Source organism: Pseudoliparis swirei, chromosome 8 (assembly GCF_029220125.1).
Source record: "Pseudoliparis swirei isolate HS2019 ecotype Mariana Trench chromosome 8, NWPU_hadal_v1, whole genome shotgun sequence".
Lineage (NCBI taxonomy): Eukaryota > Metazoa > Chordata > Actinopteri > Perciformes > Liparidae > Pseudoliparis > Pseudoliparis swirei.
Window position 1 is genome coordinate 22,244,571 of NC_079395.1, and position 144,179 is coordinate 22,388,749.

A 144,179-nucleotide genomic window follows, 5' to 3' on the forward strand; every position below is an offset into this window, starting at 1 on the left:
ATTATATTTATTAATACAACATTTTCAGAACATTTAGGTCCCATGAACAAATGCTTATAACATCAAGTAAATATATTTAAAAAAATACGGGCAACATAGTTCCTTTTGAACAAAAAAAATCTATAAAATAACTAGGGCTGTCAATCGATTTAAAAAAATTAACTAATTAATCGCACATTTTGAAATTCATTAATCGCGATTAAAAGTTTTTCTTTCTTCTTTTTAAAGACCTAACTTCACACAGAGCTGTGTTTTCAAAGAGGCTCCTACATATAAAGTGCCAGCGAGGTATTTAATATCGTGGATGATAAATTGTTTCTTCAGTGAAACATCAGATTAGTAAAAAAAAAAAAGTATATTGAGACCCCATTGGTCCTGTCATCTTTAACACTGAACAGCAGAACCAGTGGCCTTGGTGACTGACTGACATTCACATATGTCACGTTCACCCTCTGGAGGCTGGGCTCATTTTATACATTTTACACAAAAAATTAAATTCACCTTTTAAAGGCTTTTGCATATGACACATACCCACGTGTTATACATCAAACATTCCAGAACAATCTCAGCTCTCTATATATTGAGGCACATTTGTCCTCACGCCGTGTTCTCTGGCTTCTGACTGACAGGCTGCTAATGAGCCTCACCTGTGAGGTGGGAGGTCCTTTGTGATTTACTGAGTGTTCATTGGTTGTTTTTTTCGCAAAATGTTGACAGACAAACGGATTGACAAATCACGGTGAAGGTTTCGTGTGACGAGTTCTTTCCGCGCCGCGTCACCCGACACGTCGTTCCTCTGTGTATCAGAGGCAGTGTTGCCAGGTCTGCGGTTTTCCCGCGGAATTGGGCTACTTTTGAAGTGTTGCCGCGGGTTGAATTTTTTGTCCGCTGGTTCGGGTCGACCTATTTTGCATGCAAATTACATGAATATCTTTAAATAAAAATCCATATTCAAAATGAAATACATTTATTTATACCCAAATCCTACCAAACTGACTCCAGATCAGCACGTACACGCCGACACATCCGCGCACACAGTTGAGCACACTCTCACTCTCACCCCGTCGACAACGCTCGCAGTGGGTCACTTTCCTATCTCAGGGGGGCATCATGAAGGAGATATGGGCATATTTTGAGTTCTGATATTGGGCTGGTTTTGATTGGCCATTGGGCTTGTTTTGTCACACAGACCTGGCAACCCTGGAAGACAGTTTTGAGGCTCAGTCTGCGCTTCCTGTGTCTCACAGAGAGGTCTGGAGGAGCAACATGGGGCTTATTCTGTTCGATAAAGTTTGAGTTTGTCTGGTTCCTGAAATAAATAATCTACTCTACTGTTTGTTTCATCTCCTAAAGGATCACAGTGCCCTGACTAAAGCGTGTTTTGATGGCTTTATTTCTCCCTGTCTTGTCGTCCTCTTGGTGATGTGTCCTTGTTTTGTCTCCTGTCTTACAATAAATACATTTTAAAACAATTTTAAAAAGCAGTGGCTCACACAGAAGATGGGAGGGGGGGGGGGGATGAGTGTTGGATGAGTACCCTCGTAGTAGTAGAAGAGTCAGAGGTTGTTGTTTTTTTATTGAAATACTGCTGCTTGTGTTCCCAATGTGTTCATATGAACTCCTGATTTAATAAAATGCCAATTCATGTTTGTTGTGCAGAGAACTTTGAATGAAAAAGCAAAACAAATATCAAATTGTTATATTTCTTAATGTAATTGTAGAAAGTGAATAATTCAAACTCCTGTAACTCCTCCAGCCTGTGGGGTTTCCTTTGTAAATAATATTAGGATTATTGTTTCATAAAATTTAAAAAGTGTTCTTCATGTTTATTTACAATTGTTTATGAAGAGAAACCCGATGAATGTTACAATACATTTATTTACTTTATTTTTACACCGTTTTAAGCATTTATAACATTTAATAATGACAAATACTAAAGAGCAAAATAATTTACACAGAGGACATTTTCATTTAGTTTCCCTCGTTCCGCAGCGCCTCTCTCTCCACATAGTGGTCATAGTGCGCCGCCTGCTGGTGGGTTTGTGAAACTGTACCAATGAAAACAGGAAGTAGTAAAGCAGGAAGAACCCACATAATGTTAAGAGAGAATAGAAACAGTCCTGATTGATAAAAACACACTTCTGTCGTTGTGGATCCTCAACCTCTCTCTCTCTCTCTCTCTCTCTCTCTCTCTCTCTCTCTCTCTCTCTCTCTCTCTCTCTCTCTCTCTCTCTCTCTCTCTCTCTCTCTCTCTCTCTCTCTCTCTCTCTCTCTCTCTCTCTCTCCTCCTCCTCCCGTCTCAGGAATGTGGGCGGAGCTGTGAGAGATCCTTCTGTCCTCTCGTCGGCCGCTCACCAATCCTGACCCAGTGACGTAGACGGCCTCTCCGCCTAGTTTTCCCAGCAGCCTCTTGGGTTCCTCAGCAGGGCGGGCAGAACCTGAAGTGGGTCAGACCGCGTAAGACCAGGTTCTGGACCCGAGTGCAGTTCAGGGCAGCTCCCAGACCTGTGTTTCCTGCCCAGAGAGAGGGGCGTTTAAACCCGGTGGTCTCACCTCCTACACACTGGTCTCACCTCCTGCACACTGGTCTCACCTCCTACACACTGGTCTCACCTCCTGCACACTGGTCTCACCTCCTACACACTGGTCTCACCTCCTGCACACTGGTCTCACCTCCTACACACTGGTCTCACCTCCTGCACACTGGTCTCACCTCCTACACACTGGTCTCACCTCCTGCACACTGGTCCTACCTCCTACACACTGGTCTCACCTCCTACTCACTGGTCTCACCTCCTACACACTGGTCTCACCTCCTGCACACTGGTCTCACCTCCTACACACTGGTCTCACCTCCTACACACTGGTCTCACCTCCTGCACACTGGTCTCACCTCCTACACACTGGTCTCACCTCCTGCACACTGGTCTCACCTCCTACACACTGGTCTCACCTCCTGCACACTGGTCCTACCTCCTACACACTGGTCTCACCTCCTACACACTGGTCCTACCTCCTACACACTGGTCTCACCTCCTGCACACTGGTCTCACCTCCTGCACACTGGTCTCACCTCCTACACACTGGTCTCACCTCCTACACACTGGTCTCACCTCCTACACACTGGTCTCACCTCCTGCACACTGGTCTCACCTCCTGCACACTGGTCTCACCTCCTGCACACTGGTCTCACCTCCTGCACACTGGTCTCACCTCCTACACACTGGTCTCACCTCCTGCACACTGGTCTCACCTCCTGCACACTGGTCTCACCTCCTGCACACTGGTCTCACCTCCTACACACTGGTCTCACCTCCTACACACTGGTCTCACCTCCTGCACACTGGTCTCACCTCCTGCACACTGGTCCTACCTCCTACACACTGGTCTCACCTCCTACACACTGGTCTCACCTCCTACACACTGGTCTCACCTCCTACACACTGGTTTCACCTCCTACACACTGGTCTCACCTCCTGCACACTGGTCCTACCTCCTACTGGCTATCTCTTCTGTTGCCCCCAGTCTGGTCAAAATTATAAACATGTCTCTGGTCACGGGTGTGGTGCCTTCTTATTTTAAGCAGGCGGCTGTCCAACCTCTCCTCAAAAAGCCCAACCTGGACCCCTCCTCTCCCCTAAACTACAGGCCCATATCTAAGCTACCTTTTATTTCAAAGGTACTGGAGAAAGTTGTAGCTAACCAACTTAACCTCTACCTGGCCACACACAACATTGGTGACAAGTTTCAATCCGGTTTCCGTGAAACACTCCACCGAGTCTGCCCTTCTTGGAGTATCTAATGACATCATGATGGCCTCCGACTGTGGCAAAGTTCTGTTCTGGTCCTGCTAGACCTGAGTGCAGCTTTTGACACAGTCGACCATAGTATTCTCCTAGATAGGCTAAAGAACTGGGTTGGGGTGTCAGGTCTAGCACTAAAATGGTTTGCCTCTTACCTCAGTGAGAGACATTTCTCAGTGTCAGCTGGTCCATATAAATCCGACTCCGCCCCTCTGCACTGCGGGGTACCACAAGGCTCGGTGCTGGCCCCGTTACTCTTTGCCCTATACCTGATCCCATTGGGTCAGCTGATCAGAACATTCTCTGGCATCACATACCACCTTTATGCTGACGACATCCAGCTGCTTTGCTCTTTTAAACCGGAGCATATGCAGTCCCTCAGCATCCTGATGGAGTGTTTAGCCGCCATCGGGGGTTGGATGGCTAACAACCTCCTGCAGTTAAATACAACCAAGACCGAGGTGTTGGTCATCGCCTCCGATGGCACCACAGCTAGGGTACTAGAATATCTGGGCCCTCTCAAAAATAATGTCCACCCAACCATTAAAAACCTCGGTATTCATTTTGACCAGGCAATGCTGCTGGATAAACACGTCATGACTCTGAGTCGCAATTGCTTTTTCCACCTGCGAAACATCGCGAAATTGCGTTCCATCATCGCCCACTCTGAGATGGAAATGGCTATACATGCCTTTGTATCCTCCAGACTGGATTATTGCAACTCACTGTTCACCTGTCTAAACCAGGCATCCATAAACCGCCTCCAACTGGTTCAAAATGCAGCTGCCAGATTACTCACCATGTCAAAGAAATCGTGTCACATTACCCCTATACTGGCTGCCCTACACTGGTTACCAATCCAGTAGTTATCAAGCTCCTCTTTTATGGAACCAGCTTCCAATTTCAGTCCGGGAGGCAGACACAGTCACCTCGTTTAAGAGTAGACTTAAGACCTTCCTCTTTGACAGAGCTTATAGTTAGGGCTGAATCAGGTTCACCTGGTCCAGCCCCTTGATATGCTGCTATAGGCTTATAGCTGCCGGGGGACGTTTTAGGATGCACTGAGTACCTATCTCCTCTTTTTTCTCTCCTTAAGGATGAATTTTCATCTCTCAATCACACGTTACTAACTCTGCTTTCTCCCGGAGTCCTTTTGACTTCACGTCTCATGGGGTCATCGGACCCTATGAGACGGCATAGATCCTATCTGCCTGATGGATCGTCTGGGTCGTGGAATTCCTGCTCATGACTACGCCACTGTCCTGTTGAGACTCCGCCCACCTCCTCCCCACCGCCATCTGCCTGATGGATCGTGGAGGTCTCCATCGTGGAATATGCCTACTATGAACTATTCATACACTCTGTCACATTCATTGAATGTATTTTAACTCTAAATCTGTCCTTCTGTACACATTACATCTATTGCATCTGTCCATCCTGGAGAGGGATCCTCCTCTGTTGCTCTCCTCCAGGTTTCTTCCTTTTTCCCCTGAAGGGTTATTTGGGAGTTTTTCCTGGTCCGATGTGAGGTTTTGGGGCAGGGATGTCTATGTGTACAGATTGTAAAGCACTCCGAGACAAATTTGTAATTTGTGAAATTGGGCTATACAAATAAACTGAATTGAATTGATCCAGGATCCAGTACAAAGTACTTCTCTTTACCTTTAAGTCCATACACGGCTTCGCCCCCAGTTATATACATGACCTCATCATACAGCACACCCCCAGCCGGTCCTTACGGTCAGCTGACCAGGGGCTCCTGGCAGTGCCGCGCACGATTAAAAACAAAAGGCGATCGGTCCTTTGCTGCAGTGGCCCCACGCCTGTGGAACACACTTCCGCAGGTGTTGAGAGCAGCTCAGTCCGAAATTAGCTTCAGAAATCAGCTAAAAACACATCTCTACAAACAGGCATTTCTGGGTTAGGTTTCTGTGTTATCGGTTTTCTGCTCTCTATGTTTAATTTACTGTTTGTTGGTTTCTTCTACTGCGTTTGTGACTGCTCAAAAGTCTTGTGTACTGGAGGTAATGCACCCGCAATTTGTAATGTAGCACTGGCTTCTGCACCTTGCTGCTATGCTTAACATGATGATATTGATGATGTTGTACTGTTTTTATTGTAAAGCACTCTGTGTATTCGTACTGCGAAGGGCGCTATATAAATAAACTTGTACTTACTTACTTACACACTGGTCCTACCTCCTACACACTGGTCCTACCTCCTGCACACTGGTCCTACCTCCTACACACTGGTCCTACCTCCTACACACTGGTCCTACCTCCTACACACTGGTCCTACCTCCTACACACTGGTCCTACCTCCTGCACACTGGTCCTACCTCCTGCACACTGGTCCTACCTCCTGCACACTGGTCCTACCTCCCACACACTGGTCCCTACCTCCCACACACTGGTCCTACCTCCTACACACTGGTCCTACCTCCTGCACACTGGTCCTACCTCCTGCACACTGGTCCTACCTCCTACACACTGGTCCTACCTCCTGCACACTGGTCCTACCTCCTACACACTGGTCCCTACCTCCTGCACACTGGTCCTACCTCCTACACTGGTCCCTACCTCCTGCACACTGGTCCCACCTCCTACACACTGGTCCTACCTCCTACACACTGGTCCCTACCTCCTGCACACTGGTCCTACCTCCTGCACACTGGTCCCTACCTCCTACACTGGTCCTACCTCCTGCACACTGGTCCTACCTCCTGCACACTGGTCCACCTCCTACACACTGGTCCCACCTCCCACACACTGGTCCTACCTCCTGCACACTGGTCCTACCTCCCACACTGGTCCCACCTCCTACACACTGGTCCCACCTCCTGCACACTGGTCCACCTCCTACACACTGGTCCTACCTCCCACACACTGGTCCACCTCCTGCACACTGGTCCCACCTCCTGCACACTGGTCCTACCTCCTGCACACTGGTCCCACCTCCACACACTGGTCCCACCTCCTACACACTGGTCCTACCTCCTGCACTGGTCTCACCTCCTGCACACTGGTCTCACCTCCTGCACACTGGTCCACCTCCTGCACACTGGTCTCACCTCCTGCACACTGGTCCTACCTCCTACACACTGGTCCTACCTCCCACACACTGGTCCTACCTCCTGCACACTGGTCCTACCTCCTGCACACTGGTCCACCTCCTACACACTGGTCCTACCTCCACACACTGGTCCTACCTCCTGCACACTGGTCCTACCTCCTACACACTGGTCCCACCTCCCACACACTGGTCCTACCTCCTGCACACTGGTCCCTACCTCCTACACACTGGTCTCACCTCCTGCACACTGGTCCTACCTCCTACACACTGGTCCCTACCTCCTACACACTGGTCCTACCTCCCACACACTGGTCTCACCTCCACACACTGGTCCCACCTCCTACACACTGCTCCCACCTCCTGCACACTGGTCCTACCTCCTACACACTGCTCTCACCTCCCACACACTGCTCCTACCTCCTACACACTGCTCCCACCTCCTGCACACTGGTCCTACCTCCACACACTGGTCTCACCTCCTACACACTGGTCCCACCTCCCACACACTGGTCCTACCTCCACACACTGGTCTCACCTCCTACACACTGGTCCCACCTCCTACACGCTGGTCCTACCTCCTGCACACTGGACCAACCTCCTGCACACTGGTCCTACCTCCACACACTGGTCCTACCTCCTACACACTGGTCCTACCTCCTACACACTGGTCCTACCTCCTACACACTGGTCCTACCTCCTACACACTGGTCCTACCTCCTACACACTGGTCCTACCTCCTACACACTGGTCTCACCTCCTACACACTGGTCCTACCTCCTGCACACTGGTCCTACCTCCTACACACTGGTTTCACCTCCTACACACTGGTCTCACCTCCTACACACTGGTCCTACCTCCTACACACTGGTCCTACCTCCTGCACACTGGTCCTACCTCCTGCACACTGGTCTCACCTCCTACACACTGGTCTCACCTCCTACACACTGGTCCTACCTCCTACACACTGGTCCTAACTGGTAGGAGGTGAGACCAGTGTGTAGGAGGTAGGACCAGTGTGCAGGAGGTGAGACCAGTGTGCAGGACAGTGGTCCCCAAACTACGGCCCGCGGGCCGGATTCGGCCCGCCTCCCCATTTGGACCGGCCCCCTGAACAATATCAGAGACGCGTTCCGATTTATTATTTTGTTCACCTGGCCCGCTGCCGTTGAGATTGCAGTGAGACGCGGAGAAAATGTGAAGTGTTGCTCTTCGCAATAAAACAACTTTGATGGACGTGTCGCGTCTCGGCCAATCAGCGTCAAGATGTCCACAGTGTTTGGGAAGTTAGGTTAGCTTGAATGTTAGTCCGCTACATCGGCTGCTGTCACGCTGCACGGTGTAGCGATACTAACAAAGTACCCGTACGTTAAACACGATGTGATTTAGCATATTTTTAGTATCGATACTTCATTAAAAGAGCGATCAGAGCGCACGCTGCTCCGCTCCGTTAAATGCTGTCTGCACGCGCAGCGCTCACAGCGAGTGGCGCGCGCATCGCTCAGCCGTGATGCGCGTACACAGGTGAGCACATTCTCACTAGCACCCCCCCCCGGCTGGCCCTCCAGCAGACAAGGCAAACGTAATGTGGCCCTCTTAGGAAAAAGTTTGGGGACCCCTGGTCTTATCGAACCCACAAATGTGATGCTCCAGATAATCAACTAGCTCAAAGGAAGGCCAGTTTTATAGCTTCTCTCATCAGCAAAACAGTTTTCAGCTGTGCTAACATAATTGCACAAGGGTTTTCAAGGGTTTTCAAGGGTTTTCTAATCATCCATTAGTCTTCTAAGGCGATTATCAGACACAATGTACCATTAGAACACTGGAGTGATAGTTGATGGAAATGGGCCTCTATACACCTCTGGAGATATTTAATTAGAAACCAGACGTTTCCACCTAGAATAGTCATTTACCACATTAACAATGTATAGAGTGTATTTCTGATTGATTTAATGTTATCTTCATTGAAAAAAACAATGCTTTTCTTTGAAAAATAAGGACATTTCTAAGTGATTCCAAACTTTTGAACGGTAGTGTACATATACAGGTGTATGTCCATATATATTTTCTATATATCTAAAAAAAATACATCGTATTCTTTTTATATGAATTTTTAGAAAGAATGCGTTGTCTATGAAGAAATAGGGTCCAGGTAACAAAACTAATTCATATATATATATATAAGGAATGGCTCATTAAAAACAAGAACACAATTTGAATTTCATGATTCAACGGACACTTTGTAGAAATCTTAACAACAAAGCTTTATTAACCGTGTGTGTATCTGTGAGCGTCAAACGTCGTTCACGTAGAGCATCGAGGCAGCTGCGGCAAGAAGGGCGACGACGGTAGTCATGGCAACACCTAAACAGAGAGAACAAATGAGGACACACTCGTAAGTCCTGAATTTGTAACACATTTAAAAAGTCTATTATAGTAACAGATGATTATCTGAACCCACTGAAAACACAATCTAACAGGATATCAATGTCTCCCTCCTATTTCCTTCATTAAGAAAGCAACTTCCTCCACAGTGCATGCTGGGAAAAGGGGCGGGGAACCACTTATCCAGTTGAACTTCCTGTAACACTTTGAACTCGGGGCAACTGAGGGTCAGTGGTTAGCAGGTCTGTCTTTCAATCAGGGGGTTGGCGGTTCAATCCCCGGCCAAGTCGATGTGTCCTTGAGCAAGAAGCTTAACCCTCAATTTCTCCCTGTAGCTGCGTCTTCGGTGTGTGAATATAACATGTAAAGAGTCTTTGAGCACCTTAAAAGGCGCTACATAAATTAAATGTATTATTATTCTTATTAGCATGTTGTAAAGAGGTCCATGTGAGTATCTGCTACGCTGTGGTGACGCCATGAGGATGTTTTCCAGTTGTTCTTTTACCAATGTAGCTGCTCTTCTTGGGCTCCGGCGCTTCAATGGCTTCCTCGGTGGGCTCTGGGAACACACAGCACACCGATTCACGAACAGGGATGACCTCAGAACACCTCAGGAACCCGATTCACGAACAGGGATGACCTCAGAACACCTCAGGAACCCGATTCACGAACAGGGATGACCTCAGAACATCTCAGGAACCCGATTCACAAACAGGGATGACCTCAGAACACCTCAGGAACCCGATTCACGAACAGGGATGACCTCAGAACATCTCAGGAACCCGATTCACGAACAGGGATGACCTCAGAACATCTCAGGAACCCGATTCACGAACAGGGATGACCTCAGAACATCTCAGGAACCCGATTCACGAACAGGGATGACCTCAGAACACCTCAGGAACCCGATTCACGAACAGGGATGACCTCAGAACACCTCAGGAACCCGATTCACGAACAGGGATGACCTCAGAACATCTCAGGAACCCGATTCACGAACAGGGATGACCTCAGAACATCTCAGGAACCCGATTCACGAACAGGGATGACCTCAGAACACTTCAGGAACCCGATTCACGAACAGGGATGACCTCAGAACACCTCAGGAACCCGATTCACGAACAGGGATGACGTCAGAACACCTCAGGAACCCCATTCACGAACAGGGATGACCTCAGAACATCTCAGGAACCCCATTCACGAACAGGGATGACCTCAGAACACCTCAGGAACCCGATTCACGAACAGGGATGACCTCTGAACATCTCAGGAACCCGATTCACGAACAGGGATGACCTCAGAACATCTCAGGAACCCGATTCACGAACAGGGATGACCTCAGAACATCTCAGGAACCCCATTCACGAACAGGGATGACCTCAGAACACCTCAGGAACCCGATTCACGAACAGGGATGACCTCTGAACATCTCAGGAACCCGATTCACGAACAGAGATGACCTCAGAACATCTCAGGAACCCGATTCACGAACAGAGATGACCTCAGAACATCTCAGGAACCCGATTCACGAACAGGGATGACCTCTGAACATCTCAGGAACCCGATTCACGAACAGGGATGACCTCAGAACATCTCAGGAACCCGATTCACGAACAGGGATGACCTCAGAACACCTCAGGAACCCGATTCACGAACAGGGATGACCTCAGAACACCTCAGGAACCCCATTCACGAACAGAGATGACCTCAGAACATCTCAGGAACCCGATTCACGAACAGGGATGACCTCAGAACACCTCAGGAACCCCATTCACGAACAGGGATGACCTCTGAACATCTCAGGAACCCGATTCACGAACAGGGATGACCTCAGAACACCTCAGGAACCCCATTCACGAACAGGGATGACCTCTGAACATCTCAGGAACCCCATTCAGCTCTGTTGAAATGAGGTTCTCAAAGTTGATTTAAAGGAGTTCTGACAGCTTCACTGTAAACACACCACTCAGCTGTGGAAATGCTTCAGTTTCAGTTGGACTTTGGATGGAGTTCTTCCAGGTACTCATGACTAAGGTAGTGATCCATATTTGGCCAGAGGGTCAGGGTTGCTCTGGAGCGGCTTCCTGTGATGGACAGGTCGCTCCCACAGCGCTGAGTTTGAGATTTCACTCTTTCAGTGTGAAAGTTAAGTCACATTTTGATCCCTTAAAAATATTGTATTCAGCCTTCTGTTGTATTAGCTCTACCCTCTAGGGCCGGGGGGGCAACCTCATGGGCCACGCCAGCATCATGGCATCAAAGGGTTGTAACTATGACACTCGATAAACTACTCAATCATATTGTGAAATAACTCTCTTTGCATTTGATTATTGTTTATTTGAGTGTAGAGATATTGTTACATAAGAACATTTCTCTAATATTATAACATAAATCCGTTTAATTTGAAACCTTCAAAATAAAAGCAGAGGATATTTTTCTTAAAAGTCTTTATATGTCTTCCCAGCCATCAGGGGACGCATAAAATGACGTGGCGGGCTGGATTCAGCCGGCGGGCCTTATGTTTGACACCTGTGCTCTAGTGTCACTGCAAACACAACAACAACCAAAAACCAAGATGGCGACGACGAGAAAGCCGAACTCAAGGCTTCAAAACGCAAATCTACAAAGCACTGGGTGACGTCATGTGACCGAGTCCACTTCAACGATGCGGCCTATGCTTTGACCCCAATGTGCTCTAGATTAAAACGATGATGTCGTGTGATGATCCACTCTTCCTACCTGCCGCCGCCTCTCTCTCTCGGACCTCAGCGGGCGTTTCCTGCCTGGTGTCCAGGTCTCCCTCTTGGGCGTCGATGTCCAGCATCTCCTTCAGCCGGTCGGTCACCTCCGCCAGGCCCTCGTCACCGAAGAGGTAGTCGCACACGCACACCGGCCCGCTCGCCGTCACCGGGCAGAAGACTCGACGGGGGAGACAGAACTCTGAAGGAAAGGAGAGTCATGGGGGGGGGTCAGACGGCTCCAATATAAACACTTCCCAGACGAATGTTGCCGTGAAGAAAGCCGCTGCCTCTAGTGGCGACAACGTGGTATTACATTGTCCTTCATTTCCCGACAACCTCTCCTCTCAAGACATCGTCGACTGACCTGAAGGTGCATTCATGTCGATGTGTTGTTCCCCATTTAGTTGCTTTTATATACATGGTACACAACACAGTAAACATGGACTTTAACTGATATTTCCATTGTTTTTCATCTTTTTGTTGACGTATACAAACAGACAACTCCCCCCCCCCCCCATTGGTACAGGACCAGCATGCACCTGGGTACGCCTATGGTTTTTTACCAGCGCAGGAATTCCTTTGTTCTTTTGTTTGTTTAGTAGATAAATGATCAGACAAACAGAATCCTGAATGGACGACGCTTTCTTTTGGCTGCGTACATTTGATTTATGTTGTTTGTGGTCAAACGGCCACGACGGAGCGGTTCTATAGATTTGAGTGACAGCACTCACATCTTTGGGGATTCGGAGTCGTTCATATAAACTAATATTTCAGGACCTTCAGGCCATATGAACAACGCGTATGGATTTAAAAAACCTTCGCCACAGGGATGCACGTTCTCTTGGTGCATTGTTTATTTGTCTGTGAATCATTTCCCCACATCTCGTGTCTATGCAACTCTGTGATGATCCATTCTGGTCACATGACATCTATTGTTCATCTGGTCACATGACATCTATTGATCATCAGGTCACATGACATCTATTGATCATCTGGTCACATGACATCTATTGTTCATCTGGTCACATGACATCTATTGTTCATCTGGTCACATGACATCTATTGATCATCTGGTCACATGACATCTAGTGTTCATCAGGTCACATGACATCTATTGTTCATCTGGTCTCATGACATCTATTGTTCATCTGGTCACATGACATCTATTGTTCATCTAGTCACATGACATCTATTGTTCATCTGGTCACATGACATCTATTGATCATCTGGTCACATGACATCTATTGTTCATCTGGTCACATGCCATCTATTGTTCATCTGGTCACATGACATCTATTGTTCACCTGGTCTCATGACATCTATTGTTCATCTGGTCACATGACATCTATTGTTCATCTGGTCACATGACATCTATTGTTCATCTGGTCACATGACATCTATTGTTCATCTGGTCACATGACATCTATTGTTCATCTGGTCACATGACATCTATTGTTCATCTGGTCACATGACATCTATTGTTCATCTGGTCACATGACATCTATTGTTCATCTGGTCACATGACATCTATTGATCATCTGGTCACATGACATCTATTGTTCATCTGGTCACATGACATCTATTGTTCATCTGGTCACATGACATCTATTGTTCATCTGGTCACATGACATCTATTGTTCATCTGGTCACATGACATCTATTGTTCATCTGGTCACATGACATCTATTGTTCATCTGGTCACATGACATCTATTGTTCATCTGGTCACATGACATCTATTGTTCAACTGGTCACATGACATATTGTTCATCTGGTCACATGACATCTATTGTTCATCTGGTCACATGACATCTATTGTTCACCTGGTCACATGACATCTATTGTTCATCTGGTCACATGACATCTATTGTTCACCTGGTCACATGACATCTATTGTTCACCTGGTCACATGACATCTATTGTTCATCTGGTCACATGACATCTATTGTTCACCTGGTCACATGACATCTATTGTTCATCTGGTCACATGACATCTATTGTTCATCTGGTCACATGACATCTATTGTTCATCTGGTCACGTGACATCTATTGTTCACCTGGTCACATGACATCTATTGTTCATCTGGTCACATGACATCTATTGTTCATCTGGTCACATGACATCTATTGTTCATCTGGTCACATGACATCTATTGTTCATCTGGTCACATGACATCTATTGTTCATCTGGTCACGTGACATCTATTGTTCATCTGGTCACATGACATCTATTGATCATCTGGTCACATGACATCTCCTCACCTGTCCAACCTGGAGAGGGATCCTCCTTGCTCTCCTCAAGGGTTATTCACCTTTTTTTCCCCCAGAGTTTGTTTCTACTTATTGGGTTTTTCCTGAGGTCAAAGGTCAGGGGCGTCGTATGTGTACAGACTGTAAACCCCTCTGAGGAGAATTCGTCATTTATGATATTGGGCTGCATAAAATAAACTGATTGAATATCTTCCTTTCGGCGCGTGAACCCCTCTTCACTGTGATTGGTTGACCCTAAACCCCGCCCACCACTCCGACCGCAACCGTCACCTTGACTTCCACGATCTGGAAAACAAAGGCCCCTGATTGGTGGAGCACACCGGTGTGTGTACCTCTCTGATGTCTGCTCTCCCCGTCTGCCGTCAGCAGCTCCTCCAGCAGCATCTGAGCCCTCGTGGCCACCGTAGACACGGCGTCTCTCTTCAGCAGCTGACCGCAACGGAGACGTTGTGGTTAAAAGGAAGTCGCCGTGGCGATAAAGCTTCTGGATTTTGATTGGACGTCGTCTCCAGGTGACGATCACCTTCTCGGCCAGCTTGGCTTTGGGTTTGTTGCTGTGCAGGTACGCTCTGCTGTGGACGGCCCCCCGGAGCCGAAGGCCGCCGCCACACCGCCGGACCGCGTCTGGGGACCTCCGCTCATCCTGTCACACACAGGAAGTCATCACCCCGTCACACACAGGAAGTCATCACCCCGTCACACACAGGAAGTCATCATCCCGTCACACACAGGAAGTCATCATCCCGTCACACACAGGAAGTCATCATCCCGTCACACACAGGAAGTCATCATCCCGTCACACACAGGAAGTCATCATCCTGTCACACAGGAAGTCATCCCGTCACACACAGGAAGTCATCATCCCGTCACACACAGGAAGTCATCATCCCGTCACACACAGGAAGTCATCATCCTGTCACACACAGGAAGTCATCATCCCGTCACACACAGGAAGTCATCATCCCGTCACACACAGGAAGTCATCATCCCGTCACACACAGGAAGTCATCATCCCGTCACACACAGGAAGTCATCATCCCGTCACACACAGGAAGTCATCATCCGTCACACACAGGAAGTCATCATCCACACACAGGAAGTCATCATCCCGTCACACACAGGAAGTCATCATCCCGTCACACACAGGAAGTCATCATCCCGTCACACACAGGAAGTCATCATCCCGTCACACACAGGAAGTCATCATCCGTCACACACAGGAAGTCATCATCCCGTCACACACAGGAAGTCATCATCCCGTCACACAGGAAGTCATCACCCCGTCACACACAGGAAGTCATCATCCCGTCACACACAGGAAGTCATCATCCCGTCACACACAGGAAGTCATCATCCCGTCACACACAGGAAGTCATCACCCCGTCACACAGGAAGTCATCATCCCGTCACACACAGGAAGTCATCACCCCGTCACACACAGGAAGTCATCACCCCGTCACACACAGGAAGTCATCACCCCGTCACACAGGAAGTCATCACCCGTCACACAGAAGTCATCATCCGTCACACAGGAAGTCATCATCCGTCACACAGGAAGTCATCATCGTCACACAGGAAGTCATCACCCCGTCACACACAGGAAGTCATCACCCCGTCACACACAGGAAGTCATCACCCCGTCACACACAGGAAGTGTGTGTGACGGGAGGCAGACACAGTCACCTCGTTTAAGAGTAGACTTAAGACCTTCCTCTTTGACAGAGCTTATAGTTAGGGCTGAATCAGGTTTGCCCTGGTCCAGCCCCTTGATATGCTGCTATAGGCTTATAGCTGCCGGGGGACGTTTAGGATGCACTGAGTACCTATCTCCTCTTTTCTCCTTAAGGATGAATTTTCATCTCTCAATCACACGCTACTAACTCTGCTTTCTCCTGGAAGTCCTTTTGACTTCGTCTCATGGGGTCATCGGACCCTATGAGACGGCATAGATCCTATCTGCCTGATGGATCGTCTGGGTCGTGGAATTCCTGCTCATGACTACGCCACTGTCCTCCCCACCGCCATCTGCCTGATGGATCGTGGAGGTCTCCATCGTGGAATATGCCTACTATGAACTATTCATACACTCTGTCATATTCATTGAATGTATTTTAACTCTAAATCTGTCCTTCTGTACACATTACATCTATTGCATCTGTCCATCCTAGGAGAGGAGTCCTCCTCTGTTGCTCTCCTCCAGGTTTCTTCCCTTGTTTCCCCCTGGTTATTTGGGAGTTTTTCCTGGTCCGATGTGAGGTTTTGGGGCAGGGATGTCTATGTGTACAGATTGTAAAGCACTCCGAGACAAATTTGTAATTTGTGAAATTGGGCTATACAAATAAACTGAATTGAATTGAATTGAATTGAATTGAATCATCCCGTCACACACAGGAAGTCATCATCCCGTCACACACAGGAAGTCATCATCCCGTCACACACAGGAAGTCATCATCCGTCACACAGGAAGTCATCATCCGTCACACACAGGAAGTCATCATCCTGTCACACAGGAAGTCATCATCCCGTCACACAGGAAGTCATCATCCGTCACACACAGGAAGTCATCATCCCGTCACACACAGGAAGTCATCATCCGTCACACACAGGAAGTCATCATCCCGTCACACACAGGAAGTCATCATCCCGTCACACACAGGAAGTCATCATCCCGTCACACACAGGAAGTCATCATCCCGTCACACACAGGAAGTCATCATCCGTCACACAGGAAGTCATCATCCCGTCACACACAGGAAGTCATCACCCCGTCACACACAGGAAGTCATCATCCCGTCACACACAGGAAGTCATCATCCGTCACACACAGGAAGTCATCATCCCGTCACACAGGAAGTCATCATCCGTCACACACAGGAAGTCATCATCCCGTCACACACAGGAAGTCATCATCCCGTCACACACAGGAAGTCATCATCCCGTCACACAGGAAGTCATCATCCCGTCACACACAGGAAGTCATCATCCGTCACACACAGGAAGTCATCATCCCGTCACACAGGAAGTCATCATCCCGTCACACAGGAAGTCATCATCCCGTCACACACAGGAAGTCATCATCCCGTCACACACAGGAAGTCATCATCCCGTCACACACAGGAAGTCATCATCCCGTCACACACAGGAAGTCATCATCCCGTCACACACAGGAAGCCTGTGTTCTTGTGTGTTCTCCTGTGTTCTTGTGTGTTCTCCTGTGTTCTCGTGTGTTCTCCTGTGTGTTCTCCCGTGTGTTCTCCTGTGTTCTCCTGTGTTCTCCCGTGTTCTCGTGTGTTCTCCCGTGTGTTCTCCTGTGTTCTCCTGTGTTCTCCTGTGTGTTCTCCCGTGTGTTCTCGTGTGTTCTCCCGTGTGTTCTCCTGTGTGTTCTCCTGTGTTCCCGTGTGTTCTCCTGTGTGTTCTCCTGTGTTCTCGTGTGTTCTCCCTGTGTTCTCCTGTGTTCTCGTGTGTTCCCCTGTGTTCTCCTGTGTTCTGTGTGTTCTCCTGTGTTCTGTGTTCCCCTGTGTTCCCGTGTGTTTTCCTGTGTTCCTGTGTTCTCCTGTGTTCTCCTGTGTTCTCCTGTCTGGGTTCTCCTGTCGGTTCTCCTGTGTGTTCTCCTGTCTGTGTTCTCCTGTGTTCTCCTGTGTTCCGTGTGTTCTCCTGTGTGTTCTCTGTGTTCTCCTGTGTTCCCGTGTGTTCTCCTGTGTTCTCGTGTGTTCTCGTGTGTTCTCCTGTGTTCTCCTGTGTGTTCTCCTGTGTTCTCCTGTGTTCTCCTGTGTTCTCCTGTGTTCTCCTGTGTTCCCGTGTTCTCCTGTGTTCTCCTGTGTTCCCGTGTGTTCTCCTGTGTTCTCGTGTGTTCTCCTGTGTGTTCTCCTGTGTTCTCCTGTGTTCTCCTGTCTGTGTTCTCCTGTGTTCTCCTGTCTGGGTTCTCCTGTCGGTTCTCCTGTGTTCTCCTGTGTTCTCCTGTCTGTGTTCTCCTGTCTGTGTTCTCCTGTCTGGGTTCTCCTGTCTGTTCTCCTGTCTGTGTTCTCCTGTCTGTGTTCTCCTGTGTTCTCCTGTCTGGGTTCTCCTGTCTGTGTTCTCCTGTCTGTTCTCCTGTCTGTGTTCTCCTGTCTGGGTTCTCCTGTGTTCTCCTGTCTGTGTTCTCCTGTCTGTGTTCTCCTGTGTTCTCCTGTCTGGGTTCTCCTGTCGGTTCTCGTGTGTTCTCCTGTGTCCTGTGTCTCCTGTGTTCTCCTGTGTTCTCCTGTGTTCTCCTGTGTTCTCCTGTGTTCTCCGTGTGTTCTCCTGTGTCTCCTGTGTCCTCCTGTGTTCTCCTGTGTGTTCCCCTGTGTTCTCCTGTGTTCTCCTGTGTTCTCCTGTGTTCTCCTGTGTGTTCTCCTGTGTTCTCTGTGTTCCTGTGTTCTCCTGTGTTCTCCTGTCTGTTCTCCTGTCTGTGTTCTCCTGTGTGTTCTCCTGTGTTCCCCTGTGTTCTCCTGTGTTCTCCTGTGTTCTCCTGTGTTCTCCTGTGTGTTCTCCTGTGTTCTCCTGTGTTCTCCTGTCTGTGTTCTCCTGTGTTCCCGTGTGTTCTCCTGTGTGTTCTCCTGTGTTCTCCTGTGTGTTCTCCTGTGTTCTCCTGTGTTCCCCTGTGTTCTCCTGTGTTCTCCTGTGTTCTCCGTGTGTCTCCTGTGTTCTCCTGTGTTCTCCTGTGTTCTCCTGTGTTCTCCTGTGTTTTCTCCTGTGTTCTCCTGTGTTTCCTGTGTTCTCCTGTGTTCTCCTGTGTTCTCCTGTGTTCTCCTGTGTTCTCGTGTGTTCTCGTGTGTTCTCGTGTGTTCTCGTGTGTTCTCCTGTGTTCTCCTGTGTGTTCTGTGTTCTCGTGTGTTCTCCTGTGTTCTCCTGTCTGTGTTCTCCTGTGTTCTCCTGTCTGGGTTCTCCTGTCGGTTCTCCTGTGTTCCCGTGTGTTCTCCTGTGTTCTCCTGTGTGTTCTCCTGTGTTCTCCTGTGTGTTCTCCTGTGTTCCCGTGTGTTCTCCTGTGTTCTCCTGTGTTCTCCTGTGTTCTCCTGTGTTCCCGTGTGTTCTCCTGTGTTCTCCTGTGTTCTCCTGTGTTCTCCTGTGTTCCCGTGTGTTCTCCTGTGTGTTCCCGTGTGTTCTCCTGTGTTCTCCTGTGTTCTCCTGTGTTCTCGTGTGTTCTCCTGTGTTCTCCTGTGTTCTCCTGTGTTCTCCTGTGTGTTCTCCTGTGTTCTCGTGTGTGTTCTCCTGTGTTCTCGTGTGTTCTCCTGTGTTCTCCTGTGTTCTCCTGTGTTCTCCTGTGTTCTCCTGTGTTCTCCTGTGTTCTCCTGTGTTCCCGTGTGTTCTCCTGTGTTCTCCTGTGTTCTCCTGTGTTCCCGTGTGTTCTCCTGTGTTCTCCTGTGTGTTCTCCTGTGTTCCCGTGTGTTCTCCTGTGTTCCCGTGTGTTCTCCTGTGTTCTCCTGTGTTCTCCTGTGTTCTCCTGTGTTCTCCTGTGTTCTCCTGTGTTCTCCTGTGTTCCCGTGTGTTCTCCTGTGTGTTCTCCTGTGTTCTCCTGTGTTCTCTGTGTGTTCTCCTGTGTTCTCGTGTGTTCTCCTGTGTTCCCGTGTGTTCTCCTGTGTTCCCGTGTGTTCTCCTGTGTTCTCCTGTGTGTTCTCCTGTGTTCTCCTGTGTTCTCCTGTGTTCTCCTGTGTTCTCCTGTGTTCTCCTGTGTGTTCTCCTGTGTGTTCTCCTGTGTTCCCGTGTGTTCTCCTGTGTGTTCTCCTGTGTTCCCGTGTGTTCTCCTGTGTTCTCCTGTGTGTTCTCCTGTGTTCTCGTGTGTTCTCCTGTGTGTTCTCCTGTGTTCCCGTGTGTTCTCCTGTGTTCTCCTGTGTTCTCCTGTGTTCCTGTGTTCTCCTGTGTTCTCCTGTGTTCTCCTGTGTTCTCGTGTGTTCTCCTGTGTTCTCCTGTGTTCCCGTGTGTTCTCCTGTGTTCTCCTGTGTGTTCTCCTGTGTTCTCGTGTGTTCTCCTGTGTTCCGTGTGTTCTCCTGTGTTCTCCTGTGTGTTCTCCTGTGTTCCCGTGTGTTCTCCTGTGTTCTCCTGTGTGTTCTCCTGTGTTCTCCTGTGTTCTCCTGTGTTCTCCTGTGTTCCCGTGTGTTCTCCTGTGTGTTCTCCTGTGTTCTCCTGTGTTCCCGTGTGTTCTCCTGTGTTCTCCTGTGTGTTCTCCTGTGTTCTCCTGTGTGTTCTCCTGTGTTCTCCTGTGTGTTCTCCTGTGTTCTCCTGTGTTCTCCTGTGTTCTCGTGTGTTCTCCTGTGTTCTCCTGTGTTCTCCTGTGTTCTCCTGTGTGTTCTCCTGTGTTCTCCTGTGTTCTCCTGTGTGTTCTCCTGTGTTCTCCTGTGTGTTCTCCTGTGTTCTCCTGTGTTCTCCTGTGTTCTCCTGTGTTCTCCTGTGTTCTCCTGTGTTCTCCTGTGTTCTCCTGTGTTCCCGTGTGTTCTCCTGTGTTCTCCTGTGTGTTCTCCTGTGTTCTCCTGTGTTCTCCTGTGTTCTCCTGTGTTCCCGTGTGTTCTCCTGTGTTCTCGTGTGTTCTCCTGTGTTCCCGTGTGTTCTCCTGTGTTCCCGTGTGTTCTCCTGTGTTCTCCTGTGTTCTCCTGTGTTCTCCTGTGTTCTCCTGTGTTCTCCTGTGTTCTCCTGTGTTCTCGTGTGTTCTCCTGTGTTCTCCTGTGTTCTCCTGTGTTCCCGTGTGTTCTCCTGTGTTCTCCTGTGTGTTCTCCTGTGTTCTCCTGTGTTCTCCTGTGTTCTCCTGTGTGTTCTCCTGTGTTCTCCTGTGTTCTCCTGTGTTCTCCTGTGTTCCTGTGTTCTCCTGTGTTCTCCTGTGTTCTCCTGTGTTCCCGTGTGTTCTCCTGTGTTCTCCTGTGTTCCCGTGTGTTCTCCTGTGTTCTCCTGTGTTCCCGTGTGTTCTCCTGTGTTCTCGTGTGTTCTCCTGTGTTCTCCTGTGTTCTCCTGTGTTCCCGTGTGTTCTCCTGTGTTCTCCTGTGTTCTCGTGTGTTCTCCTGTGTTCTCCTGTCTGTGTTCTCCTGTGTTCTCCTGTCTGGGTTCTCCTGTCGGTTCTCCTGTCTGTGTTCTCCTGTCTGTGTTCTCCTGTGTTCTCCTGTGTTCTCCTGTGTGTTCTCCTGTGTTCTCCTGTGTTCCCGTGTGTTCTCCTGTGTTCTCCTGTGTTCCCGTGTGTTCTCCTGTGTTCTCCTGTGTTCTCCTGTGTGTTCTCCTGTGTTCTCCTGTGTTCTCGTGTGTTCCCGTGTGTTCTCCTGTGTTCTCCTGTGTTCTCGTGTGTTCCCGTGTGTTCTCCTGTGTTCTCCTGTGTGTTCTCCTGTGTTCTCCTGTGTTCTCGTGTGTTCTCCTGTGTTCTCCTGTGTTCTCCTGTGTTCCTGTGTGTTCTCCTGTGTTCTCCTGTGTTCTCCTGTGTTCTCCTGTGTTCTCCTGTGTGTTCTCCTGTGTTCCCGTGTGTTCTCCTGTGTTCTCGTGTGTTCTCCTGTGTTCCCGTGTGTTCTCCTGTGTTCTCCTGTGTTCTCGTGTGTTCTCCTGTGTTCTCCTGTGTTCCTGTGTTCTCCTGTGTTCTCCTGTGTTCTCCTGTGTTCTCCTGTGTTCTCCTGTGTTCTCCTGTGTTCTCGTGTGTTCTCCTGTGTTCTCCTGTGTTCCTGTGTGTTCTCCTGTGTTCTCGTGTGTTCTCCTGTGTTCTCCTGTGTTCTCGTGTGTTCTCCTGTGTTCCCGTGTGTTCTCCTGTGTGTTCTCCTGTGTTCTCGTGTGTTCTCCTGTGTTCTCCTGTGTGTTCTCCTGTGTTCTCCTGTGTGTTCCCGTGTGTTCTCCTGTGTTCTCGTGTGTTCTCCTGTGTTCTCCTGTGTTCTCCTGTGTTCTCCTGTGTTCTCCTGTGTTCTCCTGTGTTCTCCTGTGTGTTCTCCTGTGTTCCCGTGTGTTCTCCTGTGTTCTCGTGTGTGTTCTCCTGTGTTCTCGTGTGTTCTCGTGTGTTCTCCTGTGTTCTCGTGTGTTCTCGTGTGTTCTCCTGTGTTCTCCTGTGTTCTCGTGTGTTCTCCTGTGTTCTCGTGTGTTCTCCTGTGTTCTGTGTGTTCTCCTGTGTTCTCCTGTCTGTGTTCTCCTGTGTTCTCCTGTGTTCTCTGTGTGTTCTCCTGTGTTCTCCTGTGTTCTCCTGTGTTCGTGTGTTCTCCTGTGTTCTCCTGTGTTCTCTGTGTCTCCTGTGTTCTCCTGTGTTCTCCTGTGTTCTCCTGTGTTCTCTGTGTCTCCTGTGTTCTGTGTTCTCCTGTCTGTGTTCTCCTGTGTTCTCCTGTGTTCTGTGTTCTGTGTTTCCTGTGTTCTCCTGTGTTCCTGTGTCTCCTGTGTTCCTGTGTTCTCTGTGTCTCCGTGTGTTCTCCTGTGTTCCCGTGTGTTCTCCTGTGTTCTCCTGTGTTCTCCTGTGTGTTCTCCTGTGTTCTCCTGTGTGTTCTCCTGTGTTCCCGTGTGTTCTCCTGTGTTCTCGTGTGTTCTCCTGTGTTCTCGTGTGTTCTCCTGTGTTCTCGTGTGTTCTCCTGTGTTCTTGTGTTCTCCTGTGTTCTCCTGTGTTCTCCTGTGTTCTCCTGTCTGGGTTCTCCTGTCGGTTCTCCTGTGTTCTCCTGTGTTCCCGTGTGTTCTCGTGTTCTCCTGTGTTCCCGTGTGTTCTCCTGTGTTCCTGTGTTCTCCTGTGTTCTCCTGTGTGTTCTCCTGTGTTCTCCTGTGTGTTCTCCTGTGTTCTCCTGTGTTCCCGTGTGTTCCCGTGTGTTCTCCTGTGTTCTCCGTGTGTTCTCCTGTGTTCTCCTGTGTTCTCCTGTGTTCCTGTGTGTTCTCCTGTGTTCTCCTGTGTTCTCCTGTGTTCTCCTGTGTTCTCGTGTGTTCTCCTGTGTTCTCGTGTGTTCTCCTGTGTTCTCCTGTGTTCTCCTGTGTTCTCCTGTGTGTTCTCCTGTGTTCTCCTGTGTTCTCGTGTGTTCTCCTGTGTTCTCCTGTGTTCTCCTGTGTTCTCCTGTGTGTTCTCCTGTGTGTTCTCCTGTGTTCTCCTGTGTTCTCCTGTGTGTTCTCCTGTGTTCTCCTGTGTTCTCCTGTGTTCTCCTGTGTTCCCGTGTGTTCTCCTGTGTTCTCCTGTGTTCTCCTGTGTTCTCCTGTGTTCTCCTGTGTTCTCCTGTGTTCTCCTGTGTTCTCGTGTGTTCTCCTGTGTTCTCGTGTGTTCTCCTGTGTTCTCGTGTGTTCTCCTGTGTTCTCCTGTGTTCTCCTGTGTTCTCGTGTGTTCTCCTGTGTGTTCTCCTGTGTTCTCCTGTGTTCTCCTGTGTTCTCCTGTGTTCCCGTGTGTTCTCCTGTGTTCTCCTGTGTTCCCGTGTGTTCTCCTGTGTTCTCCTGTGTGTTCTCCTGTGTTCCCGTGTGTTCTCCTGTGTTCTCCTGTGTTCTCCTGTGTTCTCGTGTGTTCTCCTGTGTTCTCCTGTGTTCCTGTGTTCTCGTGTGTTCCTGTGTTCTCCTGTATCTCCTCTGTTCTCCTGTGTTCTCGTGTGTTCTCCTGTGTTCCTGTGTGTTCTCCTGTGTTCTCGTGTGTTCCTGTGTTCTCCTGTGTTCCCGTGTGTTCTCCTGTGTTCTCCTGTGTTCCCCTGTGTTCTCCTGTGTTCTCCTGTGTTCCCCTGTGTGTTCTCCTGTGTTCTCCTGTGTTCTCGTGTGTTCTCCTGTGTTCTCGTGTGTTCTCCTGTGTTCTCGTGTGTTCTCCTGTGTTCCTGTGTGTTCTCCTGTGTTCCCGTGTGTTCTCCTGTGTTCTCCTGTGTTCTCCTGTGTTCTCCTGTGTTCCTGTGTTCTCCTGTGTTCCCGTGTGTTCTCCTGTGTTCTCGTGTGTTCTCCTGTGTTCTCCTGTGTTCTCCTGTGTTCTCCTGTGTTCCCGTGTGTTCTCCTGTGTGTTCTCCTGTGTTCTCCTGTGTTCTCCTGTGTTCTCCTGTGTTCTCCTGTTCTCTGTGTCTCCTGTGTGTTCTCCTGTGTTCTCCTGTGTTCCGTGTGTTCTCCTGTGTTCTCCTGTGTTCTCCTGTGTTCTCCTGTGTTCCGTGTGTTCCCTGTGTTCTCCTGTGTTCTCCTGTGTTCTCCTGTGTTCTCCTGTGTTCTCCTGTGTTCTCGTGTGTTCTCCTGTGTTCTCCTGTGTTCTCGTGTGTTCTCCTGTGTTCCCGTGTGTTCTCCTGTGTTCTCCTGTGTTCTCCTGTGTTCTCGTGTGTTCTCCTGTGTTCTCCTGTGTTCCCGTGTGTTCTCCTGTGTTCTCGTGTGTTCTCCTGTGTTCTCCTGTGTTCTCCTGTGTTCTCGTGTGTTCTCCTGTGTTCTCCTGTGTGTTCTCCTGTGTTCCCGTGTGTTCTCCTGTGTTCTCCTGTGTTCTCCTGTGTTCCCGTGTGTTCCCCTGTGTTCTCCTGTGTTCTCCTGTGTTCTCCTGTGTGTTCTCCTGTGTTCTCGTGTGTTCTCCTGTGTTCTCCTGTGTTCTCCTGTGTTCTCCTGTGTGTTCTCCTGTGTTCCCGTGTGTTCTCCTGTGTTCCCGTGTGTTCTCCTGTGTGTTCTCCTGTGTTTGTGTTCCCGTGTGTTCTCCTGTGTTCTCCTGTGTTCTCCTGTGTGTTCTCCTGTGTTCTCCTGTGTGTTCTCCTGTCTGTGTTCTCCTGTCTGTGTTCTCCTGTGTTCTCCTGTCTGGGTTCTCCTGTCGGTTCTCCTGTGTTCTCCTGTGTTCTCCTGTGTTCTCCTGTGTGTTCTCCTGTGTTCTCCTGTGTTCTCCTGTGTTCTCCTGTGTTCTCCTGTGTGTTCTCCTGTCTGTGTTCTCCTGTCTGGGTTCTCCTGTCTGGGTTCTCCTGTGTTCTCCTGTGTTCTCCTGTGTTCTCCTGTGTTCTCCTGTGTTCCCGTGTGTTCTCCTGTGTTCTCGTGTGTTCTCCTGTGTTCTCCTGTGTTCTCGTGTGTTCTCCTGTGTTCTCCTGTGTTCCTGTGTCTCCTGTGTTCTCCTGTGTTCTCGTGTGTTCTCGTGTGTTCTCCTGTGTTCTCCTGTGTTCCCGTGTGTTCTCCTGTGTTCTCGTGTGTTCTCCTGTGTTCTCCTGTGTTCTCCTGTGTTCTCGTGTGTTCTCCTGTGTTCTCCTGTGTTCTCCTGTGTTCTCCTGTGTTCTCCTGTATTCTCCTGTGTTCTCCTGTGTTCTCCTGTGTTCTCGTGTTCTCCTGTGTTCTCCTGTGTTCTCCTGTGTTCTCCTGTGTTCTCCTGTGTTCTCCTGTGTTCTCGTGTGTTCTCCTGTGTTCTCCTGTGTTCTCGTGTGTTCTCCTGTGTTCCCGTGTGTTCTCCTGTGTTCTCCTGTGTTCTCGTGTGTTCTCCTGTGTTCTCCTGTGTTCTCGTGTGTTCTCCTGTGTTCTCGTGTGTTCTCCTGTGTTCTCCTGTGTTCTCCTGTGTTCTCCTGTGTTCTCGTGTGTTCTCCTGTGTTCCCGTGTGTTCTCCTGTGTTCTCGTGTGTTCTCCTGTGTTCTCCTGTGTTCTCCTGTGTGTTCTCCTGTGTTCTTGTGTGTTCTCCTGTGTTCTCCTGTGTTCTCGTGTGTTCTCCTGTGTTCCCGTGTGTTCTCCTGTGTTCTCCTGTGTGTTCTCCTGTGTTCCCGTGTGTTCTCCTGTGTTCTCCTGTGTTCTCGTGTGTCTTACCGGCGTGACGAGCAGCTGAGCCGTGTACGCCTGTCTCACGTTCCTCTTCTACGGAGAGACAACAACAGACAGTCCCCGTCATGATGCAGTTCTTTATGTTTTGGACATAGTTCCTGATGTTGTGAGGTGGTGGTCAGGTATTCATCAACATCTCAGAATCACTGCCAGATGTTTAGTTTTAAAGTATTTTAAATACTCTATAGGGAAAAATACCAAATCTATGAATATGCAAATAGCTTTCATTTTGAAAAGTCAAACATCTGGGAACCTCCTGGCCCTACAGGAGGGATCTACACCTCTCTGAGCTCCTGTTGGCAGCATTGCTGCCACAGTGCCCTCGAGCAAGGCGTCCAAAGCGAGCACAGATATAAAGATGGAACTCCTTGATGTTTACAACCTGTCCTCCTGCGAGCTCACAGTCCTCCGCCAGCTTCCTGCCGTTGAGGAGGCAAACTCCGCCTTCCAGCTGGCGCGCCCACACTCTGAGTCCCTCCTGAAACGAAGAGCAGTTCCCACTGTAGTTCCTGAAAGGATTCATTCACGTGTTTTGCGTGACTGTGTGTGTGTGCTCTCTGGCTCTAACCTTAAAGCTGCGTTCACACCAAAAGCGAAACTATTTTTTCGCGCGACCGAATCCCATGAGAAGTCAATGTACAGACGCGTGTGGCTGCGATAGATGCGATATTTTCCCGGGCGACGCGATGTGGGCGACGCGTCTTCAGCGGCGCAATTTTCGCCCCGAGTTGAAATTCAACTTTGGAGGCGTCATCTCGCAACTCGGGCCAATCAGCTCTTGAGTTCTCTCTCGTAGCTGGAAGCGGAAGTCTTTCAAGCGTAACAGTAACTTCATCGTGAAAGTGACCGAGCTGAGTGAGCCTACAGGTGATGTCATGTAATATATATATATATATACTGTATATATATATATATTAATGTCATGAACCCAAACACGAGGGCGTTAGTGTGTGGGACGTCCACAACAAGTATAAAGCAGAACTAGTGGTGAGATATTCTGGTGGATGAAGGAGATGATAACGGTCTTTACGGAGACGAGACACGGAGATAAGCCCTCGCGGAGCGTCTCGACGCTTATGGTGAGAACACGGCGAACGGTCGAGCGAGTAAACTCACGCGTTTTGGGCGACGTGAAAAATAGTTTTGCTTTTGGTGTGAAGGCACCTTTAGACATGTATCCATGGCCTCCAGGCCGGTGCTGTCGTCGGGCAGCGGCACCAACAGGTCCACGCTCAGGCTGCAGGACACCGAGCTCCAGGAGGAGCTCACGCCCGCCTGGTACCGCCAGTCGGCGGGCTTGGCCACGCTCTGCGTCGGGGGGGAGGGAGCACAACGCGGGTCTGAGACCTTCAGGACTTCGGGAAGCCGGCGTGGCGTTTGCGAGACGTGACAGGCGGACACGGACCTTGGGGTCTTTGATGTCGAAGGTTCTGCAGAAGGTTCTGAGGCGAGCGGGTTGAGGAACGTCCCCGCGAGGCGTCTGATCCTACGGGACGGCCCCCCGGCTAAAGAAAAGGATACTTCCTGGTTTTGGGGTTGACGTGCAGCGCGACGCAGTCGGCGACGTCGTCGTCCGCGAGGCTCCACAGACGCTCGGAGGAGATCAGCTTCTCCACGGCGAAGACGAGCTGCACACGAGGAAGAGGAAGAGGACATCAACATGACTCATTGTATTCACTTTTAAATAAATAGAGCTTTAACTTGAATGCATCTCTGCTGATGTGCAACTCTTTCCATCAAATTAGGACTCAAAACCCATTTCTTCTTCAACTGAAGTGCATTTCAAACTAAAATAAGTAAAACACAAGATATTACTCTTCTACTCTGGAGAGCATCTATGACCTTTCACAGGCTGACAGCTTCCCAACAGGTGAACAGGTTCATCCACATGACCAATGAACAGGGTTCATCTACATGACCAATGAACAGGTTCATCCACACGACCAATGAACAGGTTCATCCACATGACCAATGAACAGGGTTCATCCACATGACCAATGAACAGGTTCATCCACATGACCAATGAACAGGTTCATCCACATGACCAATGAACAGGTTCATCCACATGACCAATGAACAGGTTCATCCTCATGACCAATGAACAGGGTCATCCTCATGACCAATGAACAGGGTTCATCTACATGACCAATGAACAGGTTCATCCACACGACCAATGAACAGGTTCATCCTCATGACCAATGAACAGGTTCATCCACATGACCAATGAACAGGTTCATCCACATGACCAATGAACAGGTTCATCCACATGACCAGTGAACAGGGTTCATCCACATGACCAATGAACAGGGTTCATCCACATGACCAATGAACAGGTTCATCCACATGACCAATGAACAGGTTCATCACATGACCAATGAACAGGTTCATCCACATGACCAGTGAACAGGGTTCATCCACATGACCAATGAACAGGTTCATCCTCATGACCAATGAACAGGTTCATCCACATGACCAATGAACAGGTTCATCCTCATGACCAATGAACAGGTTCATCCACATGACCAATGAACAGGTTCATCCACATGACCAGTGAACAGGGTTCATCCACATGACCAATGAACAGGTTCATCCTCATGACCAATGAACAGGTTCATCCACATGACCAGTGAACAGGTTCATCCACATGACCAATGAACAGGTTCATCCACATGACCAGTGAACAGGTTCATCCACATGACCAATGAACAGGTTCATCCACATGACCAATGAACAGGTTCATCCACATGACCAATAAACAGGTTCATCCACATGACCAGTGAACAGGTTCATCCTCATGACCAATGAACAGGTTCATCCACATGACCAATAAACAGGTTCATCCACATGACCAGTGAACAGGTTCATCCACATGACCAACGAACAGGGTTCATCCACATGACCAACGAACAGGTTCATCCTCATGACCAATGAACAGGTTCATCCACATGACCAATGAACATTTTACAAATTCCATGACTTTTCCAGGTTCTCCCTGACCGTAAACCCCTGGGTGAAGGAAACCTCTCCATTGCCCCCTGCTGGCTGGCTACGAGTTTAGGAAGCGCTTGATTACCTTCGCATTGAAAATGCGAAAGGTAATGTTTTGATCGCCGTGTATTTATATATTTGTATGCGTGTTACTCGCATAACTCAAAAAGTATTAAACCGAATCGTATGACATTTAGTGGGATGATTGGTTATTATCCGGGGACTATTTGATACAATTTTGGGATCAATCGGGTCAAAGGTCAAGGTCATGAAAAGGTCAAAATCTTATTTTTACCATAGATGGAGTAAGTTCTTATCCAATTGGCATGCAACTAATGCCAAAATGTTCATAATTCAATGCCCAATCTTGTGATATGCGAATGTATGCGCTCTACCGAGTGCCCGTTCTAGTTCGATATGCAGCAGTGCCGAAGTCCCTCATCACAACTTGGCAGAACAGGGTGCAAAGTTTCCCTTTAAGATCAGAGTTTATTCACATTTGATGATTTTTAATCTCTTTATTTCTAAGTCTGTTCACTTGTGCTTCTATTAGAAGCAAAGCTGGAGTCTGTCAGCTGATTTTAATTTACTCCTCCTGCCCCTTTTGTGTCCAATGTAAAACATGCAGCTGTCAGTGTGTGTGCACATCATGTGCAGTGTGTGTGTGTGTGTGTGAATCCCACCTGTCGGAGTGTGGTGAGCGTGTCCTTGGCGTCGACGTCGGTGACGATAAAGACTCCCAACACAGACAGGCCGCCGGGCAGCATCCGGGACACCTGCCGACAGAAGCCAGGTCAACCCTCCCTCGTATAGTTTGATTCTGCGAGAACATCCTGACTGAGCCGGAGTCTCCAGCGACTTCAAAAAGACGTTTCAACACACAAAGCGTGCGTCGGGACGGAGCCCCGCCTCCTCTCACCTGTCGAGCGTGCTCCGTCACCCACTCCTTATCCGGAGAGTCTGCGGCGGCTGCGGGAGGCTCCTCCCTCTGGGGCGTCCGGGTTGCCATGACGACAAACTCCCTCTGGGTTGAGCTCTGAAACGTTTTAGTCGACGATGGTAACGTGTCACCGCTCACACACCTACAGCAAATCCTCCGTTAGGAGACACCGACGCTCTACTCTGTTTATCTGGTCTCATGACATCTATTGTTCATCTGGTCACATGACATCTATTGTTCATCTGGTCACATGACATCTATTGTTCATCTGGTCACATGACATCTATTGTTCATCTGGTCACATGACATCTATTGTTCATCTGGTCACATGACATCTATTGTTCATGTGGTCACATGACATCTATTGTTCACCTGGTCTCATGACATATATTGTTCATCTGGTCACATGACATCTATTGTTCATGTGGTCACATGACATCTATTGTTCATCTGGTCACATGACATCTATTGTTTATCTGGTCACATGATATCTATTGTTCATGTGGTCACATGACATCTATTGTTCACCTGGTCTCATGACATCTATTGTTCATCTGGTCACATGACATCTATTGTTCATCTGGTCACATGACATCTATTGTTCATCTGGTCACATGACATCTATTGTTCATCTGGTCTCATGACATCTATTGTTCATGTGGTCACATGACATCTATTGTTCATCTGGTCACATGACATCTATTGTTTATCTGGTCACATGATATCTATTGTTCATGTGGTCACATGACATCTATTGTTCACCTGGTCTCATGACATCTATTGTTCATCTGGTCACATGACATCTATTGTTCATCTGGTCACATGACATCTATTGTTCATCTGGTCACATGACATCTATTGTTTATCTGGTCACATGATATCTATTGTTCATGTGGTCACATGACATCTATTGTTCACCTGGTCTCATGACATCTATTGTTCATCTGGTCACATGACATCTATTGTTCATCTGGTCTCATGACATCTATTGTTCATGTGGTCACATGACATCTATTGTTCATCTGGTCACATGACATCTATTGTTCATGTGGTCACATGACATCTATTGTTCATCTGGTCACATGACATCTATTGTTCACCTGGTCACATGACATCTATTGTTCATCTGGTCACATGACATCTATTATTCATCTGGTCACATGACATCTATTGTTCATCTGGTCACATGACATCTATTGTTCATCTGGTCACATGACATCTATTGTTCACCTGGTCACATGACTTCTATTGTTCATCTGGTCACATGACATCTATTATTCATCTGGTCACATGACATCTATTGTTCATCTGGTCACATGACATCTATTGTTCATCTGGTCACATGACATCTATTGTTCACCTGGTCACATGACATCTATTGTTCATCTGGTCACGTGACATCTATTGTTCATCTGGTCACGTGACATCTGTTGTTCATCTGGTCACATGACATCTATTGTTCATCTGGTCACGTGACATCTATTGTTCATCTGGTCACATGACATCTATTGTTCATCTGGTCACGTGACATCTCCTGTCCACCCTGGAGAGGGATCCTCCTCTGACATTTGCAAATTGTTACAGCTGGTTTGATGCTTTACTCAACAACAACAACAACAACAACAGAGTTGTGTGTGGACCACCGTACCTGTCCAATCAGCAGGCCTGTGACTGGACCTGCTTGTTGTTCACACTGTCTCGTCAGATATCCCTCCACGGCCTCCTCCACTATGTAGCTGCGCCCCATCCTGCCGGGTGGAGGCTGGTGGAGGCTGATGGAGGGTCGTGTGGACCTCTAGCTGAAGCTCTGCATCGAGGAAGGGAGACGTGGAAGAATAACACGGCTGAACAAGAGGAGGCTTTACTTTTAGCGTTATCTGCACACACAACAACTCCAACTCCAAAGTGTTTACACCACGTACAACTTCAACTGAACGTCGGGAAAACCGATGTTAGCTGACTACATTTAGGTCACGTGGTGTGGTCAGAGTGACGGTACCTCGTGTGGAGCACCTGAAGGCAGCAGGTATGAAGCAGGAGGCGACCTGATGCCAGTCCTGACAGCTCGCAGCGGTTCGTCAGCAGAGAAGAAAAACTCCATGTACCAACGTGCGTTGGGCTGTGACGTATTTCCGGCGCACAGCTTCGTCGCATGTGTGTGTCGGTGGTCAAGTTACACAACGAAAAGCCAAAACGACTAACGGAACAGTGTTATGTTTTATTTTGTTTGGAAAACACTTTCAGTAAACTTTAACTAACTCACTGAACTGAGAATAAAAGCTTTTGAACTGTTCAAATTACAGCAATGAACAATTATACAAGGAATCATATTTGTGACGTCTGTGACGTTTCTGTCTGTGTTGGAATGACACTGGCGCGGTGACGTCATATGTGTGTATATGGCTTCCCGTGTGACAGCTGCCAGTTAAAAAAAAAATGCAATACATTATGAATCGTGTATTACAGAGAAATACACGAAATATCAAATCCGTCATGGCACACGCACCACTGGTTTTTAATAGTTGCTTTATTTTGAAAGTTCCGAGTCCATATCCGGCTTTTGAGCATGCGCAGTGTGACACTTCCTCGGCTCGTTCAGCGCAGCGGGTTTGTGGACACTTCCAACGTCTGTACTTTACCAGAGTTTGGGGTCCATTTACTGCTATTTTCCAGGGGGTGTAGCGTCAGGGGGAGATGGCGGCCGTCCTGCTTCAAGTCCTGGAGCGGACAGAGTTGAATAAACTCCCGAAAGGCGCCCAGAACAAGCTCGAGAAGTTTGTAACGGAGCTGCAAAATGCTAACGAGGAGCTCCGGACGCAGCACGAGCGGTTCAAAGCGGACAGCGGTAGGTGCGCGGCGCGTAGCCGACCAGCACGTGAGACGTGATGGAGACCTCCATTTAAACTTTATTACACCGTGAAGCTGTCATCTAGTACACCCGGATAACAAACATACTAAACGCAGTACATTTTATTCTTCCACATTGCTTACAAACTGCCGCTAACGTTCGCTACGATGTCACTTTAATGCTAACTTTGGCGGGAGACAATAGATGTGACACCGCCGGCTCTTAAACTTGACGTTTTATTTAAAGAAATGACGGAACAGGGTCTGTTTTGTTGAGATATTCACTGTCACCCGAGGGAAACTGAACATTACCATTAACATGCGTGTTATTAATGTCACTGAACAGCAACCCAGCCGAATATATATTTTACAATAATTAACCTGTTGTCTAACTGCAGTCTTTAACAGACGAGACCTAGAATAAAACTGCTGTCGCCTGTGTGCTACAGGTCCTCTGTTGTATGATGTGTGTACTCGTGTGTACTCATGCTCTTGAATGTCCTCCGTCCCTACAGAGCAGCAGTACTTTGACATTGACAAGAGGCTGGCGGAGAGTCAGGAACAGATCCTGTCTGCCACCAGGGACGTGCAGACGCTCAAGGAGGACAATAGGAAGCTCAGTGAGTCCTCAGACACGTTTCATTTTGTTTTGGTGAATTGACTCATCTTCCTGCCTCCATGATCCCCGGTGTGAGCGGTGTCTTCTTCTCTTCCGTGCAGACGAAGAGCTGAGCGCCCTGAAGGGAATCGAGGGAGAGACCCCTGAAGACAAACCACCACAGCAGGTAGGCATGCCCATCCCCGGGAGAGAAACGGCTGCTGCTTACATTTGGAAAGAATTCAAGCAAATGTATTAATTCGGTTTAATTTTTGATATCAGAGATTAAATAATATAACAATTTTTATTTATATATATATATATATTTTAATTTATTAATAATGTTTTTATTTACATGTATTTTTAATATATATATATATATATATCCTAAGATATATATATATTTCTTTTAATTTATGAATTTTTTTTTTATTACATGTATTTTTATTAGAGATGCACCGATCAGGTTTTTTGGTGCCGATCACCGTTCACTGAAATCAGTACCTGCCGATCCGATAATACCGATCACCGATCACGGTGTCGATTGAAGCATTCTATTTATTGTGGAGCATTATTGCCTAGGACTATGAGGAAATACATATATAAAGCATCTCAAACATTAAAGAAATCACCGATTTCTTTAAACATTTAGGACTTTTAATTTGAAAAATCTCTTAATTGCGACAGTAAATATGTTTGATTGCCAGGCTAGGGGAAGTCAGGGACATCCTGAACACATCTGAATCAGTCGTTGCCTGGGACTCTGAGGGAAAACATATGTAGAGCGCCTCAAACATTTAAAAAATGACATGTCTTGAACCATTTAGGACTTTTACTTTGAAAAATGTCCTAATTGATACATTACAATTGTTTGATTGCTATTGTAGGGGATTTCAGATATGTCTGGAACACATCTGCATTATTCATTTCCTGGAACTTTTGGGGAAATCTAAATACAGGACTTTTCTTAACATACAAAAGTCAGACTTATTTTTATAAACTCTTCCTTGGTACAGGACAAATGTTTTAATGTTAGCATAATTTAAGCTAAATCTCAAACGATCTATAAAGATACAAAATCAGTTCATTGTTTACTTGTGTATGATTTGTCGACATCTTATTTTGAAAATTGGATGTTGATTCACGTGGTTCTTTCCGCTAACTTTGCAAAACCGGATGTTGTGTTACGTGAATTCTTCCGCTAACGTTATCAAAACCCTCGCGCGCTCCCGATGGAATGCATTTACCGTGAGCATCAGTCTGTAGGGGCAGACATGTGAGAGTCGGCTGAGTCGACCCAGAGATTCAACTCCGGGGACGGGGATGCCGCTCGGTGGTGAGGATCCCCTCTGACCTCTCACTCTGTGGCCCTCGCCCGGCGCATCGTCTCCGTTGCGATTGAAACGTCTCTGATAGTTTTTCTCGCAGATTTTATGTCATCTGATCGGCCGTTTTAAGAACGCCGATCAAAACCGATAATGGGAATATCGGCCGATATGGATCGGCGCCGATCAGATCGGTGCAGCCCTAATTTTTATTTATGTATATTTATATATATATATCTTAAGAGATAAGTATCCAGACTGATTTGAAAGTATGTGTGTGTGTGTGTGTGCAGCAAACCAAGGCCAAGTATGAGATCGAGGCAGAGAAGAGAGAGCTGGCGAGGCTCCTGGAGAAGAAAACGCAGGAGGCGGAAAACCTCACTGGTAAGATATATTATATAATATTATATTATAATATTATTATTAACACACACACATCACACATCTTTTGTTTTTCGACATTTGGTTAGACTGGCACCAGTTATTCTTGTGTTTTCACGTCAAGTCCGTTTTCTTTATACAGCCTAATATTACAAATTATCCTGATTGTCCTCAGACCCTCGATCTGGAGTAGGAGTTCAAATATTTTTGTTGTTGTTGAAGTTTGTGAATTGTGTGTGTTTTCCAGCGACTGTGATGGGTCTGAATGAGAAGCTGGCCGAGACCAGCAAAGTGAAGACGGAGCTGCAGCTCCAACTGGACGGCATCCAGTCCTCTGTGGCTTCTGTGCAGGTACGCACCGAACTCACGGAGACTGTGGAGCTCACGCTGCAGTGCAGTCCAATCACCACTAGGGGTCGGCTCCAAGATATAACATTAGCATTTACATATGGGAAATGTCTAGGGCTGCAACAGCGACTCGATAAAATCAATACAAATCGTTTATTAGAATAGTTGGCAACGCATTTCATTATCGATTCGTTGTCATGCGATTATTCCGCCTCTCAATAAGTCACGGAGATGTTTGAGTGTTCAAAAAAGAAGAAGTTCGGACGAGTAAACTCATGCGATTATTCCGCCTCTCAATAAGTCACGGAGATGTTTGAGTGTTCAAAAAAGAAGAAGTTCGGACGAGTAAACTCATGCGATTAAAACATTGTCAGTTCCGTTTTTGAATAAAGGTTTGGAAATAATTTTTTTATCCGATTCATCAATGAATCGAAAAATAATCGACATGTTAATTGATTATTAAAATACTCGTTATTTGCAGCCCCAGAAATGTCACCAGCAAGTCAGTTAAAGTGTTTTATGAGATACTCCTCTAGTCAGTGTCCTCTATATTTAGAATATTGTCACCCCTCAACCTCAACAAGCTGGTATCAGGGTTCATACAGTCACCATGTCTATGAACCCTGTTCATTGGTCACCATGTGGATGAACCTGTTCATTGGTCATGTGGATGAACCTGTTCATTGGTCATGGGGATGAACCTGTTCATTGGTCATGTGGATGAACCTGTTCATTGGTCATGTGGATGAACCTGTTCATTGGTCATGTGGATGAACCTGTTCATTGGTCATGTGGATGAACCTGTTCATTGGTCATGTGGATGAACCTGTTCATTGGTCATGTGGATGAACCTGTTCATTGGTCATGAGGATGAACCTGTTCATTGGTCATGTGGATGAACCTGTTCATTGGTCATGAGGATGAACCTGTTCATTGGTCATGTGGATGAACCTGTTCATTGGTCATGTGGATGAACCTGTTCATTGGTCATGTGGATGAACCTGTTCATTGGTCATGAGGATGAACCTGTTCATTGGTCATGGATGAACCTGTTCATTGGTCATGTGGATGAACCTGTTCATTGGTCATGGGGATGAACCTGTTCATTGGTCATGGGGATGAACCTGTTCATTGGTCATGGGGATGAACCTGTTCATTGGTCATGAGGATGAACCTGTTCATTGGTCATGAGGATGAACCTGTTCATTGGTCATGTGGATGAACCTGTTCATTGGTCATGAGGATGAACCTGTTCATTGGTCATGTGGATGAACCTGTTCATTGGTCATGTGGATGAACCTGTTCATTGGTCATGTGGATGAACCTGTTCATTGGTCATGAGGATGAACCTGTTCATTGGTCATGTGATGAACCTGTTCATTGGTCATGTGGATGAACCTGTTCATTGGTCATGAGGATGAACCTGTTCATTGGTCATGTGGATGAACCTGTTCATTGGTCATGAGGATGAACCTGTTCATTGGTCATGAGGATGAACCTGTTCATTGGTCATGTGGATGAACCTGTTCATTGGTCATGTGGATGAACCTGTTCATTGGTCATGTGGATGAACCTGTTCATTGGTCATGTGGATGAACCTGTTCATTGGTCATGGATGAACCTGTTCATTGGTCATGAGGATGAACCTGTTCATTGGTCATGAGGATGAACCTGTTCATTGGTCATGTGGATGAACCTGTTCATTGGTCATGTGGATGAACCTGTTCATTGGTCATGTGGATGAACCTGTTCATTGGTCATGAGGATGAACCTGTTCATTGGTCATGAGGATGAACCTGTTCATTGGTCATGTGGATGAACCTGTTCATTGGTCATGTGGATGAACCTGTTCATTGGTCATGAGGATGAACCTGTTCATTGGTCATGAGGATGAACCAGTTCATTGGTCATGTGGATGAACCTGTTCATTGGTCATGGGGATGAACCTGTTCATTGGTCATGTGGATGAACCTGTTCATTGGTCATGAGGATGAACCTGTTCATTGGTTATGTGGATGAACCTGTTCATTGGTCATGGGGATGAACCTGTTCATTGGTCATGTGATGAACCTGTTCATTGGTCATGTGGATGAACCCTGTGGTCACCTGGTTTTCTCTCTGTGCTGGTCGTAGCACCGGGAGACGCGCATGGAGCAGGAGAAGGAGCTGCACGAGAAGAAGATGGAGTGGCTGACCGCGGAACTGAAGACCAAAACTGAAGAGCTGTTGACCACCACCAGGGAGAAAGGGACCGAGATCCTGGAGCTGCAGGGGGTCCAGAAGAACAGCAAGGAGCAGGTAACACACACACACACACACACACACACGCACACACAGTATACTGGCATGTGCCACTGGTTTCCCTACTGGTGATCATCGGCCATGACACCAGAACAAGTGGAATAAGACACAGAGCTGTGGTTTAAGATCTACTCCCAAGAAGAAAACATCCGAGAAGTTAACCACAACAACCACAACAGTTGTTTGTTCCGGTCGGGTGTCACTGGAATGTCTCATTATAAATAAGCAGGGTTCTACGCTCATGGAAAACCTGGAAACGTCCTGGAATCTGTAAATGGTTATTTCCAGGTCTTGAAAAAGTCCTAACAATCATGAACATGTGTTATATTCATAAATTCATTTACGCTGATTTTTAAATAGTTAATATAATTTTTAAAGGATGACGCTCAAAATGTAAGTCGGCATACGCTCTTTCATACTCACAGCACGCATGTTTCCGCGCTGCAAGTGAACGCACCTTAACTGAAAAGACATGAATGTATATTCTTTTAATCTAAACTATTATCTCTCATTCATTTGAGTCATTTACGGTTTTATACTGTATGCTCTGGAATTCTCATTGTTAGTTTAAATACGACATTATCTCACTTTTTCATGTTTACACCGGGATTTTAAACAATGTTTGGTCACGGACTTTTGGTTTAAAGTCCCGGACACCCATTGGTCAGCATGTGAACCCCGATAACGACATCAGGAGGCGTCCTGCCCTCAGCGCTGATGTGTTCTCTTTGACAGGTGGCCAGGCTGGAAGGACAGCTGGCGTCTCTGAAGCAAACCGGCGAGAGCCAGAACCGGAGAGCCGAGGACCTGAACAGCAAACTGAAGCAGGTAGTGACGACGGCCGAGGAGGCTGGAGCAGAAGCTTCTGCCTCGCGAGAGACGAGTCTCCAGGGTCGACGTCCCTCGCCCGGCCGGAGACACCGACGCGGTTCCCAGAGCAGGAACTCGTCTGAATCCACAGGAATCGCTTTGACACGCACATGAGAGGGAGAGCAAATATGCTTATGGTCTCATGTCCTTCCAAAGCAGAGATAAAGAATAACCAGGAGACGAGTGTTTATTTAAATGCAAACAATTAATTAGCTGCATGAAAAAAATTAATCTGCACACAAGGCCACATGAGCGGTCGCTGACATTTAAAATGCCCCCCCCCCAAAATCAGGCAAACTGTAAAAAAAAAAAAAATTAAAACCTATTTTATTTAACAGAGGCTGATGAATACATATTAGACGTGACCTTCAGTCTTTGTTGTTGTTTGATAACAGCTCATAAATGCAACTATTAATGAGCTAATGTTCACTAATAGATGTATTGTCGGTGTTAAAGACATGTGAACTAACCACAGACACCTCGATAATGATGGGCTCACATTTCTGTCCAAGACAAAAGAAGAAGACATTTAAAGTCCGGCTTGTCGGGCAGCGGATCCATGCGTGTGGTGTTATTGATCGTCGATATGGTGCCTCTGTCTCTCCAGGCTAAAGACGAGCAGAGCGCCATGGAGGAGAAATACCGCAACGAGCTGAACGCCAACGTCAAGCTGTGTTCCCTCTACAAGGTGAGACGCCAGCAGGCCACCTGGGATCAATATATTCTCTTTAATTTAGAAAAAAAAGAAAAAGAAAGGCATTAGGCTCTGAAACTGTGCCGCCACGTCGTTCCCTCCATGTAATGTCTGTGTTCTGCCTGTAGGGGGCAGCAACCGACACGGAGATGAAGAATCAAGAGCTGAGCAGAGCCGTGGAGGAGCTTAGCAAGCTGGTTAAAGACACCGGGGAAGGTATCGCACCGGCTTTTACTCGTCTTTCAAAACACCTCATTGTCTCTGACCCCCCCCCATTGTTAGCCGTGTGGCCGAGATAGTCGTGATCGTGAGATCCCGATGTATTAAACAGCGTAGATGAGGTACTGCGAGCCCCGTTTCTACGTGTGACCGATGCCGCCGTCCTTTCCTTGCAGCCAATAAGACTCTGGAAAAGAAGCTGTCGGACGGGGCGGAGCTAAAGACGCGGCTGGAGGCGGAGCTTCAAGAGAAGATCGTGAAAATGGAGACGGAGCTGGAAAACAGCATGTTGAAAGCTTCCGGCAAACACTGCTGTAAGAACACACACATTTAGTGTCTGACTTGCACAGTGTTGTGTGTGTGTACACATGTGCGTTACGTGTGCGTGTGTTCGGCTCCAGGTGCGCCCTCTCTGACCGAGGAGGAGCTGGACTCCATGTGTCCGTCGGCGGCGGCCATCGCTGCCATCGTCAAGCCCGGCATGAAGTTCTTTGAAGTGAGTTTGAATGGACGCCCCCCGGGGCTCCGTGACACGGAAAAGTTTCTGAAATGTCGGCATAATAACCAATAAAGTATTCAGATTGATAAATATGGAACAAACTGGCATTTAAAGGGTTAACCTTCTCAAATGAAAGAACAGCTGATGCATCAAAGCCGATTGTAGTTCTTAATGTAGAAACATGGTTAGCAACCACAACCAAATTAATTTGTAATTAACATTAGCACATTTTAAGACGCATTCATTCATTGGTTCCTACTCATGGACGGTCATGGAATAGCTGGAAAAGTCCTGGAATTTAAAAATGGTTATTTCCAGGCCTGGAAAAGTCACTCAGAAAAACAGAAATCCAAAAAAGTTTTAGAAAAAGTAATGAAAATGTTTATATTCATATGTAAATGTCCACCGTGTATATCCTGTATGCTTTGGATTTCTTATTGTTAGTTTAAAGACGACATCTTCTCACTTTTTCCCATCTGCACCTGGGATGGAAATGTGGTTTAAAGTCCTGTCCACCCATTGGTCGCCATGTGTGTGAGCCCCGCCTCCTGCTGTGAGAGCGTTAGACAAAGTAGATTTTATATTGGTCGTCCATCAAGAAGCAAATCCGTCTCTACTTAGTTTGAGCTTCATGCGATTTGTACTTGTAGTGCTAAAACATAGATAAGTAAGTAGTTTATTTATTTTGCACTTATCACAGACAGTGTGACAAAGTGCAGTACAGGAGTCAATTAAAACCATTTGTCAACAACAACAACAGGGGCCAAAACATGTCAATAAAGAGCAGAGTAGAATACACAGTAAGGGCTCGATCACATCAGACGCGCCTCTCTAAAACGCGCCGCGAGCAACACCGTTGATTCCCTACGGTACGGCGCCTTTCAGACGCGCCTTTTAAACGCCGCGCGGCGCGGTTTTCTTGTGTTTTTCAGGTGCGGTTAAAAGTTAAAATATTCTCAACTTTAAGCGCGAAGGCGCGTACCGCTCATCAATGTCACACTCGGTCAAGGCAGCCAATAGGATCAAGCAGGAGGCTTTCCTTCCTGTTTTCCCAACGAGAACCTCATATTCGCGGTATTTAATTACGAAGAGCTTTATAATCCTAAATCTAAACACTACTCAAACTGACTCCCGCTCGGTCGGAAGTGCAACTGAAAGCCTCGCCATCGAGACACAACTCATGGAACAGATGGTGGTATTCGCCGTTCTCTTTCCTTACTTTTTTTAAATATCTTGAACCCCAAATCAACGGTTGGTTGCTCTCCACAGGCGAGTCGCGCTGTTTTGCCCGGCGTGTTTTTGCCACGGCGTTTTTGGTGCGGCTGCGCTTTTAAAAGTGGCGTCTGGTGCGATCGTGCCCTAAAGCGTCTATTGTCTGTGTCCCCTCCCTCGGTTGTCTCGCCTCTCCTTGATGCCCTCCAGCTGTACAACGCCTACGCCGAGTGCCAGAAGCAGCTGCAGCTGCAGCGGCAGGAGAGCCAGTGCGCGAACCGCGTCCTGGACGAGATCGTCCTGGAGGTGGAGGCCAAGGCCCCGGTGCTCCGGCGCCAGAGGGAGGAGTACGAGAGCATGCAGAGGTCCATGGCCTCGCTGTGCAACAAGCTGGAGCAGGCCCGCACGGTCCGCCGCTGCCGCCGCACACCGTTCCTCTGGCCGCCATCGCCCGGTCGCCTGGCAACCGCGTGGTGACGGCTTCACCTTGTGTCTGCAGGAGATCTACAGCCTGCAGAGAGAGAGAGAGGAGGCCAAGCAGCGCTGTGACGGCATGGAGAGAGACAAGCTGAGGACAGAGAGACACATGGAGGACACGTCCAAACAGGTACACACACACACACACACACACACACACACACATGGAGAGAGACAAGCTGAGGACAGAGAGACACATGGAGGACACGTCCACTCAGAGGGCCTCAGAGGGCTTTACAATCTGTTCACATACGACATCCCTGACCTTTGACCTCACTGATTCGTATATTCCGACAGATTAAATACATACAATACAGTTTGCACTTCGCCCTCTTGTGGCCGGAAGGAGTACAACAACAACAAATGCTTGATGAATAAATAATAGAAGTACCTGCAAAAGCTTTTTTCACAAAAGAAAAGCCACCAACCTCCTTCTCAGGCTTCTGTAGTTCTGATTTATTTTGGTAAAACTATAATGAATCCTGTAGATTGATATGTTCTGAACGTATAGAATGAGAGGATCCCTGCTGACTGCTTGAGTCCTGAATGTGTCTCTAGGTGTGCACCCTCCTGGTGCAGCTGGAGGAAGCCAGAGGCAACCAGGTGACCAGGGAGGACGGCAGCTCCGCCAGCATCTCCAGCACCTCTGAGGTCATCAGTCCGCGCCAGCTGTCTTTCCGCAGCGTGGAGGAGCTGCAGAGGCAGAACCAGAGCCTGCTGAGGCGGCTGAGGGAGCTGGAGGAGGAGAAGGAGCGGCAGCAGAGCCAGAGGACGGCGGCGTGGTAATGAACCGACTCGACGCACAAACAACGTTGAAGACTTTATCAGAGTTCCTAATTCCACCTGACACGAGCGCCACGAGCTCGTAGCTACACGGAGAGAGCGTGGGAGATGACCTCTGATCTCCTTTTACTGTTCTAAGGAGCAGCGTCTCTAGATCAGAGCCTCTAAAGGTGCGTTCACACCAGAAGCGGCGCAATAACACAATAACATATATTATAATGTTATAAACACAATAACATATATTATATATTATAATTAGGGCTGTGAAACGATTAAAATTTTTAATCGGGTTAATCACAGGTTTTTGTGGATTAATCATGATTAATCACATATTACCGATATTCTCGGTATATTTTGTGAGAACATAGAGATTTATGACAAGAGACGGATATATACATTCATACATTCTTCTATACAATGGTGCTGCAACTCAGCAGTTATTTAGCAGTTTTCTTCCATATGGAACATTAATACATCTTCATCCTAAACAGAATGTTTAACCCTCCTGTTACCTTTCGGGTCAATTTGACCCCATTCAATGTTTAATGTCGGTGTTCTTTGGGGTCATTTTGACCCCAGGCTGTTTTTCACTGTGTCAAACATATCAGAAATATCAACTTTTTTATTTATTTAAAGGGCTATTTAGGTAGTCAACAAACAAACATAAAGTACCTCACACTTAAACTTGGGAAGCAATATTAATTCTAATAATTTTCTGGAGGTTTTAATTGCTGGGGTCAAATTGACCCCGAGGGTAAAATATGTTAGTAAAGTAAAGGTAACAGGAGGGTTAAACAGAACATTTTTCTCTTGTTTGTCAACCATTAACTCCACCATGATACAATCTAAAGGTGGACAGATTGACAAGTGACTTTTTTTTTGCTCGGTCCCGATGCGCGCACGGAGCTCTGTGGCGCGCCAGACGGAGATCGATAAGTGTTAACGCAACGCGAAGAGACAGAAATGACATGCTGCTGTGGAGATACGATCAACAACAGACTAGGGCTGCAACAACGAATCGATAAAAATCTATTATTAAAATAGTTGGCAACGAATTTCATTGTCGATTCGTTGTGTCGCGCGATTATTACGGCTCTCAATAAATCACGGAGTATAAACAAAGTAGATTTGAGCGCAGAGCGGCGCAGGAGAAACCAGAGTGGAGGGAGAGACGGAACGCTGCGTTGTGAGAGCCAATCAGCGCTGAGCTGCTCCGCTGTTGATGAATGTAATTGGCTGCTGCTGCTCACGTGGCGCTGGATGCGGAAGTCCTTCACGTAGTCTGAGACATTCACGGAGCTGAGTGCGCCTCCGGGTGACGTTATGAACCCAGACACCAGGGCGCTACATGTCACGACGTGTGTGGCATTTCCACAAGAGTATAACGTAGAGAACATGTTTTTTTATTCTGTGGCGGATGGCTGAAAATATTTTTCCACGGAGAAAGGCAAATGAGATAAGCCACGCCCCCTCACCGAATTAGTAGAGTAAACCGCTGTCAGTCTGTTTGTGACGGGTTCATCCACATGACCAGTGAACAGGGTTCATGCTGACCAGTGGGTCTCCAGGACCTTTCCATGACTTTAAACCAAATTTCCATGATTAAACATTTAATGAAAACTCTGTGTAGACATGAACAAGTGAGAAGATGTAGTATTTAAAATAACAATGAGAATTCCAAAGCATACCGTATATATACCGTGTAAATTAACATTTGAATAAAACAAATTTGCATTACTTTTCCAAATATTTTGGGATTTTATTTTTTTCAATTACTTTTCTAGGCCTGCTAATAGCCATTTAAAAATTCAATGACTTTTCCAGGTTTTCCATGACCGTACGGACCCTGTTTTGAATAAAGGGTTGAAAATTACAGTGTTTTTGTTTTTTTATCCGATTAATCGATTAATCGATAAAATAATCAACAGATTAATCGATTATCAAAATAATCGTTAGTTGCAGCCCTACAACAGACGTTTAGTTTAATAAAAGAACAAAGACGTGCTCTAGAGAACATGTCAGGGGGCGGGCCAATCTTTAATGTCATGCGATCTCTACCGACACTCGCCGACTGGCTGGCAGGCGTCGCGGAGTGTTGAGTTGAGACCCTGATAAAAGTAAAGTAAAAAAGTCGGTCGGACATGTCAGAAGGGGCCAATCTTTTTAATGTCATGCGATCTACCGACACCGCGCGATGATCGACTGGCAGGTCAGCGCGCGATGTTTTCATCCCTGATCTACAGGAAGTAGTAAGTCGTAACCGGTGAACCTGCGGAAGGATCATTACCGATGAACAGACCGTCTGCATGAGCGGACAGAGTTCAGATGAAGTGGTGGATTGGAAGCTCATTTTGCAAGTGACTTTTTTTCGTCGACGACCAACAACAGTCGGATTGGAAGCTCATTCTGCGCATGCGTTAAATGCGTAAAAAAAAAAAAACTAGTTAAACCTGTAATTGAATTAACTGAGTTAACGCTTTATTTTTCACAGCACTAATTATAATGTTATAAACACAATAACATATATTATAATGTTATGAACACAATAATATATATTATATATTATAATGTTATAAACACAATAACATATATTATAATGTTATGAACACAATAACATTTATTATATATCATAATGTTATGAACACTATATTATATATTATAATGTTATAAACACAATAACATATATTATATATCATAATGTTATGAACACAATAACATATATTATAATGTTATAAACACAATAACATATATTATATATCATAATGTTATGAACACAATAACATATATTATATATTATAATGTTATGAACACAATAACATATATTATATATTATAATGTTATGAACACAATAACATATATTATATGTTATAAACACAATTACATATATTATAATGTTATGAACACAATAACATATATTATATATTATAATGTTATGAACACAATAACATTTATTATATATTATAATGTCATGAACAGATAAACATATATATTATGAACACAATAACATATATACTATAATGTTATGAACACAATAACATATATACTATAATGTTATGATCACAATAACATATATATTATAATGTTATGAACACAATAACATTTATTATAATTAGTGCTGTGAAAAATAACGCGTTAAGTCAGTTAATTCAATTTCAGGTTTAACTAGTTTTTTATTTATTTACGCATTTAACGCATGCGCAGAATGAGCTTCCAATCCGTCTGTTGTTGGTCGTCGGGACGAAAAAAAAGTCACTTGCAAAATGAGCTTCCAATCCACCACTTCAATCTGAACTCTGTCCGCTCTCATGCAGACGGTCTGTTCATCGGTAATGATCCTTCCGCAGGTTCACCTCCGGAAACCTTGTTACGACTTTTACTTCCTGTAGATCAGGGTCTCAACACGTCGATCGCGACCTGCCAGTCGATCGCGCGTAGTGTTGCAGATCGCATGACATTAAAGAGATTGACCCGCCTGACATGTTCTCTATAGCACGCCTTTGTTCTTTATTAAACTAAACGTCTGTTGTTGATCGTATCTCCACAGCAGCATGTCATTTCTGTCTCTTCGTTGCGAACACTTATCGATCTCCGTCTGGCGCGCCACAGAGCTCCGTGCGCCATCGGGACCGAGCAAAAAAAGTCACTTGTCAATCTGTCCACCTGTCCGGGCCGGTGAGGTTTCAGCTTTGCAGCGGTGTCCCCGCCGTCCCTTTCATCACGGCCCAGTTCATGAAGAAAACCCACACAGTCAGTTTGCCTCAGCAGCTGCTAGAGGAAGACTAGAGGCCTTTAGATTGTATCATGGTGGAGTTAATGGTTGACAAACAAGAGAAAAATGCTCTGTTTAACCCTCCTGTTACCTTTACATTTACTCACATGTTTTATCCTCGGGGTCAATTTGACCCCAGCAATTAAAACCTCCAGAAAATTATTAGAATTAATATTGTTTCCCAAGTTTAAGTGTGAGGTACTTTATGTTTGTTTGTTGACTACCTAAATAGCCCTTTAAATATATAAAAAAGTTGATATTTCTTATATGTTTGACACAGTGAAAAACAGCCTGGGGTCAAATTGACCCCAAAGAACACCGACATTAAACATTGAATGGGGTCAAATTGACCCCAAAGGTAACAGGAGGGTTAAACATTCTGTTTAGGATGAAGATGTATTTATGTTCCATATGGAAGAAAACTGCTAAATAACTGCTGAGTTGCAGCACCATTGTATAGAAGAATGTATGAATGTATATATCCGTCTCTTGTCATAAATCTCTATGTTCTCACAAAATATACCGAGAATATCGGTAATATGTGATTAATCATGATTAATCCACAAAAACCTGTGATTAACCCGATTAAAAATTTTAATCGTTTCACAGCCCTAATTATAATGTTATGAACACAATAACATTTATTATATATTATAATGTCATGAACAGATAAACATATACACTATAATGTTATGAACACAATAACATATATACTATAATGTTATGAACACAATAACATATATACTATAATGTTATGAACACAATAACATTTATTATATATTATAATGTTATGAACACAATAACATATATACTATAATGTTATGAACACAATAACATATATACTATAATGTTATGAACACAATAACATATATACAGGGTTTTTCCTGCATAGAGAAAATTTGGGCGCGCGCCTAAGCTGTTTTCCCGAACGTCTATGACAAATCCCAAGCGCCTAAGGAAAAAAAAAAGTCTGCGATGGAAAAAAACAAAAACAGTGTTCATCACGTGCATGTCAGCGAATATGTTCTCAATAGTATGTTTCAAGTCGGCTACAGCCGAACCCTCGTTCTGTTTTGATCAATAGTAATCGAGTTGAGTGTCTCTCCTAGGTTTACAGCTTCAGGGGGGCGGGACTAGTGCCGCTAGCCATGTTGGTGCCCTAAGCTTCATTACCTTCGCATTGAAAATGCCGGAAGGTTATGTTTTGATCGCCGTGTATTTATTTATTTATTTATTTATTATTTTATTTATTTATTTGTATGCGTGTTATTCGCAAAACTCAAAAAGTATTGAACCGAATCGCATGAAATTTGGTGGGATGATTGTTTATTATCCGGGGACCAGTTGATTAGATTTTGGGATCGATCGGGTCAAAGGTCATGAACAGGTCAAAATCTTTCGCAGAACTCAAAAAGTGCGCCAGTATCGAAGCTTTGCCGTGATGCGCGCGAGCCGAGAAGTGTTGACGGGGGGGGGGGGACGACGACGAGGAAATTTATAGGGTGGCGGGTGGAGATTTCACCCTGTTATAATGGTAGGGGAAACACTGGAGTTGATAAGCGTGTCTTATCAATACGCAACTGTGAGGTGCACGTATGGACAGAGCGGCCAGCTGCTGATAACTTACTCAACAGCCCGACGTGTACCGAAGACCCATTTTGACCCAGGAAAAACCCTGATATACTATAATGTTATGAACACTAACATATATATTATAATGTTATGAACACAAAAACATTTATTATAATGTTATGAACACAATAACATATATTATAATGTTATGAACACAATAACAGCGTTTAGATGTTCCGCTCTCGTAGCGCTGGAAGTCTTTCAGACGTGACAGTAACTTCATCGGTGAAAGTGACCGAGCTGAGTGATTCTACAGGTGATGTCATGTATAAATATATATATATATCAATGTTATGAACCAAACACGAGGGCGTTGGATGTTCAGACGTGTGTGTGATGTCCACAACAAGTATGAGGCAGAACTAGTGGTTAGTGATTCTGGTGGATGAAGGAGATGATAGCGGTCTTTACGGAGACGAGACACGGAGTTAAGCCCCGCCCCTCGCGGAGCGTCTGGAAGCTTATGGCGTGAAGACGGCAAATGGTCGAGCGAGTAAACGCATGCGTTTTGGGCGACGCAACAAATCGCGACGCTTTTGGTGTGAACGCACCTTAAGAATGTTCTAGATGCGAGCGCCTCAGAAAAATGAAAATGTATTTTCCCGTCGCTCAAAATCTCTTCCGGGCATAACTTATAACGACTGAACCCGTTGATGACGGCGTCCTTCACATCCAGCTAAGACTTGAGTCGGCCGTCCACGGCGGTTTGAAATAGTCCATCAAAGTAAACGAGCACACACAAGTTTCCCCACCGGGGAACAAACTTCTAGAAGCCGTGTGCGTTCGCGCCCAGGTGCATTTCCCCGTGGCGTGGCAGCGACGTGAACGTGTGTGTGTGTGTGTGTGTCTCCTCAGCGTGTCGGAGCTGGAGGCCGGCGTGGCCGCGCTGCAGAAGGAGGCGGAGCAGCTGCGGGAGCAGAGGAACCAGCAGAAGCAGCTGGCCGACTCCAGCGCCCGGCAGAGGGACATGTACAAGGCCCTGCTGACGCAGAGCACCGGCTTCAGCCTGCCGCCTCAGGGTGAGCACCACACACACACACACACACACGTTGGCCTCACGGGGATTCGTTACATCCTGCAGCTAACAATTACTTTAATAATCGATTTAATCTGATTTGTTATTATTTTTTTAGACATTAGTTTCCAACCCTTTATTCAAAAACAGAAGTGACGACGCTTTACTCGCCCGACTATTTGTGGTGCATTCTCTCCTGAGAGGGGGCGGGGCTTATCTCCGTTGCTTTGCTCCGTAGAAACGGTTATTATTTCCCGCCGTCCACCGCGGAAGAATTCACCGCGTCTCAATGCTGATTGGCTCTCGCAGAGCAGCATCGTGCTCTTTTCTCTACCTCCGCTCAACTTTCTCTTTTCATGAAAACATGAAACATCTCTGCGACTCGATAATGAAATTCGTTGTCGACTATTCTAATAATCTTTTTTTTTAAATTTATGTTCTGGATTGGTTGTTGCCTTTCATTCAGTGTTTATAGCCCAAAGTGCTCGTGTGCGTCAGCAGGTTCTGACTCTCCCTCCCACCCTTCACCCGTTAAACCGCCGACGGTGCCGCCCCCCCGCTCCACCCCCCAGAGAGCCGCCGCCGAGTCGGCACAGAACACTCAGGCCAGGGCGGCGCTGAAACAGGTACCGACGCCTCCGTCTGCACACGAGGGTGGAGAAGATGGAGAAGAGAGACGCGCTCTGACCGTCCGCGTCTTGTCTCCCAGCTGAGCGACGCCTTCACGCTCTACAAGAAGGAGAAGGCGGAGAACGACCGCATGCTGAACGACGCCAACGACCGGCTGCAGAGGCAGCTGACGGAGCTGCGCTCCAGCCACGCCAGGCTCACCTCGCAGCTGGAGTTCAGCAGCAAGAGGTTTGCCCCCACCCCCCCACTCACACCTCATGGTTCAGCTCGTGGAGATCTGTTTTGGGCTTTAACGCGCTCTATGTGTGTGTGTGTGTGTGTAGGTACGAGATGCTCCAGGAGACGGTGTCGGCCTACCGCAGGGAGATCTCCGCCCTGCAGGACCGCAACCAGAAGATGGCCGCCACCACCCAACGGCACGAGCACATCATCCACACGATGAGCCAGGACCTGAGACAGGCCAATGAGAAGCTGGCGCTGGAGGAGGTGAGGAGGAGGAGGAGGAGGAGCTAAATGGTCTCAAGGGCACAGGCCCTCAGTCTCGGGTATCGCACAGCAGGTCATACCAACACACAACTTTATTTACAAAATGTAACTAGAAACAAATTTACCGACTTATTCAGAGGAAGAACTTGTAGTTCGTTCCCTATTCCATCTTGTAAGTAGATAAATCAGTAAATAGATAAATAAATGCCTCGTTTTAGATGGATGAAGCGTCGTTGACGTTCTCTAATCGGCCGATAGTTCGTCTTTCTTTCATCCTTTTGTCGGTGATGTCGCTCCGTGTGAAATACGTCTACAGCCAAGTACCCAACCAGCGGTTGAAAGAAATATGGAATACACAGCGCTGGACCATCAGTGTCTGATTTAGAATATACTAAATTAAGTTTCGGAACTTGCATTTATGTTTAATTGAATATTAATTAAATAACTCTTTCTAAAGGATTTTTTTTCATGGCTACTAATTTTACATATATTTTTGAAAAATCTCACTGGAGTACCTCCACGTACCCCCAGGGGCACAGGTACCCCCATTTGAGAACAACTGCCTCTCGAATTATATTTTAAAATTATATTTTCTCAAATAAAAGAGAAACTAGAATTAAACAAAAATCCCAATCGGCGGATCCGACGTTGCTCTGCAGGAAATATGGATCCACTTGAACCCTGCACATAGACACCAACTTGTTAAACATTAGGAGATGAGGACAGTTCTCGGACATGAGGCGTTGAAGAGGGAGTCGGAGAGTCTGACTGCAAAGGTGAACCTGTTTGGTGTGAACCCCCCCAGAGTGATGCCCCCCCCTTCTCTGCGTCTGCAGGTGCGCGTGGAGAACTTGACCAAAGAGAGAGACCTGTTGAGACGAGCAGAGAGTCGACTCGGGCGAGAGAAGGAGGCCGTGCTGTCCGAGCAGCGGAACCAGAACCTGCTGCTCGTCAACCTCAAGTCCATCCAGGTGTGTGTGTGTGTGTGTGTGTGTGTGTGTGTGTGTGTGTGTGTGTGTGTGTGTGTGTGTGTGTGTGTGTGTGTGTGTGTGTGTGTGTGTGTGTGTGTGTGTGTGTGTGTGTGTGTGTGCGTGTGTGTGTGTGTGTGTGTGTGTGTGTGTGTGTGTGTGTGTGTGTGTGTGTGTGTGTGTGTGTGTGTGTGTGTGTGTGTGTGAACAGTTGGCAGTGGAATGGATTCCCCAGGGTTCGTACGGTCACAGAAAACCTGGAAAATTCATGTAATTTTTTTTATAGTTATCGAGTCCTGGGCAGAAAACAAACGTAAATGTAAATTTCTTATATTCATATTCATGTATTTACGCTGAGTTTGAAATAATTAATATACTTTTAAAAGAATGATGCTCAAAATATGAGCCGGCAGACGCTCTTTTATACTCACAGCGCATATTCTTCCGCGCTGAAAGTGAACGCACCTTCACTGAAAAGACTTGAATGTTTATTCTTTAAATTAAACTCATACCTGCACGTCCCTGATATAAACAGGTTTCCTGGTGGAAGTCACTTCTTGTCAGCGCCTTCGATCTCCGTGACCTTGTCCGTCACCATGGAAACATTGTCACATGACATGTATGTACTCTGGTTCTGTGCTGTGACCTCGCTAGTGACGTCACGGAGCGCCGAACCAGAGTCTAAATAGAAGTGACTTCCAGCAGGAATTCTGGATGTGAATCTCACAGAACCCCCCCCCCCATATATATAGATAGATATACATCTATTATATTCTGTTGTCACCTTTTAACCCCTCATGAGTTTACAGGTATGCAAACTATTGTCTCTTATTCATTTACGGTTTTATACTGTATGCCAGGGCTATTCAACTTCAGCAGCAAGTGGGCCGAATAAGAAAATCACGGGGGGTGTGAGGGCCGCACAGAATATTGATAAAATAATGGCTAAAAATGAAAAACAGTAATGTATATTTCCACAGGTAAACAGTCACACACGAAAATGCGTCGGTATTGTGTGGCAAAAGTGTTGCGAACAAGCATCACTATGAACATGTTTCAAAGTGTAAATATCCGCTCAAGGCAACCAGTTGTTTCAGATCCCTTCAACCAAACTGTTCCCATGAAAACATAAGAAATGTGACTTAATGCATCAATATATAAATTACTTGGAATGACACTAATATCTGGTGGCGCAGCGCACAGACTGCATGTCTTTGAGTGCAGACTCCTTTTGCGTGAAAGGGATCGAAACCAGGTCGGGCGATCTTTTTATTTTTATTTTTTCGAAAATGTATTTCTTCATCCGTGGCTGTGATGCTCTGCTCACTTATACAATCGTAACCGCCGACATGGATATGAACGGTGGCTTAAAGATCTCCAGCAATATGTTTGTGAATGTGTGACGAATCTGGTGAGCGAGACAGAGCCCCGCTGCAGATGTTAAGAGAACACAACGCACGCGCAGGGAAACCAGTAGGTCTGAAAACCAGTAGGGGTGTAACAACGGCAATCAACACGGTGCGTAACATAAAGATGTAACCATACAGGTTTGGTTGAGGCAACAGTGAAACTCAATGGCTCTGGGTTAAATGTCTCAATGTATAAAAGAGGCGTGTCCGTCAGTTTTATTTTTTCTTACCAAGCTATACTGATTTGCAGGCAGTCTTGCGGGCCGTAGTTAAACTCAAACGGGCCGCTAGTTGAATAGGCCTGCTGTATGCTCTGGAGTTCTCTTTGTTAGTTTAAATACAACATTTTCTCATTTTTTCATGTTACACTCAGATTTAAAACAATGTTTTGTCGTGGACATTTGGTTTAAAGTCCTGGACACCCACTGGTCAACATGTGAACCCTGACTCCCTCTGGTTCGGCTTTTGTCCGTTGTACCGCTCTGTGCTGTGAACCTCGCCATCTGAACCCAGCTTCCTCTTCCTCTCTGGTCTAGCTGACGATGGAGCGGACGGAGACTCAGACTCACCAGCGGCTGGACGACAAGATCGAGCACCTGGAGGCGGAAGTGTCTTCGATGAAGACCAGGCTGGACCAGGAAGTGGCACAGAGACACGCCCTCGGGCGCACCATGGACGTACGTGGAATATATATATATATACAGGCACGTGCACAGATAGAGCCCTAGTGGTGCTGAAGCTCCAGCCCTTTTGCCCTGGATGAGTAAAGTGCCCTTTTTGCTGGAGCCCACTTTTTTACATTCATCAGTATTTAAGAATACAAGTTACTCTCTCTGTCATCAATTCCCCCCAAATGTGTTTTAATATCCGACGGGGCATTTATTTGAGTTGTGAGAATTTCGCCCCGACATGCTCCGCGGCGCTCACAAGCCTCCCTCCTCCCTCTCCCCGCCGCGCTCCTCGCGCCACCAAACGGGTGCACCTCCTTCTCCTCTGACCCGCAGCACCAGACACACAGGTCATGACGGCGTTTGTCCCCTGACGTTGTTTTGTGATAAATCAACCACAACATTAGCGCTGCTGAAAACATGACGTCACAACTGGTCCGACGTTTCCTAAAAATAAAAATAAACAAAAACTCACGAAAACCGTGATTTCAAAGCCTCGTCCAGCTGTTTACTGACATTAGTTATGTTAGAGTAGAGAGAGGGAGAGCGAGGAGAGAGAGAAAAAAGAGAGAGAGAGATAGAGTTCTTATTCCATTCTATTTAACGGGCTAGTCTAGGATTTGCGTGGCCAGACTGAAAAAATAATCCTAATGCCTCTCTTGTTCAGAGGGCCGGGCCAAATGTGGAGGCGGGCCGTATTCGGCCCGCGGGCCTTAGTTTGAGGACCACTGCGCTTGGCTGTTGATGTCTATCAATATCACTCATTTTGAAAATGACGTAAGAGGGCAATACGGATCCGTATCAGACCAGCGAGGAGGGCAATATGTGGCTGGCATGAAGACCCATTAGCCAATCAGAACGCTTGTACTGTTGTTGCTATATAATAATTCATCTTTATTCATAAAGAAAATGTAAGCTAGTGGTCTGATGCTGCCAGAGGAAACGCAGGTCGAGGACAGCATCATCATTGTATTGATGCTTATGCTTCAACTCTGTCAGAATTTTTTTTTGGCATTGGGTGCCCTTCTTTTTTTTTTTTAGCACCTGCCCCCCAAAATGTCTGTGCACTTGCCTGTATATATATATATATATATATATAACTAATGATTAAAAGTACAAAAGGTACAAAGAAAGTACAAAATTACAATCATTAGCATTTAATCTCCTGTCACAAAACTAAATATACTGTAAAAAATAAAATGTAACTAACATTCACAAACTGATGGAAGGAGCTACAGTTTCACCTGTACATCAGGACGAACTAACATTCACAGACTGAAGGCGCAGCCTACTTGGGAGACATTCTGGGGTTAGGTGTCTTGCCCAAGGACACATGGACCCAGGTTAGAGGAGCCGGGGATCGAACCGCCTCAGTCCCCTGACTGAAGGACGGCCCTGCTCACCACCGAGCCGCCCCCCATTCAACCCCCCCTCAGTATCTGAGGAGCAGTGGGCTGCTGTGAAATGCCCGGAGAGTAACTCCATCGCGTCCAGCCACGTGTCTTAAAAGGATCTATATGACCGAGTAGTTTTTAGTAAGTCCTCTATACAAAAATATGTTGTTTTGTACAAGGAGAACAAATTGTTTCTTTCAGCCTTAAAACCAAAGAGCAACAGTTGAGTAAAGGATGAAATCCGGTCAACACATGAATTAAACCTTTTAAAATAGACATTATTGAAGAAAAACGGCTGATTTCAATCTCTTGCGTCGCGTCTCCAACACGCCGCTGTTGGTCACGGCGAGTCATCCTGACTTGTCGCCTCCTCCTCCTCCTCCAGGCCCAGCTGCTGGAAGCCAAGAAACAGCTGGAGACCCAGAACACCTTGCAGCAGAAGACCAGGGAGCTGCTGCACGGTGCTGAGCAGCAGGTGGCGGCGCTGAAGGCTCAGCTGGCTTTCGCTTCATCCTCCGAGGCCACCACCACCACCACCCCGGCTTCCAGAGCCGCGGCCCTCCGAGCACCACTCCGAGGTCTGGAGGGCAGACACCGTGTTTGTGGTCAGTGAATCGGAGCGGTGTGAATACTCTGAGTGTTCACGGCTCTTTTGTTTGTGGTCGGTCCTTCAGTGCGCTCTCCGGTGCCGGCGGCTTCCCAGCAGCTCGGCCAATCGGAGCAGGAGCTGGCGGAGGTGAATGGCCTCCTGCGTACCGCCGAGGAGCAGAAGGCGGAACTGGCGGAGCAGCTGAAGAACGCCAACGCCTCCGTGGAGCAGTACCGGGCCGTGGTGCTGACGCTGGAGGACAGTCTGAAGAAGGAGAAGGAGGTGTGGCTCGTTCTTCTGTTTTCTGTTTCTATTCTGCCGACGCGTGCACACTGACCCCTCCTCCTCCTCCCTGTTAGTCCCACTGCCCTCTGGAGGTCCGGCTGAAGGAGTCCGAGGAGGTGCAGAATCAGCTGGACAAGAGGATTCTGGAGGGGGAGAAAATGAGGCAGCAGGAGAGAGAGGAGAGGAGGAAGGCCGTGGAGGCCGTAGAAAAACAGGTGATGACGATGCGATGGACGTTTGTAATGTGTGGCAACCAGATGGCTCGTGAATTTAAAAAAGTATTTGTATTGGTCACAATTTAGGAAAAGAAATATAGAGCAAAGAAGACTATTCTCTGATATATTGTTTGATGTTTTATTTATATCTATATATGTGTATATGTATATGTGTGTGTATATATATATATATATGTGTGTGTATATATGTGTATGTATATATATAAATATGTATTTATATATACACACATGTATGTGTCTATATATATATATGTATATATATACACATATATTTGTGTGTATATATATATGTGTGTATATATACATACATATATATAATATATATATATGTGTGTATATATATACAATATTATATATGTATACAATATTATATATACAATATTATATATACAAATATGATATCTAAATATATATATGTTTTTTTATATATATATATACAACATATTTTATTTATATATATATACATACTTTAAAAAATAATATATATATATATATAGAGAGAGATGTATAGATATATCTATATAGATATATTTATATAGATTCATTGAAACGGCGCCGGTAGAGAGGTCAGAGCCTCAGTGTCTCCTGACCCTCGTTACCTGCTCCAGGTGTGTGAGCTGCAGCGCAGTCTGAAGCTGAGCCAGACGGAGCAGCAGGAAGCGCTGGAGAGATCAACAGCTGCTGTCACCCTGGAGCAGAAGGCCATACAGGACAGCCTGTTGCAGGTAAACACACACACACACTCCACACACTCACTCACTCACTCACTCGCATACATATATATACAGGACTGTCTCAGAAAATTAGAATATTGTGATGAAGTTCTTTATTTTCTGTAATGCAATTAAAATGTCATGCATTCTGGATTCATTACAAATCAACTGAAATATTGCAAGCCTTTTATTCTTTTAATATTGCTGATTATGGCTTACAGCTTAAGAAAACTCAAATATCCTATCTCTAAATATTAGAATATCATGAAAAAGTATACTAGTAGGGTATTAAACAAATCACTTGAATTGTCTAATTAACTCAAACACCTGCAAGGGTTTCTGAGCCTTGACAAACACTCAGCTGTTATAAATCTTTTTTTACTTGGTCTGAGGAAATATTAAAATTTTATGAGATAGGATTTTAGAGTTTTCTTAAGCTGTAAGCCATAATCAGCAATATTAAAAGAATAAAAGGCTTGCAATATTTCAGTTGATTTGTAATGAATCCAGAATGCATGACATTTTTGTTTTTTTAATTGCATTACAGAAAATAAAGAACTTTATCACAATATTCTAATTTTCTGAGACAGTCCTGTATATTGGTTAATAACCTCAGTCACAGCCAGTTAGCTTGTACATCTTGACTCAACACAAGTCTTAAAGCCGTTGTCCTCCTCCTCCTCCTCCTCGCAGACGAAGCTGGCTGGAGAGGCTCAGGCCAAGTACGAGCGTGAGCTCATGCTTCACGCCGCGGACGTGGAGGCGCTGCAGGAGCTGAAGAAGAGATCCCAGCAGGACGCGGCGCGGAGGAGGGAGCTGGAGGAGCAGCTGAGCAAGACCTTGGGCCTCCTGCAGGAGAGAACCGCGGCCCTGAACGCGGCGGAGAGGACGCTGAAGGTGGGATCACGTGTGTTTAGGTCGAGGACACCCCCCCCCCCCAATAGCAGCGGAATGGATCTGATTGGTCACTCTCTCCCTTTCAGGAGGATCTGACCAATAAGACGCGCCGCTGTGCGGAGCTGGGCAAGCAGAACACTCTGCTGCACCAGCAGATGGATGACATGGCCACCAGGGGGCGCCAGCAGCAGCAGCAGCCGGACCTGTCCTTCAGTGAGGAGGGGAAGACCACCGAGCAGATACTGGAGATCCTCAGGTAACAGCAGCGCCGAGGGGGGGGGGCATCTTTTGGATAAAAAGTAAATTCATAACTACTTTCTGCTGCTACATTGGAGTCGCAGTGTAAACCCGTCCTACAAGTTTCCATTGATCACTTCAATCAGCGTGAACTCCTCGGGATTTGTGTGTGTGTGCTGTAGGTTTGTGCGGCGCGATAAGGAGATCGCCCTGGCTCAGTGCGAGGCGTCGGACGGAGAGGCGTCTCGCTACAAACAGCGAGTGGAGCATCAAGACCGAGAGCTGAAGGAGCTTCAGGAAGCCCTGAACGCCGAGAGGGAGAAGATGCAGGTAGGAAGCGAGGAAAACGTAGGAACTAGGAAACGAGGCGACAGGGGTAAAGGCTGAGCGGCGAGGATCTGAAACATGTCGTGAAGGCTTTCAGCAAATACTTACTGCGTGCTCTTTGGCGAGCATCGCGTCTGGCCAACTTGAGGCTAAAAAGGGCAAATGTGACCCGACAGAAGTGTTTATTATAATCCGTGTGTGTGTGGTCGCCATCCTTCCTTCTCGGCTCAGGAGACAGCCAAGACTCTGGCCCAGCAGGAGGAGCAGCTCAAGAAGATGGAGATCATCAGCACTCTGCAGGAGAGCACCCGGATCCTGAAGATGGACCGAGATAAACTGCAACAGGAGCTCCAGCAAGCCCAGGCTAAGGTGAGAGGCGTTCGGCCCGCTCCTCTTAACCCTTGTGTTGCCTTCGGGTCATTTTGACCCGAATCAATATTACACCCTCCCCCCGCCTTCGGATTAATTTGACCCCATTCAATGTTTAATGTCGGTGTTCTTTCGGTAGTCAACAAACAAACATAAAGTACCTCACACTTAAACTTGGAAAACAATATTAATTCTAATAATTTTCTGGAGGTTTTAATTGCTGGCGTCAAATTGAACCCAAAGGGTAAAATATGTTAGTAAATATAAAGGTAACAGGAGGGTGAAACATTGAATCGGGTCAAAATGACCCAAAGGCGGGGGGAGGGTGTAATATTGATTCGGGTCAAAATGACCCGAAGGCAACACAAGGGTTAAAGGGACCGCGCACCCTAAAATAGAAAAAAGGCTTTTTTTCAAATCGATAAAACATTTTACATAAAAAAAAAAAACTTGGTGTCCGTAGAGGAGGGCGTTCATCTGGAGAGAGATTCTCTTTTCTGCCGCCACTTTTTCGACATCGCACCGCCGGCTGAAACGAGCCGCTCTCCGTCTCGGGCGAAGCTCACCGCATCTTCTCCGTCTATTTCAGGTCGCCAAGCTGCAGTCGGACATCAGCCCACTGCATCACTCCCTGTCCATGCTGTCGGAGAAGAACGGCTCCATGCAGGCGGACAAGAGGATACTGGAGGAGGACCTGAAGCGCTGGAAGGCCAGAGCACAGGTAACGGAGGAGGGGGGGGGGGGGGCTCTTCTGGGGTGTTCTTGTAGATGTGTGGGTTTTCTAAAAGAATATTAGCCACCGGCTCTGAAGTTAGAGTGGATGTTGCAGCAGTTACAATATCACGTTTTTATTTTTTTAGCCCATAATATCTTCCTGAACACAATGTTTTGGCACTGAGCTGTTTATTTAGTTTTTTTAATTAATCGTCATCGTCTCCTCGTTGTCCAGGTCTTCCTTCTACTCTGGTCTCCTTTAGTCTTTAACTCTTCTCTCTGGTCTCCTTTAGTCTTTAACTCTTCTCTCTGGTCTCCTTTAGTCTTTAACTCTTCTCTCTGGTCTCCTTTAGTCTTTAACTCTTCTCTCTGGTCTCCTTTAGTATTTAACTCTTCTCTCTGGTCTCCTTTAGTCTTTAACTCTTCTACTCTGGTCTCCTTTAGTCTTTAACTCTTCTCTCTGGTCTCCTTTAGTCTTTAACTCTTCTACTCTGGTCTCCTTTAGTCTTTAACTCTTCTCTCTGGTCTCCTTTAGTCTTTAACTCTTCTCTCTGGTCTCCTTTAGTCTTTCACTCATGTCTCTGGTCTCCTTTAGTCTTTAGCTCTTCTCTCTGGTCTCCTTTAGTCTTTAACTCTTCTCTCTGGTCTCCTTTAGTATTTAACTCTTCTCTCTGGTCTCCTTTAGTCTTTAACTCTTCTACTCTGGTCTCCTTTAGTCTTTAACTCTTCTCTCTGGTCTCCTTTAGTCTTTAACTCTTCTCTCTGGTCTCCTTTAGTCTTTAACTCTTCTACTCTGGTCTCCTTTAGTCTTTAACTCATGTCTCTGGTCTCCTTTAGTCTTTAACTCATGTCTCTGGTCTCCTTTAGTCTTTAACTCTTCTCTCTGGTCTCCTTTAGTCTTTAACTCTTCTCTCTGGTCTCCTTTAGTCTTTAACTCTTCCCTCTGGTCTCCTTTAATCTTTAACTTCTCTCTGGTCTCCTTTAGTCTTTAACTCTTCTCTCTGGTCTCCTTTAGTCTTTAACTCTTCTCTCTGGTCTCCTTTAGTCTTTAACTCTTCTCTCTGGTCTCCTTTAGTCTTTAACTCATGTCTCTGGTCTCCTTTAGTCTTTAACTCATGTCTCTGGTCTCCTTTAGTATTTAACTCTTCTCTCTGGTCTCCTTTAGTCTTTAACTCTTCCCTCTGGTCTCCTTTAGTCTTTAACTCTTCTCTCTGGTCTCCTTTAGTCTTTAACTCTTCTCTCTGGTCTCCTTTAGTCTTTACCTCATGTCTCTGGTCTCCTTTAGTATTTAACTCTTCTCTCTGTCTCCTTTAGTCTTTAACTCATGTCTCTGGTCTCCTTTAGTCTTTAACTCTTCTCTCTGGTCTCCTTTAGTCTTTAACTCTTCCCTCTGGTCTCCTTTAGTCTTTAACTCTTCCCTCTGGTCTCCTTTAGTCTTTAACTCTTCCCTCTGGTCTCCTTTAGTCTTTAACTCATGTCTCTGGTCTCCTTTAGTCTTTAACTCTTCCCTCTGGTCTCCTTTAGTCTTTAACTCTTCCCTCTGTTCTCCTTTAGTCTTTAACTCTTCTCTCTGTGTCGCCGTAGCAACTGGTCAGCCAGCAGAAAGATGGCGATGTGGAGGAGCGACAGAAACTCTCCAGCGAGAGAGAAGCTCAGCAGAGACGCATCACACAACTCGCTGAGGAGACGGGCCGGCTGAAGGCGGAGCTGGCCAGGTAGACACGCACGCACACACACGCACATACACACAGACATACACACACGCACACACACACACGCACATACACACAGACATATACACACGCACACACACGCACATACACACAGACATACACACACGCACACACACGCACATACACACAGACATATACACACGCACACACACGCATACACATGCAGACACGCACACATGCACACACACGCACCTATATATATATATATATACACACACACAAACATACATACACGCATGCACACACTTGGAAAACGGAATTTCTACACAACAAATCGCACAACTTAAAACCTTTCTTTGCCGCAGATGTGCTCAATAATATTAAAAATGTTGGGGATAAATCGTAATAAGTCGACTAAAACCAAAACAACAGATTTGTCAATAAAAAGGGTTTATTAAAAAAAGAGTATTCTAAAAATATACGAGGAAAGAACGTTTTTTTTTGTTTTAAGGAACTACAACTTACCATTGAGCACTGCGATATTCATTTAAAATTCATTATTAAATAATCCTCGTTATTTACCATATTTGAATGACCCTGATGCAGCGTGTTAGTGTAGGTCTCATATTGTGTGTGTGTGTGTCCATCAGAACCAGCGTCAGCAGCAACTCGGCTCAGTCCCAGCTGCAGGGCTTCAGAGACTCGGTGGCCCGTCTGAGCTCGGAGAGAGACACTCTGAAGAAGGACATGGAGACCAAAAACAAGGACATTCTGGAGAAGAACAAGACCATCACCCAGGTCAAGAAGATCGGACGGCGCTACAAGACTCAGTACGACGAGCTCAAAGCCCAGCACGACAAGGTGGGACCGCCTCCAACGCGTTCCTACGAGCTCAGTGAGGGTGAAACACTGAGATAATGAAGGATGTGTCTGTTTGTGCTCTAGCTGGTTCAGGACACGGCCGCTAAAGCAGGAAGCGAGGCGGCACCGAGCCAGGAGGTGCAGCAGGACGTGACTAAAGCCCAGGAGGAGCTCAAGAAGACCGTAGAGGAGCTCGGCGCTCTGAAGGAGGAGGCGCGCAAAAAGCTGGAGGAGGTGAGCGGGAAGACGCTTTAGATCCTTCAACGTGGAGCGATGGAGCACCAGGCAGGAGCCATGAGGAGAGAGGAGAGGAGAGAGGTGCTCAGTGTATCCTAAACGTCCATAAGGAAAGAGGAGAGGAGAGAGGAGCTCAGTGTATCCTAAACGTCCATAAGGAAAGAGGAGAGAGGAGCTCAGTGTATCCTAACGTCCATAAGGAGAGAGGAGAGAGGAGCTCAGTGTATCCTAAACGTCCATAAGGAGAGAGGAGAGGAGAGAGGAGCTCAGTGTATCCTAAACGTCCATAAGGAGAGAGGAGAGGAGAGAGGAGCTCAGTGTATCCTAAACGTCCATGAGGAGAGAGGAGAGGAGCTCAGTGTATCCTAAGCGTCCATAAGGAGAGAGGAGCTCAGTGTATCCTAAATGTCCATAAGGAGAGAGGAGAGAGGAGCTCAGTGTATCCTAAGCGTCCATAAGGAGAGAGGAGAGGAGCTCAGTGTATCCTAAGCGTCCATAAGGAGAGAGGAGAGGAGAGAGGAGCTCAGTGTATCCTAAGCGTCCATAAGGAGAAAGGAGAGGAGAGGTGCTCAGTGTATCCTAAACATCCATAAGGAGAGAGGAGAGGAGAGAGGAGCTCAGTGTATCCTAAGCGTCCATAAGGAGAGAGGAGAGGAGAGAGGTGCTCAGTGTATCCTAAGCGTCCATAAGGAGAAAGGAGAGGAGAGAGGTGCTCAGTGTATTCTAAGCGTCCATAAGGAGAGAGGAGAGAGGTGCTCAGTGTATCCTAAGCGTCCATAAGGGGAGGAGAGGAGCTCAGTGTATCCTAAGCGTCCATAAGGAGAGAGAGAGGAGCACAGTGTATCCTAAGTGTCCATAAGGAGAGAGGAGAGAGGAGCTCAGTGTATCCTAAGCGTCCATAAGGAGAGAGGAGAGAGGAGCTCAGTGTATCCTAAGCGTCCATAAGGAGAGAGGAGAGAGGAGCTCAGTGTATCCTCTCGTCCCCCTCAGCCTCTCAGCCTCTAGCAGCGTCTCTAGGTCTCTCCAGGTGAACCTGGTTCAGGTGTAACTATCAGACCATCAAGAGGAAAGTCTTCAGTCTCCATGAGGGGGCGGAGTCTCCTCCAGGACTGAAGGTGGAGCTGGTTCAATAAAAGAGGAGGAGCTTGATACCTGAAGGCTCTGGCTCCTCCTACTGTGTACTCAGAAGACAGGATGTGCACACCATGTCATACCATTGTCGGAGCTTGTAATGCTGATGATGTCATAGATAAGACCTCATGGTCTGATTGGCTGTTTGAATTTGTTCTTCTGGTGAAACAGAAAAACACCTGCAACTCCCGAGGGCCAATCAGAAGCCTCGCTGTGACTCTCGTGACGATTCTGAACGTCTCATTGGTCGTTGACAGACGAACAGAGATGATGGTGTTTAATTTCTTCGCTGTGGAGCATCTGGTTCAGTCTAAAGAGACTTTAGGAATGTGCTCTTAACATAATTAGAAAAAGATCCAAAAAACAGATTCTAAGACGAGACACGGCCACATACTGAGGATCTGATAGACTAGAATACAACAAATACACACACACTTGGTTTAACTGTCAAAGTGTCAGGGTTGTATTTTTTTTTAATGGTTTCCCCCCTGAACCAGGCCCAGAAGACGCAGCAGGAGCTGGAGGAGGCCAAGAAGGAAACCCAGCAGAGCAAGGACAAGATCCAGGAGGTCCAGAACCAGCTGACGCAGAAACAGAACCAGCTGACGCAGGTATTGAACTCTGTCTTATGGTGTGTTCACACCGGACGCGTCGAAATTTCGACGCGCGTCGAGATTACATGCAAAGTCAATGCAAAACTGCGTAGAAGCTGCGTATTTCCCAGCGAGCAGCGCGTCAGACGCGTTTGAAGCAGCAGAACAGAGGGTTTGTCGCGGGGCGAACTGAGCGAACACAGCGAACAGACGCAGCTCGTTGACGCGCGAGTTGAAATTTCCCAACTCCGGCAGCAAAAACGCGTGAGTCATAGTTGCGTCAGCCAATCAGCGTTGAGCAGCTCCGCTCGTCATCGTCCTGCCGGTTGAAAAAATGGAGGAAAAGATTATTGTCGCCGTCTGTGGGCACCTCGAACTTTACGATACAACTCTTTATGCTTACCGAAACCGGAGCTATAAAGATAAAGCGTGGAACAAGGTCGGAGAAGCCGTGGGACTACTTGGTAAGTTTTGAATGTATGTATTTGCTTTTATTCTCGCTATTTGTTGAACTTTACTATGAACCAACCGCCGGCATATGTGTTTCATGGCAGAGGAGATCTGCCGCCGGAGGTGGAAAAGTCTCAGAGACACGTATCAAAGAGAGAAGAAGAGAGAGAGAGAAGCGCAGTGGGAGTGCAGCTCAGTCCACTAAAGTGGAAGTACTCTGCGGTCCTGTCGTTCCTCGACTCATGTATTACTCCGCCCCCGACGCGTCTGGTGTGAACACACTTTTTCCGACGCGTGTCGAGACTGCTGCGTCAGACGCGTCGAGAATTTTTTCGCCGGGTCCGGTGTGAACGCACCATAAGTCTGTACGTTGACTCGTTTAGTGAGGACTATACATCAGCCATTATGTCATTGTCCCATCATTGCTTCTACAGGTCCAGTCCCAGTTGTCCCAGATCCAGACTCAACTGCAACAGAACCAGAACCAGCTGACACAAAGTCAGAAGGAGCTTCAGCAAGCCAAGACTCACAGCCTGCAGGTGAGAGCAGAACCAGGACCCAACGCGCTGCTCATCAGACCCTCTCAACCTGCTCACCCCGAACCCCGTTCTGGTTTAAAGGTACACAACCAGCTGAAGTCGGCCCAGTCTATATCCCAGGCCCGTCTCAACCAGATCCAGCAGGCTAAAGACGGCCTCCAGCAGCTCCAGAAGACCCAGCAGAGCAGTCAGCAGAGCCACAACCAGGAAGTGGGCAACCTCAAGACGGCTCTGAGCCAATCAGAGAGCAAGGTGAGAGCATCTTCGCTAAAATATTCACCTATTTACACGTATTCTTCTCTCATACTCACCGTGGGATGTAAAATACGGCCGTTAAGGTCCATATTTATTGTTGTGATTTTAATATGTTACATTGACTCTTGCACTACATGCTATTGTATTTAACTTCACATAATCATAATATACATGACCGGTCCAAAGTTTTAGAGCACCTTAATTCCTCTAAAGGAAAGTCCTTCACTTTGAAGGGTTATACTGTCTTCCTTTGTTCATTGCCTTTTTCTTGCCATTATAAGAGTAACATATGACTTCCTGCAGCACACTGCGGTCCTCATGAAGCTTCAGAGGGTGTAGTAACAGCGTGCTGCCACACGGCTTCAGACACACAGTAATCAACTCAAGTGGAGACACCTGGAGGAGTTTTACTTACTTGCTCCCTGAAAAATACCTTTCTATATAACTTTGAAATGTCCATAATTTTTCAGTTTTTGGAGACCTAAACTTCTTTGTGACCTCTGGCAGTCTGCCGCTGACCTTCGGACCATTTCAGGTTATTCACTTGAACGGCTTACATTTAAATAACTGGAAAAACAGGGGTGTTTTAAAACTTTAGACCGGTGGTGTACATTAACCTGGTGGTGTACATTAACCTGGTGGTGTACATTAGCCCGGTCTCTTTACCTTATGTGTCTCTTGTTTTGGGCGATATTTAAACTCATAACCTTTGTGTCTGCTCCCTCAGGTGACGGAGCTTCAGGGACACCTGGAGGGCCAGCAGAAGGTGGGCGTATGTTTCTGAGCGGTGGCTCCTGGCTACGTGTCGATGAATCGGTTCACCTCCGACGGCCCGCGTCACGCCGTCTCTCTTCCCCAACCCGTCACTCACACTGCGTTGCCCCTGTCAGCTGCTGGGCGAACGCGAGGCGGAGGTCAAGCGTCTGCAGGAGCAGCTGACGGAGGCCAAGCGGGCCGGCGACGCCACGTCGGCCAATCGGAGCCAGAGCTCCCAGTCAGGGGACGCCAACGCTGCCGGAGACGTCAATCCAGCGCTCCACGAGGAGCTGGCACAACTCAGACAAGAGGTGCTTCCACATACTCATTTATTCATGTATTTACTTACTTACTTTTTACTGTCTTACTTAATTACTTTCTAACTTACTTACCTTCTTACTGTCTTACTCTATTACTTACTTACTTATTTACTTACTTAATGTCTTACTCTTACTTACTCTTTCTTTCTTACTTACTTTCTTACTTTCTAACTTACTTACCTTCTTACTCTCTTACTTACTTACTTACTTATTTACTTAATTACTTTCTAACTTACTTACTTATTTACTTAATTACTTTCTAACTTACTTACCTTCTTACTCTCTTACTTACTTATTTACTTAATTACTTTCTAACTTACTTACCTTCTTACTCTCTTACTTACTTATTTACTTAATTACTTTCTAACTTACTTTCCTTCTTTCTTACTTACTTATTTACTTTATTACTTACTTACCTTCTTACTCTCTTACTTACTTAATTACTTTCTAACTTACTTTCCTTCTTTCTTATTTACTTAATTACTTTCTAACTTACTTACCTTCTTACTCTCTTACTTATTTACTTAATTACTTTCTAACTTACTTACCTTCTTACTCTATTACTTACTTATGTACTTACTTAATGTCTTACTCTTACTTCCTCTTTCTTTCTTACTCTCTTACTTACTCTTAGTTACTTACTTCCTTACTCTTAGTTACTTACTTACTCTCTTACTTACTCTTAGTTACTTACTTACTCTCTTACTTACTCTTAGTTACTTACTTACTCTTAGTTACTTACTTACTCTCTTACTTACTCTTAGTTACTTCCTTACTCTTAGTTACTTACTTACTCCCGATGCCGTGGCCCTTTAAGAGTAAAGAGCGACGAGCCGGCTGTGGTCTGAGGTCTCCGTGTTGTCCCCCTGCAGCTGTCGGACAGCAAGACCACCGAGGAGCAGCTCCGGAAGCAGATCGCCGAGAAAGAGGAGAAGACGAAGAAGGTCTTCATGGGAGCCAAGACTAAGATCAACCAGCTGAACGGTGAGCGCCCGGAGGCGGAGGGAGGCGTGCCGGCAAAGTGCGGCCGAGCACGGAAGCGGCGTCGGCCCCCGAGGGACTCGAGTTTAGTTTTCTTTACCTCGCTAGGTGCCAAGGAGCGTCTGAGTCAGGAGGTGGCGGAGGCCAAGCAGAGCAGAGAGGAGCAGGAGGGCCGGATGAACGCCCTCAAGTCTCAGTACGAGGGGCGGCTGCTCCGCCTGGACCGGGAGCTGAGGGAGCTGAGGGAGAGCCACGCCCACCCGGAGCCCCGGGAGGAGCCGCAAGACCAGGGCGGGGCCAAGGTACGGGGCGCGGGGCTCTGGGAGTCTGGCATATGGGGGTCTCGGGGTCTGGGATACGGGGGTCTGGGATACGGAGGTCTGGGATACGGGGGTCTGGGACACAGGGGTCTGGGATACGGAGGTCTGGGACACGGGGGTCTGGGACACGGGGTCTGGGATACGGGGTCTGGGATACGGGGTCTGGGACACGGGGTCTGGGACACGGGGTCTGGGTATACGGGGTCTGGGATACGGGGTCTGGGATACGGGGGTCTGGGACACGGGGTCTGGGACACGGGGTCTGGGATACGGGGGTCTGGGATACGGGGGTCTGGGATACGGAGGTCTGTCATACGGGGGTCTGGGACACGGGGGTCTGGGATACGGGGGTCTGGCATCTGGGGTCTGGGATACGGGGTCTGGGACACGGGGTCTGGGATACGGGGTCTGCATACGGGTCTGGGATACGGGGTCTGGCATACGGGGTCTGGGACACGGGGGTCTGGGATACGGGGGTCTGGCATACGGGGGTCTGGGATACGGGGGTCTGGCATACGGGGGTCTGGGATACGGGGGTCTGGCATACGGGGGTCTGGGACACGGGGTCTGGGACACGGGGGTCTGGGACACGGAGGTCTGGGACACGGGGGTCTGGGATACGGGGGTCTGGCATACGGGGGTCTGGGATACGGGGGTCTGGGATACGGAGGTCTGGCATACGGGGGTCTGGGATACGGGGGTCTGGGACACAGGGGTCTGGGATACGGGGGTCTGGGACACAGGGGTCTGGGATACGGGGGTCTGGGACACGGGGGTCTGGGATACGGAGGTCTGGGATACGGAGGTCTGGGACACGGGGGTCTGGGATACGGGGGTCTGGGATACGGGGGTCTATCGGAGAGGGAGCAGATGTTTGGTTGCGTGAGAGGAATTCAGTTTCTGATCCTTCAATCCAAACACGTCTGAGTGTGAGGACTCACTTGTTATCAATCATAATATATTTACGGCATTTTAATATTGAGGCATCTTAAAATGTGATGGCTTTTTTTCCTCAGTATTACTACTTTGTTCTTATAATAATAAATAGGAACAAAATGTCAGTTTTCTTTAAAAATGCAAATTTCTTTCTGGTTTTATTCCCCAAGACTTTAGATTGTATGTCTTAAATGTGACGACTCTGTCTTGACCCTCGTGGCCTCCGTGTTGCACCTGTTCCTGTCCTCAGGGGGGCGATCAGACCAGGTGTGCAGACCAGAGGCAGGTCTCTCTGAAGAGTCCCTCCCAGGACAGAGCCAGGTAACCAGGAGCTCTTCTCGTGGCGAAGCGGAGACGTTTTAAACGATGTCTTTGACGAACGTTTCCTCCGTCAGCTCCAGCATGTCTGACCCGCCCACGGCCAACATCCGCCCCACCACGAGCACGCCGTCGCCCAGCGGCAAGCCCAGCCCCTCCCCCGGGAGCAAGGCCACGCCCCGGGCCAGCATCCGGCCAATGGTTACCGAGGCAACCGTCCCCGTCCCGACACCCACCGCCACCGTGATGCCGACCACGCAGAGTGACAGCCAAGAGGGTGAGAGAGAGAGAGAGAGGGGGGGGGTTGATGGTCGGGTGTAGCTGGTGTTGGAGGGTAACTCGATGGTTCATCCTGCAGCGCCGATGAGTTCAGGGACCTCCGTCCACTCCACCTGCTCCGGGCTGGTGACCGTGTCAATGAATCAGCCAACCAGCTCCCAGGTCACGGCCTTTGTCCAGCCCACTCAGCAGCAGGCGGCCAATCAGGACGCGGCCATGGAAGCGGAGCGGCCGTCCACGTCGTCGTCCCTGAGCGGAACAGGTGAGAGGGACACCCTCTTACACCACCACCACACTTACACCACCACCACCCACTACCACAACCACCACCACCCATCACCACTACCACCACACACTAACACCACACCACCCACTAACACCACCCACTACCACCACTACCCACTAACACCACACACTAACACCACACCACCCACTAACACCACCCACTACCACCACTACCCACTAACACCACCCACTACCACAACCACCACCCACTACCACAACCACCACCCACTAACACCACCCACTACCACAACCACCACCCACTAACACCACCACCCACTAACACCACCACCCACTAACACCACCCACTACCACAACCACCACCACCCACTAACACCACCCACAACCACCACCACCCACTAACCACACCACCCACTAACACCACCACCCACTAACACCACCACCCACTAACACCACCCACAACCACCACCACCCACTAACACCACCCACTAACACCACATCACCCACAACCACCACCACCCACTAACACCACCCACTAACACCACCCACTACCACCACCACCACCACAACCACCACCACCCACTAACACCACCCACTAACACCACCCACTAACACCACACCACCCACTAACACCACACCACCCACTAACACCACTACCACAACCACCACCACCCACTAACACCACACCACCCACTAACACCACACCACCCACTAACACCACTAACACCACACCACCCACTAACACCACCACCCACTAACACCACACCACCCACTAACACCACCACCCACTTCCACAACCACCCACTTCCACAACCACCCACTAACACCACACCACCCACAACCACCACCACCCACTAACACCACCACCCACTCCAACAACTAACACCACCACTACCACCACACACTATTAACACTACCACAACGACCACCCACTAACACCACCACCACCCACTCACACCACCCACTACCACAACCACCACCACCCACTACCATCACCACTACCACCACACACTACTAACACCCACAGAAGTGTTTATATGCTTGTACTGATGTGTGTGTGTGTGTGTGTGTGTGTGTAGTTGGTTCAAAGCGCATGAGAGAGGAAGTGGACTTGGAGGAGAAGAGTTCCAGACCAGAGAGTTCTCAAGTGCCACCGACCACCAAAAAGCTACGACTGAAACCAACGATATCGCTGCAGGTAGACGCTCACACACACACACGTCACAGAGAACAACAACAACACAAACAAACGGACCAGTTGAACAGCGGTAGACCAGCAGCCCATGCGCTCGGATAATAACTGATGAGATGATCTTTGTAATTGTCTAAAATCCGTCCACAGCGACGGTAGATGAACCTTAAAGCATCCGGACTGTCCCGAGACATCTGATGCTCAACCTCTTCAACGCGGTTCGTACGGTCATGGAAAACCGGGGAAAGTCATGGAATTTTAAAATGATAATATCCAGGCCTGGAAAAGTCATGGAAAATACTTAAATCACAAACGTTTTGGAAAAGTCATGGAAATTTGTTATAATCACGTGTTTTTGAAAGGAAGACACTCAAATTATAAACCGGAGTACGCCGAGTCCAAACAGATGGATTTGCACATAAAGGATAATAGTTCGATTAAAAGAATAAAAGTGTTTCTACGAAATGTTTATTCTTTTAATCAAACTATTGTCTCTCATTCATTTGTTTCATTTAAGGTATATTGTATGCTTTGTAATTCTCATTGTTTGAATTCTACATTTTCAAAAGGTTTTCATGTACACACCGAGATTTCAGTTTGGTCATGGGAATCTGGTTTAAAGTCCTGGAATTCCATCGGTCAACATATGTCCGAACCCTGCTTAAAGCTCAAGTCGACGTTGTGTATCACAAACGTTCAGACACGTCGTCTCAGGAAGAACGATTCAAGCTGATGAACCGGCTTCTGTTTACTTTGCGTGCGTCTTCCATTTCATTCACGATGAACTCTCCGTCCGGTCCGTCCGTGTTCTGTGTTGCGTCTCAGATGGAGGGCGATGAGGATGTTGAGCGGGAGCTGAGGGAGGAACCACAGGACTCGCCGGACGACAGTCAGGTCAGTCGCCAGAAGAACCGCTTCCTTCCTCCAGAGCAGTGGTTCTCAGCCGGTCTGATCCGGGACCCACATGGAACATTCTCAACTTCTCAAATGTAATTAATGAAACGACCAGCTGGTGCTAGAGATCAACTATTTCTATAAAAGCTGCATTTTAATTAAACTAAAAGTGCATTTTCAGTACACGTCGTATTACAACATGCAAAACAATTAAGCATCTTCAGCCATTTTTAAACACACTCAACAACTTTTATGCACAAACAAAAAAGTCCAACATCTAAGAAGTAGTATTACAGTTTTTCTCCATTGCTTTGGCTCAATTCTTGAAACAGAAATTACATTCTCAAAGCTCTTAGTGCATTTGGTAAAATAGCCTATATAGTTCAGCACAACTACATAGATCCCCTTCAAAAGGTCATATCTCACCCAAAACAGTTAACTCAAGCTTCAAACCCAAATCATTTTCTCATAAAAATAGTCAGTGCCCCCAAAATGAAAACTTCCTTCTCGATTGCTGTGGCTCATCTCTCTCTTGAAAAAAAGGACATTCTCAAAGCTTTAAATACATTTGCCAAAATAACCTAGATGGTTTAGCAAAACACTATGGCACACCTGCAAAAGGTCATATCTCTCCCAAAACAGACAACTCATCAGTCAAAACTCATTCCTTTTCTCATACAAATAGTCAGTGCCCCCAAAATGAAAAGTCCCTTCGTCATTGTTTAAACACTGCAGGTCAAAATGTTTAGCTGTTTTGTCAGTATGGCAGTGGACCATAGAAATATCTCTCATGTGCACAATTCAATCTTGGCTTAGTCCTTTGACACTGAATGGTTACTGTAGGAGATGTTGTCTTTCCAGAATACTATGTGTATCAAACAGAAAAAAGATTCATTCAAGAGGAGCCAACAAGGTTTCACATCACATACTGTATTGCACTTATACTGCCATGGAAATTGTTACAGTAATTGCAAAACAGAAACAGAAAATGTGTACAGCAAAAAATAGTGTCAAACAAAAAGCACATCAAAAATAAAATTAAGTATAGCCTACACTACTGTAACAAAACATACAGTAGGAAAGTAAAGCAAAGCTGGAGTTCATCCTCACTCTCCTGCTCATCCTCACGTCTGTCTGGCCACAGATTTTCGTCAACATGGCATCTGATGTTCTCCCTTGCGATGCAACGGGGGAAGAATCGCCGTGCATGACCCAACCATCTGCCGTGACATCGGCACAAGCAGCATCCATTGCCTGAAGAAGGCACCTCTGGTTCAGAGCCCGATGCTCATACACCCTCCACCACCACGCACCTTTGCTCCTCTTCTTCTTCCTCCTCTTCCTCGAACAGGCAGTTGCCCTTGTTCGTTTACCTGGCCAGGTGCTTCCATGTTCATACTGTAAACTGTACTGAACTTTGTCAAGCCCTAGATATTTGATGGAAGCATTTATACTCCTGGATAGCACCTGTCAGCTAACTAAAATGACTGTGATTGGTGATCGGATGTGAGAAAATACCCCTTGATGAGTAAAGTTCTAGTTGCACCTGAAAATGAAACCGATGATCCAAGAGATCCATATTACAGTATATATACCATGATATTTTTCATGGTATTATGTGCCTGAACGATTTTGACAGTGGAGTGAACTATTGTGCAGGTGATGATGTACACAAGGAAAGTATGCCAAGATGTTTTGCAGAGAACAACCACTTGACTGAGAAGCAACAGTCAGTTTAGACTAGCAAGATGTATTCAATTGGTAAGTGGGCTAACTGAAGGCAATTGTACCGAACCGTTTGCACATATGTGCTAAATCATTTGAAATGTGTGCAAGCTGTAGGCAATTGTACTTGTCATTTGCAAGCAGTTTCTAAAACAATTGCAATTTGATTAAAGGAATGAGAAATTCAAATCTGTTGTGAACAGGGAGGTTTGCACGAGTTGTTTTGAGAATGTCATTTCTATTTCAAGAATTGAGCCAAAGCAATGGAGAAAAACTGTAATAAAAGACTCAACGTAACTTTAACTGAGGAAACACTCTCACTGAATCTGACCACAATTTACTAAAGTCTTGAGGAGCAGCTTTTCCACAAATTCAAAATAAATTGATTAAAGATTGCAATTCAAAAGGATTCATATTTACAAACTTAACTTTTCTTTGATGACCTCATCAGTGGGTAAATACTGAAAAACATTGAGCTTTACAGAAAATGAAGCAGCACTGAATTCAACCTGACGTAACACTGGCAGACCAGAGGCTGGAGGAATTCATAACGGGAGAAGATGAAAGTTATATTCAGTAGGACGTTTAAATATAAAAAAAATATACACTTTTATTAATCCCCAAGGGGAAATTAGTTCTCTGCATTTAACCCATCCTTAGTTATTAAGGAGCAGGCGGTGGTGAAGAGCAGCGCAACTGGAGGGCAATTGCCTGCCTCAAGGACACTTGACTTGCAGCTAATGGGAGAGCAGGTGAGCCCGAACCCACGCGCACAAATTATCCTAGCAACCCAGAGTCTCCCCCCCCCCCCCTCGTATCAGGATGGTTTGATCCAACCTGGCCCACGCTGCTGAAAACATGGAGGGACGAGCCGACTAAAAAACGACACGCTGCATTAAAAAGTCCCTTCAAAATAAAATCACAGGATGGAAAAATAGAAATAATAATAATTCTAATTTGTATTTGCCCAGACAAAAGCCGGCGACCCACCAGTTGAGAACCAGTGCTCTGAAGGCTTCTTTACGTGATGTTGTGACTCTTATAATAACAATCTGAGCCGTTGGTCACCATGGTTACGGTGCAGCGCTCTCAGATGTAAGAAGAGACCGATGTGTTGATGTGGATCAGATTGTAATGACGAGGGATCCCCCGCAGTGGTTTAAGATTCTCAGAAACGGGTTTGGGCTGCAGGAACTTCCCGAGGATTGTTTCCCCGCGCTCGCCGAAGAGGACGAGGATGTGGAGGAAGGGGGCGTGTCCCAGTCCGTCCCCTCTGAGCTGATGTCCTCTCAGGACTCCGCCTCCGGCGCCGTCGTTCTGGACGTCATCGTGATCGACACGGACAGCGAGAGCCACGAGAGCAAAGAGGGGGAGGAGCAGCCAGAGGATGACGATGGAGAGGAAGATGAGGAGGAGGAGGAAGAAGAAGACGATGATGATGACGATGACGACGGGGTGCTGTTCTGCTTATTAATGCATTTTAAATAGTTTTTTAGCCTCGATCCATTGTGTGGAGTTGATAACCTCTCTTTCTGTATCTCTCAGTACAAGGAGGAGGTGGAGGATGGCGATGAAGACGAGGATGATGCTGGCGACTGCGCGATGATGGAAGGAGATGAGGAGAGACAGAGGGCCGAAGAAGAGGGAAGGGCGCGTGAGCCGTCCAACCCCGAGGAGACCGCGTGCGGAGCGTCCTCCGACGCGTCGCACAGCGGTGAGCTCTTCCTGTCGGCCTCTCGGCTCGTGTAGCTCCTCCTCCTTTTTGAAATTTAGCTCCGCCTCCTTTTTTAAACGCGCCAACGTGAATCCCTCTTCTCCCCCCAGGCGAGGTCTGCAGCGGCCCCACGTCCGAGTCCGACGCCCCCAGAGACCACGTGCACTTCTCCCCGACCCCCTCTGCACCCTCCCACTCCTCCCCCTCCTCCTCCTCCTCCCTCACGCCCCGCCTCCCCCACCCGCGTAGGCCCCCGCATCCCCTCCCACCGCGGCTCTACATCCAACCGCCGGCTCCGGAGTTGGGACCCCCGCACACTCAGGTACACACAAGATACACAACCGGGTCCAATCTGAAGAGTAACGGCCGACTCGGGACGATCATTATCTTCTGTTCAGGGACATCGTCCAACGTTCTAGTGGGACGCAGTTTGAGGGATCGGGCCTCTTAAAAGTGGGCGGGGCTTAGAGTTTGGTGCGACGCAGAGCTTCACACAATGATGTCGCGATGCTGGTTTCGTAATTATACCTCATATTTCGTTTTATAGTGGGACGATTGGATTTTAAAATAAAAACACAAGATCCTGTATTTGTTTAGTGTATATTGTTAAATATGTGCTCACTCAGCGTGACAGGAAACGTGTCGGATGGTCGGATGAGTGTTCTCCCCGTTTCATCTCGACTCGTCGGAACAACCAAACGCTCCACGGCTGGAATCAAAGCCGTGGAGCGTTTGTCTCTGGATCCCTGCCTGGAAAATATCCTGCAAGAGGATTTCTTGAATAATGTGACGAGCTCTCTGACGTGTGTGTGTGTGTGTGTGCGTGCGTGTGTGTGTCCATCAGAGACAATCCTCTCAGCTGCGCAGACCGTCGGTGGGACGCGGCCCTCAGCTGACCCCTGGAATCGGCAGCATGGTAAGAGACGGAGCGTCGGACACGCGTGTTTAATTACATGCATTGTTGATCCCACACCGGGTCCTGTGGTGTGTGTGCTGCAGTAGATCTGCAGTGAGATTTTATTGTGTGTGTGTGTTGCAGCAACATTTCTTTGATGATGACGACAGGATGGTTCCCAGTACTCCCACTCTGGTGGTCCCTCACCGCACCGATGGCTTTGCTGAGGCTATACAGTAAGATCTACACACACACACACAAATAATACACACCTGGAATATTTAATTCGTTGAAATATCATGAATATGGACCAAATCCAGAAGGAGCTTCTTGCTTTTAAAGATGAACCTCATGCAGTATTTTAAGATTTCACCCAATTGTTGTATTTAACCATGTTGCATCGTTATAAATGATCATTCTCAGTTTTGTTTTTAATAAAGTCAATCCGTCTAACTCGGGTGGAAAGCAGACGGCTTACGCATGAACTGTATACAAGCGTTTATGAAGCGAGGGGGCGGAGCTAAGCCCAAATACTGAATAAGAGGTTTTTATGCCACAATTCTACAGATAACTTCCATGAGGGAGAAACACGACGTGAAAGTTGTCAAAAACACGGACAGTGCCTGGTGTCACCTTGTAGCCCCTCAAGCAGAGCTGCTTTATTCTAATGGGTCATAAAGTATAAATGATGACATCATGCTGTATAGAAGAAGACTAGAAACTAGAGACTGAGACATAAACTCATGTTTACAATGTTTACTGAGGGAATACATCGAGAGAAGTAGAGTCACTATATAGACTTCTATACAACCAGAGGAGTCGCCCCCTGGTGGTCAGGAGAGAAAGCAGCTTTAACAATGAAGCATAGACTTCTATACATCCAGAGGAGCCCCCTGGTGGTAAGGAGAGAGAATGCAGCTTTAACATGAAGCATAGACTTCTATACATCCAGAGGAGTCGCCCCCTGGTGGCCAGGAGAGAGAATGCAAGTTAAAGACACGTGAACGTTGTCTTCACTCACTCCTGGAGGTCGTCCACTGTTTTCATCTTTATAGAAACAAACTTAAACCGTTGGGATGACTTTTTGTCCGTCTCCTCCTCAGTTCTCCTCAGGTGGCCGGTCTGTCCACCAGGTTCAGGTTTGGACCGCCAGAGGACCTGATGCCTCAGACATCAGCCTCACACTCTGACCTGGGCCAGCTGGCCTCTCAAGGAGGTACTACACACACACACACACACACTTGACCTGGTCTCGGTCTCTCTTTACCACGTGGTCCTGTCCGTCTCACTCTGCTGTGTGAAGGTCTGGGGATGTACGAGTCGCCTCTGTTCCTGGCCGCTCACGATGAAGACGGAGGAGGACGGAGTGTCCCTACCACACCGTTACAGGTGGCGGCACCAGGTGAGACACGCACACACACACACACACACACACACACACACACACTCTCTCGATGTGAACATCAGGACGGTTCGATGTGTTTGGCCTTGAAACTCAACGTGCTTCACCGCGCCTCTCCGTCAGTGACGGTGTTCACGGAGTCCCTGCCCTCGGACAGTGGCGACAACATGGCGTCCCAGTCTGTTCCCATGGTAACCACCTCCACCGGGATGGCTTCTGCTGCGGATGATGGAGATGAAGTCTTCATGGAGCACGAGGGAGACGGGTGAGCATCAGACTTTGTCTTTTAAAGACACCAAAGGGACTCTGGGAAATGTATTTCAGACGTCAAAGAGGGAGGAGCAGGTCATGTGACCACGAGCTTTGAGTGAGATGACTATGATGTAATGGTGGTGTAAAGAGTTTGTACCATTCAGCTGTAAACTACGGAAGCCTTGAGGGCCAGTGCGGGGAAAAACCTGCTGATTCATTCTGGTCTGAATTATTTTATTATTGTTTGATTTGGAAAAAAATAATATTTCCACCTTAAACTTTCTACATTTCTTGTTTAAAGTTAAAAGGAAAAAAACATATTTGTTATATAAGAGTGCTTCCAAGCATTTGTGAGTTTGAATCACTCCATACATATTCAACGTGCGTCATGTGACCTCATGTTTTGGGGCATTTCTGTCGTCGAGTAAAACACGAAAGCTTTTGTTTTTTAGAAGATGGGATCATGGTGCGCTTCAGCCCCTTGTGGCCAACATTATTATGACAACAACAAATAAAAGAAACCTTTTAGTTTCACCAGTTTCACAGATATTATTTTTATTTTAGATTATCCTGGTAAAACCTTTGTTTTCACCTGTTCTTAAGTCAACAGGAGATCACCAGATTGTATTTGTTCCTTTTCCCTTGTTGGAGTATTTGTGTGTGAGTTGTGTGTGTGTGTGTGTGTGTGTGTTCCAGTCCTGGTGTTGAATCCTCTTTGGAGAGCCACGCAGACACGGAGTCGACGGGGCAGCAGAGTGACGACTCATCACTGGCGTCCACCAGCCAGGACCCCGGTCAGTAAACCGACCCATGAAACGTTGCTGCAGCAGATATTCTGTGTCTGGTTCTCAGCACGACGAAGAATCCTGACTCGAGGCCTCGAGACACCGGGAATACTCCAGACTAATGTTTATTACGTCCAGAGGCAGAAACATGGAGACCACAGCAATGTGTTCACCGGGATGCTCCTGAGGTTTTTTTCACAGACCCCAGCGCCCCCCCACCTGTGGACGGGAGGGCGGAGCTGTGGAGGAGCGAATACCGTTGGCATAGATAACGCCATCTTGGTTCATAGTAATCTGTAATTCACATCCACTGAGGCGTCACTCGGGATTAACAACGATCAACACCCTAAAGCATACCCAGCCGTCTCTTCTTATTTCACTCTAAATGGACCTTCATTTACGACATTAACCAGGGTTCCTACGGTCATGGAAAACCTGGAAAAGTCATGAAATTTAAAAATGGTCATTTCCAGGCCTGGAAAAGTCCTGGAAAAAACTTGAAATCATAAAGGTTTGAGAAAAGTCATGGAAATTTGTTATAATCATATGTTCATTTATGCCGAGTTTGAAATAATTAAAATGTAAGCCGGCGTACGTTCTCGATACGCAACATTTTCTAAATTTTTCATGTTTATACCGAGATTTCAGTTTGGTCCTGGACATTTGGTGAAAAGTCCTGGAAATCCATCGGTCAACATGTCAGAACCCTGATTAACATCTGATTCAGTTTTCACAGCAACTCTTTGCAGATGGCGAAGCGGCACCTCTGATGTTTGTGGTTTGTCTCCATCTCTTTGTCCTCGTGAGCGACCTCGGTGTCCTCGGTGTCCTCCAGGAGCTGGCGTTCCGTCACTGACCGTCTTGAATCTATTCTTCATCCGTAGACGGCGGCGGCGCCACTCAGCGGCGCGGCGCGCCCGGTCTGACGAGCATCCCGCCCACCAGAGGAACCTCCAGGGGGGGCAGAGGGGGGCGGGGCGAGGCCCGCACGCTGCTCAGCCGCAGAGGTGGGAAAATGACTTTTTTTTTTTAAGCCCCGGAGGACCGGATTGGTAGTGCGGTAGTTAAGATGACTGTGAATACATAAATATATGTGAATAAACAGTCACTCGAGTGTCATGATGAAGCCGTTTATTGAAGAGCATAGAGAACGTGGACAGGAGGACGACGACTCATTCATGCTTTATCACTTTGTGCTTTCAGGCACTTCCTTTCGGGGAGGAAGGGGAGGAGCCATGGGCAGAGGGGGCTTCGCCTGATGTCACCAGTGGAAACCCGGCCGTCTCGTCCAAAAAGGGAGATGAGAGACGACGCTTACTGCCCCACTTTATTGTTCTCCGGATACATTGTTGGAGTTTTTAGTCGTTTATTCTGTTTCACATTTATCCGTGAGAGAGTTGTACTTCTGTTAGTATCTTCATGTTGGGCAACCTTTGAGCCGTTGATAGGCTTGTTTTAATAATAAAGCTTTGAGTCGCGGTGGTGAGTGTGTTTCATTCTCAGTGAGCAGCATGCGGCCTCATATCTGTGTGCTTGTTAGCTTTTATATTATTGGGCGTTTATTATTTTTGGAAAACCTTCAAAATGATTCAATTCTACCGCAACGTCCAGCAGAGGTCATTTCCTCCATGTCGAGAGGTTTAGATGATCCCACATGAACATGAATTAATAACCAGGTTTGAATACAATAGATAAACATATTAAATAGTTGCTTATTGCCGAGTAGAGGTATTTACTGAGTATATAATGTCTCTAAGGACAGCGCAGCCACACTGAGGGAGTTGGCCGGCAGGTGAGCCGCGTTGGTCGCCATGGCGACGAGGGCCGCCAGAGGGGGCGGCTCGGCCACCGCTGGAAGGTCACCTGACATCTGGACGCTGAAGAAGAGAGCTGCCGGAAGACGGACGACATCGTCACACAGGAAAGAGAAACATGGCTACTTCAAGTCCACTGGGGGGGGGGGGGGGTGTGCTCACGGCCAGAGAAGACGTAGGGGTCTCTGAGGACGCGGCAGGGTCAGGGCCGCCGTCACCGGGGTGGGGAACCCCGCCAGAGACACTTTGATGTTGATCTCTCCACCGAGGAGAACTTATGGGGCATAAAACCCGCAGCATTAAAAGTACATTCAGTGACGTGAACCCCTTCTTGGTTTATTCCACAACCTCAGCTGGGACGTTGTCATCGAGTTCCCCGAGCCGTCTTAAAGGGACAGTCCCACTCGGGGCTCTACTCACCGGCCTGGCGAGCGAGGCGCGTCCTCGAGGAGCTCCGGGGGGTGTCGCTGCAGGACGGAGTGCTGCCTGGGGGAAGGTGAAGCGCTGCATGGTGTCTCCTAGAGCAGCGGTCCCCAACCTTTTTTGAGCCACGGACCGGTTCCGTGTCAGAAATAATTTTCACGGACCGGCAATATAAATGACGTAATAAATATGACGTCATACAATTATACGAAGGGCATAAAGTGCCAAAACTACAACTCATCATTACGCCGAATGAGTGTGAGCCGTGCGCTTGTTTACCTGCAACGAGCCGCTGATGGAGACGGCGACTCAGACGTGTGTTTGGTCCGCTGCTCCTCACCGAGTTCTGGTCGCTGTCATTAGAACACCGGCAGAGTTGTTGTGTGAAATGTCCCTTAAGGCCACCGTCATTTGCATCTCCAACACATGTTCTTCTAGCTCGGACGGGCTCGATTCACCGGGTGGGTTTGTTTACAAATGGGTTGCAGGTCTATTCTTTTGCAGCCGGGTCTTTTGTGGTTGGAGTACCGCTCAAACTCTTTTAAAAGCCTCTTCCACCCGGTCAACGTCTGAAACATGTAGAATGTTCCGCTGTTCACTCGCCCACACAGCAGCGACTTTATCGGCCAACTTGAAAACAGTTGTCATTTCCCTGAAGTGACAGAATTCATTGAGCAGGTTGAATCTGTTTGAAGATTCTTTGTCACTGAAATGTGCCGCCAGCAGAGGGTTCGGCGCGTGAGACTCGCCTGCAGCGATAAACCCGAACTTTAAGACTTCTGAACGCGGCCCAGACGTACACACGGGTGGATCCGGTCCTTTTTCAAAATAAAATATTTTTCCGACTGATTAAAAAAAAAAAAAAAAAATCTTTATTTATTCACTTTTTTTCCGCGGCCCGGTTCCAACCAAGCCGCGGACCGGTACCGGGCCGCGGCCCGGGGTTTGGGGACCCCTGTCCTAGAGGACAACAGGGATGAGGAGAGGGACGCCACCCAAACTACTGCGCCGAGCTCTTTCTCCATCTCGAGAGCGAGATGATGAGCTCCTCTCAGACTGGGAGCTCCACAACACAACAGACCGTTTTTGGGTCAGGAACTTGTGGACCGGGTGTGAGTCTGGAAGTCATCTCAACTCAAAGGTCCACTTACCAACTCCCAGCTTTCTCTGAACGCAATTCAATTCAGTTCATTTTGTTTAGCCCGATATGACAGATTACGAATCCTGCTCAGAGGGCTTTAACACCTGTACACATACGACATCCCTGACCTTTGACCTCACATTGGATCAGGAACATCTCTCAAGGAAAAGGTGCCGAGGAGAACCGACCAACTGCGACCTGAACGCAGGTCGCCTAGGTGCTGGTTGACCTTGAGGTGACCTTTATTCATGCAGCCGCACTCTTCTTTCTGCCAGGTGGCCGTTCTGAACCCTGAAACGGGGCCCGGCGATGCTGCGAGCTCGTTGTGGCTCGTTGGCGGTCCTCTGGGCTCCGGGTCCTCACCGGTCCTGAAGAAGTGCACCGTCTCCGCTCTGCTGCCGGTGGCCGGCGGCGCCAGGACGAACGCGTTAGGACCACGGTGTCGCGGCCGAGCGGTCGAGCTGCGCCGGCCTCCACCTTGATGACGGAGGTGCGCGCGTGAAGACGGTGTCGATGGGGGAGGGGACGCCCAGCGCGGCCGCGATGCTGCGAGGGCGACTGAGCGACCGGCGGCGTCCACCAGGAACACACACACACACACACACACACACACACACACACACAGGACACACACACACACACACACACACACACAGGACACACACACACACACAGGACACACACACACACACACACAGGACACACACACACACACACACACACAGGACACACACACACACACACATAGGACACACACACACACACACAGGACACAAACACACACACACACACACAGGACACACACAAAGACACACACACATACACACACAAAGCTCCTCCCATCATCCCACTGAGGACCGAGCCCCGGACCTGGGCACACACAGACACACACACACACACACACACACACACACACAGACACACACACACACACACACACACACACACACTACCAGTTGTCCTACCTCCTTCCATCTGACCCAAGGCCTGGGCCACGTCCTGCAGGGTGCTGGGTCTGGGCTTAGTGACTGGAAACAAAACACACACACACACACACACAAAATAATACCTTTGGGAAAGGTATCAAAGATACAAGTTATTTCTAAACAAATTGTAATTAAAAAAAAACATAAAATAAAAAATTCCTCACAATCCATAAAAAAATATATATATATCATATTCCCAAGGAAGTTAAAAAATGATGTCTGTGTCATTCTGTTGAATGTTCACCATAAACTGCTCCATGGCCAGAGGGACTGACGGGACCCCCGATGCCCAGAGACGGAGCCCTGTGGCCGGGCAGAGAGGAGAAGGAGAAGCCCCGTCCCGCCGACACCGGAACTCTGCCGTGAGAGACGGGGACGGACACCGGCAGAGCGCCCACCGGGACGCGTCTCCAGCCTGCAGGAGACGAGGACAATTACTATGTAATATTCAAACTGTGTGTGTGTGTGTGTGTGTCTGTGTGTGTGTGAGTGTGTGAGATCTGATTGGCTCCTGGCTTCATCAACGTTGAGCAGCTGTTTCCACGATTTAGCCTCTGCTGAGCTAGGCTAACGGCATAGCTTCATATTTACTGTAGAAAAGAGTGACATCGAAAAGTGACTGGAGCCTTCAAGGAACCAATGGGTGACTTGATTCCGCCCACTTCTTCTCTACAGTCCAGTCAGAGTTCACAACTGAGCAGAGCCTGCAGTACGTCGCTAATTTATTAAAAACTCCCACGGACTCCGACTGTCCTCCAGTCTTCATCATCAGCATCTTCACATGTCTGCAGCACGAGTCGTGCACACACACACATCAAGGTTCTTAAAGGGTTCTTTAAAAGGCTTTGTGGTTCTACGAAGAACCATCACCAACTGAAGAACCTTTTTTTTTACATTTGAGGCACCTTTATAGGTTCTTTGAAGAAATATTTAAGGAAATGGTTCTTCAAAGAACCCTGGTTTGAAAGGTTCTGTGTGGAACCAGAAATGGTGCGTTAAAGAACCATTTTTTGAAGGTTCTTTGAGACTCCTTTATAGGTTCTTTGAAGAACTCTCGAAGGAAATGGTTCTTCGAAGAACCCTGGTTTGAAAAGGTTCTTGGTGGAACCAGAAATGGTGCTTTAAAGAACCATTTGTAAAGGTTCTTTGAAGAACTCTTCAGGGAAAATGTTTATTTAAAGAACCCTTGTTTGAAAGGTTCTTTGTGGAACCAGAAATGGTTCTAATATGGCATCTCTCTGAAGAACCATTTTCGGTTCCAGATGGCACAGACGATGTGTGTATTGTTTGTGTATTTGATGATGTGTTCGGTAGGAACAACTTCGACCTGAGAACCATTCCTCGCTGGCGCTGGTGAACATTCTCCTGCTTCCTGGTCCCAGAAGTCCTGAAAACACGAGGAACAGTCAGTGGCGTGACCCGGCGACCCGTTTGAGAAGAGGACGGCTTCCCTCTACAATACATATCAGGAGGTTCTCTCTTTCTAACAGACACATGTTCCGTCTTCTTCTAATGGCCTCAGGATGAGCGAGTTACTGTATTCGATCACTTCATTGATGATGTCGTGTTCTCGATGGCTGACCTGACGCTGCCGGCCTCGCCGCATGGAGCGGCCTGCTGTGGGGAGCACCGGCATCTGTGAGAGACACAAGGGGAGCCCTGAAGACAGGCCACGCCCCTCAGAGCTCCTTCAAGCCTTCAAACGAACAACGTGTTGGCCTGCGGCTGTCGGCCATTACCACAGTGCTGCTGGTGGTCATGGCAACAGGTGTTGAACTGGATGCACTGAGGATCGCACTCGCACAGCCGACCGCGCCTGAACGCCTCACCACAGCGGCCCCGACAGGACTGGGCTGAGAACATCAGAACATCAGAACATCAGAACAACAGAACAATAGAACATCGACAATAGAACATCAGAACAATAGAACATCAGAACAATAGAATAGAACAACAGAACAATAGAATAGAACATCAGAACAACAGAACAATAGAACATCAGAACAACAGAACAATAGAACATCGACAATAGAACATCAGAACAATAGAACATCAGAACAATAGAATAGAACAACAGAACAATAGAATAGAACATCAGAACAACAGAACAATAGAACATCAGAACAATAGAATAGAACAACAGAACATCAGAACAATAGAATAGAACATCAGAATAGAATAGAACAACAGAACATCAGAGCAATAGAATAGAACAGAACAATAGAATAGAACATCAGAACAACAGAACATCAGAACAATAGAATAGAACAACAGAACATCAGAACAATAGAATAGAACATCAGAACAATAGAATAGAACAACAGAACATCAGAGCAATAGAATAGAACAACAGAACAATAGAATAGAACAACAAAACAATAGAACATCGACAATAGAACATCAGCGCATCAGCAACTCGTTCCAACTCTCTTAAAGGGACACACACACAGGACACACACACAGGACACACACACACAGGACACAGGACACACACACACACACACACACACAGGACACACACACAGGACACACACATCTGTGTGTCCTGTGTGTGTCCTGTGTGTGTGTGTGTGTGTGTCCTGTGTGTGTGTCCTGTGTGTGTCCTGTGTGTGTCCTGTGTGTGTGTGTGTGTCCTGTGTGTGTCCTGTGTGTGTGTGTGTGTGTCCTGTGTGTGTGTGTCCTGTGTGTGTGTGTCCTGTGTGTGTGTCCTGTGTGTGTGTGTCCTGTGTGTGTCCTGTGTGTGTGTGTCCTGTGTGTGTTGTGTGTCCTGTGTGTGTGTCCTGTGTGTGTATCCTGTGTGTCTGAATGGTCCCGTTGCTGAGAGCAGTCAGTCCATCGGGGGGGAGTCACTGCACAGGCTGGCACCAGCAACGAGTCCTACACACACACACACATACACATACATACATAACCACGCACACACAGACACACACACAGACACACACAAAGACACACACAAAGACACACACACATACACACACAAAGCTCCTCCCATCATCCCACTGAGGACCGAGCCCCGGACCTGGGCACACACAGACAGACACAGACACACACACACACAGACACACACACACACACACACACACACACACACACACACACACACACACACACACACACACACACTACCAGTTGTCCTACCTCCTTCCATCTGACCCAAGGCCTGGGCCACGTCCTGCAGGGTGCTGGGTCTGCTTAGTGACTGGAAACAAAAAACACACACACACACACACACAAAATAATACCTTTGGGAAAGGTATCAAAGATACAAGTTATTTCTAAACAAATTGTAATAAAAAAAAAACATAAAATAAAAAATTCCTCACAATCCATAAAAAAATATATATATATCATATTCCCAAGGAAGTTAAAAAATGACGTCTGTGTCATTCTGTTGAATGTTCACCATAAACTGCTCCATGGCCAGAGGGACTGACGGGACCCCCGATGCCCAGAGACGGAGCCCTGTGGCCGGGCAGAGAGGAGAAGGAGAAGCCCGTCCGCCGACACCGGAACTCTGCCGTGAGAGACGGGGACGGACACCGGCAGAGCGCCCACCGGGACGCGTCTCCAGCCTGCAGGAGACGAGGACAATTACTATGTAATATTCAAACTGTGTGTGTGTGTGTGTGTGTCTGTGTGTGAGTGTGAGATCTGATTGGCTCCTGGCTTCATCAACGTTGAGCAGCTGTTTCCACGATTTAGCCTCTGCTGAGCTAGGCTAACGGCATAGCTTCATATTTACTGTAGAAAAGAGTGACATCGAAAAGTGACTGGAGCCTTCAAGGAACCAATGGGTGACTTGACTCCGCCCACTTCTTCTCTACAGTCCAGTCAGAGTTCACAACTGAGCAGAGCCTGCAGTACGTCGCTAATTTATTAAAAACTCCCACGGACTCCGACTGTCCTCCAGTCTTCATCATCAGCATCTTCACATGTCTGCAGCACGAGTCGTGCACACACACATCAAGGTTCTTAAAGGGTTCTTTAAAAGGCTTTGTGGTTCTACGAAGAACCATCACCAACTGAAGAACCTTTTTTTTTTACATTTGAGGCACCTTTATAGGTTCTTTGAAGAAATATTTAAGGAAATGGTTCTTCAAAGAACCCTGGTTTGAAAGGTTCTGTGTGGAACCAGAAATGGTGCGTTAAAGAACCATTTTTTGAAGGTTCTTTGAGACTCCTTTATAGGTTCTTTGAAGAACTCTCGAAGGAAATGGTTCTTCGAAGAACCCTGGTTTGAAAAGGTTCTTGGTGGAACCAGAAATGGTGCTTTAAAGAACCATTTGTAAAGGTTCTTTGAAGAACTCTTCAGGGAAAATGTTTATTTAAAGAACCCTTGTTTGAAAGGTTCTTTGTGGAACCAGAAATGGTTCTTCTATGGCATCTCTCTGAAGAACCATTTTCGGTTCCAGATGGCACAGACGATGTGTGTATTGTTTGTGTATTTGATGATGTGTTCGGTAGGAACAACTTCGACCTGAGAACCATTCCTCGCTGGCGCTGGTGAACATTCTCCTGCTTCCTGGTTCCAGAAGTCCTGAAAACACGAGGAACAGTCAGTGGCGTGACCCGGCGACCCGTTTGAGAAGAGGACGGCTTCCCTCTACAATACATATCAGGAGGTTCTCTCTTTCTAACAGACACATGTTCCGTCTTCTTCTAATGGCCTCAGGATGAGCGAGTTACTGTATTCGATCACTTCATTGATGATGTCGTGTTCTCGATGGCTGAACTGACGCTGCCGGCCTCGCCGCATGGAGCGGCCTGCTGTGGGGAGCACCGGCATCTGTGAGAGACACAAGGGGAGCCCTGAAGACAGGCCACGCCCCTCAGAGCTCCTTCAAGCCTTCAAACGAACAACGTGTTGGCCTGCGGCTGTCGGCCATTACCACAGTGCTGCTGGTGGTCATGGCAACAGGTGTTGAACTGGATGCACTGAGGATCGCACTCGCACAGCCGACCGCGCCTGAACGCCTCACCACAGCGGCCCCGACAGGACTGGGCTGAGAACATCAGAACATCAGAACATCAGAACAACAGAACAATAGAACATCGACAATAGAACATCAGAACAATAGAACATCAGAACAATAGAATAGAACAACAGAACAATAGAATAGAACATCAGAACAACAGAACATCAGAACAATAGAACATCAGAACAATAGAATAGAACAACAGAACATCAGAACAATAGAATAGAACATCAGAACAATAGAATAGAACAACAGAACATCAGAGCAATAGAATAGAACAACAGAACAATAGAATAGAACATCAGAACAACAGAACATCAGAACAATAGAATAGAACAACAGAACATCAGAACAATAGAATAGAACATCAGAACAATAGAATAGAACAACAGAACATCAGAGCAATAGAATAGAACAACAGAACAATAGAATAGAACATCAGAACAACAGAACATCAGAACAATAGAATAGAACATCAGAACAATAGAATAGAAGAACAGAACATCAGAACAATAGAATAGAACATCAGAACAATAGAATAGAACATCAGAACAATAGAACAACAGAACATCAGAGCAATAGAATAGAACAACAGAACAATAGAATAGAACAACAAAACAATAGAACATCGACAATAGAACATCAGCGCATCAGCAACTCGTTCCAACTCTCTTAAAGTTAAAGCTGCATCAGTCGATTTTGGCCACTAGGGGCAGAACTGGAAACAAGTTCAAAGAGGCTGAACGCTCCGTAGAAACCAAAACAGGAAGCTAAAAAAGCTAAAGAGCTCCACCAACACCGGGAGCTGAAAGACACTAAAGATCAATAGAAACCAAAACAGTTATCTGAAGAGGCTAAACAGCGCCGCATGAACCTCAACAGTACGCTCTGGAGCCCAGCAGCCTGATTGGTTGACGGTGTAGCATCCATGCAGCGTGGGCGTCGTACCAGCGGTGCAGGTGGGCTGGAAGTCCAGGCAGCACTCGTTGTGCTGCTCACAGCTGAAGTCACAGGAACACTGACGACCTCTGGAGAAGACCTCGCCACAGCGGCCCACGCAGCTGCCTGAAGGACACCAGAACTTCAGGGACCATCAAGTGGTACTGGTCCAGACCCAGAGATGCTGCTGCAGGCTGAGAGGCTGAGGGGCACGCTGAGGATACACTGAGCTCCTCTCTCCTCTCTCCTTATGGACGCTGAGGATACACTGAGCTCCTCTCTCCTCTCTCCTTATGGACGCTGAGGATACACTGAGCTCCTCTCCTCTCTCCTTATGGACGCTGAGGATACACTGAGCTCCTCTCTCCTCTCCTCTCTCCTTATGGATGTCTAGGATACACTGAGCTCCTCTCTCCTCTCTCCTTATGGACGTTTAGGATACACTGAGCTCCTCTCTCCTCTCCTCTCTCCTTATGGACGCTTAGGATACACTGAGCTCCTCTCTCTCTCTCTCTCCTTATGGACGCTTAGGATACACTGAGCTCCTCTCCTCTCCTCTCTCCTTATGGATGTCTAGGATACACTGAGCCCTCTCCTCTCTCCTTATGGATGCTTAGGATACACTGAGCTCCTCTCTCTCTCTCTCCTTATGGACGTTTAGGATACACTGAGCTCTCTCCTCTCTCCTTATGGACGCTTAGGATACACTGAGCTCCTCTCTCCTCTCCTCTCTCCTTATGGACGTTTAGGATACACTGAGCACCTCTCTCCTCTCCTCTCTCCTTATGGATGTCTAGGATACACTGAGCTCCTCTCTCCTCTCCTCTCTCCTTATGGACGCTTAGGATACACTGAGCTCCTCTCTCCTCTCCTCTCTCCTTATGGATGTCTAGGATACACTGAGCTCCTCTCTCCTCTCCTCTCTCCTTATGGATAAATTCACATCTCTCCATTGCACATTACTAACTCTCTTTTTAGTCCTTGTGACTTCTTGACTCAAAGGTTTTTTTTATTTCTTGAGAGTTGTTTCTGATCCGATGTGAGGTCAAAGGTCAGATTGTAAAAGCCCTCTGAGGATAATTTGTAGTTTTTGATGTTGGGCGATACAAAATAAACTGAATTTCATTGAATAACTATCACAAGTGGGCTGTGAGACACGTCATGGATGTAGTCAACATTCGGCTTTGATGCATTATAGACATATAGTAGGCGTGTACCAGATATTATAAGACATACTAGGGATTTTATTTTACATTATAAAGTATTATATGTGCAATATGAGACATTTCAAGTCATTGTGAATCCGGATTTGAGTTTTTATTATCAGTGCTCTCTAACACGTGACCTGGGGTCATGCACATGCTCTGATGTCCCTGATGACCCGCCGGGCCAGGTGCAGTCACCGGCCGGTCCTACCTGGTGCAGCAGCAGCAGTGGAGGTCACAGCGAGGCCGAGCAGCAGAAGCAGCGCGGGCATTTCCATCGTCTTCATCATCGTCGTCTTCATCATCATCGTCTTCACACGGCTGGAGTCTGAGCCCGGCGGCGGTGAGCGGAGCGCAGAGAGAGAGAGAGAGAGAGAGAGAGAGAGAGAGAGAGAGAGCAGCTGGGCGAGCTGCTCCTCGTCTTTCTTCACTCGCTGGAGTGTGTGTGGGTCTTATATATATGAGACCCTTTGGATCAGCATCACACACACTCACTCACTCACACACACACACACACACACACACACACACACACACACACACACACACACACACACACACACACACACACACACACACACACACACACACACACACACACACACACACCCCCGCAGACTCATTAAAAGCTGCCAGGCGGTATTTAAACGTTCTACACTGGCAATAAAGGAACTCCAACACAGTGAAGCGGCGTGGGACTCATTACAAAGGAACTTTATTTGAAATGGACAGTATTTTCATAAAGTCCAATGTTGTCGTGTTGTTGTTGTTGTTGTTGTTGTGAGGTCTGTGGCTTCATCCACATGTGATGTGACTCCCAGCTGGAGGGATGAGGTGTTCAGTGATGTCATGTGGTCTTCTGACAGTTATTCAGCGTTCTGGTTTCAACAGTTCAATCCACGGGTCGTAAACAGTGTCTAGTGGTGAGCGGAGGAGAGGAGGAGAGGAGGAGGAGGAGGAGAGGGGGAGAGGAGGAGAGGAGGAGGAGGAGAGGGGTAGAGGAGGAGGAGAGAGAGGAGAGGAGGAGAGGAGGAGAGGAGAGGAAAGGAGGAGGAGGAGGAGGAGGAGAGGGGGAGAGTAAGATAGGAGGAGAGGAGGAGAGGAGGAGAGGAGAGGATGAGAGGAGGAGGAGGAGAGGGGGAGAGGAGGAGGACGAGGAGAGGGGGAGGGGGAGAGTAAGAGAGGAGGAGAGGAGGATGAGGAGAGGGGGAGAGGATGAGAGGAGGAGGAGGAGGAGAGGAGGATGAGGAGAGGGGGAGGAGGAGAGTAAGAGAGGAGGAGAGGAGGAGGAGGAGGAGGAGAGGGGGAGAGGAGGAGAGGAGGATGAGGAGAGGGGGAGGAGGAGAGAGGAGGAGGAGAGGAGGAGGAGGAGGAGGAGGAGGAGGAGGAGAGGGGGAGAGGAGGAGAGGAGGATGAGGAGAGGGGGAGAGGATGAGGATAGGAGGAGGAGGAGAGGAGGAGAGGAGGAGAGAGCCTTCACGGAGGTTCATATGGATAGAAAGCAGTGGAACGTCTCCATGTTCTTTTTCAATTCTTCCCCACTGATTGAACTTCATTTAAAAATAAATTGGGGGCAATTTTAGAAAATTTTGAAATAAGATTAAACTAAACTTAAATAATAAATATACTTATTTCATACATTATATGAGCAATTGGCATACAATGGCAATAATAAGACTAGTAGGCAGTAGTTACAGATTCAAAGTGTTTTTTTAGATTTTTTTAACAAAAAACAAACAGAAAACATTAATCAGACAATCCTATTCAATTTTGTTCTTATTTCTTTGTGGTTATTCATTGTTATTACATTTCTTAAACAACTCTTAACAATTATAACGTATTTCTTTGTTTTTTATTGATTTGTGAGTTCAGGCAACACAGACAGGAGGACACACAACAAAGAACACAAACAAAACCAGATTACATGATCATAATTACGGGGCGTTGTCTGCCTCTCCCGGTGACATCAGGGGCAACATCATATTTCCTAGGGGCAGTTCTGCCCTTTGCCCCGGTGTGTTCCCGACGCTGATAGACTGACGACTTTTGGGTTGATTCTTCGCTTTCAGCATCACATTAAAGGCCGAGTGTGGACGTTTAGAAGAGTGTCTGACCGTGGAGGGAGTCTGGAGGAACGGACAGGAGCAGAGGAGCTCCTGTCAACATTGACACACAATGTGACGAATATTGTGAAGGGCAGAAACAAATATCTCAAAGGCCGTCTAATATAAAGTAAATACTGAGAACTAACTTCATATAAAGCTGCTGGAGGCTGGAGGGAGGAATGACATTGGGTGGATGAACATGTCTGATCACTATTCTACATATTTGGTCTTTAATGAAGACAGAAGTCTGACATCTGGAGCACATCAGCTTGTTGACGTCGGCTACAGCCACGATCCAACGAGTCACCGCACACACCAACACACCCACTGGCCCCCGCGCACCTGTCGGCCCGCCTCCTCAATGAGCCGCGTCAGATTGAAGCAGCTCATAAAACGTTATGAGCGCCCCACCATGTACAGACTGTGGGCAGCTCACAGCACGTTGTAAATGTGCTCCTTTAGTTCTGTGACCCGAGCTCGGTGGATCGTAGCGCCGTTATTGAGAGGTCGAGAGCACGGGCGTGTCCCTCCACTGCTTGTTCGGGATTAAACAGACAATGCGTCTGAAGCATCGTCTGAGCCTCAGGGCTCCATTCTAGGACCGATTGTATTTTCTCTTGATCCTCAGTTTGCGTCCCATTCTGAAATAGTACGATATGTCGGTGCGTTGCTATGCAGACGATGCGCTGCTGCAGCAGGACGTCTCTGTGAGAGGCCGTGAGCACATGGACCAGCTCGGCCTCAGTTCCATGTGACAAAGGGAGTTTAGTTTTCTCTACTTGATCAATATCACAAGCATTTTAATTGTTTCTGACGTTTGCTTATTGTCTACAACTTATTTATGCTTTTATTACTTAATTTCTGTATTATTGTTATTCCTTGTTTGCATGCCTCGGCCATAACATGATTTCTCGGCTTCGAGTTGTCTAAAAATGCAGCTGCCAGACTTCCACTAGAGAGCATTCCTATACATCATGTCATCATGTTTTATTAAGTCTCAGTCTCACTTTTTATCATCTACCTACATTTAGTTTTTTTGGTGATGCTGAAGTTAGTTTTCAGTAAACAGAACATTAAACATCCCAGTGACACCACATGCTGGTTAAAAGGGGATATGTAGGCCTATACTGCACTGTAACAGATTACATTTCCTATAACATGAAAAGTGGCACTGCTCCTATTGTGAGAGAAGGGATTGGGGACACACCCCTGCTAGCCCACTCTGTCATATACATATATATTATATATATTAATATTAATAAACTGAATTGTATGAATAAGATGTCCTTAATATGTTAGTCTTGGAATAAATGTTAACATGTCAACAGGATGCCTCTAGTATGTGTATATATATATATATATATATATATATGACAATACTTGACATGTGTGACGCTATTTATTTATTTGTAGACACCATACTCGGTAGAAAAAGCAGATTTTCTGAATTTGATGTAACTCCGGAACTAAAGAGTCCGTATGTTTGTTTCCGCCCGGACAGTGTAAAAGACGAACTAAACACCTCAGCGTGAGCAGAAGACGCTTCAAAACTCAACTTTCTGAGCCGTCGCTGCCTCAGTGACCACGCGGCTGTTTCTTTTGTTTCGAGCTCGGTTTCCCGTGTTGTTGTAGTCGGTTGTTTCTGAGTTAGTTCATCACGTGTTGCGCGCGGCGAGGAGCAACCGGAACCACAGCAACTGTCCGGCTAACGAGGTGAGCTAGCTTAGCTAGCTAGCGGTCGTCATCGAGGAGTCACGTGGGTCCCGTTGAGCTTTACAGGGCTGACACGTCATCAGCAACGCGCCACTTCAAACGGCACATCCCATAATACCAACACGGAATCACGTGTACACAAATAGACTGCTGTGCATTTTAAATGTGCATGGATAAGAAATATAAGAATATGAATGATGACGAAAAGTAAAGTAGCAGTATTTAATTCAGTAAATAAAACCTAAACATTATTTTCAAATTGACCTGTTTTTATACTTTTTACATGTCTGTTTAGTTTATTGTATATATATATGTGTGTGTGTGTGTATATGTACAAATTCATACACACATAGTATACATATGTCTGTGTGTGTATATATGTATGTGTGTGTGCGTGTATGTATACATTCACACATAGTATACATATATATGTGTGTGTCTGATTGTGTGTGTATACGTACACATACATACACTGTGTGTGTGTGTCTGATTGTGTGTGTATACGTACACATACATACACTGTGTGTGTGTGTGTGTCTGATTGTGTGTGTATACGTACACATACATACACTGTGTGTGTGTCTGATTGTGTGTGTATACGTACACATACATACACTGTGTGTGTCTGTGTGTGTATACGTACACATACATACACTGTGTGTGTCTGTGTGTGTATACGTACACATACATACACTGTGTGTGTGTGATTCCTGCTCCTCTCTCAGCCGCCATGCTCCTGGTGGACCCGGGTCTGTACGTCGGCACGGCGACCGACCTCGATGACGGCCGGGCGCTGTCCGACGCGGCCGTCTCTCACATCCTGTCCGTGGACTCTGTGGACCCCGCCCTGCTGGTTCCTGCTGATGGGGGCTTCCGCAGGAAGTGGGTCAATGTTCTGGACGAGCCGACCTCTGACCTCTTGAGTCACATGGACAACTGCTTCCTGTTTATTCGGGAGGCCGTTGAGGAAGGCGGAGCTACACTTGTTCATTGGTGAGGGGTCAGAGGTCAACCGGATGCCTCTAGTATGTGTGTGTGTATATATATATATATGTATATATACACTACCGTTCAAAAGTTTGGGGTCACTTAGAAATGTCTTTATTTTTCAAAGTAAAGCACTGTTTTTTCAATAAAGATAACATTAATCATAAATACCCTCTCTACATTGTTAATGTGGTAAATGACTATTCTAGGTGAAACGTCTGGTTTCTAATGAAATATCTCCATAGGTGTATAGAGGCCCATTTCATCATCACTCCAGTGTTCTGATGGTACATTGTGTTTGCTAATCGCCTTAGAAGACTAATGTCTGATTAGAAAACCCGTGCAATTATGTTAGCACAGCTGAAAACAGTTATGCTGGTGATATAAGCTATACAACTGGCCTTCCTATGAGCTTGAAGTTTGAAGAACAAAATTAATACTTCAAATATTAATCATTATTTCTAACCTTGTCAATGTCTTGACTATATTTTATATTCATTTGATAAATAAAAGTGTGATTTTTCATGGAAGACACAAAATTGTCTGGGTGATCCCAAACTTTTGAACGGTAGTGTATATGTGTGCGTATATATATATATGTGTCTTTTTAGATGAACTAGGGCTTTTATTCATTTACAATTCATCATCAATACAAGGTGTGTCTGTGTGTCTGTGTGTGTGTGTGTGTCTGTGTGTCTGTGTGTCTGTGTGTGTGTGTGTGTCTGTGTGTGTGTGTGTGTCAGTCAGGCCGGTCGGAGTCGCAGTGCCACCATCATTACTGCTTATCTGATGAAGAGATACCAGCTGGGCTTCACTGAGGCGTACCACAGGCTGAAGGCCATCAAACCGGACGTACAGTAAGTGTGTGTGTGTGTGTGTGTGTGTGTGCGCCTGCACTGCTTCTTGAGTCTCTCTTTGATGACCTGACTGTCTAAAAGGCCTCAAAGTGTGTCTGTAGTGTTTGTTGTTCCTGGTTTTTAACTCTCTGTGCATCCTTCACGTACCTGCTGGCTCCTTGGTCAGAATGGAAGTCCTCGTCACGTGACTGACGGCGGCTGTGTTCCAGGGTGAACCCTGGCTTTGAGGAGCAGCTGTGTATGTACGAGGCGCTGCAGTGTGAGCTGGACACCTCCAGTCCTCTGTACAAACAGTACCGGCTGACCAAGATCACAGAGAAGTACCCAGGTGAGCAAGTCCTGTCATCTGATTACAACGTGGCAGATGAGTAGCCAACGCACTCTGTTGATTATTGGCGTCTTGCTTTTCTTCCTGTGTGTGTGTGTGTGAGCAGAGTTGAAGCACGTCCCCAGGGAGCTGGTTGCCGTCGACCCCGCCCTCTCCAGCTCCTCCGAGGCGTCCTATCGCTGCAGGAAGTGCAGGTGAAAGGTGGAGGAGTGTACACGGCGGCCGAGGATCACGATGCTTCCGAGTTCATGTCCCGAGACTTTAAATGAGGAAGCTTTACTCGTCATCGTCATGTTCTTCCTGAAGCAGGATCACACCTGTTGCTAAGTGCAGAGATGCTGCCTTTATTTCAGAAAAAGATCTGGTCGGGCATTAATTCATCATTTCAGTGATTGGCAGCACTTTGGGAAAAACTCTGACATTCTGAATCCTCCTCCTCCTCTTACCCCTCCTCTTCCTCCTCTTACCCCTCCTCCTCCTATGCAGACGTGCTCTGTTCCGTGGCTCCAGTATTCTCAGTCACCCAGTGGGAGAAGGAGCGCCAGCCTTTGGTTACGTGAAGTCCTACACACACACGGGTGAGAACACAGGTGTGATGTTCCTCTAACACATTCACCAGAGCTAGCTATATATATATATATATATTTAAAAAAAAAAATATATTTATATAGATATTTATTTATATATATATAGATATTTATAAATGTATTTCTATTTATATATATAGATATGTATATACGTATTTATATATACACATTTATATATAAATATTTATTTATATCCTGTATATACTTATTTATATATTTAGATCTATATTTATATCTAAATATAGAGTTATATATTATAGTTATATGTATATATAATTCATATGAATGACTTGCATGAAACATGTTGTTGTCCAGGAGACGTCCAGTGCACGTCTTACTTCATCGAACCTGTGCAGTGGATGGGAGAGGCTCTACTGGGAGTGATGGACGGACAGGTAACGCACACGCACCCTCCGGAGGGACCGTTATTAGTTGGTATTAGATCGCTAATACTTGGAGCCAGAATTGTTTCATTGATATGAGAACGCTCTGTGGACGAAACCAAGTACACAAGTATGCATGATGGTTCTGATCGCCTTCACTGGAGAGGCTTTCTGATCTCAGATCTCAAATCACTGCTGTCTCTGCGCTCATGGTACTTCGCCTGTGTGTGTGTGTGTGTGTGTGTGTGTGTGTGTGTGTGTGTGTGTGTGTGTGTGTGTGTGTGTGTGTGTGTGTGTGTGTGTGTGTGTGTGTGTGTGTGTGTGTGTGTGTGTGTGTGTGTGTGTGTGTGTGTGTGTGTGTGTGTGTGTGTAGATGCTGTGTCCTAAGTGTAGCGCTAAGCTGGGCTCGTTCAGCTGGTGTGGCGATCGGTGTTCGTGCGGTCGCTGGGTCGCTCCGGCCTTCCAGCTGCACCGCAACCGAGTGGACGAGATCCAAAAGATCAACATTCAGAAATGATCCGTTTCAGACTTCGGGAGTTTTTGCGTGACAAAAAAATAAATAATTCACACGCTGGTACAGACACCGACTTACCTCCGGGGGTTTGACTTCTTCAGAGTTTCAGGTGGCTTTTCAAATGTCATAAAGACGGTTGCCAAATGCAATATATATATATATATATATATTTTTTAAATTATATATATTTATCTATACATTTATATATATTTATATAAATGTCTATATTTATTTTTATGTATAGTTCAGAAATTGGTGCTGCAACAATAACGTCAAATATATTTCAAATAATACCTCCGTCTGTGTCCTGTGATCATTGGGAGGCTTCGTACGGCTTTTAGTTTTTTGTCGTCGTTTTCTTGGCAGAAATCTTTCGCATTTCACATCTACGCACGTTTTCTCTCTCGCCTTTCCGTGATGGCCCAGTCAGGCGCCAGAAGCCTCCTGTGGCTGGGCGAGCCAGGCGCCATGGAGTACACGGAGTCTGAGAGTCTGGAGCTCTGGCACTTTGTGCCGGGCGACACGTTCCTGAATCGACACGCTTACTTCCCCGAGGGAGAGCGCCCGTTCCTGAAGGCAGCCGCCGAGGAGCTGGAGACCGAGGTCGGACCGGAGAGAAGCTGCAGGGGGTCCCAACGCCTGGCCATCGGCGGGAGGCCGCCTTTTGATCAGAGGACGGCGAAAGCTGGGTTTGGGGACTTAATTCAATTTCAATTCAATTCATTTTGTATAGCCCATTATTACACATTATCCTCAGAGTGCTTCAATCTGTACATATCCCTGACCTTTGACCTCACATCGGATCAGGAAAAACTACCAAGAAATAGAAAAAATCCTTAATGGGGGGGAAAAAAGTAAGAACCCTTCAGGAGAGAACAGAGGAGGACCCCTCTCCAGGATGGACAGAACAATAGATGTCATGTGACCAGATGAACAATAGATGTCATGTGACGAGATGAACAATAGATGTCATGTGACCAGGTGAACAATAGATGTCATGTGACCAGATGAACAATAGAAGTCATGTGACCAGGTGAACAATAGATGTCATGTGACCAGATGAACAATAGATGTCATGTGACCAGATGATCAATAGATGTCATGTGACTAGATGAACAATAGATGTCATGTGACCAGGTGAACAATAGATGTCATGTGACCAGGTGAACAATAGATGTCATGTGACCAGATGAACAATAGATGTCATGTGACCAGGTGAACAATAGATGTCATGTGACCAGATGAACAATAGATGTCATGTGACCAGATGAACAATAGATGTCATGTGACCACATGAACAATAGATGTCATGTGACCACATGAACAATAGATGTCATGTGACCACATGAACAATAGATGTCATGTGACCACATGAACAATAGATGTCATGTGACCAGATGAACAATAGATGTCATGTGACCAGGTGAACAATAGATGTCATGTGACCAGATGAACAATAGATGTCATGTGACCAGATGAACAATAGATGTCATGTGACCAGATGAACAATAGATGTCATGTGACCAGATGAACAATAGATGTCATGTGACCAGATGAACAATAGAGGTCATGTGACCAGATGAACAATAGAGGTCATGTGACCAGGTGAACAATAGATGTCATGTGACCAGATGAACAATAGATGTCATGTGACCAGGTGAACAATAGATGTCATGTGACCAGGTGAACAATAGATGTCATGTGACCAGATGAACAATAGATGTCATGTGACCAGGTGAACAATAGATGTCATGTGACCAGGTGAACAATAGATGTCATGTGACCAGATGAACAATAGATGTCATGTGACCTGATGAACAATAGATGTCATGTGACCAGATGAACAATAGATGTCATGTGACCAGGTGAACAATAGATGTCATGTGACCAGGTGAACAATAGATGTCATGTGACCAGATGAACAATAGATGTCATGTGACCACATGAACAATAGATGTTATGTGACCACATGAACAATAGATGTCATGTGACCAGATGAACAATAGATGTCATGTGACCAGGTGAACAATATATGTCATGTGACCAGATGAACAATAGATGTCATGTGACCAGATGATCAATAGATGTCATGTGACCAGGTGAGCAATAGATGTCATGTGACCAGGTGAACAATAGATGTCATGTGACCAGATGAACAATAGATGTCATGTGACCAGGTGAACAATAGATGTCATGTGACCAGATGAACAATAGATGTCATGTGACCAGAAGAACAATAGAAGTCATGTGACCAGAAGAACAATAGATGTCATGTGACCAGATGAACAATAGATGTCATGTGACCAGAAGAACAATAGATGTCATGTGACCAGATGAACAATAGATGTCATGTGACCAGATGAACAATAGATGTCATGTGACCAGATGATCAATAGATGTCATGTGACCAGATGAACAATATATGTCACGTGACCAGATGAACAATAGATGTCACGTGACCAGATGAACAATATATGTCATGTGACCACATGAACAATAGATGTCATGTGACCAGATGATCAATAGATGTCATGTGACCAGATGAACAATAGATGTCATGTGACCAGATGAACAATAGATGTCATGTGACCAGATGAACAATAGATGTCATGTGACCAGATGAACAATAGATGTCATGTGACCAGATGAACAATAGATGTCATGTGACCAGATGAACAATAGATGTCATGTGACCAGATGAACAATAGATGTCATGTGACCAGATGAACAATAGATGTCATGTGACCAGATGAACAATAGATGTCATGTGACCAGATGAACAATAGATGTCATGTGACCAGATGAACAATAGATGTCATGTGACCAGATGAACAATAGATGTCATGTGACCAGATGAACAATAGATGTCATGTGACCAGATGAACAATAGATGTCATGTGACCAGATGAACAATAGATGTCATGTGACCAGATGAACAATAGATGTCATGTGACCAGATGAACAATAGATGTCATGTGACCAGATGAACAATAGATGTCATGTGACCAGATGATCAATAGATGTCATGTGACCAGATGAACAATATATGTCATGTGACCAGATGAACAATAGATGTCATGTGACCAGATGATCAATAGATGTCATGTGACCAGATGATCAATAGATGTCATGTGACCAGATGATCAATAGATGTCATGTGACCAGGTGAACAATAGATGTCATGTGACCAGATGATCAATAGATGTCATGTGACCAGATGATCAATAGATGTCATGTGACCAGATGATCAATAGATGTCATGTGACCAGATGAACAATAGATGTCATGTGACCAGATGAACAATAGATGTCATGTGACCAGATAAACAATAGATGTCACGTGACCAGATGAACAATATATGTCATGTGATCAGATGAACAATAGATGTCATGTGACCAGATGAACAATAGATGTCACATGACCAGATGAACAATATATGTCATGTGATCAGATGAACAATAGATGTCATGTGACCAGATGAACAATAGATGTCACGTGACCAGATGAACAATAGATGTCATGTGACCAGATGAACAATAGATGTCATGTGACCAGATGAACAATAGATGTCATGTGACCAGATGAACAATAGATGTCATGTGACCAGATGAACAATAGATGTCATGTGACCAGATGAACAATAGATGTCATGTGACCACATGAACAATATATGTCACGTGACCAGATGAACAATAGATGTCATGTGACCAGATGAACAATAGATGTCATGTGACCAGATGAACAATAGATGTCATGTGACCAGATGATCAATAGATGTCATGTGACCAGATGAACAATATATGTCATGTGACCAGATGAACAATAGATGTCATGTGACCAGATGATCAATAGATGTCATGTGACCAGGTGAACAATAGATGTCATGTGACTAGATGAACAATAGATGTAATGTGACCAGATGAACAATATATGTCATGTGACCACATGAACAATAGATGTCATGTGACCAGATGAACAATAGATGTCATGTGACCAGATGAACAATAGATGTCATGTGACCAGATGAACAATAGATGTCATGTGACCTGATGAACAATAGATGTCATGTCACCAGATGAACAATAGATGTCATGTGACCAGAAGGAATCATTACAGAGTAACAACACATTCACTGAGTCTGACAGAGTGTGATGAACTGCTTGTCTTTCATGCTCAGCTCAGAGCTCGACTCTGAACCACAACCGTGATTCATATTTGTCAATATTTTCCAGCCAAAGATTCTTGAACACGTTTCCTGTTTCCTGTTTGAAATGAGCAGAATGCAAAGGCGATGCAAAAGAGGAGAATAATCAAAGCAAGGATGTCCTTAAAGCTCACTCCTGTCTTCTCTACATTTGACTGTTAGGAACACACTAATCCCCTCAAACTATATTTGCACACAGCTGCTTTGTGTCGGGATTTGTTTGCGAGTCACGAAACACGTGACGTCGCCTATAGGGTGTAAAGTGTGGTTTGAATGAGGGCGTTATCGACTCCCAAAAAGTGCTGCCCTCCGAATGTAAACACGAGATGAACTCTGTGGCCACGGGGACTGACGAGAGGCGAGCGGTGGGTTCTCTTGTCGACCTTGAAGGTGAGGTGGGCGCCCGATGCAAAACACAACGGCTCCCAGCTTATTGGTCCTCGGCGCCGCTTTGCGTCTTCATCGCGCCGCAGCTCTCCCTCCATCTCCTCACGATGGAGCAAACCTCCGCCCGAGTCCTGCTCCTCCTCGGCGCGTCTGCAGCTTTTGCCAAGTACGTCCACGTCCCGGAGAAGAAGACCTGGCCCGAGGCTCGGGAGCACTGCCGGCGGGTTCACACCGACCTCGCTCCCGTCGGCAGCGCGAATGACACGGAGCGCCTTCGGCTGCTGACCGGCGACAGCCGCGAGTTCATGTGGGTCGGACTGCAAAGGAGTTCAGCGGACAGAAGCCAATGGACGTGGTCAGGAGGTGGAGGGGTCCACATTTTTCTGGGCGGAGCGTGAGCCGGATAACAGAGTAAATGAAAACTACGGCGCCATGCGCAACTACAAGTGGCACGATACGTCCGCGACACAGTTTATAACGACCTTCTTCTGCTCCAGAGCGGTCGTGGTGAGGGAGAGAAAGACGTGGGAGGACGCCTTGGAGCACTGCAGGGAGCGTCACCGCGGCCTCGGACACCGAGATGGCGCTCCTCCAGAGAGAGCCGAGCGGAGACGAGACCACGGCGCACGTCTGGATCGGTCTGCGGTTCTTCCCCGGAGGCTGGCTGTGGGTGGACGGGCAGCCGCTGGCTCACGAGGCCTGGGGCCCGGAGGGGAAGGCCGAGTGCCCGGAGGTCAAGCCGGGTCGCGGGCGGGACGCGGCGGGGAGCCGGATCGGAGACGACGACGACGCATGGTCTTCACGGGTCGGGGGTCGATGCACACAATCTGCCGGGTGTCCAAAGTAAAAGGGAGGTGACTGCAGCTGTTAAAGTCCAGAACTGGGAGGCTCACGACTGCGTGGAGAGTCTCCATTTCATCTGCTACTGAGAGCTCAACTGGTGATGTGTATTTGTCCCGTTGCTGGACTCGCTCATTGTGACACTGGGACTGCAGTAGTAGCAGTTTGTTTGCTCTTTTGGGTGGGAACGTGTGTTTTTGGGGTGTATTCTATCATTTAGTTTCCATGTTAAAAACCGTGTGTAACCATATTAATGGTTGGATGAAAACAAAATGTAAAGTTAAAATCAAATTACAAATATAAAAACATGTCTGATGTGATTCTTTTCTTTGGGGATATGAAGGTTTGTGCCACAGAGCAGATTCTTACTGCAACAGCCGAGAGGAGGCGGGGCTTGTTTACCAGCCTCACCGCCTACACCCTGTCAATCAACCCGCTTGATGGCGGTGGTTCGTTATGTCATAAGAAACGTCTCACGGGTCACGGGGTCGAAGGATGTAAGGTGTGGCATGAATGGTTTTCATCTTGACTTGCTCTGGTTATTCAAGATTCAAGATTCAAGATTCAAGATGTTTTATTTGTCACATACACACACAGGGTGTGCAGTGAAATGAAAGTGGCAATGCTCAGCAGGAATGTGCAAGGGCAACAAGTACACACTATTTACAATAAAAAACAACACAATATTTACAGTAAGTGTGTGTGTGTGTGTGTGTGTGCCTAAGAGGGGCAGTTGTGTGGGTCTATGTGGGGGTCCTGGTGAGGTCGGAGTTCACAGTCCTGATGGCCTGAGGAAAGAAACTCCGTCTCAGTCTCTCTGTTCTTGCAGCGTGACTACGGAGGCGCCTGCCTGACCGCAGCAGCTGAAACAGTCTGTTGTTGGGGTGGTGAGGATCCTTCATGATCCTGCCGGCTCTGGTTCTGCACCTCCTGGTGTACAAGTCCTGCAGGGTGGGAGTGTAGTTCAATAGTGCGTTCAGCCGAACGCACTACTCTCTGCAGAGCCTTCCTGTCCTGAGCGGAGCAGTTGCCAAACCAGGCTGTGATGCTTCCTGTCAGGACGCCTCTACAGCTCCAGAGTAGAAGGACTGAAGGATCCTCTGGGAAACTTTAAATTTCCTCAGCTGCCTGAGGTGGTAGAGGCGCTGCCTTGCCTTTCTCACCAGAGTGTCTGTGTTTGTTGACCATGTCAGATCCTCGGTGATGTGGACTCCCAGGTATTTATACCGCTCACCCTCTCCACAGTAGTCCCGTTAATCCCCAGTGGTGAGTACGTCCTCTGTTGTTGTACCCTCCTAAAGTCCACAATCAGCTCCTTAGTTTTGGTGACATTCATGATGAGGCTGTTGTCCTGGCACCAGAGTGACAGATCAGCAACTTCCTCCAGGTAGGCCTTCTCGTGGTTGTCGGAGATCAGGCCCACCACCACTGTGTCATCCGCAAACTAGATGATGGTGTTGAGCTGAACCTGGCCACACAGTCATGTGTGTACAGGGAGTACAGTAGGGGCTGAGGACGCAACCCTGGGGGGATCCTGTGTTCAGGGTGAGGGGGTTGGAGGTGTGTCTGCCCACCCTGACCACCTGTGGCCTGGCGGTCAGGAAGTCCAGGATCCAAGCACACAGGGGTGTTCAGTCCCAGCTCAATCAGCTTGCCGCCAGTCTGGAGGGGACTATGGTGTTGAAAGCTGAACTATAATCAATGAACAGCAGTCTCACATAGCCCCCCCTCTGGCTGTCCAGATGAGAGAGTGGTGTGCAGTACCTGGGAGACAGCATCATCCGTGGATCTGTTTGGGCGATAAGCAAACTGCAGCGGGTCCATGGAGGAAGGAGGAAGGCGCAGATGTAGTCCTTTATCAGCCTCTCAGCATTTCATGACCACCGAGGTGAGGGCCACCGGTCGGTAGTCATTCATACATGCTGGAGAAGCATTCTTGGGCACAGGGACAATAGTGGATCTCTTGAAGCAGGCGGGGACCACGGACTCAGCCAGGAGAGGTTGAATATTGTGGTGAACACTGGAGCTAGCTGGTTAGCACAGGTCTTCAGTACTCGCCCAGATATGCCATCTGGACCTGCAGCTTTCCTGGTGTTCACCCTCAACAGAGCCCTCCTCACACTGTGCTCGGTCACAGAGTGTGTGTTCATCCCCAGCGGTAGAACTCACCTCGGCTACGCTAACGGTGTTGTTGTTAGCCAGCGAGCTAGCGCTGTTGTTGCTAGCCTCAAACCGTGCATAAAATGAGTTCAGGTCGTCCGCTAGGGATGCGTCGGCACTCACCATTGCGCGGGGTCTGCTCTGGTAGTCTGTGATAGTCCGTAGCCCCTGCCATAGGCGCCTGGTGTCGCGCTGCTCCATCTGTGATTCCACTCTGTCTCGGTACCTCCTCTTGGCCTCCTTCACCGCCTCCTCAGTCCATAGACCGCTGCCTTGTACTCGTCCATGTTGCCGGATACAAGACCGGAGTTATAGGCAGCAGTACGGGCGTTCACAGCTTCACGGATGGATCTATCAACCCACGGCTTTTGGTTAGGAAAGACCCTAACTTTTACCGTGGGGACGATGGTGTCCGCTAGCGTTGCTATGAGGCTCATTGCTACTTCCGCAAACTCGCTGACATCACTGGAACTGGATTGGATCATGTCCCAGTCGACGACACGCAGAGCGTCCTGTAGCTCAGCCTCTGATTGGTCAGACCACCGCTTTACGTTCCTCGTCACTACCGTTATTGGAGAATATCTGTGGAGATTATTGTTTCGTGGTTTGCATATTATTAAAGAATATCTGTGTATATTGTTTGATGATATTCTGTATTATTAAAGAAGGGAACCCTTTGTGTGAGCTTTGTGGATGTTTAGTTGAAAACAGGAGGAAGTTCACAATCCTGTGATTGTTAATCATCCCCAGCTGTGGTTAATATATGTGTGTGTGTGCGCGTATATGTATATACATATATATGTATGGATATACATATATATATATATTCATACATATCAGTTCTTTCAGTTCATGTTCACATTATAGATAACGTCAATACTTTGAGTAAACAAGGGACGTTTTATTTAAAACTTTAACAGGCCATTTGCATTGAATACATCACAAGTAAAGTAGGGAAATTGTATTTCATACTAACATAAGAGTTATATGTGATTTTATATTATATTATACTCAGATTGAACGATTTTACAGACTGGAGTATTTATATATTTTCCTCAATATTTAAAACCCACCACAGTCGAGCCTCGGGCTCCTCCTGCGGGAAGAGGACCTCCCTCCCGGGCAACGTGTGTGTCGGTGCTGTCCTGTCGCTGCATTTCGGTCCGTGAACGCACCATAACAGAGAGTTGGCGAGCTGTTGTTCTTTACCGACACCGACGAGACCCGTTATCTCGCCGTGGATAACACTCCCGAGATAAGGTAACGTGGATCCGCAGAACCCTTTTTAAAACACCGCAGCATATTTTCCACCATAAGTGGTTACACAGTGTGGAATTTAACATTTCAAATGACAACTTTAGCTCACTGGTAACCTTAGCAACGGTGACGCACACGGCTGTTCCATGGCAGCTTTGATCTGTTGCGCGGCTGTTATGACACAATGACGTCATCAGCAAGTCTGTAAATAGAGCAACGGCAAAGATTTTCAGATGTTCTTCACAGATTTTCACACGGAGAAAGACAAGTCCCGTCATCACATATATTAGAAGTCCAACTAAATATATTTATTTAGCATTTATTTACAGCAGACCATCAAACAGAACAATGTTGCAAAACATGTTTCAGACAAAAGCCTCAAATCCTTCTATTTTAACTTCCGAGGATTTACCTGCAGCAATGCCGAGGGCACACGGACGGGAGCAAGATCTGATGAAGGAAAACAGGTCTATCAAGAGACTGATAAACAAGCTTGAATGCGAGAAGAACAACCCAAAAATGGCACCTAACCCGGACCTTCAATCAGTCACAAAAGAATTGCACGAAGTCAAAACTCAACTTAAGGAAGAACAAGAACAGAATGCTCTCACGGTGAAACACTTAGCGAAGTTTAAGAAACAATGTGATCAGGAAAAATTGCTCAGGCAGCAAATGGAAAGAGATTTTAAAAGTTTTGACAAAACAAAAATCCAGAATGACAAAGAAGTTGAAGAATTGAAGGATCGTGTGCAAAAATTGCTTGGGTGTAAACATGTTGCAGAACAAGAAATTGTAAGACAGAGAAAGGAACTCGAAGATTGGGAGGAACAATATACAGCTTTGAATAAAGAACTTCTCTTGGAAAGCAAAAAACATGAGAATTTAAAAAAAAAAAATGAGGTTCAAGTCGCTGACATAGAAACGTACAAGCAACAAGAGGAGAAATACAGGGCAAACATCAAAGAGATTAACAAAGCGTATAAGGAGTTGAAAGCCAAATGTAAAAGGTATTCAAGTTCAAACAAGGATCTGAAAGTCGAGGAGGACAAGAGGATTGAAAGAGAGATATGCCTGTTGAGAGAATCAGAACATCAGACAAAAGAGGCAGAGAAACAGCGTCTCATCATTGTCAGGATGGAGGAAAAAGTGAACACCTTGAGTAATTCTAACGTGACACTCCAAGATCGTTATAGTTTGCTCAGCAAGCAGTGGAGCATCCAAGAGGACGCGGTGCTGCGTCTCAGGAATGAGGTGTCTGAGTCCCAAAGCAAGAATACGACGATGCACATTGAGGCGGAGGGCCTCAAGACTGAGAAAGAGCTCCTTCAAAAAAAACTGCACGAGGCTCAGGAGGAGCTTAAACAAAAAACATCAACAACGACAACACTGCAGAAGGAAGTTGAAATTCTGAAGGTCGAGGCTGATGCCAATAGCCAGGTGCTGGACAAGACGAACCACGAATGTAAATCCTTGGGAAAAAAGCTGAAAAGGCGCAGCTCACAGCTCACAGAAGCAAGGAAAAAGTGTGAGGCTTTGAATAAAACGGATGACCTGTTGCTGGGTAACATCAAATTAAATGAGGTCATAGCTGAGAAGGAAAAGTTGGAAAAAGAGTTGCTGAACTGCAAATCAATGGTTGAGAAAAAGGAAAATAAGCTCAATCTCCAGGACGCAGAAATGGTCTCTTTTCAAAAGTCAAATCAGGACTCTCTAAATGAAGTCTCGTTTCTCCTGCAGGAGAACAGAAGACTACAGGATGAGATGTACATCACAAAATCAAGACATCGGCGGGTCACATCATTCCTAAGCTCAGCTAAGAATTTTAAGGTGAAACATCTTAAATTCATTCATAAAAATGAAGGTTCACTTCTGGCGAAAAAGAACAAGGAGATCACGGAGTTGAGGCGCATGTTGGCACGGCGGCCGGATGACGCCATACAGAAGTTCCAGGAGTCTCAGTGGGACAACAGAGGCCTGAGAAAACAGTTGCAGGCAGCAGAGGGAATGGCCATTGCCTTCGAGAAAGAATATAGGCGCGTGAGAGAGGAGAACCAGGAGCTGACCGATACCGTGAGAAAACTGAGGTTGGAGAATAAATGCAAGCGCACCCACTTGCCCCCGATTTCAAAAACCCACAAGCCCCCCACTGAGGAGAGATCCAAGGACCAATGCAGGCTCGGGTCCATCAAAACTGGCCTCCCAAACATTGATTATCCGAAGTCTGTAATAATCAAGTCCCTCAAGCCATTCCCCCCCCCACGGTCTTAACTTGGCCACACAGGCAGAACGCTATCTTGTCCAGGCCAGGAGCCGGATGTCCAGTACCAGTTCTCCGTGTCCCGTTGCCGGCTCCCAGTGTCCCGGCGGCGCCCCGGCGACCCCGGTCACCCCCCCCAGTTCCCTGTGTCCCGTTGCCGTCTCCAGCTCCCGGTGTTCAGTCGGCGCCCCGGCCGACCTGAGCTCCCCGTGTCCCGGCGGCGCCCAGCGACAGTCACCCCAGTTCCCTGTGTCCCGTTGACGGCTCCAGCTCCCAGTGTCCCGGCGGCGTCCCGGCGGCGTCCCGGCGACCCCGGTCACCCCCCCCCCCCCCAGTTCCCAGTGTCCTGGCGGCGTCCCGGCGGCAGTCACCCCAGTTCCCTGTGTCCCGCTACTGTGGCTCCAGCTCCCAGTGTCGTGTCCGCGGGCCGGCGGCGCCTCGGCGCCGGCGCCCGGCGACGGTCACCCCAGTTCCCTGTGTCCCGTTGACGGCTCCAGCTCCCAGTGTCCCGGCGGCGTCCCGGCGGCGTCCCGGCGACCCCGGTCACCCCCCCCCCCCAGTTCCCTGTGTCCCGTTGCCGTCTCCAGCTCCCGGTGTTCAGTCGGCGCCCCGGCCGACCTGAGCTCCCCGTGTCCCGGCGGCGCCCCGGCCGACCCCAGTCCCCCAGTTCCCCGTGTCCCGTTGACGGCTACAGCTCCCGGTGTTCAGTCGGCGCCCCGGCCGACCTGAGCTCCCAGTGTCCTGGGGAATCGGGGTCTGCCGGGGCGCCGACTGAACACCGGGAGCTGGAGCCGGCTAGGGGGAATGCTACTCACACACTACTCACTCTCAGAGTGTGTAAATATACGTACACACCCTGATGATGTTGCTCTCTGAACCATCATCAGGTTCACAGAGCAGGACGAGAGACGCCCAACGCAGGGACAGAAGAATAGCTTCAACTTGGACGTCAGAATGCGGCGGGCCAGGCACCGGTTAAACTTTTAACTGCCACGATCTTTTTCCCTTTCGTTTCAGTGTTGAGAGCAGGACGAATGACTCTCCTTGCAGAGACTGTACGCGGTCTGCATTTTGTCCCTTTCGTTTCAGGATCTGATAGAGCATGCATGGACGAGAGACGCCCAACGCAGGGACAGAAGACCGCATCAACGTCAAGGCCGGCATAATTGTGGCTTGTCACGCAACGGTCAAACTAGCATTGACTGCAACGATGGTTTCAGTGTTGAGAGCAGGACGAATGACTCTCCTTGCAGAGACCGTACGCGGTCTGCAATTTTTCCCTTTCATTTTAAGTTCTGAGAGAGCATGAGACGCCCAACGCAGAGACAGAAGATCACTCAACACGAATAAGTAGATCAAGCAAAATAATTTTTTGTCAAATATATCAAGTTACTACATTTTATAATCTACCTTTGTAAGACAAATTATGTTTTTAGTTACAGGAAAAGTCATGAAACTATTAAATTGAACGTGCACATTATTCAACAGATATTTTCTGTTGAATAATGTGCACGTTCAATTTGATAATTGAGAGCTGATGACCTCACTGTGAGACATCACAGATGCGGCTTTTGATCCCATCAACACTAAAAGAGGGCTGATGTCGTTAGTGACATCACACTACTCAAAGTTTGTAAATAGACCCAAATCATCAGGTTCACAGATGGCTTTGATTTATTTGTAGAGCCAATTTTCACAAATTATTAATTTGTCTCAGAGTGCTTTACAATCTGTACACAGACATCCCTGTCCCGATGGACCCTGGAGACGTGAAGTCACAAGGACGCGAGTAAAGGTCAGTTCTGTCTTTGACAGGGCTCCTCCACATGCTGACCAATGAATATCAACATGTGTATGAACCCGTGCAGCTGACCTTTTTTTTCTCGTCGCCACACCACATCCACGTTGTTTGACGAAAGCAGACGGGTCTCTGTGTGTCAGTGGGCTTTCCTTCATGTCTGTGTGTCAGTGGGCTTTCCTTCATGTCCGTGTGTCAGTGGGCTTTCCTTCATGTCTGTGTGTCAGTGGGCTTTCCTTCATGTCCGTGTGTCAGTGGGCTTTCCTTCATGTCTGTGTGTCAGTGGGCTTTCCTTCATGTCTGTGTGTCAGTGGGCTTTCCTTCATGTCTGTGTGTCAGTGGGCTTTCCTTCATGTCAGTGTGTCAGTGGGCTTTCCTTCATGCTTAAAATGAAAGTCAAAATAAAAGCCAGTGATATATATTCATATTTACAGTGTTCTATGATGCAAACAGCAGGGTAACGTTCGAATAATATTAATTAATCAATATAAATAATAAATAAATATACCTAATAATGTATTATTTATATTGACTAATTAATATTATTCTAACGTTACCCTGCTATGTGTTTGAATCGTTAAAATATCCAGGTTTATTTATGAATTATTTCTATTGATTAATTAATGTTCTAACCGTTTAGACAGAGGTTCGGACCGCCCCAGCTCATTTGAATATACGGACACGTAAATGTCACACATAAATAAATGAAGAAATACGTGTGGACAAATAAATAGAGAAATAAATAAATGAAGAAATACAGAAATGTAGAAATTACATTTATTTAATGATGTCCTGTTGAGTTATAACTTATATGTATTTAATGAGCACAAGATCAAAATGTCAACATGAACTAATTAAGAAAAACATTATTATCTAGCCTTGTATATCGTAGTTGTGTGGCAGCAAATCCATCACAGATTATATTAAAAGGGCAGAAAACCAGCCCCCCCCCCCACCCATTGCTCAACCATGTGGTCCAGATTATTGCTTCTGGTGATATATGTCAATAAATGTCCAGAAATGGACCTGATCTGTGTTTGTGAATGACAACACGCTGGACTCCTCCCCTTATGACTGTTATCTATGTTAGATAATCAGAAATGAGAAGTGTCCCAGTTATCCCTGACTGGGCAACAAGGTGGCAGCAGATATACAAACTGACTGTGTGACGCTTTACATGAGTTATTAGAAAGATTAAAATCAAGTATCTTTGTTTAGAGTGTTGACGTGCTTGGTGTACATACATGTTCACCAAGCACGTCAACAAATACCAGACTGGATGATGGTACGTTGCATAATTAAAGACAAGTGTATAAGTCTGACAACATGCTTTACACATAAGACGTGAATTTAAGTTATAATACGGGTAGATGAAATCAAGCATTCTGATTGGTTGAGAGTGAGTCACGAGGTGTACTTTATCCAGCCATCATGTCCGACAGCTGATTACATTTATCCAGTGGCGTGCCGTGGGCCTGGGGCCTGGGCCTTCAGTGAGGTCCTACACAGTCCCACCCGAATTAATCCACCTCGTATTACTATCATTATGATGCCATGGCTCTAGACCAGTGGTCCCCAAACTACGGCCCGCGGGCCGGATCCGACCCGCCTCCACATTTGGACCGGCCCCCTGAACAATACCAGAGATGCGTTACGATTTATTTATTTTGTTCACCTGGCCCGCTGCCGTTGAGATTGCAGTGAGACGCGGAGAAAATGTGAAGTGGTGCTCTTCTTCACAATAAAACATCTTTGATGGACGTGTCGCGTCTCGGCCAATCAGCGTTCAGATGTCCACAGCGTTTGGGAAGTTAGGTTAGCTTGAATGTTAGTCCGCTACATCTGCTGCTGTCACGCTGCACGGTGTAGCGATACTAACAAAGGATCCGTACGTTAAACACGATGTGATTTAGCATATTTTTAGTATCGATACTTCATTAAAAGAGCGATCAGAGCGCACGCTGCTCCGCTCCGTGAAACGCTGTCTGCACGCTGTGATGCGCGCACACAGGTGAGCACACTCTCACTAGCACCCCGGCTGGCCCTCCAGCAGACAAGGGAAACGTTATGTGGCCCTCTTAGGAAAAAGTTTGGTGACCCCTGCTCTAGACACTATACAGGTAGACAGAGACGCAGTATAACCAGGCGTTACGTCACCTTGAAATGGACATTTCTCTTCAGAGAATTGTAGGGGAAGAGTCCAATACAGTACAGTTCAACTAATAGGCAAGAACATACTCGAGTGCAACAGAGTTATATTAATATTCTTCTTCTATCCATTTCTGGTCCACAAACTTTGAGCTTTAAGTCCAACTTTTTTTTACAGTGTGTTCACTAAACAGCGCCTTGTCACCAGAGCAGCTTCACCGTGATGATGAAGATGAAAGTTCCTGTTTACCCAAACACATGACACAATAATGAGTCTTTTCAATATTTCCCTATTTTTCTTCACCTGTTCGTTGTGGAGCTCCGTTGCCCTGCCGCTTGTTCGTTGATCTGTAGATCCGCTTCGTGTCCCCAGAAGTTTTCAAAAGCACCGATGCTTGTAGGTGCCGAGCCGTACTTTGGTGTCTCGTTGCTGCCTCGGTTAGACAACTCAAGTTTGCAAAGCCAGTGTGGCTCCAAGCCCCAAATCGATCACTTGCAAATAATAGGCATTCCCAGCAGTCCGGTGTGCAGAGCTTCTCGGAGCCTGTGAGCCATCGGTAGCGCTCGTAGTTGGAACTTTGAAAGTGGCGAACGAACCCCTGTCCCGCCTGTGACGGGCTTTGTAGCGTCGGCGTCGGTCTTAAAGTTCGTCTTGAGAATGGCGTTATAATTATATCCTCGACCAAATCGATATCTTCTCCTCCTTCCGCCATTGTGGGTTGAAAAGTTAGGAGTACGCGAATTAATTCGTTTATCAAATTCACTTTCCTAGTTCTGAGGTTCTGCATATACCTGCCCATAGGACCCGCCTCTCAATATTGGTAATCCAATCAAAAGACGTGCAGCACTACGCCTGCTAGCTGCTCCTGTGCCGGTTCCGGGGCCTTCGAGAAGGCCTACAGGAGCCAACTCTAAAGCTGATTGGTTGACACAAAATGTTCATTCCCATTCACTTTGAGCTACCAGCGCCCGCAATGTTGATTCTGAAGGCCTAAGGGCAGATGTTAGCCCCCTGGCAACACATGGCTGAATATGATTGGATAAAAGATCTAACATAAAGACCAGCCCTCCAAATCTCAACCTGGGGCTGGAAGCAGTGCAACCAAGAGGAAAGCTATGAAATGAAGAGTATAACTCTTACTCTGGGGAATAATTAAATACATATTTGTGGGAACATTTATTTAAAAAAATATATATATTCTGATGTTTAGGCCAGCAGAGAAGGCCTTGCTGGCCCTGACGGCCCGCCACTGCATTTATCTGAGTGTTCCATGTCAGTGAACCTCAAAATAAGAAGAAAGGTAGATTTTGTTTTGTTTCAGCCTTGAAGTGGACATTATTGACGAAATCGTACTGTCTCTCGCACCGTATTACTTAAATAAGACAAGATATACAATTAACACAAGGAAATCCTTTATGATTTAGTAGTATGCATTGTTGCTACACATTCATGTTGGTTGTCAAACATTTGAATATGTCTTATCTTCTGCTTCTTTGTCACCAATTGTTATTTCCACATTATTGTGTGCAGATAGCCAGGATACATTTCCCTCTGCTGTATCGATTATCTATAAACGACCACGAGGGGGAGCCAAAGACAGCAAAGATACACCAGAGTGAACACACATGTATGTGAAGGAGCGGATGGACACTTGTCTTCAACATGTAGCTTATTAGTACTACAGTAGGACAGTGTGACAGTATTACAGTATTATAGTAATACAGTAGTACAGTATTACAGTAGTACAGTATGACAGTATGACAGTATTAAAGTATGACAGTATGACAGTATGACAGTATGACAGTATTAAAGTATGACAGTATTACAGTATGACAGTATTACTGTATTAATGTATGACAGTATTACAGTATGACAGTATTACAGTATGACAGTATTAAAGTATGACAGTATTACTGTAGTACAGTATTACAGTAGTACAGTATGACAGTATTACTGTATGACAGCATGACAGTATTAAAGTATTACAGTATGACAGTATTAAAGTATTACAGTAGTACAGTATGACAGTATTACAGTATGACATTATTAAAGTATTACAGTAGTACAGTATGACAGTATTACTGTATGACAGCATGACAGTATTAAAGTATTACAGTATGACAGTATTAAAGTATGACAGTAGTACAGTATGACAGCATTACAGTATGACAGTATTAAAGTATTACAGTATGACATCATTACAGTATGAGTGACAGTATTAAAGTATGACAGTAGTACAGTATGACAGCATGACAGTATTAAAGTATTACAGTATGACAGTATTACAGTAGTACAGTATGACAGTATGACAGCATTACAGTATTACAGTATTACAGTAGTACAGTATGACAGTATTACTGTATTACAGTATGACAGTATGACAGTATGATGGTAGTACAGTATAACAGCATTATAGTATAACAGTATGACAGTATTACAGTAGTACAGTATGACAGTATGACAGTAGTACAGTATGACAGTATTACAGTATTACAGTAGTACAGTATGACAGTATTACTGTATTACAGTATGACAGTATGACAGTATGATGGTAGTACAGTATAACAGCATTATAGTATAACAGTATGACAGTATTACAGTAGTACAGTATGACAGTATTACAGTAGTACAGTATGACAGTATTACAGTATGACAGTATTACTGTATTACAGTATGACAGTATTACAGTATTACTGTATTACAGTAGTACAGTATGACAGTATTACTGTATTACAGACAGTATGACAGTATTACAGTATGACAGCATGACAGTATGACAGTATTACAGTATGACAGCATGACAGTTGTACAGTAGTACAGTATGACAGTATGATGGGAGTACAGTAAACGTTATCTGTCTGTCTGCGTTGGGCCTCCACCCTGCTGTGTCAGATAAGAGCGTATCTGGAGGTCAGCAGGACATCGGCACCACCTCACCCTGCTGCACTGACAACACTCACAATATGAATGTAATAAATTACATAGGACTTAAAAATACAACAACATAAAGAATCGACATAAAATGAGTGTTATTGCAGCGGAAAAAAATATTGGATTTATTCTCACGGTATGGATGTTTTATTTAGAAAAATGGGCGGATACATCCACTTGCAACTCTGAGCCTCTCGGCACGTGTCAAGACTCTCGTCTCGGTCACATGATACGTTACCCCAAAAATACGAGCCCACAAGCTATCAAAATTTAGTTTAAAAAATGAGGTCTTTGGAGAGCTTCTTTGGAAAGAGGAACAGGCCCAACGAGGAGACTGAAGACGAGCCGAAGAAATCTACGTTTAAAAGACGATATCAGGAGTCCTGCTTCGGACACGGCATAATACGGCAACAATTCAGTGTAATGGTGACTTGAATTGTTTATGTACTTCATATTAGTTTTTATGCCGGTGTATCGTTTTATTTCATCATTTTCGTCCACCACACCTTGAAGGCCGGTTCGTGGAAATATTGTCTGACACCAAGCCGGTTCTGTGGCGCCGAAGAAGTTGGGGGCCGCTGTCTTATAAATTAGTACTATCCAAGCGAATTCCATCAGGATGCCGTCATCAGTGAAGACTGTCATGTACCCATAAATGACCCTACAGGGTGTTTGTACAACCCATATTTGTGAGCCTAACCCTCGACAGTAGCTCAGGAAGAGGTCAGTGGAGGTCAAGACAGGCAAAGTCTGCAAATGGAGGCGGTCAGGGTGAAACCAAAACAGGACTTTAACACAGGAGACCGTAGGGAACCGTGTGTTAGGTTAACTTAGGAATGTAACATAGATTATTTAAAACACATACTTATTGTATCCTAAACTATGTCCTGTAAACCTAACCAGGTAGTTTTTGTTTGCTAAACCTGACCATGTAGTTGTGTTACCTAAACCTATACAATTATATTGTTTAATCAGTAGATTGTTTTGTATTAAAGCTGTTACCTAAAACCAATTTAACCAAATTATTTAGTTTGATAAACAAAGTAGTTGTGTTGCCTGAACATTGGATTGGATTATATTTAACTTTATTCATCCTCAGGGGGAAAGTACTTGGAGCAGTCGCAACATTTTTCAATTGATATTACAATAAAATAACATATGAAGGGTCTAGGATACACGTGTGAAATGAAAACACTTTATTTCAGAGGTGATGCATTGAACATATGATTATTTCAAAAGGGACAAAATGAATCCTCCCACATGTGAAATAATAATAATGCATGTGGCTCTCATGTGACCCTCATGTGGCCCTCATGTGACCCTCATGTGGCCCTTATGTGGCCCTCATGTGACCCTCATGTGGCCCTCATGTGGCTCTCATGTGGCTCTCATGTGACCCTCATGTGGCCCTTATGTGACCCTCATGTGGCCCTTATGTGGCTAACATGTGACCCTCATGTGGCCCTCATGTGACCCTCATGTGGCCCTCATGTGACCCTCATGTGGCCCTTATGTGGCTCTCATGTGATCATCATGTGGCCCTCATCTGGCCCTTATGTGACCCTTATGTGACCCTCATGTGACCCTTATGTGGCCCTCATCTGACCCTCATGTGGCCCTCATGTGGCCCTTATGTGGCCCTCATGTGGCTCTCATGTATCCCTCATGTGGCCCTTATGTGGCCCTCATGTGGCCCTCATGTGGCCCTCATGTGGCCCTCATGTGACCCTCATGTGACCCTCATCTGACCCTTGTGTGGCCCTCATGTGGCTCTCATGTGACCCTCATGTGGCCCTTATGTGGCCCTTATGTGATCCTCATGTGACCCTTATGTGATCCTCATGTGACCCTTATGTGACCCTCATATGATCCTCATGTGACCCTTATGTGGCCCTCATATGATCCTCATGTGGCCCTTATGTGGCTCTCATGTGATCATCATGTGGCCCTCATGTGACCCTCATGTGACTCTCATCTGGCCCTCATGTGGCCCTTATGTGGCCCTCATGTGGCCCTCATGTGGCTCTCATGTGGCTCTCATGTGACCCTCATGTGGCCCTTATGTGATCCTCATGTGACCCTCATGTGGCTCTCATGTGACCCTCATGTGGCCCTCATGTGGCCCTCATGTGGCCCTCATATGGCTCTCATGTGGCCCTCATATGACCCTTATGTGGCCCTCATGTGGCCCTCATGTGACCCTTATGTGGCTCTCATGTGACCCTCATGTGGCCCTTATGTGGCTCTCATGTGACCCTCATGTGACCCTCATGTGGCCCTTATGTGGCTCTCATGTGATCATCATGTGGCCCTCATCTGGCCCTTATGTGACCCTTATGTGGCCCTCATGTGGCTCTCATGTGGCTCTCATGTGACCCTCATGTGACCCTCATGTGGCCCTCATGTGGCTCTCATGTGACCCTCATGTGGCCCTTATGTGACCCTCATGTGACCCTCATGTGGCCCTTATGTGGCTCTCATGTGACCCTCATGTGGCCCTTATGTGGCTCTCATGTGACCCTCATGTGGCCCTTATGTGGCTCTCATGTGACCCTTATGTGGCCCTCATCTGACCCTCATGTGGCCCTTATGTGGCCCTCATGTGGCTCTCATGTGGCCCTCATGTGGCCCTCATGTGACCCTCATGTGACCCTCATGTGGCCCTCATGTGGCTCTCATGTGACCCTCATGTGACCCTCATGTGGCCCTTATGTGGCCCTTATGTGATCCTCATGTGACCCTTATGTGATCCTCATGTGACCCTTATGTGACCCTCATATGATCCTCATGTGACCCTTATGTGGCCCTCATATGATCCTCATGTGGCCCTTATGTAGCCCTTATGTGACCCTCATGTGACCCTCATGTGGCCCTCATGTGGCTCTCATGTGGCTATCATGTGGCCCTTATGTGACCCTCATGTGGCCCTTATGGCTCTCATGTGACCCTCATGTGGCCCTTATGTGGCGAAACGATATCTGAACAGCATCGCTACTCGCACTACGAAAAAATAATCTCTACGGTAAACATCAGGACTGTTAGAACACACCGCGCGCACCTGAACGCAGTACATCGGGACTGTTGTGGAATCACGCCGCAGCGCACCTGAACGCGGCGCCGGGATATTGTGGAACGCGCCGCAGCACTGGTGCAGCACATCGGGGACTGTTGTGGAACACGCCGCAGCGCACCTGAACGCAGCACGAGCACCAGGTTGGGGGTCAGTGGTCCTTGCCTCGTGTTTTCTCTTCCCAGTTCCCAGTGATGTCCAGGATGTTAGCGAGCGGCTACAGATACGACTCGTTTCATGTGGAGCAGCAATGGAAGCTACTCGAGCAACCACGGGGACCAAGATCAACGTCCGTGGCCATGTTTGGGCGAACTCTTTTCTTTTGTCAGAGTAAAAGTTTCTTCCTACCGGATGAAGTGCCTCTTATGCCTACCGAAAGCTACGGAGATACTGGCCTTCAACAACTCACCAACCTCAAGAAACACATTAATGTTTAGTCATCATAAACCTGTTAAGATATCTAGCAGTGTTGTCCTCAGGATTGTAGTCAGTTATATCTTTGGCAGGAGAGGGGGAGACAGGTGTCTGATTGTCCTACGCATGTTGTACGTTAGGCTAACGTTCGCTAGCTATTGTCAATTAAATGAGACAATTAGCGTGAGTGGAGTAGACGGATCTCTAGCGAGTTAATGAGCTGAAGAAGTGTTGACAGTTGTGAGAATTTGTTGATTTGAGTCGTCTTAGCTATAATATAATGCTAATCATTACAGCATTATTATAATTATTTGTATTAATATTATAAGAGTGACGGTCCAGTAATGGCGACGATATTGATTTGGGTCTGTTGTGTTTAACTACAGAGATATAAGTAAATATTCACAAATCAACTCTGGATGCACGGACAGTGCATGAAACTAAATGTATGAACTTCAAATTAAAACAAACTATTTTGTACAAAACTCTTGGTTGGGGTCATGACATGTTAGGAAGTGTTATTAATTCTATCATGTCTGTAATACTCTCACTTTATTTCAGGAATGGACTACATCAAGCAGCACATGGAAGAACCCTCCCTGCAGCTATGTGATGCCACCAGGTCCAGTTCATCTGATGAAGAGGACTTTTCGTCATCTCAAGCGCGACAGCAGCAAACAGCTGGATGGAGCGTAGATCACGTTGACTTGCTGAAATGCTTCCCAACTGTGTGCTGCTGTCTGTGAAGCTAGACACACTCTACCTGCACCAGGGCCTGTGAAGCTAGACACACTCTACCTGCACCAGGGTCTGTGAAGCTAGACACACTCTACCTGCATCAGGGCCTGTGAAGCTAGACACACTCTACCTGCACCAGGGCCTGTGAAGCTAGACACACTCTACCTGCACCAGGGCCTGTGAAGCAGACACACTCTACCTGCATCAGGGCCTGTGCTTAGACAACACTTACCTGCATTTCAGGCCTTTTAAGCTAGACACACTCTACACCTGCACTGCATCAGGGCCTGTGAGCTAGACACACTCTACCTGCACCAGGGCCTGTGAAATTGACACACTCTACCTGCACCAGGGCCTGTGAAGCTAGACACACTCTACCTGCACCACCAGGGCCTGTGAAGCTAGACACACTCTACCATCAGGGCCTGTGAAGCTAGACACACTCTACCTGCATCAGGGCCTGTGAAGCTAGACACACTCCACCTGCACCACCAGGGCCTGTGAAGCTAGACACTCTACCTGCATCAGGGCCTGTGAAGCTAGACACACTCTACCTGCATCAGGACATGTGAAGAGTCTACATATGGACATGTGAAGAGTCTAGCTACACATGGACATGTGAAGAGTCTAGCTACATGGACATGTGAAGAGTCTAGCCACATGGACATGTCAAGAGTCTAGCTACACATGGACATGTGAAGAGTCTCACATGGACATGTGAAGAGTCTAGCTACACATGGACATGTGAAGAGTCTATACACATGGACATGTGAAGAGTCTAGCTACACATGGACATGTGAAGCTAATACGGACATGTGAAGAATGGACATGTGAAGAGTCTACACATGGACATGTGAAGAGCTACCACATGGACATGTGAAGAGTCTAGCTACACATGGACATGTGAAGAGTCTAGCTACATGGACATGACATGGACATGTGAAGAGTTAGCACATGGACATGTGAAGAGTCTAGCTACACATGGACATGTCAAGAGTCTAGCTACACATGGACATATGGACATGTGAGTCTAGCTACACATGGACATGTCAAGAGTCTAGCTACACATGGACATGTGAAGGGTCTAGCTACACATGGACATGTGAAGAGTCTAGCAACACATAGACATGTGAAGAGTCTAGCTACACATGGACATGTGAAGAGTCTAGCAACACATGGACATGAGTCTAAACACACAGACATGTGAAGAGTCTAGCTACACATGGACATGTGAAGAGTCTAGCTACACATGGACATGTGAAGAGTCTAGCAACACATGGACATGTGAGGGGTCTACATATGGACATGTGAAGAGTATAGCTACACATGGACATGTGAAGAGTCTAGCTACACATGGACATGTGAAGAGTCTAGCTACACATGGACATGTGAAGAGTCTAGCAACACATGGACATGTGAAGAGTCTAGCTACACATGGACAAGTGAAGAGTCTAGCTACACATGGGCATGTGAAGAGTCTAGCTACACATGGACATGTCAAGAGTCTAGCAACACATGGACATGTCAAGAGTCTAGCTACACATGGACATGTGAAGAGTCTACACATGGACATGTGAAGAGTCTAGCTACACATGGACATGTGAAGGTCTAGCTACATGGACATGTGAAGGGTCTAGCTACACATGGACATGTGAAGAGTCTAGCAACACATGGACATGTGAAGAGTCTATACATGGACATGTGAAGAGTCTAGCTACACATGGACATGTCAAGAGTCTAGCTACACATGGACATGTGAAGAGTCTAGCTACACATGGACATGTGAAGAGTCTAGCTACACATGGACATGTGAAGAGTCTAGCAACACATGGACATGAAGAGTCTAGCTACATGGACATGTGAAGAGTCTAACTATATGGACATGTGAAGAGTCTAGCAACACATGGACATGTGAAGAGTCTAGCTACACATGGACATGTGAAGAGTCTACATATGGACATGTGAAGAGTCTAGCTACACATGGACATGTGAAGAGTCTACATATGGACATGTGAAGAGTCTACACATGGACATGTCAAGAGTCTAGCAACACATGGACATGTCAAGAGTCTAGCTACACATGGACATGTGAAGAGTCTACATATGGACATGTGAAGAGTCTAGCTACACATGGACATGTGAAGGGTCTAGCTACACATGGACATGTGAAGAGTCTAGCTACACATGGACATGTGAAGGGTCTAGCTACACATGGACATGTGAAGAGTCTAGCTACATGGACATGTCAAGAGTCTAGCTACACATGGACATGTGAAGAGTCTAGCAACACATGGACATGTGAGTCTAGCTACACATGGACATGTGAAGAGTCTAGCTACATGGACATGTGAAGGGTCTATATGGACATGTGAAGAGTCTAGCAACACATGGACATGTCAAGAGTCTAGCTACACATGGACATGTGAAGAGTCTTATGGACATGTCAAGAGTCTAGCTACACATGGACATGTGAAGAGTCTACATATGGACATGTGAAGAGTCTAGCTACATGGACATGTGAAGAGTCTAGCTACACATGGACATGTGAAGGTCAACAACACATGGACATGTGAAGAGTCTAGCTACACATGGACATGTGAAGAGTCTAGCTACACATGGACATGTGAAGAGTCTAGCTACACATGGACATGTGAAGAGTCTACACACGGACATGTGAAGAGTCTAGCAACACATGGACATGTGAAGAGTCTAGCTACACATGGACATGTGAAGAGTCTAGCTACACATGGACATGTGAAGAGTCTAGCTACATGGACATGTGAAGAGTCTAGCAACACATGGACATGTGAAGAGTCTAGCTACACATGGACATGTGAAGAGTCTAGCTACACATGGACATGTGAAGAGTCTAGCACACATGGACATGTGAAGAGTCTAGCTACACATGGACATGTGAAGAGTCTAGCTACACATGGACATGTGAAGAGTCTAGCAACACATGGACATGTGAAGAGTCTAGCTACACATGGACATGTGAAGAGTCTCACACATGGACATGTGAAGAGTCTAGCTACATGGACATGTGAAGAGTCTACACTACGGACATGTCAAGAGTCTAGCTACACATGGACATGTGAAGAGTCTACATATGGACATGTCAAGAGTCTAGCTACACATGGACATGTGAAGAGTCTAGCAACACATGAACATGTGAAGAGTCGAGCTACACATGGACATGTGAAGAGTCTAGCTACACATGGACATGTGAAGATTCTAGCTACACATGGACATGTGAAGAGTCTAGCTACACATGGACATGTGAAGATTCTAGCTACACATGGACATGTGAAGAGTCTAGCTACACATGGACATGTGAAGAGTCTAGCTACACATGGACATGTGAAGAGTCTAGCTACATATGGACATGTGAAGAGTCTACACATGGACATGTCAAGAGTCTAGCTACATATGGACATGTGAAGAGTCTAGCTACACATGGACATGTGAAGAGTCTAGCTACACATGGACATGTGAAGAGTCTAGCAACACATGAACATGTGAAGAGTCGAGCTACACATGGACATGTGAAGAGTCTAGCTACACATGGACATGTGAAGATTCTAGCTACACATGGACATGTGAAGAGTCTAGCTACACATGGACATGTGAAGAGTCTAGCTACACATGGACATGTGAAGAGTCTACACATGGACATGTGAAGAGTCTACACATGGACATGTGAAAAGTCTAGCTACACATGGACATGTGAAGAGTCTAGCTACACATGGACATGTGAAGAGTCTAGCTACACATGGACATGTGAAGAGTCTAGCTACACATGGACAAGTGAAGAGTCTACACATGGACATGTCAGAGTCTAGAACACATGGACATGTGAAGAGTCTAACTACACATGGACATGTGAAGAGTCTACATGGACATGTGAAGAGTCTAGCTACACATGGACATGTGAAAAGTCTAGCTACACATGGACATGTGAAGAGTCTAGCTACACATGGACATGTGAAGAGTCTAGCAACACATGGACATGTGAAGAGTCTAGCTACACATGGACATGTGAAGAGTCTAGCTACACATGGACATGTCAAGAGTCTAGCAACACATGGACATGTCAAGAGTCTAGCTACACATGGACATGTGAAGAGTCTACATATGGACATGTGAAGAGTCTACACATGGACATGTGAAGAGTCTAGCTACACATGGACATGTGAAGAGTCTAGCTAGGAGTTATTCTACCAGTCGGTTGTGGCCAGTGTGCTGCACTTTGCCATTGTCTGCTGGGGGAGCAGCATCGGGAGCGGTGACACCAGCCGTCTCAACAAACTGGTTAGGAAGGCTGGCTCCATCATCGGCTGCCAGCTGGCTCCTGGAACAGGTGGTGGAGAGGAGGACGTTGAAGAAACTGGTGTCCATATTGGACAACCCGGACCACCCTCCACCACCTCCTCCCAGGACAGAAGAGTACTTTCTCCAGACGTCTCCTCACGCTCCGCTGCCACAAGGAGAGATACAGGAGAACATTCCTGCCGGCTATGAGGCTCTACAACAGTTCACCTCTTGCCAGATCACCTAACCCTTCTTATATTTGTGTTTTTTATTTTATTTTATTTTTATTCTTGTGTGTTGCTGCTACTGGCTCGACAAATTTCCCCTTGGGGATTAATAAAGTATATATCTATCTATCTATCTATCTACACATGGACATGTGAAGGGTCTACATATGGACATGTGAAGAGTCTAGCAACACATGGACATGTCAAGAGTCTAGCTACACATGGACATGTGAGGGGTCTATGGACATGTGAAGAGTATAGCAACACATGGACATGTGAAGAGTCAAGCTACACATGGACATGTGAAGAGTCTAGCACATGGACATGTGAAGAGTCTAGCTACACATGGACATGTCAAGAGTCTAGCTACATATGGACATGTGAAGAGTACACATGGACATGTCAAGAGTCTAGCTACATATGGACATGTGAAGAGTCTAGCTACACATGGACATGTGAAGAGTCTAGCTACATGGACATGTGGAAGAGTCTAGCTACACATGGACATGTGAAGAGTCTAGCAACACATGGACATGTGAAGAGTCGATACATGGACATGTGAAGAGTCTAGCTACACATGGACATGTGAAGATTCTAGCTACACATGGACATGTGAAGAGTCTAGCTACACATGGACATGTGAAGAGTCTAGCTACACATGGACATGTGAAGAGTCTACACATGGACATGTGAAGTGTCTAGCTACACATGGACATGTGAAGAGTCTAGCTACACATGGACATGTGAAGAGTCTAGCTACACATGGACATGTGAAGAGTCTACATGGACATGTGAAGTGTCTAGCTACACATGGACATGTGAAAGTCTAGCTACATGGACATGTGAAGAGTCTAGCTACACATGAACTTGTGAAGAGTCTAGCTACACATGGACATGTGAAGAGTCTACACATGGACATGTGAAGAGTCTAGCTACACATGGACATGTGAAGAGTCTACACATGGACATGTGAAGTGTCTAGCTACACATGGACATGTGAAGAGTCTACACATGGACATGTGAAGTGTCTAGCTACACATGGACATGTGAAGAGTCTAGCTACACATGGACATGTGAAGAGTCTAGCTACACATGGACATGTGAAGTGTCTAGCTACACATGGACATGTGAAGAGTCTAGCAACACATGGACATGTGAAGAGTCTAGCAACACATGGACATGTGAAGAGTCTAGCTACACATGGACATGTCAAGAGTCTAGCTACACATGGACATGTGAAGAGTCTAGCTACACATGGACATGTGAAGAGTCTAGCAACACATGGACATGTCAAGAGTCTAGCTACACATGGACATGTGAAGAGTCTAGCAACACATGGACATGTCAAGAGTCTAGCTACACATGGACATGTGAAGAGTCTACATATGGACATGTGAAGAGTCTAGCTACACATGGACATGTGAAGGGTCTAGCTACACATGGACATGTGAAGAGTCTAGCTACACATGGACATGTGAAGGGTCTAGCAACATATGGACATGTGAAGAGTCTAGCTACACATGGACATGTGAAGAGTCTAGCTACACATGGACATGTGAAGAGTCTAGCTACATGGACATGTGAAGAGTCTAGCTACACATGGACATGTGAAGGGTCTAGCAACACATGGACATGTGAAGAGTCTAGCAACACATGGACATGTGAAGGGTCTACATATGGACATGTGAAGAGTCTAGCAACACATGGACATGTCAAGAGTCTAGCTACACATGGACATGTGAAGAGTCTACATATGGACATGTCAAGAGTCTAGCTACATGGACATGTGAAGAGTCTACATATGGACATGTGAAGAGTCTAGCTACACATGAACATGTGAAGGGTCTAGCTACACATGGACATGTGAAGAGTCTAGCTACACATGGACATGTGAAGAGTCTAGCAACACATGGACATGTGAAGAGTCTAGCTACACATGGACATGTGAAGAGTCTAGCTACACATGGACATGTGAGGTCTAACTACATATGGACATGTGAAGAGTCTACACATGGACATGTCAAGAGTCTAGCTACATATGGACATGTGAAGAGTCTAGCTACACATGGACATGTGAAGAGCTACACATGGACATGTGAAGAGTCTAGCTACACATGGACATGTGAAGAGTCTAGCTACACATGGACATGTGAAAAGTCTAGCTACACATGGACATGTGAAGAGTCTAGCTACACATGGACATGTGAAGAGTCTAGCTACACATGGACATGTGAAGAGTCTAGCAACACATGGACATGTGAAGAGTCTAGCTACACATGGACAAGTGAAGAGTCTAGCTACACATGGGCATGTGAAGAGTCTAGCTACACATGGACATGTCAAGAGTCTAGCAACACATGGACATGTCAAGAGTCTAGCTACATATGGACATGTGAAGAGTCTAGCTACACATGGACATGTCAAGAGTCTAGCTACACATGGACATGTGAAGAGTCTAGCTACACATGGACATGTGAAGAGTCTAGCTACACATGGACATGTGAAGAGTCTACATATGGACATGTGAAGAGTCTAGCTACACATGGACATGTGAAGGGTCTAGCTACACATGGACATGTGAAGAGTCTAGCTACACATGGACATGTGAAGAGTCTAGCAACACATGGACATGTGAAGAGTCTAGCTACACATGGACATGTGAAGAGTCTAGCTACACATGGACATGTCAAGAGTCTAGCTACACATGGACATGTGAAGAGTCTAGCTACACATGGACATGTGAAGAGTCTAGCTACACATGGACATGTGAAGAGTCTAGCTACACATGGACATGTGAAGAGTCTAGCAACACATGGACATGTGAAGAGTCTAGCTACATATGGACATGTGAAGGGTCTACATATGGACATGTGAAGAGTCTAGCTACACATGGACATGTGAGTCTAGCTACACATGGACATGAAGAGTCTACATATGGACATGTGAAGAGTCTAGCTACACATGGACATGTCAAGAGTCTAGCTACACATGGACATGTGAAGAGTCTACATATGGACATGTGAAGAGTCTACACATGGACATGTCAAGAGTCTAGCAACACATGGACATGTCAAGAGTCTAGCTACACATGGACATGTGAAGAGTCTACATATGGACATGTGAAGAGTCTAGCTACACATGGACATGTGAAGGGTCTAGCTACACATGGACATGTGAAGAGTCTAGCTACACATGGACATGTGAAGGGTCTACACACATGGACATGTGAAGAGTCTAGCTACACATGGACATGTCAAGAGTCTAGCTACACATGGACATGTGAAGAGTCTAGCAACACATGGACATGTGAAGAGTCTAGCTACACATGGACATGTGAAGAGTCTAGCTACATGGACATGTGAAGGGTCTACATGGACATGTGAAGAGTCTAGCAACACATGGACATGTCAAGAGTCTAGCTACACATGGACATGTGAAGAGTCTACATATGGACATGTCAAGAGTCTAGCTACATGGACATGTGAAGATCTAGCAACACATGAACATGTGAAGAGTCTAGCTACACATGGACATGAAGAGTCTAGCTACACATGGACATGTGAAGGAAGAGTCTAGCTACACATGGACATGTGAAGAGTCTAGCACATGGACATGTGAAGAGTCTAGCAACACATGGACATGTGAAGAGTCTAGCTACACATGGACATGTGAAGAGTCTAGATGGACATGTGAAGAGTCTAGCTACACATGGACATGTGAAGAGTCTAACTACACATGGACATGTGAAGAGTCTAGCTACACATGGACATGTGAAGAGTCTAGCAACACATGGACATGTCAAGAGTCTAGCTACACATGGACATGTGAAGAGTCTACATGGACATGTGAAGAGTCTAGCTACACATGGACATGTGAAGAGTCTAGCTACACATGGACATGTGAAGAGTCTAGCTACACATGGACATGTGAAGAGTCTAGCTACACATGGACATGTGAAGAGTCTAGCTACACATGGACATGTGAAGAGTCTAGCTACACATGGACATGTGAAGAGTCTAGCTACACATGGACATGTGAAGAGTCTAGCCACATGGACATGTGAAGAGTCTAGCAACACATGGACATGTGAAGAGTCTAGCTACACATGGACATGTGAAGAGTCTACACATGGACATGTCAGAGTCTAGCTACACATGGACATGTGAAGAGTCTACATGGACATGTGAAGAGTCTAGCTACACATGGACATGTGAAGAGTCTAGCTACACATGGACATGTGAAGAGTCTAGCTACACATGGACATGTGAAGAGTCTAGCAACACATGGACATGTGAAGAGTCTAGCTACACATGGACATGTGAAGAGTCTACACATGGACATGTGAAGAGTCTAGCTACACATGGACATGTGAAGAGTCTACACATGGACATGTGAAGAGTCTAGCTACACATGGACATGTGAAGTCTAGCTACACATGGACATGTGAAGAGTCTCTACACATGGACATGTGAAGAGTCTACATGGACATGTGAAGAGTCTAGCTACACATGGACATGTGAAGAGTCTAGCTACACATGGACATGTGAAGAGTCTACATATGGACATGTGAAGAGTCTAGCTACACATGGACATGTCAAGAGTCTAGCTACACATGGACATGTGAAGAGTCTACACATGGACATGTGAAGAGTCTACACATGGACATGTGAAGAGTCTAGCTACACATGGACATGTGAAGAGTCTAGCTACACATGGACATGTGAAGAGTCTAGCAACACATGGACATGTGAAGAGTCTAGCTACACATGGACATGTGAAGAGTCTAGCTACACATGGACATGTGAAGAGTCTAGCTACACATGGACATGTGAAGAGTCTAGCTACACATGGACATGTCAAGAGTCTAGCTACACATGGACATGTGAAGAGTCTACATATGGACATGTCAAGAGTCTAGCTACACATGGACATGTGAAGAGTCTACATATGGACATGTGAAGAGTCTAGCTACACATGGACATGTGAAGGGTCAAGCTACACATGGACATGTGAAGAGTCTAGCTACACATGGACATGTGAAGAGTCTAGCAACACATGGACATGTGAAGAGTCTAGCTACACATGGACATGTGAAGAGTCTAGCTACACATGGACATGTCAAGAGTCTAGCTACATATGGACATGTGAAGAGTCTACACATGGACATGTGAAGAGTCTAGCAACACATGGACATGTGAAGAGTCTAGCTACATGGACATGTGAAGAGTCTAGCTACACATGGACATGTGAAGAGTCTAGCTACACATGGACATGTGAAGAGTCTAGCAACACATGGACATGTGAAGAGTCTAGCTACACATGGACATGTGAAGAGTCTAGCTACACATGGACATGTGAAGAGTCTAGCTACATATGGACATGTGAAGAGTCTACACATGGACATGTCAAGAGTCTAGCTACATATGGACATGTGAAGAGTCTAGCTACACATGGACATGTGAAGAGTCTAGCTACACATGGACATGTGAAGAGTCTAGCAACACATGAACATGTGAAGAGTCGAGCTACACATGGACATGTGAAGAGTCTAGCTACACATGGACATGTGAAGATTCTAGCTACACATGGACATGTGAAGAGTCTAGCTACACATGGACATGTGAAGAGTCTAGCTACACATGGACATGTCAAGAGTCTAGCAACACATGGACATGTCAAGAGTCTAGCTACACATGGACATGTGAAGAGTCTACATATGGACATGTGAAGAGTCTAGCTACACATGGACATGTGAAGAGTCTAGCTACACATGGACATGTGAAGAGTCTAGCTAGGAGTTATTCTACCAGTCGGTTGTGGCCAGTGTGCTGCACTTTGCCATTGTCTGCTGGGGGAGCAGCATCGGAGCCGGTGACACCAGCCGTCTCAACAAACTGGTTAGGAAGGCTGGCTCCATCATCGGCTGCCAGCTGGAGCTCCTGGAACAGGTGGTGGAGAGGAGGACGTTGAAGAAACTGGTGTCCATATTGGACAACCCGGACCACCCTCTCCACTACCTCCACTACCTCCTACAGGGACAGAGGAGTACTTTCTCAGACGTCTCACGCTCCGCTGCCACAAGGACAGATACAGGAGAACATTCCTGCCGACGGCTATGAGGCTCTACAACAGTTCACCTCTTGCCAGATCACCCTAACCCTTCTTATATTTGTGTTTTTTATTTTTATACTGGCTCGACAAATTTCCTGGGATTAATAAAGTATATCTATCTATCTATCTATCTACACATGGACATGTGAAGGGTCTACATATGGACATGTGAAGAGTCTAGCAACACATGGACATGTCAAGAGTCTAGCTACACATGGACATGTGAGGGGTCTACATATGGACATGTGAAGAGTATAGCAACACATGGACATGTGAAGAGTCAAGCTACACATGGACATGTGAAGAGTCTAGCTACACATGGACATGTGAAGAGTCTAGCTACACATGGACATGTCAAGAGTCTAGCTACATATGGACATGTGAAGAGTCTACACATGGACATGTCAAGAGTCTAGCTACATATGGACATGTGAAGAGTCTAGCTACACATGGACATGTGAAGTCTAGCTACACATGGACATGTGAAGAGTCTAGCTACACATGGACATGTGAAGAGTCTAGCAACACATGGACATGTGAAGAGTCGAGCTACACATGGACATGTGAAGAGTCTAGCTACACATGGACATGTGAAGATTCTAGCTACACATGGACATGTGAAGAGTCTAGCTACACATGGACATGTGAAGAGTCTAGCTACACATGGACATGTGAAGAGTCTAGCTACACATGGACATGTGAAGAGTCTAGCTACACATGGACATGTGAAGAGTCTACACATGGACATGTGAAGTGTCTAGCTACACATGGACATGTGAAGAGTCTAGCTACACATGGACATGTGAAAAGTCTAGCTACACATGGACATGTGAAGAGTCTAGCTACACATGAACATGTGAAGAGTCTAGCTACACATGGACATGTGAAGAGTCTAGCTACACATGGACATGTGAAGAGTCTAGCTACACATGGACATGTGAAGAGTCTACACATGGACATGTGAAGTGTCTAGCTACACATGGACATGTGAAGAGTCTAGCTACACATGGACATGTGAAGAGTCTAGCTACACATGGACATGTGAAGAGTCTAGCAACACATGGACATGTGAAGAGTCTAGCTACATATGGACATGTGAAGGGTCTACATATGGACATGTGAAGAGTCTAGCTACACATGGACATGTGAAGAGTCTAGCTACACATGGACATGTGAAGAGTCTACATATGGACATGTGAAGAGTCTAGCTACACATGGACATGTCAAGAGTCTAGCTACACATGGACATGTGAAGAGTCTACATATGGACATGTGAAGAGTCTACACATGGACATGTCAAGAGTCTAGCAACACATGGACATGTCAAGAGTCTAGCTACACATGGACATGTGAAGAGTCTACATATGGACATGTGAAGAGTCTAGCTACACATGGACATGTGAAGGGTCTAGCTACACATGGACATGTGAAGAGTCTAGCTACACATGGACATGTGAAGGGTCTAGCTACACATGGACATGTGAAGAGTCTAGCTACACATGGACATGTCAAGAGTCTAGCTACACATGGACATGTGAAGAGTCTAGCAACACATGGACATGTGAAGAGTCTAGCTACACATGGACATGTGAAGAGTCTAGCTACACATGGACATGTGAAGGGTCTACATATGGACATGTGAAGAGTCTAGCAACACATGGACATGTCAAGAGTCTAGCTACACATGGACATGTGAAGAGTCTACATATGGACATGTCAAGAGTCTAGCTACACATGGACATGTGAAGAGTCTACATATGGACATGTGAAGAGTCTAGCTACACATGGACATGTGAAGGGTCAAGCTACACATGGACATGTGAAGAGTCTAGCTACACATGGACATGTGAAGAGTCTAGCAACACATGGACATGTGAAGAGTCTAGCTACACATGGACATGTGAAGAGTCTAGCTACACATGGACATGTCAAGAGTCTAGCTACATATGGACATGTGAAGAGTCTACACATGGACATGTGAAGAGTCTAGCAACACATGGACATGTGAAGAGTCTAGCTACACATGGACATGTGAAGAGTCTAGCTACACATGGACATGTGAAGAGTCTAGCTACACATGGACATGTGAAGAGTCTAGCAACACATGGACATGTGAAGAGTCTATACATGGACATGTGAAGAGTCTAGCTACACATGGACATGTGAAGAGTCTAGCTACATATGGACATGTGAAGAGTCTACACATGGACATGTCAAGAGTCTAGCTACATATGGACATGTGAAGAGTCTAGCTACACATGGACATGTGAAGAGTCTAGCTACACATGGACATGTGAAGAGTCTAGCAACACATGAACATGTGAAGAGTCGAGCTACACATGGACATGTGAAGAGTCTAGCTACACATGGACATGTGAAGATTCTAGCTACACATGGACATGTGAAGAGTCTACACATGGACATGTGAAGAGTCTAGCTACACATGGACATGTGAAGAGTCTACACATGGACATGTGAAGAGTCTAGCTACACATGGACATGTGAAAAGTCTAGCTACACATGGACATGTGAAGAGTCTAGCTACACATGGACATGTGAAGAGTCTAGCAACACATGGACATGTGAAGAGTCTAGCTACACATGGACATGTGAAGAGTCTAGCTACACATGGACATGTGAAGAGTCTAGCAACACATGGACATGTGAAGAGTCTAGCTACACATGGACAAGTGAAGAGTCTAGCTACACATGGACATGTCAAGAGTCTAGCAACACATGGACATGTCAAGAGTCTAGCTACACATGGACATGTGAAGAGTCTACACATGGACATGTCAAGAGTCTAGCTACACATGGACATGTGAAGAGTCTAGCTACACATGGACATGTGAAGAGTCTAGCTACATATGGACATGTGAAGAGTCTACACATGGACATGTCAAGAGTCTAGCTACACATGGACATGTGAAGAGTCTAGCTACACATGGACATGTGAAGAGTCTAGCTACACATGGACATGTGAAGAGTCTAGCTACACATGGACATGTGAAGAGTCTAGCAACACATGGACATGTGAAGAGTCTAGCTACACATGGACAAGTGAAGAGTCTAGCTACACATGGACATGTCAAGAGTCTAGCAACACATGGACATGTCAAGAGTCTAGCTACACATGGACATGTGAAGAGTCTACATATGGACATGTGAAGAGTCTAGCTACACATGGACATGTGAAGGGTCTAGCTACACATGGACATGTGAAGAGTCTAGCTACACATGGACATGTGAAGAGTCTAGCAACACATGGACATGTGAAGAGTCTAGCTACACATGGACATGTGAAGAGTCTAGCTACACATGGACATGTCAAGAGTCTAGCAACACATGGACATGTCAAGAGTCTAGCTACACATGGACATGTGAAGAGTCTACATATGGACATGTGAAGAGTCTAGCTACACATGGACATGTGAAGAGTCTAGCTACACATGGACATGTGAAGAGTCTAGCTAGGAGTTATTCTACCAGTCGGTTGTGGCCAGTGTGCTGCACTTTGCCATTGTCTGCTGGGGGAGCAGCATCGGAGCCGGTGACACCAGCCGTCTCAACAAACTGGTTAGGAAGGCTGGCTCCATCATCGGCTGCCAGCTGGAGCTCCTGGAACAGGTGGTGGAGAGGAGGACGTTGAAGAAACTGGTGTCCATATTGGACAACCCGGACCACCCTCTCCACCACCTCCTACAGGGACAGAGTTTCTCCAGACGTCTCCTCACGCTCCGCTGCCACAAGGACAGATACAGGAGAACATTCCTGCCGACGGCTATGAGGCTCTACAACAGTTCACCTCTTGCCAGATCACCCTAACCCTTCTTATATTTGTGTTTTTTATTTTTATTTTTATTTTTATTCTTGTGTGTTGCTGCTACTGGCTCGACAAATTTCCCCTTGGGGATTAATAAAGTATATATCTATCTATCTATCTATCTACACATGGACATGTGAAGGGTCTACATATGGACATGTGAAGAGTCTAGCAACACATGGACATGTCAAGAGTCTAGCTACACATGGACATGTGAGGGGTCTACATATGGACATGTGAAGAGTATAGCAACACATGGACATGTGAAGAGTCAAGCTACACATGGACATGTGAAGAGTCTAGCTACACATGGACATGTGAAGAGTCTAGCTACACATGGACATGTCAAGAGTCTAGCTACATATGGACATGTGAAGAGTCTACACATGGACATGTCAAGAGTCTAGCTACATATGGACATGTGAAGAGTCTAGCTACACATGGACATGTGAAGAGTCTAGCTACACATGGACATGTGAAGAGTCTAGCTACACATGGACATGTGAAGAGTCTAGCAACACATGGACATGTGAAGAGTCGAGCTACACATGGACATGTGAAGAGTCTAGCTACACATGGACATGTGAAGATTCTAGCTACACATGGACATGTGAAGAGTCTAGCTACACATGGACATGTGAAGAGTCTAGCTACACATGGACATGTGAAGAGTCTACACATGGACATGTGAAGTGTCTAGCTACACATGGACATGTGAAGAGTCTAGCTACACATGGACATGTGAAGAGTCTAGCTACACATGGACATGTGAAGAGTCTACACATGGACATGTGAAAAGTCTAGCTACACATGGACATGTGAAGAGTCTAGCTACACATGGACATGTGAAAAGTCTAGCTACACATGGACATGTGAAGAGTCTAGCTACACATGAACATGTGAAGAGTCTAGCTACACATGGACATGTGAAGAGTCTAGCTACACATGGACATGTGAAGAGTCTAGCTACACATGGACATGTGAAGAGTCTACACATGGACATGTGAAGTGTCTAGCTACACATGGACATGTGAAGAGTCTACACATGGACATGTGAAGTGTCTAGCTACACATGGACATGTGAAGAGTCTAGCTACACATGGACATGTGAAGAGTCTAGCTACACATGGACATGTGAAGTGTCTAGCTACACATGGACATGTGAAGAGTCTAGCAACACATGGACATGTGAAGAGTCTAGCTACACATGGACATGTCAAGAGTCTAGCTACACATGGACATGTGAAGAGTCTAGCTACACATGGACATGTGAAGAGTCTAGCAACACATGGACATGTCAAGAGTCTAGCTACACATGGACATGTGAAGAGTCTAGCAACACATGGACATGTCAAGAGTCTAGCTACACATGGACATGTGAAGAGTCTACATATGGACATGTGAAGAGTCTAGCTACACATGGACATGTGAAGGGTCTAGCTACACATGGACATGTGAAGAGTCTAGCTACACATGGACATGTGAAGAGTCTAGCTACACATGGACATGTGAAGAGTCTAGCAACACATGGACATGTGAAGAGTCTAGCAACACATGGACATGTGAAGGGTCTACATATGGACATGTGAAGAGTCTAGCAACACATGGACATGTCAAGAGTCTAGCTACACATGGACATGTGAAGAGTCTACATATGGACATGTCAAGAGTCTAGCTACACATGGACATGTGAAGAGTCTACATATGGACATGTGAAGAGTCTAGCTACACATGAACATGTGAAGGGTCTAGCTACACATGGACATGTGAAGAGTCTAGCTACACATGGACATGTGAAGAGTCTAGCAACACATGGACATGTGAAGAGTCTAGCTACACATGGACATGTGAAGAGTCTAGCTACACATGGACATGTGAAGAGTCTAGCTACATATGGACATGTGAAGAGTCTACACATGGACATGTCAAGAGTCTAGCTACATATGGACATGTGAAGAGTCTAGCTACACATGGACATGTGAAGAGTCTAGCTACACATGGACATGTGAAGAGTCTAGCAACACATGAACATGTGAAGAGTCTAGCTACACATGGACATGTGAAGAGTCTAGCTACACATGGACATGTGAAGATTCTAGCTACACATGGACATGTGAAGAGTCTACACATGGACATGTGAAGAGTCTAGCTACACATGGACATGTGAAGAGTCTACACATGGACATGTGAAGAGTCTAGCTACACATGGACATGTGAAGAGTCTAGCTACACATGGACATGTGAAGAGTCTAGCTACACATGGACATGTGAAGAGTCTAGCTACACATGGACATGTGAAGAGTCTAGCAACACATGGACATGTGAAGAGTCTAGCTACACATGGACATGTGAAGAGTCTAGCTACACATGGACATGTGAAGAGTCTAGCTACACATGGACATGTCAAGAGTCTAGCAACACATGGACATGTCAAGAGTCTAGCTACACATGGACATGTGAAGAGTCTACATATGGACATGTGAAGAGTCTAGCTACACATGGACATGTGAAGAGTCTAGCTACACATGGACATGTGAAGAGTCTAGCTACACATGGACATGTGAAGAGTCTAGCAACACATGGACATGTGAAGAGTCTAGCTACACATGGACATGTGAAGAGTCTAGCTACACATGGACATGTCAAGAGTCTAGCTACACATGGACATGTGAAGAGTCTACATATGGACATGTGAAGAGTCTAGCTACACATGGACATGTGAAGAGTCTAGCTACACATGGACATGTGAAGAGTCTAGCTACACATGGACATGTGAAGAGTCTAGCAACACATGGACATGTGAAGAGTCTAGCTACACATGGACATGTGAAGAGTCTAGCTACATATGGACATGTGAAGAGTCTAGCTACACATGGACATGTGAAGAGTCTAGCTACACATGGACATGTGAAGAGTCTACATATGGACATGTGAAGAGTCTAGCTACACATGGACATGTCAAGAGTCTAGCTACACATGGACATGTGAAGAGTCTACATATGGACATGTGAAGAGTCTACACATGGACATGTCAAGAGTCTAGCAACACATGGACATGTCAAGAGTCTAGCTACACATGGACATGTGAAGAGTCTACACATGGACATGTGAAGAGTCTAGCTACACATGGACATGTGAAGAGTCTAGCTACACATGGACATGTGAAGAGTCTAGCTACACATGGACATGTGAAGAGTCTAGCTACACATGGACATGTGAAGAGTCTATACATGGACATGTGAAGAGTCTAGCTACACATGGACATGTGAAGAGTCTAGCAACACATGGACATGTGAAGAGTCTAGCTACACATGGACATGTGAAGAGTCTAGCTACACATGGACATGTGAAGAGTCTACACATGGACATGTGAAGAGTCTAGCAACACATGGACATGTGAAGAGTCTAGCTACACATGGACATGTGAAGAGTCTAGCTACACATGGACATGTGAAGAGTCTAGCTACACATGGACATGTGAAGAGTCTAGCTACATATGGACATGTGAAGAGTCTACACATGGACATGTGAAGAGTCTAGCTACACATGGACATGTGAAGAGTCTAGCTACACATGGACATGTGAAGAGTCTAGCAACACATGGACATGTGAAGAGTCTAGCTACACATGGACATGTGAAGAGTCTAGCAACACATGGACATGTGAAGAGTCTAGCTACACATGGACATGTGAAGAGTCTACACATGGACATGTGAAGAGTCTAGCTACACATGGACATGTGAAGAGTCTAGCACATGGACATGTGAAGAGTCTAGCTACACATGGACATGTGAAGAGTCTAGCTACACATGGACATGTGAAGAGTCTAGCTACACATGGACATGTGAAGAGTCTAGCTACACATGGACATGTGAAGAGTCTAGCTACACATGGACATGTGAAGAGTCTAGCTACACATGGACATGTGAAGAGTCTAGCTACACATGGACATGTGAAGAGTCTAGCTACACATGGACATGTGAAGAGTCTAGCTACACATGGACATGTGAAGAGTCTAGCCACACATGGACATGTGAAGAGTCTAGCTACACATGGACATGTGAAGAGTCTAGCTACACATGGACATGTGAAGAGTCTAGCTACACATGGACATGTGAAGAGTCTAGCTACACATGGACATGTGAAGAGTCTAGCAACACATGGACATGTGAAGAGTCTATACATGGACATGTGAAGAGTCTAGCTACACATGGACATGTGAAGAGTCTAGCAACACATGGACATGTGAAGAGTCTAGCTACACATGGACATGTGAAGAGTCTAGCTACACATGGACATGTGAAGAGTCTAGCAACACATGGACATGTCAAGAGTCTAGCTACACATGGACATGTGAAGAGTCTACATATGGACATGTGAAGAGTCTAGCTACACATGGACATGTGAAGAGTCTAGCTACACATGGACATGTGAAGAGTCTAGCTACACATGGACATGTGAAGAGTCTAGCAACACATGGACATGTGAAGAGTCTAGCTACACATGGACATGTGAAGAGTCTAGCTACACATGGACATGTCAAGAGTCTAGCAACACATGGACATGTCAAGAGTCTAGCTACACATGGACATGTGAAGAGTCTACATATGGACATGTGAAGAGTCTAGCTACACATGGACATGTGAAGAGTCTAGCTACACATGGACATGTGAAGAGTCTAGCTAGGAGTTATTCTACCAGTCGGTTGTGGCCAGTGTGCTGCACTTTGCCATTGTCTGCTGGGGGAGCAGCATCGGAGCCGGTGACACCAGCCGTCTCAACAAACTGGTTAGGAAGGCTGGCTCCATCATCGGCTGCCAGCTGGAGCTCCTGGAACAGGTGGTGGAGGAGAGGACGTTGAAGAAACTGGTGTCCATATTGGACAACCCGGACCACCCTCTCCACCACCTCCTACAGGGACAGAGGAGTACTTTCTCCAGACGTCTCCTCACGCTCCGCTGCCACAAGGACAGATACAGGAGAACATTCCTGCCGACGGCTATGAGGCTCTACAACAGTTCACCTCTTGCCAGATCACCCTAACCCTTCTTATATTTGTGTTTTTTATTTTTATTTTTATTTTTATTCTTGTGTGTTGCTGCTACTGGCTCGACAAATTTCCCCTTGGGGATTAATAAAGTATATATCTATCTATCTATCTATCTACACATGGACATGTGAAGGGTCTACATATGGACATGTGAAGAGTCTAGCAACACATGGACATGTCAAGAGTCTAGCTACACATGGACATGTGAGGGGTCTACATATGGACATGTGAAGAGTATAGCAACACATGGACATGTGAAGAGTCAAGCTACACATGGACATGTGAAGAGTCTAGCTACACATGGACATGTGAAGAGTCTAGCTACACATGGACATGTCAAGAGTCTAGCTACATATGGACATGTGTCTTCTCTTAACCTACAAAGCCTTGATTGGTGATGCTCCATCATATCTTAAGGAGCTTGTCGTACCATATTGCCCCACTAGAGAGCTACGCTCACTAAATGCGGGACTACTTGTAGTTCCTAGAGTCTTAAAAAGTAGAATGGGAGCCAGAGCCTTTAGTTATCAAGCTCCTCTTTTATGGAACCAGCTTCCAATTTCAGTCCGGGAGGCAGACACAGTCACCTCGTTTAAGAGTAGACTTAAGACCTTCCTCTTTGACAGAGCTTATAGTTAGGGCTGAATCAGGTTTGCCCTGGTCCAGCCCCTTGATATGCTGCTATAGGTTTATAGCTGCCGGGGACGTTTTAGGATGCACTGAGTACCTATCTCCTCTTTTTTCCTTAAGGATGAATTTTCATCTCTCAATCACACGTTACTAACTCTGCTTTCTCCCCCGAAGTCCTTTTGACTTTACGTCTCATGGGGTCATCGGACCCTATGAGACGGCATAGATCCTATCTGCCTGATGGATCGTCTGGGTCGTGGAATTCCTGCTCATGACTACGCCACTGTCCTGTTGAGACTCCGCCCACTCCTCCTCCCCACCGCCATCTGCCTGATGGATCGTGGAGTCTCCATCGTGGAATATGCCTACTATGAACTATTCATACACTCTGTCATATTCATTGAATGTATTTTAACTCTAAATCTGTCCTTCTGTACACATTACATCTATTGCATCTGTCCATCCTAGGAGACGGATCCTCCTCTGTTGCTCTCCTCCAGGTTTCTTCCCTTTTTTTCCCCCTGAAGGGTTATTTGGGAGTTTTTCCTGGTCCGATGTGAGGTTTTGGGGCAGGGATGTCTATGTGTACAGATTGTAAAGCACTCCGAGACAAATTTGTAATTTGTGAAATTGGGCTATACAAATAAACTGAATTGAATTGAATTGAATTGAAGAGTCTACACATGGACATGTCAAGAGTCTAGCTACATATGGACATGTGAAGAGTCTAGCTACACATGGACATGTGAAGAGTCTAGCTACACATGGACATGTGAAGAGTCTAGCTACACATGGACATGTGAAGAGTCTAGCAACACATGGACATGTGAAGAGTCGAGCTACACATGGACATGTGAAGAGTCTAGCTACACATGGACATGTGAAGATTCTAGCTACACATGGACATGTGAAGAGTCTAGCTACATGGACATGTGAAGAGTCTAGCTACACATGGACATGTGAAGAGTCTACACATGGACATGTGAAGTGTCTAGCTACACATGGACATGTGAAGAGTCTAGCTACACATGGACATGTGAAGAGTCTAGCTACACATGGACATGTGAAGAGTCTACACATGGACATGTGAAGTGTCTAGCTACACATGGACATGTGAAGAGTCTACACATGGACATGTGAAGTGTCTAGCTACACATGGACATGTGAAGAGTCTAGCTACACATGGACATGTCAAGAGTCTAGCTACACATGAACATGTGAAGAGTCTAGCTACACATGGGCATGTGAAGAGTCTAGCTACACATGGACATGTGAAAAGTCTAGCTACACATGGACATGTGAAGAGTCTAGCTACACATGGACATGTGAAGAGTCTAGCAACACATGGATATGTGAAGGGTCTAGCTACACATGGACATGTGAAGAGTCTAGCTACACATGGGCATGTCAAGAGTCTAGCAACAGATGGACATGTGAAGAGTCTAGCTACACATGGACATGTGAAGAGTCTAGCTACACATGGACATGTGAAGAGTCTAGCAACACATGGACATGTGAAGGGTCTACACATGGACATGTGAAGAGTCTAGCTACACATAGACATGTCAAGAGTCTAGCTACACATGGACATGTGAAGAGTCTACATATGGACATGTGAAGAGTCTAGCTACACATGGACATGTGAAGAGTCTAGCTACACATGGACATGTGAAGAGTCTACACATGGACATGTGAAGAGTCTAGCTACACATGGACATGTGAAGGGTCTAGCTACACATGGACATGTGAAGAGTCTAGCTACACATGGACATGTGAAGAGTCTAGCAACACATGGACATGTGAAGAGTCTAGCTACACATGGACATGTGAAGAGTCTAGCTACACATGGACATGTGAAGAGTCTAGCTACACATGGACATGTGAAGAGTCTAGCTACACATGGACATGTGAAGAGTCTAGCAACACATGGACATGTGAAGAGTCTAGCAACACATGGACATGTGAAGAGTCTAGCAACACATGGACATGTGAAGAGTCTAGCAACACATGGACATGTGAAGAGTCTAGCTACACATGGACATGTGAAGAGTCTAGCAACACATGGACATGTGAAGAGTCTAGCAACACATGGACATGTGAAGAGTCTAGCAACACATGGACATGTGAAGAGTCTAGCTACACATGGACATGTGAAGAGTCTAGCTACACATGGACATGTGAAAAGTCTAGCTACACATGGACATGTGACATGTGAAGAGTCTAGCTACACATGGACATGTGAAGAGTCTAGCTACACATGGACATGTGAAGAGTCTAGCAACACATGGACATGTGAAGAGTCTAGCTACACATGGACATGTGAAGAGTCTAGCAACACATGGACATGTGAAGAGTCTAGCTACACATGGACATGTGAAGGGTCTACATATGGACATGTGAAGAGTCTAGCTACACATGGACATGTGAAGGGTCTACATATGGACATGTGAAGAGTCTAGCTACACATGGGCATGTGAAGAGTCTAGCAACATATGGACATGTGAAGAGTCTAGCTACACATGGACATGTGAAGAGTCTAGCTACACATGGACATGTGAAGAGTCTAGCTACACATGGACATGTGAAGAGTCTAGCTACACATGGACATGTGAAGAGTCTAGCTACACATGGACATGTGAAGAGTCTAGCTACACATGGACATGTGAAGGGTCTACATATGGACATGTGAAGAGTCTAGCTACACATGGACATGTGAAGAGTCTAGCTACACATGGACATGTGAAGAGTCTAGCTACACATGGACATGTGAAGAGTCTAGCAACATATGGACATGTGAAGAGTCAAGCTACACATGGACATGTGAAGAGTCTAGCTACACATGGACATGTGAAGAGTCGAGCAACACATGGACATGTGAAGAGTCTAGCTACACATGGACATGTGAAGTGTCTACACATGGACATGTCAAGAGTCTAGCTACACATGGACATGTGAAGAGTCGAGCAACACATGGACATGTGAAGAGTCGACACATGGACATGTGAAGTGTCTACACATGGACATGTCAAGAGTCTAGCTACACATGGACATGTGAAGAGTCGAGCAACACATGGACATGTGAAGAGTCGACACATGGACATGTGAAGTGTCTACACATGGACATGTCAAGAGTCTAGCTACACATGGACGTAGGTTTTTCATGTGGAATGTCTCACAGCAAGTAAACATTATTATTTTACAATAAACCCCCATGTTTTTTCATTTCAGTGTCTTACTGTATTTTGGATTACAGTATGTGATCGTAGAATAACTGGGGTTATAAAGCATGTTACGGTTACAATAAGCTAATTTCATTAAATTTAACACATCTAAAAATAACACAATAAATCACTTATAATACAATATTGTTGTGTATTACTTGTTTACAGCTAACTATGTAAAACAAATTATACTGTCGTGACTTCACAGAAAATACTGGATTATGCTGATGGATGATGTATCTGCCTCTACGGTAACTGTTCATGCATTAATTAATATTGCATTGTATGTTACAGTTATTATGAAAGACTGTAAGATACTGAAGTTAATCCACTGTGAATTCACAGCAATGCTTTACAGTGCCGAGTGTCGTCCAGCCGTGTGATATTCAGATCCTTTACATTGGAACACTTTACTAAAGCCCCATTATGTATTTTTTCCCTTTTAGCGCCCCCTTCAGTTTTTGAGGTATTTAACGTTTACTTCAGTGTCGTAAATACCCAGTTACGATAGATGCAGCCCGGTAGAAGCAATCCGGCGACTGTTTCTATTTTGGATTTATACCAACGGGCGGGATCACTAATAGAAGACTGCGCAGGAACACTGTGAACTGGCCCAGCACCTACCGGACTAGGGTGAAGTAGCGCGGGGATTGAACACGGCGCCTCGCCACGTTTCCGCCTGGTCGGTCAGCTGTTTGCCGGCTTTTGGGGGGAGGGGTGTGTGCGGGTACAGTCATTTACTTTTGTTTTGGGGGACTGCAAAGACTTTGGGACTGTCGGGATCTGGGGATTATACTTCGTTTTGAGTGGGTTTGATTGTTTGTAGTGGATGTGTTCGTTTTGGGGGCTTGCAGATGCATTGAATTTGATTTAATATAATAACATTTGGGTTTCCGCATATCGACTGTGTGTTTTTCTTTTACGACCATTTGAGCAGAGAGAGTTAACACCAGAATTCGCAGATCCGCCCAGTCCCTTTTTTTTTGCGTATTGTACCTTTTCCCCTTGATTGAGTTGCTAAGGGCGAATTGTTACAACATAACCAAAAGAATGACAACATTTAGTTTAGATGAAATACCGATCGCGTTTTCAGCCTATATACGTTGTTTTCTAAATGTTTGAATGTGGAGTATGTGTGATCGAATACAATATTGTTGACAACACCAAAAAGCTACATAAAAAAGCTTCCCTTATATTGTAGCTGCGAGCGTGGAGTGGCACTATATGACATTGCGTAATCACTGCCAGAAAGCAGGTCGAAGTACATCCGCCCCGGAGCGGGCGGCTCCAGAATCTTACATAGCGGAGTTATTTCCCCACAGACCCCCGATGGCGATAGCGGAGGCGCAAATCGCCATATTAAAAGTAAAAAAATTTCAAGCTGTTATTTTAAGGTACAATTGTTACATAATGTTACTTTAAGCTCTAGTGGGAAAACTCATTTGCCACCAAAAATTCATAAAGACAACAATAGACACCGTTCACAGAGCACAACCGACAATAAACACCAACAAGCAACAAACAAACAAATAAAATTAAAGTAGCAAGACTTTAATAGTAAAAGTACAAAATCAGAAGAATGTTAAATAAAAAGAAGTCCAAATGCAAAAGTATTCAACATAAGGAGAAATAAATACATTACTAAACTCCTCTTAACAAGATCTGTGGATTGAGTGATGATTCCTGGGGAAACACATTGCTTCTTAAATGTAATACGTAATTTTATTGTATTGTATATATTATTTTATTGTATATATTGTAACTTTGTTTGCCGGTGCTTCAAATAAATTCCCCCCAGATGAATACAACTAAAATCTAATCTAATCTATCCTCTAATCTATGAAGTTGTATATTTGTTGTTGTTGTGAATGAATAATAATGAACAACATGTTTCGTGAGTGTGTGTGTGTGTGTGGGGGGGGGGGGGGGGGGGGAGCATGTGTTCTCCATCAGACCCCAAAACCTCTCCGCCCGACCCCGCACAGAGCCGCAGGGCACGCGCACACCCCGAGCCGCGTGCAGCCTCCACAGAGCCGCGGGGTGAAAGCCGGGCTGGCGAGAGGGAGAAAGCACGATGTCGACCTCAGGATGTTGCACCGAAATCCTCGCGCGGCGCGCGCTCCGAACCATGAACCGGCTGGAC

At 46.3% G+C, this 144,179-nt stretch overlaps 4 protein-coding genes and 1 long non-coding RNA gene across 15 annotated transcripts; 3 read left to right on the top strand and 2 right to left on the bottom strand.

Annotated features, from left to right (window-relative positions):
- Positions 1 to 9,118: 9,118 nt before the first annotated feature.
- odr4 (odr-4 GPCR localization factor homolog) lies at positions 9,119 to 31,960 on the bottom strand. Of its 2 annotated transcripts, none has more exons than XM_056421742.1 (14): positions 31,854 to 31,960; positions 31,503 to 31,661; positions 29,834 to 29,950; positions 29,598 to 29,690; positions 27,448 to 27,554; positions 27,332 to 27,368; positions 27,043 to 27,234; positions 26,309 to 26,404; positions 25,912 to 25,959; positions 14,792 to 14,911; positions 14,601 to 14,697; positions 11,997 to 12,197; positions 9,763 to 9,816; positions 9,119 to 9,236 (listed from the first exon to the last, which is right to left on the bottom strand). In XM_056421742.1, exons 2-14 carry the CDS (start codon positions 31,599 to 31,601, stop codon positions 9,166 to 9,168), a joined length of 1,332 nt encoding a protein of 443 aa, XP_056277717.1. In that variant the 5' UTR covers positions 31,602 to 31,661; positions 31,854 to 31,960; the 3' UTR covers positions 9,119 to 9,165. The 2 variants fall into 2 exon arrangements, with proteins under 2 accessions (XP_056277717.1, XP_056277718.1); XM_056421743.1 differs by having other exon boundaries at positions 27,091 to 27,234; positions 31,854 to 31,959.
- Positions 31,961 to 32,438: 478 nt separating this feature from the next.
- Positions 32,439 to 78,975, top strand: LOC130197704 (nucleoprotein TPR-like). 6 transcript variants are annotated; one of them, XM_056420530.1, is made up of 55 exons: positions 32,441 to 32,699; positions 33,217 to 33,321; positions 33,422 to 33,486; positions 34,918 to 35,008; positions 35,253 to 35,356; positions 37,487 to 37,651; positions 38,390 to 38,482; positions 39,132 to 39,212; positions 39,347 to 39,434; positions 39,614 to 39,751; positions 39,839 to 39,933; positions 41,359 to 41,556; positions 41,648 to 41,755; positions 42,184 to 42,407; positions 48,665 to 48,828; positions 49,323 to 49,450; positions 49,534 to 49,682; positions 49,778 to 49,940; positions 50,777 to 50,911; positions 52,854 to 52,994; positions 54,765 to 54,957; positions 55,054 to 55,250; positions 55,328 to 55,468; positions 56,098 to 56,214; positions 56,896 to 57,099; positions 57,186 to 57,355; positions 57,519 to 57,666; positions 57,895 to 58,032; positions 58,622 to 58,753; positions 60,331 to 60,461; positions 61,070 to 61,280; positions 61,365 to 61,514; positions 63,146 to 63,259; positions 64,126 to 64,230; positions 64,312 to 64,482; positions 65,213 to 65,251; positions 65,376 to 65,552; positions 66,434 to 66,545; positions 66,651 to 66,844; positions 68,049 to 68,119; positions 68,194 to 68,393; positions 68,475 to 68,657; positions 69,718 to 69,836; positions 70,656 to 70,724; positions 73,605 to 73,904; positions 73,995 to 74,163; positions 74,274 to 74,485; positions 75,008 to 75,079; positions 75,203 to 75,294; positions 76,162 to 76,274; positions 76,362 to 76,460; positions 76,584 to 76,725; positions 77,409 to 77,506; positions 78,382 to 78,504; positions 78,701 to 78,975. In XM_056420530.1, exons 1-55 carry the CDS (start codon positions 32,549 to 32,551, stop codon positions 78,754 to 78,756), a joined length of 7,548 nt encoding a protein of 2,515 aa, XP_056276505.1. In that variant the 5' UTR covers positions 32,441 to 32,548; the 3' UTR covers positions 78,757 to 78,975. The 6 variants fall into 6 exon arrangements, 5 of the variants coding, with proteins under 5 accessions (XP_056276509.1, XP_056276505.1, XP_056276506.1 ...); XM_056420531.1 differs by having other exon boundaries at positions 49,326 to 49,450; XM_056420532.1 differs by having other exon boundaries at positions 32,442 to 32,699; positions 73,641 to 73,904.
- On the bottom strand, positions 78,614 to 80,693 carry LOC130197705 (uncharacterized). 2 transcript variants are annotated; one of them, XR_008832520.1, is made up of 4 exons: positions 80,014 to 80,690; positions 79,732 to 79,849; positions 79,474 to 79,585; positions 78,614 to 79,387 (listed from the first exon to the last, which is right to left on the bottom strand). It is a non-coding gene; the product is annotated as an uncharacterized LOC130197705 (long non-coding RNA). The 2 variants fall into 2 exon arrangements; XR_008832519.1 differs by having other exon boundaries at positions 79,474 to 79,849; positions 80,014 to 80,693.
- Positions 80,694 to 92,525: 11,832 nt separating this feature from the next.
- On the top strand, positions 92,526 to 102,198 carry dusp12 (dual specificity phosphatase 12). 4 transcript variants are annotated; one of them, XM_056421287.1, is made up of 9 exons: positions 92,526 to 92,802; positions 93,528 to 93,795; positions 94,533 to 94,646; positions 94,856 to 94,974; positions 95,081 to 95,168; positions 95,461 to 95,552; positions 95,877 to 95,956; positions 96,885 to 97,147; positions 101,547 to 102,198. In XM_056421287.1, the coding sequence occupies exons 2-9, from the start codon at positions 93,533 to 93,535 to the stop codon at positions 101,905 to 101,907; spliced, it is 1,380 nt and encodes a 459-aa protein (XP_056277262.1). In that variant the 5' UTR covers positions 92,526 to 92,802; positions 93,528 to 93,532; the 3' UTR covers positions 101,908 to 102,198. The 4 variants fall into 4 exon arrangements, with proteins under 4 accessions (XP_056277262.1, XP_056277264.1, XP_056277265.1 ...); XM_056421289.1 differs by lacking the exon at positions 101,547 to 102,198 and adding an exon at positions 100,691 to 100,778 and having other exon boundaries at positions 92,528 to 92,802; XM_056421290.1 differs by lacking the exons at positions 96,885 to 97,147; positions 101,547 to 102,198 and adding an exon at positions 96,318 to 96,755 and having other exon boundaries at positions 92,541 to 92,802.
- Positions 102,199 to 105,013: 2,815 nt separating this feature from the next.
- On the top strand, positions 105,014 to 107,668 carry LOC130198604 (myosin-8-like). The gene is made up of 2 exons (XM_056421829.1): positions 105,014 to 105,309; positions 105,725 to 107,668. Exon 2 carries the CDS (start codon positions 105,727 to 105,729, stop codon positions 107,572 to 107,574), a length of 1,848 nt encoding a protein of 615 aa, XP_056277804.1. The 5' UTR covers positions 105,014 to 105,309; positions 105,725 to 105,726; the 3' UTR covers positions 107,575 to 107,668.
- Positions 107,669 to 144,179: the final 36,511 nt, after the last annotated feature.

What these genes read in the sequence shown, in the direction of transcription:
- odr4 (XM_056421742.1), bottom strand. Translation starts at nt 31,601, where the DNA reads ATGGGGCGCAGCTACATAGTGGAGGAGGCCGTGGAGGGATATCTGACG. An exon ending in CAGGCCTGCTGATTGGACAG is followed by an intron (nt 29,951 to 31,502) that starts GTACGGTGGTCC and finishes AAAACGTTTCAG; the next exon opens with AGCTCAACCCAGAGGGAGTT. An exon ending in TTTCACGTCGCCCAAAACGC is followed by an intron (nt 26,405 to 27,042) that starts GTGAGTTTACTC and finishes TCTTCGTTTCAG; the next exon opens with GAGGGACTCAGAGTGTGGGC.
- dusp12 (XM_056421287.1), top strand. Translation starts at nt 93,533, where the DNA reads ATGCTCCTGGTGGACCCGGGTCTGTACGTCGGCACGGCGACCGACCTC. An exon ending in GGAGCTACACTTGTTCATTG is followed by an intron (nt 93,796 to 94,532) that starts GTGAGGGGTCAG and finishes TGTGTGTGTCAG; the next exon opens with TCAGGCCGGTCGGAGTCGCA. An exon ending in TGGGAGTGATGGACGGACAG is followed by an intron (nt 95,957 to 96,884) that starts GTAACGCACACG and finishes GTGATGGCCCAG; the next exon opens with TCAGGCGCCAGAAGCCTCCT.
- LOC130197704 (XM_056420530.1), top strand. Translation starts at nt 32,549, where the DNA reads ATGGCGGCCGTCCTGCTTCAAGTCCTGGAGCGGACAGAGTTGAATAAA. An exon ending in TCAAAGCCCAGCACGACAAG is followed by an intron (nt 61,281 to 61,364) that starts GTGGGACCGCCT and finishes TTTGTGCTCTAG; the next exon opens with CTGGTTCAGGACACGGCCGC. An exon ending in GGCTTTGCTGAGGCTATACA is followed by an intron (nt 75,295 to 76,161) that starts GTAAGATCTACA and finishes TCTCCTCCTCAG; the next exon opens with TTCTCCTCAGGTGGCCGGTC.
- LOC130198604 (XM_056421829.1), top strand. Translation starts at nt 105,727, where the DNA reads ATGCCGAGGGCACACGGACGGGAGCAAGATCTGATGAAGGAAAACAGG.